Source organism: Malus domestica, chromosome 02 (assembly GCF_042453785.1).
Source record: "Malus domestica chromosome 02, GDT2T_hap1".
Taxonomy (NCBI): domain Eukaryota; kingdom Viridiplantae; phylum Streptophyta; class Magnoliopsida; order Rosales; family Rosaceae; genus Malus; species Malus domestica.
In genome coordinates, this window is record NC_091662.1 from 28,492,904 (window position 1) to 28,637,082 (window position 144,179).

The following is a 144,179-nucleotide window of genomic DNA, read 5'->3' on the forward strand; positions in this document are numbered from 1 at the left end:
ATAACTGATCATACAGAGAAGGTCAATAAAGAAATCTATAAAGGAAAAACCTTGAAATTGTATGTAATTTTCGTTTATTCATGAACTTCTACAAGTTAAGTACTCAATTTAATTCTCCTTGGGTTATATATATAGGGTGCTCAAGTGGTAATTATTTTGTAAATTAATCCGGCACGAATATGTGATAATCCATCCTTAACTTTACGATTTTATAAATTTTAAAAGAATGATTTGACGAAAATGTCCCTAAAGGCGAGACCTTTGACTTTCGTTGACCATCATTTTGTGAAACGTATGGGTTATTATTTTATCGTATTCCTGAAGTACTTGACGATATGAACGCGTAGATGTAAGTGAAATCGAATTCAGAGTTGCGATGGAAATTTTACAGAACTATGATAGTAAAGGACGTTTTAGTAATTTCACGTTTACAGGAGATATTTTTCTGTTTCTCCATTGATGATTTTGACTTGTGTGCCAAGTGGGCCCACATCACTCCTCCCCTCACTCTCCCCTCAGAGCAACTCCACCCATGCTCTTTGCTGGGGGGACGGGCTGCAGGAAAGGGCCCGATGGCCTGTTGTTTCTTCTCCAGCCATGGAGAGGCCGAGTGAAGGTAGGAGCCCGAGGGAGAGGGGGTGGGCAATTGACAGGCCTGTGGCCCGAGGCCCGTGACGTCAGGCCTGGGTCCGAGCTTTTTATTTTTATTTTTATTTTTTTTGTGTCAGGCGCGTGCCCCTCACTCGCGAGTGGGGGCGCGTCACCCGACATGATTTTAGGCAAGTGGCCCGCGTGCCCAGTTACCGTTGGGAAGCCATGTGGTTTCCCACGTTCTGTTCGATCCCAACGGCTCTTTACTACGAGCCGTTCGATTTGCAACGGTAATAAAAAAAAACTGATTTTATATCAACCGTTCAATCTAAGATCAACGGTTGATATAAATCTGCTTTATAAATAAAATAAAAAAAGAGAAAATAGTTTTAAAATTAAGAAAAGTTACCGTTATGACACGTGGCACAATCTGGAGTGTTGGAATTCAAATTTTTTAAAATCCAACGGCAGAGATTAATTTTTTGAATAAAAAGTAAAAAAAAAATGTAAAAAATCTGAAAAAATTGTAAACAATCTGAAAAAAAATTTGTAAAAAATTGTTTTTACTTTTCTATAAATACCACTTCTTCTCCATCTACCTTACACCACAATTTCATATTTTCTCAACTACTTTGAATCAAATTCCTATCTTTCTCTCAAAGTTTCAATCCAATTTTTTTTCCACAAAATGACTACTGATGCAGGTACGAATTGGTCGCTTCTTGAAGATGTTGCGTTGTGCACTAGTTGGGTTGAAGTTACTCATAATTCCCTTACGGGTAATGAGATGCAGTTGCGAGAAATGTGGAGTTTAATTCATACCAAATTTCTTGAGCAAATAGGTGGGAAAAGAACCAAAGAATCGATGTCCAGTCATTGGAAAATACTTTGCCATTCCTTTAGTACGTGGAGAGATGCCTTGACACAAGCTAGTAGTAATGTTCGAAGTGGGGCAAATTATGCGGATGAGGTAAGAATATATTAAAATTATTTGTTTGTATTATTATTTTGTTACCTAATTTGATTATAATTATTTGTTTGTATTATTTATTTGTTACCTAATTTCATTATTATTATTATTTGTTTGCATTATTTATTTGTTACCTAATAATAATTTCATTATTATTATTTGTTTGTATTATTTATTTGTTACCTAATAATTTCATTATTATTCATTTGTTTGTATTATTTATTTGTTACCTAATAATTTCATTATTATTATTTGTTTGTATTATTTATTTGTTACCTAATAATTTCATTATTATTCATTTGTTTGTATTATTTATTTGTTACCTAATAATAATTTCATTATTATTATTTGTTTGTATTATTTATTTGTTACCTAATAATTTCAATATTATTCATTTGTAGCAACTTCAAGCACAAGCATGGTATGGTGCCAAAATCAAATCAAGAAACAAATCATTCACCCGGTGGGAATGTTGGAATATTGTTAAAGATTGTCCTAAATTCAAAGTTGTGCCTATTGGTCCAGAAGTATGCATGAACAACATCCCTCTACACAACACCTTTGTACACAGCACCTCTCCATACTCTACACCCGATCATGACTCCCATGTTGATGAAGAAGATGGAGAAGAAGTGTCTGAAACGCCCATTCCTGAACAAGCGTCGGGGTCGACCCGTTACCCAATTAGGCCTCTAGGTAAGAAGACTTCAAAGAGGAAAGGGAGTGCTTCCAAGAATGATTATGGAAAGTACATGCAAGAACTTGCTCGTCAAGGTGAATTGACGTTGGCGCGAGAATTGGCGAAATATGAGCCTGACAAGGCTAGAGATGAGGTAAAAGCTGCAGCTATTCAACAAGCATTTCAAACTGAACAGAGGGAAAAAGAGCTACTTAGGCAAGAAAGGGAGTTGCTTAAAGAAGAAAGAATTGCACAATGAGATCGTGACATTATGAACACGCGTTTAGAAGGGATGTCTCCAAATTCTAAATATTTTTGGCAGTCGGAGAAAGCAGATGTGGTGCAAAGGAGGCGTGCAAGAGAAGCGAGATCAAGACAAGATGGTCCTAGCACAACAAGACAAGATGATCCTAGCACCACAGATTGGTTAAGTGGTGAGGGTACTTTTGTAATCGGAGCCCATAGTTTTCCAATCACTTTGGGTTGTAATTTATTATTTATGTTGTTTCCATTTTATTGAAGTTAGTACTTTATTTAAAGTGAGAGTACATGTATTTAATTTCGTAATATATTTATCCTAATAATAGAATCTTTATTCATCAAATTGTTCACGTATAATGAAATTATAAAACACACCAAATAAAACTAAAAAACTCACCAATTGGAATTACATAAACACACCAAATAAAATTACATAAACATACGAAATAATAAAAAACTCACTACAAAAAACACACCAAATAAAAATACATAAACCTACCAAATAATTCACACCAAATAAAATTACATAAACATACGAAATAATAAAAAACTCACTACAAAAAACACACCAAATAAAAATACATAAACCTACCAAATAATTCACACCAAATAAAATTACATAAACATACGAAATAATAAAAAACTCACTACAAAAAACACACCAAATAAAATTACATAAACACACCAAATACAAACAAACATACTAAATAAACTTAAGTATCTTCAGCTTGTTTCAATGCCCACTGGTGCTCTATCAAGTCAATTTGCCGATCATTGTGCATAGATGACCTTTGAAGTGCAGTATATCGTTGAATGACCCTTTCATTGTAACGTTCATCCCTTTCTAATGGCTCGTGTTGCACGAGTTCTTCAGTGGCATCATGCGCACAATATATCCGTGTTCTTGAATTGTTCATCGTGTCTGGCTCTGGCTCTGGCTCATATTCATCAACTGCATCATAATCGAACTCATCTTCCACAATCATGTTGTGAAGAATGACGCACGTCATCATGATGGATCGAAATGACTCTACATCGAACATTCTGGCAGCACCCCTGACGATCGCCCAACGAGCTTGAAGGATACCAAAACAATGCTCCACATCCTTCCTGCACCCTTCTTGACAACTTGCAAAGTGTTTTTCCTTTGCACTTCGCGGGCGTGGCACTGTTTTGACAAATGTTTCCCACCGTGGGTAAATGCCGTCAGCTAGGTAGTATGCCCCGTCGTACATACGTCGGTTGACGACGTACGTGACTTTTGGTGCCTTTCCTTGCAGGACGTCATTGAACACTGGGGATTGGGCAAGGACGTTGAGATCATTTTTAGCCCCCGGAACCCCGAAAAAGGCGTGCCATATCCATGTATCAAAAGATGCCACTACCTCCAAAATGATAGATTTTGATCCTTTTATGTCCCCATATACGCCTTGTCATGCACTTGGACAGTTTTTCCACGTCTAGTGCATACAATCGATGCTTCCTATCATCCCAGGAAAACCTCGCATCTCGCCCTTCTTCAGAAGCCTTTGCAAGTCCCTGTGAGTAGGTTTTCGGAGGTACTCTGCGGTGTACAAAGATTCGACTGCTCCGCAAAACCTCATCAGGGCCTCAAGAATGGTTGATTTCCCCATCCTCGTTATCTCATCCACTTGGTCTGCAGATGCTCCATATGCAAGCATTCGCAATGCAGCAGTGATTTTTTGCTCAGGCAGGAGACCTATAACACCACAAGCATCATTCTTTTGCACAAAGTAAGAATCATGGTTGCAAACATCAGTCATGATTCTGTTGAACAAATTTCGTTCCATTCTAAAACGACGTCTGAAGTACGTATCAGGAAATGCACTGTTATGGACAAAGTAATCGTCTAACAGCTCTTCACCCCGTCGTTGCCTGCTTCTATCAAGGTTTCTTGAACGGTTGGGCCTGCATATCTGAGCAACAGTCTGGATAACTAAATGGGAATGTGAGGCTCTGGCCATTCTTGTTTCGTCATCTCTCATTCTACGCTCTTCATCCTCTTCCATCTCATTTTCGGCTATCTGAAGGTTGAACATTCCTTCAGATTGGTTAAACAATTCTTCTTCTTGCTGATCGATTTCCCACATCATCCTTGATGAAGAAGAAGACATTGTAATGATGGATGGTGAAGAAGAAGCAGAAACTATGAATAATGAGATAGAGATGTTGAGAAAATTGGTGTGAGATTTGTGAGGATGGATGGTGGATTATATGGACGATTTAGAAAGGATTGGATTGTAGATAAGGCCATGTGGCATGCCGTCATTCGTTAAAAATCTGATCGAAATCTATCCTCAAAGATTCTGAAAAGATAATGACACGTGGCACGATCGTATTGGATAAAAATCTTATCGAAATCGATCTCCAATAATTATCTTTTCGGATAATGACACGTGGCGCAATTTTGAACGAGTTAAAATCTGATCGAAATCTATCGTCAAAGATTCTCAATAGATAACAACACGTGGCGCGATGACATTGGATAAAAATCTTATTGAAATCGATCTCCAATAATTATCTTTTCGGATAATGACACGTTGCGCAATTTTGAACGAGTTAAAATCTGATCGAAATCTATCGTCAAAGATTTTCAAAAAATAACGACACGTGTCACGATGACATTGGATAAAAATCTTATCGAAATCCATCGCTAAATAATTGTTTGGTTTTATAAAATGACACGTGGCGCAACGAGAACGATTTAAAAAATCTTATCCGAAATTACAAATAATTTTATTTTGTATTATTTAAACAAACAAAAAAACTAATATTTTATTGCCTATTGCCTGGGGGGAGGGCTCCAAGGGTGGAGATGCAAATGGCAATTACTGTTCATTAATGGCAGTTACTATTCATTTAAGGCAGTTATTGTTCAAAAGGGTGGATTCAATAGTGGATTGCTAGGGGGGAAGGCTCCATGGGTGGAGTTGCTCTCAGTTTCTCTCCCACTCTCTCTCGGACCTCTATTTCATATTATTATTCTCTCATCCCTCACCACTCACCTTCAGACTCTCTCTCTGTGCTCTTTGTGCAACGCAGGGCAAAGAGCCCCATCCCCGTTTGCTGCGTATTCCAGCGAGTCCTCATGCAACCATATCGCTCTGTCACTCTCTCGTTTGTTCTCTCTCTTTCCCTCTCATCTCTTTCTTGACCTCTCTTCTTAACTCTCTTCTCTCTCGATGAAACAGTGAGAAGTTGCAGTGGCCAACACCACCGCCAGCCACTGACAGCGATGGCCATTTGGGCAAGCCAGATCACACCATCTCGTCTTCATATGTAACAATTTCGCCAAGATATCTTCACAAGTCCGTGGTGCACCCTTCACAAGTTGGTGGCGCAGAGAATGGTTAAAATCTAAATTTTTTGATATTATTTGATGAGAAATGCTAAGGAGACTCTCAAAGTGGGACTCTTCATGGACTATCGGACACTTTACAGTTTAACATTAATTCTTATACCAACATTATAAAACATTATGCTAAAATATGTTGTAGCAAAGAGTTCCAGAGGGTATTTCTCTTATTTTATTATCAGCTAGTTTTCAAATTGAATTTTATTTTATTTATCTTCTAAAAAAGCCAGAAACATGGCACCCAATATTATCTCATTGCTTCATTTTGGCTGCAACATTTTTCTATTTTAGGTGTCTGCTTTGTTTTGTTTTCTGTTTGGGTCTCTGCTGTGTTCTTCCTCTTTTTTGGGTCTTTGTTATGGTCTTCCTCTATTTTAGAAGTTCCTCAAATCCTGTTTCCATCAATTCAAATGCATGAGCAAAGAATAAAAAAAATGAAATACTCTTCATGAAATATGTAAAAAAATAAATTAATTTTTTTTTCATGAAAATTAATAAAGGGAAATTACCAGAACATACCTTGAGGGTTCATCGGGACGATAAACTTGGGCCTGAGTCTTTTTCAACATGATAGGATGAACAGTGTATTGCATATCTGAACGATAGATTATGTTCGGATTAAATCATAAAACTGAAATTAGTAAGTTAATTACGTGAACATGCCTGGATTTTGTCAACATGATGGGATGAATTGAGATTTGCAGATCTGATTTTGACAGGGGATTTTAGCATCAACAATGGAGTTGCGAGGAATTGTGAATGTCAACCATGTATTGTGTCACAGTTTGAGGTCGAACAACCGACAATGGAAGGGTATATAGAGAGAGAGAAAGAAGGGGGTTGAGGAGAAACGACTGGTTGAAAATTTGTGTTGGGGTAAACTTTATATTTACATAGGTGGTGAAACTGTGAAAGTACGGTAGAATAACACTGTAAAGTGAAAATAAAAGTATATTTGACAGAAGAAATTGAGAAGAAAACTGAAAATAAAAACTACAAAATGAAGTCCAAAGCTGAAAAACATAAAACATGCCTTGGGTGTCAAAATTTTTATAGTTGACACCAATGACTGGTTTTACAAAGGTAAGGGCACCAATGATCGGCGTTACTAAAGTTAAAGACACCTAATTTTGACGACAACCTAATTTGCAATGCCACCGATAAAGGCGATGCCCTTAAAATGGTGCCATATAGCACATTTTCTGAAATTGGCTAGACAATGTGTAGTTTCAGTCAAAGTTGGCTTCTTCTCCTTTTTGTAAAAGTTGGCATCTTCTTTACTTGTAAGTTAGAAGTGTTACGTTCGATTTTTGCCAAAAGTAGGAACCAAATTATTATGGTTAACTCAGTTTAGTGTAAATAATATCACATATATTTAAGAAAAAATTCTGACTCCATTAGATAGTGTGGGACCATGATTTTCCAAGGCCATACTCAGATGGTTCAGAGCATACCTGACACACCCCGACCCAGAATGTCCACCTGGACACCTGAATCGCGATGTGCTGGCCGACACCTGGACGGTGACGAAGCCATATCACACAAGTGATGTCAGAGCATAGATAAATTGCAGTAAAAGAAGAGTATGATATTTATACCGAAAGGGGAAGTCTTCTACATAACAATTTTTGCCAACAGTCCTCGTCGTCATGAAGCCTCTGCCACCAAAATCCTGGAGAGGCGAAAAACAAGGGTGAATGAGTCTGAAAAATAAAATTTTGTAAAACGTTTTCGAAAAGAGTAACCCCTTGCCGTAAAAACAAGTATATGGTTTTCCAAAAATATTATAATAATAGTATGTAATAGGTACCCTACAGCAGAAGTGAGTCAAAGATGTAGGGTACAACAAGGTATCTCAACATTAAATTTGAAACCGTTATTACAAGAAATTAATACTCATTAATTTATGTAGGCACACAAGTCCACCGCAGAGATATTCAAACAATGGAACATGCTGGGTGTAGGTTTTACATTCTAGTACTACATCACATGAGCTGCGCTAGTCGCATCACATATGAGTCCAAAACATCACACAAAAGGACAGGCTGACACCTAACTCTGGATCCAAAGCGAATGTAAACGGTGCATGTGAACTACACATGAAGCTAGTCCTTGGCCCAAGACAGTACAAGTAGCTAAGAGACAACGTGCAAACATATAATAATGAGTAGATAAAACTTAAGGATGTCATGCCACAAGTTTATGCTTACAAATAATATTAAAAACATAAAGTGTACAAAAAGTCTATTTGTAAAGCTAAACATGACATGTCACATCATAATATATAAAAGCAGTTGTTAGGAAAATCACATACATACATACATATATATATACACACACACACATAAAAACAAAAGACCCACTCATAGATACTTGCAATGTCACATCATTTCAAGCTAAGAAAGTCGGAGTCTCCGATAGTAATCGCACTTAAGCATAATATTGGGGCCTATTAGTAAAACTCAACTTAAACGATCAAATTTGAGAAAACAGAGTGCGGATTTGGAATCAGCGCATCAAAATACGATAAGAACGGTCTTGGGTAAATTTTGTAAAAAGTTGACGAAAAAGTCAACGGTCAACCCTAAAAAGTCAACGGGGACGCCCCAGTGGTTAACTATGCTAAAACTTCAGAATTTTCCTAAATGGATGTCAAAAATGGACTCAGGACGTCGAAATTAGCTTATGAGGGTTTCCGAGAAAATTTCATAAAAGTAAACACAAATAATATTCCAAAGAATATTGCAGAAATATTCCAGAGAATATTCCAGAATCCATTTAGAATTTGGGCTTGGCCGGATCCCGGGTTAGGATCCGGATCCAGGTTGGAGGGTAAAGGGTTTGGGCCGAGTTGGGGAGGATTCAAACCCTCCGTTCAGAGCTGTTTCACAACCAAAATTTTCCTATAATATACTAAACGAAGCTAGGAAAGTGTAGAACAAGATTGTACCTGTTTGGAGTTCAAAAAGTGGCCACAGACGACCGAAAAGGTGACTAGTCCGTCAGAAACTGGGTAACTCACGGGAAAACTGGACAAACTTTAAACATCCATAACTTTGTCAATACTCAACAAAATTGAGTGATTAAAAAATAAAAATCTTACTTCTCAACGAGACAAAGAGAATGATACCTTTCTTGATGGCTAAATCATCGTGGTTTGGTCGAAAAATGGCTCAGAAGCCTTGGAAGTCGACGGAGTTCATCTGGACGTCCTTGGAGGAAATAAAGAACGAGGAACAGATGTTAAAATCTTGGTTTGCAACTCAGTTGCAACCAAAACAAACTAGAAAACACTCCCAGTAACAATCTAACTGCATGTCAAGGCTAACTTACCTCGGATTTTGTTGAGGTTCACTTCGAACTCGTCAGAGTTCCTTCCCCGAGAACTCGAGCTTAAGTTCTTCGCCTTCTCGTTATCTACACACACATGCAGGAGCATTTTTGTGTTCCTTAGGTCACACGGAGTTTGAATATGATGGTTTCAAGTTGAATCTTGAATGAAAAATAGGTGGAGGTGGTGATGGTTTTTCTTGGTGACAAAGAGAGTGCAAGAGAGAGAAGTAGAGTTAGAGAGAGAGAGTGAAGGTTGCAGAGTTAGAAAGAGAGAGAGAGAGAGAGGGGGTGGGACCGGCTGACATGGAAAAGAAATAGAATAGAAAAGATGGGAAAATGGGGATTAGAGAAAACAAAGAAATGAATATGATGGTAAACCCTAATCTCTCTACCCTTCCATCCTCTTCTATTTGAACTCGTCACGATTAAGCCATGTCAGCATCTTATATTGATTTTTTTTATAGAGATAATAAGACAAAAAGCAATGTCTGAGAAGATGGGATGGAAGGGGATGAGAATAGAAGGGTAGAGAATCATTCTCCTATAAAAACAAGAAAGGTCTGTAACATTCGAAAAGAAGTCACGATTTGGATTTCCAATCCCATAGAAAAATTAAACATGGGCGCCACCACTCAATTATACCAATAGGTAGAAAAATGCAAATTTTGAATTTAACTTTGCTCACGTAAATTTACACTGTTTCGTAGTGTTCTAAAAAACGGCCTTGGAGGTGCCTAGGCGCTGGGCGTTTACCATCTGAGGCGTTTTCTTGCAAATTGGCCAGAAAAATCAGCTGGGCTCTAGGCGGCCACCTAGCTGGGTTAGGCGATGCTAGGCGGCTAGGTGGAGCTGGGTGTTTTTTATTTTTGAAATTAAAAAAAAATCCTATCTTTATTCTAACTTTTAACTTCATATGCCCTGCAACTACCTTAATTTCAAAAACCAAGTCTCGTCGTCAACCACTTCGTCTCTTCTTCCTCAACTGCAGTGCACTCACCCGTTGCGACTTTGAGAGGCTTTCTGGGCCATTGTTGTCGATTGTCTCTCCCAGTTTCCATGGTCTCCACTCTTGCCAGCGTTGAAGGCTCTGCAACTCTTGTCGTCTTGAACTCTCATCAGATCTGCAAGGTTTCTGGAAAAAGAACGAGAAAGAGAAAGAGAAAGAGGGAGAGAGCCATGGTTGCTTTGCTAGAGGTTTCTAGAAAGAGAGAGAGAGAGAGAGAGAGAGAGAGAGAGATTTCTAGGATTTTGTGTGGCTCACGGGCTGATTTCTGGGATTTTGTGTGGTTCACGGGCTGATAAGAAACTAAAGAGAGTTGTGGGAAGAGAGATGTGGCTGTCCATTTGCCACATCTATGTCATTTTTGTTGTTGTCATTTTTTTATCTATGTCATCAGGAATAAGAAATTTATTTTTATATAAAGAAACAAAGTTGTTTATTATATGAGAAGCAAAGCCCAATCTTGATCAAGAAAAGAAGCAAAGCCCAATAATAATTCAAATATGCGGGCTGAGTAAATGTTATAAAACTAACATAAAAAGTCCTAAAATTTTACAAATATACTCATATTTTATAATAATATATAATAAATATACATAAATCCGCCTAGGCTGCCTAGGCGCTAGGCCCCTGTTCGCTGCCCGACTAGCGCTTAGCGTTTTTTAGAACCTTGTTCTTTCGAACATAACTTGTTCGTTATAATTCCGAATTGAGTTCCGTCTGTGGCCACGAGTTTGTAAAAATGAATACTATTCGAAAATAGTAAAATAAGACTGGAAAAGTGAAAGGAAAATTGAGGTCCACGTGGAAGGCCTATGTGGTATCTTAGGGGTATTTTGATAATTTCACTACTACTAAGAAGGCTAAATAGCCAAAATGGTCCCTGAGATTTGCATAACTCATCACTTTGGTCTCTAACATTTGAAATCAATCAAAGTGGTCCCTGAGATTGTCCACCATCCATCATTTTGGTCATTCCGTTAAAAACTCCGTTAAGTGTCCCAAAGTAATTTTCAAAACTACGTAACTCAATCATTTCTTAACCAAATTCGACCCATAATATATCAAAATGAAGATAGGAAAGTATAGAATAAGATTATACCTACTTGGAAGCCCAATGGTTTCCGGAGATGGCCGGAAAATAGGCTCAAATTGACTGGTCTGAGGGAAAACTGAAAAACTCGCCGGAAACTGGGTAAACTTTGGGGTGGTTTGGGAGTGAGGTGCTTAAAAAAAAAGCACCCATGAAAAAAAGTTGTGAGGGTTTTAGGTGTTTGGTAAACTGAAAAAAAAATGGCTTATTTTGGAAGCTGCTGTGAGAATAAGCTGAAATCAAAGGAAAAAGCTGAAGCTGCTATTTGTAGCTTTGGAAAACTGGTTTTTTTTCAAAGCACACGGAGCTACAGTGCTCCTTTAATGAAAAGACCCACTATCAGACTGTTTTTTTTTTCAAAAGCACTTTTACAAAAAAGTTTACCCAACACTCTGCTGATTTTTTTCACAGCCGCTTATTCTCACAACACATCCGCTTATTCTCACAGAAGTTTTTTTTCAAAGCACAGCAATACCAAATCAGCCCTTTAAACGTTCACAACTTCTTCAATACTCAACGAAATCAAGTGATTCAAAAACGAAAATCATACTTCTTGACGAGGCGAAGAGAATAGTACCTTTTTAGATGGCTAACTCGCTGTGGTTTGGCCAGAAACGGCTCAAAAGTGGCCATGGACAGCCACTTTCGACCCATTTTTCGGCCAAAACACGGTGATTTAGCCATTTAAAAAGATACCATTCTCTTCGTCTCGTCAAAAGGTATGATTTTCCTTTTTGAATCACTTGACTTCGTTGAGTATTGAAAAAGTTATGAACGTTTAAAGTTTACCCAGTTTCCGGCGAGTTTTCCAGTTTTCTCTTGGACCAGTCAACTTTGAGGCTATATTCCGGTCATCTCTGACAACCATTGGGCTTCCAATTAGGTATAATCTTATTCTACACTTTCCTATCTTCATTTTGATATATTATGGGTCGAATTTGGTTAAGAAACAATTGGGTTACGAAGCTTTGAAAATTGCCCAAACTTCCGGCCAAGAGCTCCTGGACACTTAACGGAGTTTTTAACGGAAGGACCAAAATGATGGATGGTGGACAATCTCAGGGACCACTTTGATTGATTTGAAATGTTAAGGACCAAAGTGATGAGTTATGCAAATCTCAGAGACCATTTTGGCTATTTACCCTACTAAGAATAAAATATCATAAATCTCGGGACGGGATGTCACAATCTACCCCTTTAAGAAAATTTCATCCTCGAAATTAAAAACAACATAATTTAATCAAGGAAGAAATACGAATACAAGTCTCTCACACGTTCTTCCTTTTCCCATGAAGCCTCTTCAACATAATGGTATCTTCGAATTCCGTATCAATTGTGTCCACGAGATCATAGTGGCTAACACTACGAGAGTAGGTGCATGTGTCTTTGGATCAAGCCCAAACAATAATTAATTAGGCACGATGCCTAATTAATAAAATACTACTAGAAACGGGCCTACTTGCCCACTTGCTTAATGAACCCAACGAATAGGCCATCAATATCACAGTTTGCAACCTGCAATACCGACAACTGACTGTTGTCTTGATGAACAAGTAATGTAACTACAAGAGTGCAAAATTACGATTTTGCTGCTCATTAGGAACAGTGCATAAATCGTGCGATTCGTGCACACATGTTCATAAGAACATGTACTACCTAGAAAGATGAGAAAAGGGACAAAAATGACTAGGGCTCAAATGTCCAAGCATGAAATCTGGGTAGGATTTCCAATTAGCCGGCCAAGGGCGTTTAGGGAAATTAAATAAAAATAAAAGTGGGATGGGATTCTGCCAATTGGTTTAGAGGGTGTCCTCATAGACCAACAAAAGATGGGCACCCAAGTAAGTCAATCGACAATCATCGAAACATCATCATTGTTTCCACATGTACGGGGTGACCCTGCACATGAAGTCCATGGTGATATTCTCTTGTATCCATCCGGATATAAGGAATGATTGTAACAACTCGAACGATTTCTTTCGTCCTGCTTTGACAAGTTGACAAATCAAGTTCTTGCTTAATGCCTAAGCAATCTCATTTTTCATCTCAAGTTAAAAGTAGAAGGGTCGGACTTGGAAAATTAGCTAACAAGGTTCCCTGATGATCAATAAGTAACGTCACATCAATATTCGTGAGTTGTAACTGAAATAGAACATAATGGCTGAGTCATCTATGTGCTTTTTCTGCCGAGGTCGTCAGTAACTACGTTTACACAACCGGGGTAGTACACAATGGTGCAATCGTAGACATTGATTAATTTCTCCATCATCGCCATCTACAATCAAGCTCATTCTTAATTTCTCCATAGAGAAACCGCCATCAAGATTTCTGGCATAAATGCAGTAGTTGTCAACTCTAAGTCATAGGTAAGATAGTTCACTCCATGTGGCTTCAACTGCAACTGTCGGAAGGCATAAGTGGTTACCTTACTATACTGCATCATCATGCAGCCAGATCTTTTAGTGAAGTATCACTGTAGATTTCATAATTATTGGTGTCATCAAGAAGTGTAAGAACAATAGTCGGTAAGAGACAACATCTCAATTGTTAGAAACTTAATCACATTCACCTCTCAAATGAAACTAACTTCTTTCCTGGTCAACTTGTAAGAAATAAGGCTAAGGTAGAGAAAGTTAGCACATAACGTCAATGGTAATTGACAAGACCAAAGATACCTAGTATTTCGCAAAACCTTGTAGGGGTTTCCAATTTTTCTACAACTACAACATTTTTGGGGATTAACAAGAATGTCGTCTGCTGAGCTCATGTCTCCCAAAAAGAAACATGATCTAAGCAAAACTGGCATTTGAGGAATTTAGTTAAAGTTGATTCGCCTTGAAATTGCTTAGATCAAATCATTGGTGTTTAGAAAGTTTGACTTCATTATTGGAGTAAACAAGGAAGTTCTCGATAAGGTTATCCCGAATCTTTCGAGACATGGGCGAAATGCACTGTCTGTTAGGTTCATGAACAATGTTGGAGCATTCGTCAACCCGCATGACATCACGAGGAACTCACAATGAACATGTTGAGTCCTGAACGTGGTCTTAGGAACATCATCATTTTTGATCTTCAACTGGTCGCAACCAAACTTCAGATCAATCTCGAAGAAAGCTCGGGTTCTATAGAGTTGGTTGTAGAGATCATCAATTCGAGGCATGGTTTAATGGTTTTTAATCGCCACCCAATTGAATTGCTAGTAAACAATGTACAATCTTAAGGTTCGGTCTTTGCTCTTCAAGAATGGAAGCAGAGGTTTCTGCAATGAATGATCAAGGAAAATAGGTTTTATACTTGGACGTAGATCAATGGTGCTTCTCACACCTCAATCTAGTGATATCACAGGTAGATATTTAGGAATGATGTCACGAATTTAGTTTAATTAGGTTCATAATTTCCAGCTGTACCAGATTGTCGCCTTCACAACTTTTCTCAATAAATGTTTCGCCTTTGCAGTAGGGATTAATTTGTCCTTTAGTTTCTGATGTTTGCCAGTAGGGCTGACCATAAGGATTACATGGAATTCCATGATATCCAACAAAATAATATTAACTAGCATTACCGGATTGGTAATGGAAACGGTGCAATCACTACACTCGCACTAGCATAACAGACTTGCCTTGTGGCATTGGAATTCTCAAGACGTACCTGACTAAGGCACCATGTGCTTGAAGTATTTGAATAAACAAGGGTAATATGTCTGATTCGTGGTTAATGTCGTTGACATGACTACGGGTTTGCTGTTTTCCTACAAGGCTTGCTCCTAAGTTTCTTTGATTGTGGTTCCGTTGGCCCTAATTGTCTTGATAAGTGTGTACGTCGGCAGTGCCATTATCTAATGTCTCTTTGGTATTCTAATAATGTCTGTCTCCATGGAGTATCTTGGAAATGGTATGATATCCATATATCACAATGTATTTTCAATATAAACCGCCTAGATACTGGTTCACAACTCTCGGATAGAGGACAATCTCATCCTGGTGACAATTAACGTCACCTAGGCTGGCTACTTATTTGCAAGTGATCCCTCATTCTCGTTGTTGAACTTTGGCCATTTCTTGTATTCGTCACTCCTGTTCAAGATAGCCAGAAAATACAGAGCCATTTCTTTCTCCCCAGCAAAACAATCTTGAATCGTTCCTGCATTTGGAAATGCAAACAGATGAACAGAGCATCTTAAAAATGTCATAATTTTCACTCATATCAGTCATTCTGCAGTAAGAGTGTATGGCAAGTAACTCTATTTGTCCTCTTCACAGGAGAGATGGTATTACACCAGCAACAGAAACCCTTTTGAACCAAATGAAGCTAAAATAAACTATCCATAATGCTCGTACCTGTCAAGGCTAGCTTGGTGCAGACATCATCGTCCAAAATATGTGGAGGCAAAACGCATGGGCTGTCCAACACGTAAATATTGGGGTGGCTTGCAATCTGTAATGAAATACTGAATGCCGTAAGCAGCTACTAATATACAGAATACAATGTTAAAATTAAAAGACATAGTCTACAAACCTTCAAGCTGCTTATATTTTTTGTCCCACCAGGATGTGGACTCACTGTAGCACACTTCAACTTTCCCTTCTCTACAATACAACCAATGTCCAATCAAGTATATAATTTATTCAACTTGTACTGATACGTAATAAATGAAAATGAAGTTTTTGTGATTATTTCCAGCTAAACACTCCCAGAAACGAAAATTGAATGATTATGATATAAAGAGGTACCTGCTGCACTAATCCTCCCAATTCAATGCAAAGAGTTGGCAACGGCTGACTTTCCAACATTAGGAATTCCAACTAGCAATATTGTTGTGGTATGGCAGTGATCAGCTTTCTTCAATTTTCTTACTTGAGCTTGCAAAAAGTTCAACAACTGTAAGAAGTAAACTGTCCTCAATATCCAGCAAACTGAAAAATTAATCTAGGGACAAAAAATGAAGAACCAAAAAAGCATATCGTTCTGCTGTGTATGGATATTCTTGGAAAAACCTATAAATGTTTCAATTTAATAGTATGTAAGAGTTCACATGCCAATGATCACCAAGCACACGTGAATTCCAGTGAAGTAGAACAGAACAAGAAAATGCTGATCTTTATTTTGAGTGCCCCAAATGTTTTAGACTGTTTTGGCATACCATCAAACCGAGATCACACAATAGACTTTCCTACTACATTTTGGTTATAGAAGTGGGGTACATTTCATTACCTTCTGAGAATTCTGCACCTATTCCACCACAACCTTTCAGGTTTCAGAAACAGACACTTATGTCCAGTCTTTTAGTCAAAGTTTCAGTTAAAAAGTCATTTTTCTCTGCCGAAAATTAGAAAAGAAAAAAAACAAAACCTCACTTCTCCCCCTCCAGTTCCAGCACAGTGTGGTCATCGCAAAGTTGGTCCAGATAAATAGATAGATGGAAACAACTAGCAATATAGAAAATGAAAAGTGTGATTGCTTTCCATCTTTCAATTTCTTTTTCCTCTAATGAAAATGCATTTAACAAAAGTTATTACAAACAAGCATGGTAATTACATTTTACCTGCTGAATGCTCTCGTTATTATGGGCATTGACCCCATACGAAACACGATTATTTTGTTTAAAGTACTTCATCCGGTCCTACAAATTAAACAAAATATGAAATTAATAGAAAAGTAGAAATGAAAATGGTTTTTAGGAACAGGTATACACAATCTCTCAACACCGTAGTAAAAGCAAAAGGAAAGAAGCATCAGCCTCAGTTAAAAGTCAATTGACCTAACTTACAATATTTCATGCTCATTCAGTAATTTGTCCTATAAATCTAACATGAATAGAAATAAAGCAGCTGAAGAAATGCTCACCTTCAGTTGAGAAGGGTTCGCAAGGTCCATCTTATTGAACAGTATTATTCTCTTTAAGAGTGGTGTATGGTTCCTTAGTTGGTCAAACTCCGACGACAATGGAATCTAAAGGTAGTATTATTGAATTATTCGTGGTTCAGATCATATTTAGTGCAATTCTTTTCATAAAGCAGAACAGATAAAAAAAGGAAGTATGTGAAATGATGCTATCACTGTTGAATTAGCATTTCTGAAACCACTTATGTAATATTTCAACTCAATTTTTCTTTTTCTTTGTTTTTATTCGCTAAAGAAGTAAGGAGTAAAGAGCCAACTACAAAGCTAAAAAATTACTTTCAAATGGAAAAATCCATTACGAAAGATATGTTTCAAAAGTAAGCAAACCATATGGTTCCTCCACTCCAGATTAACCAAAACCCGAGTAATGAATGAAAACTTCGACAAAAAATTATTGCTCCATAAAAGTAAGTTATACAATAAGCTAAAACTGGTAGTGTAGAAGTAAACTTCATAAAAGAAAATTGTATAAAATTCTGCGGTCAATGAAGCAATTTTGTCAACCAAACAAATTAAGCAAACTTGAAAGCCAGATACACAGGTTGCACTACTTTTTTACAATTAAAGGGCTAAAAGGCACAAATCCAGAGCTTAAACATAGAAATCCTAAGAAAGAAGAAGAGGCTACAGTATGTGAGTCGGGCATTTCATCAAACAGTTGCAGTGCGTGCTTGACAAATACTTTGAATCACAATTACGCATTACCCTTGCGTCTCTGACTTGGAGAACGAGATCGACCAATGGGATCCGTTCGGCAATGTCGCAAGAAGCAGCAGCCATGTGATGTGAGGGTTGAACCATCCGTTTCCCGTGCTTGTGCTGTTTGTAATAGCTCTGCCTATTTGTCTTGCCAAAGTAGCCGTTGCCATTCGCTTCGAGTTTGAAATACCGTTATTTTGCGAGTTTTAGACGTGGGCAACAGGCACCCACCCTTATATGTTGGTTTTGACGCTCTTCTATAGTAAAAATCTTTCGGATAATGTTAGTTTAATTTTCACAATATTAATATCCATGAGATATTGAGATTAAATGAAACGTGTCATATTTAGGCCAAATTTATTTTGTGATCCCTGTGGTGATACGACACTTTCAATGTGACTCTCGTGGTAAATAAAGTTGTTAATTAAACCCTCATGGTGAGCCCTGTTAGCAATTGAGGTCCAAATCCAAACTTTCGTTAGTCTTCCGTTAAATAAACTCGCTTGACTATCATATGGAGAGGTAATATTCATCCTTTCATTCCAAATTACATCATATGCCAAGGACATCTAGTATTGAAATTAGATTTCACATAAAAGAAGCTTAACGATGTCGAAAAGTGAAAATGGGAGATAATTTAAACAAGTGAAGATGGCAACTGCAACCACTGAAGGTCCAATAGGTGAATGCAATATCAGTCAGTTGGAAATTCAACGCAAGTGCATATATAGTTTATTTTGTAATTATGCGCATATTATGTAGACATTTGGATGTTATTTTGTTATTCTAATAATTTATTCTACAAATATAATATATAGTGTAAGGAGCAAACAACCGTAGAACATGTTGCAAGTTCAGCTCCATCGATTGTATTGCCTTCAATAATACCATCCAGTGCCAACTCTGCCAATGCACCTTAGAGACCTCCTCGATTAACCTCTGCAATATCATCCAATGCTAAAAATCCTTGAAAACCTTCTGAAATGGCCCCAATGCACAACATACACAATCAACAGATGAAAAAGCATAGTACCTTGCAATAGAAATGATGAAGTGGAGGGAATTAATTATTTTTGGGAAACTAGATTATTTGTTAATTTTGTGAAAGATGATAACAGTATAGCAAAAGCTTAACAAAGAAGTCATGGCGTCTTAGAGAGAGAAACAAAAAATATGAGAGAAATCAATTGTATTACTCAACTAAATGAATTAGTTACAAAGAGAAAGCTCAATAGCTATACATAGTTTCTAGAAAACTTAATGAGTAAGTAACCTTTTCACTAACTAAACTCATAAACTCACAAGAGACATATTTTCATTGTCTTTTTGTTATGATGAACCACAATATATTGTGGAAGACATACTTTTGTCTTTGTTATTTTTTTTTATGTTGGACATATGCTTTTGTCATTAGTGTGCAAAATATATTATTGTCTGGGAAATGATGAAGTTGTTTGTTCTTTCTTGAATGGTTAATGTAAATTATCTCCCTTTTTCACTCTTCGACGACATTCAAGCTTCTTTTATGTGAAATTTAATTTCAGTTAAATCCTAAGTAATACTAGATGTCCACAGCATACGATATAATTTGGATTGAAATGACGAATTTGACCCCGCCATGATAATCACGTGAGTTTATTTAACATAAGTCTAACAGAAATTTGGATTTGGACCTCAATTGTGAACACTGCACATCACGAGGATTTAATTAACAATTTTTTTTACCATGAGGGCCACATTAAAAGTGCCGAGTCACCAAACGGACCACGAAAAAAATTTGGCCTACATAAAATTGAAACCACACAATCTAACGCACAGATAGAGATTTGTAACTGATTACTTGTACTGTGCCGCTTGCAAATCTCTCTAATAGAGAGAGGGCTGCCAATAGACATGTGTTCCATCTCTCTCATCTGTATTAGAGAGATGGTACAAATGAGGTACACCTAGATGATAATAATAGCATTTTTGTTTGTTTGGTGACTTTATAATGCTCATGAGGAGTCCAGTTCTAATTAATTTAGATTAAATTCGTTGCTACTAAGAAATCTCTCGTCCAAATTTATCATAAAGGCCCAAGAAAAAAAAAGAACAAAAGTGCTTGGTGCAATGTCCAGCAGTTTTATTAAGCGAGGACAACAAGGTTACACATTCAACAAGCCTGCAAATGCAGAAGTACCAGCTCTTATGGCTTAGTTTGTATGCTAGGCTCTCTTTCCCGATAAAACATAACTAAACTCTAAATTAACTGCTAAAACTAGCTAGCTGATGACTGCGCGAGAACTCCCCGGCCGCCACACTTCGGAGTAAGGATTAGTTGCTGGCATGGCTCCTGGTCTGGTAACAGATGGACAGAGGATCAAAGTTCAAAACTTGCCAACTAAAATCATATGACCTAGGTCAAATATATTAGGCCGTAAAAAACGTTGTTTTTTTATAACCTACGATATGAAATATATATACCTTTATCTGTGTACTTAGTTCCCTTGTTATCTCAATGCACTCATGCCCCTGCAGATCCACATTTCTTGATTTTTGCCACGCAATTGTCTTTAGGCCTAGTATGAGGCAAGTACATCAAGGGGCACCCCGGATTAGCGCGCTCCATCCTGCAGCATCGATCAAATCACCGAAACATTAGAAGATGATTAAAAATATAACAACCGATTTTCCAATTTTAGTCATGGAGAGGAAATTGGTTAAGAGTACTAACTTATAATTAAGGAGGAAATGGTGAAGGAAAATAGCTATTTCCAGCTTAGCAAGATCATTTCCGGGGCACAGATAGCTTCCAGCTCCAAAGGGAAGAAAACTTAATGCTTTCGGTGTGAAATTCTGGGCCGGCAGAAAGCAATAAAACAAGTCAGATCAGATGTAAGTATAAATTATTGTTTGTCATAATTATAAGTGCTTAAAAATTTACATCCCATCTGGAAGGGTTGAATTCCATTGGGTTTGGATATAATTCAGAATCATAGTGAATGCTCCTGAACCAAACCAATACTTTCCAGCCCTTGGGAATGCTATAACCTGAAAGCCAAATTTATGAGGTCTAGTAGTTATTCGAAGAAAAATGTGTAACGGGTGAAGATATGTATGCAGAGTAAAAATACATATGAAAAAAAAATCTTAACCTACCGTTTATTTTGACATCCTTCTTTGCTTCTCGAAAGACGGTGAGTGAGAATGTTATCACGCGAAGAGTTTCATCAATCACCTATGGAGTTTAAAACAGTTAGCTGGAACCACTTGGCAATGGTTGAATAAGAACGAAAATGAAAATGAAGCCATTTTTTTACCTTGGAAAGATAGTCCATTTCTCGATATTCCTTCAGTGTCAAGCCCTTCTGCGTTGGTGGCCTCCTCTTGAGAATCCCCTCTTGCTCAGCCTAAAGTTGTCCAAACATGATTAGCAAATTATATTTGAAGTTTTCAGGAGTTATGAAACCAGAATTCATCAAACGATATCAAGGATACGATCACATCTCTTCATTAAACAATCTTAACAACATAAGTATCCATGAATTTGAAACATGCGGGCTAATCTAAGTGGATTGATTATGCATGCAAAATGAACGCTAAAATGTTGTGACTATGGTGATTTTCGACAAGGCGCCTGCACATGTAAATCAGTCCCCTAATATTCAAAAGAAAAATGAGACAGAGAAAGAAATACATTCAAGATGAACTACCCAAAAATATGTGAATTCAAATACCTTAGCTCTCTGGAAAGCTTCTGGGTTTGCTTGTAGGAAAACGGTAGCCCACATTATGGTATGGCCGGAAGATTCATGGCCTGCATTCAAGTACATTAACAGTACGTCTATAATGTCCTCATCGGTAAGTTTGCTTCCATCGTCATCCTCAACATCCAGCATAGCATCCATCATATCTTTCTTCTTTACATAGTAGTTTCCGGACTTTCTTTGAGCTCTTCGCTCATCCACAATTGATTGAAATATAGCAACAAGATTTTTCCGAGCCTAAAATGGAAACAACTCAGTTAAATGCTAAAAAATTACAAACACCACTGTCCAAGTTATGAAACAAAAAAACCCAACTTATCAGTTCCTCACCTTAAGTGCTTTATGGTATGCAAATCCCGGAAGATTGATTGCCATGGCTCTAACTCCGTAGTTAAGTACTGTATATTCCCTCTCCAAAGCCTCCATGACTGGCTCGCTCTCTGAGCTAAGAAAGATGTACATAATAATCTTGAAGGTAAGCTTTCTGAGTTGAGTTAAGAACTCTATTTGTCCCAGTTTGGACCATTTTTCCAAGGACGTTATGACAATCTCTTCAATGTACTTCAAGTACACAGACAATGCTTCATGACCATTGATTGGAGCTGCTGTTAGCCTCTTTAGACGTTTGTGTTCTTCGTAAGATATACCAATGAATGATTTCTTTCCAATTAGCTCCATGGTAGAAACAGGCCACCCGGGTTTGAATGCATCGTCATCAGTCAAAACTTTTTTACTTGTTTCAGGAGTTGTAACAATGATACTTGGGAACCCATACATGAAGGCCTTGTAGATTCCAGTTTTCCCATATCTGCATTGTTCATTGACAAGGCAACAAAGTTACACTGAAGTTGGTCAAATCGGATAAACATATTGCACACACAAAACGATAATTAACTGTCAATAATTCAAATGAAAATAGTCAACCAAAGAGGAGCTTATGTGTCAAAAATTAAGAACCTCTTCCATTCACATTGTTCAACAATTGGTACAATGTGACTAATGTTCGTTCATCCATGTACCAATTTGTATTCGGTGCATTAAACGCACTGCATCTGACACTAATAAAAAAATGAGTGACACATTGCTACATGGTGACCCCACAAAAGCACGCAAGTTTGGACCAAAAATATTTGCTGCTTCTAAATCTCAGACCAAATTGCTGGCCACAATGTCAACTTGTTATTTCAGGCAGTTTTCTAGCATCCTATATATTATTTAATTCTAAACTTTTTAATTCTGTTAGTTTTTTTATTTTAGAAAAGGGAAAGAAAAAAAAGAAGAATATTAAAAGCAGTTTCTAACGAGAATCACTTGGAGAAAAAGCAGTTAGTTAATCAACTAAAGTAGGGAACTTATTCTTAATGTTTGGAAATGGAGTTCCACATCGTCATTCCGAATGAGTCTCCATTATATCTCACTTTTGCACTTAAATGCCAAATAGTTTCTTTGGTCAGAAAATGCCAAGTAGTTGATGACAAGGGGGAAGCATGTTGAAATTAAACTAGGCTTCTAACTCAAAATATCAAAAACTTTACCAAATCATCGCATTACAAAAATGAAGACATTCTCAACCCATCGAAGACTAAACTCTAGAACTATTTTATTTTATTTTTCTTTATTTAAGGTGAATGAAATCTTCATTAAATAAGTATCAACTAAACGCAAAAAAATGTGACCTCATTAAAGCCTAACTCGGTAAAACCACACGATGAAACAATTTTGTCAAGGAAAAAGAGTGCTACACATACAAAACATAAAACATTTTTTCTTTTAATGTTTATTGTTAAACCCAAATTTTTTGTAAACAAGATTTGGGATATTTTATAGTTTTAGCATCCTACATGGACAATTTGGTTTAACATCCACCACCCATTGTCTGTCTATGACTCCCACATGTACAATTGGTGTGTGGGACATAGAAGGAGGAGATGAGCCCGTCTTATCAAGGACAAGTACTATTTGCCCTCCGACTTTCGATGCCCTTACTTGCCCTTTTGTTTTGTGTGATCACGGTTAAGTCACGTCAACATTTTATATTGTTTTTTTTATAAAGATAATAAGACAAAAATGAATAGTAATATAAAATGTTGACGTGGCTTAACCGTGACCACACAAACAAAAGGATAGGGAGGGCATCGGAAATGGAAGAGCAGACAATCCTTATCCTCTTATCAAAGGTTAAATAAAAACCCGTCATGTTAAAATATGTACTTGACACAAATTCAACTAACTTTTTTGGTAGTTTCTAGTTTAAAATCCTATGTGAACAATTTACTTGTACTGTAAAAACCAAGAAAAAGTGTGAAACGTGTCTACCAAAAGAATAATTTATACGACACAAGAAATTACTGTAGCAGAGGGTAGTGAGCCTTCCTAAGCATGCACATTGTGGGGTTGAATATGCTTCTGGGGCCGATAAAACTGCTGAAGATCACGAGTAATGGTTGGGGATTGACTGCCAAAAACTAGGGTTTTTGTGCAGAAAACATACAAAATAAGGAACGGTGAAAAATTGGGAGTATTTGCATGAAGTGTGGTGCGCAGTGACCCACATTGTGTATAGACTGTCCTCTACAAGTGTCATATGCATGGAAAAATCAGTTACAAAAGCAAATTACAAGAATAAAACCTTCGGTTACAAATGTGACAGTAAAAGTGAAAAAAATAGCCAACTATAAAATGTTTTTTGTGCCACTTAATACTACGGTTTAGTGGTATATTCATTTTCATTTGAAAGTGAAAGGTCTTAGGTTCGATTCTTGTCAAAGGATAATTTAAACCACATTATTGCTAACCTATTGTGAAGCTAAAATCACCCTATTTCCTTAATGTAGATAATATCGTTTGTTAAAAAAAAAAAAAAAAAAACATGTTTGGTAACGTTGTTTATTCTCTACTTCACTAAGGTTACGTATGGTAAGAAACGTACAGCACAAACTTTCCCTTGTTGGGCCAAATTGGTAAATTCAACATCAGTTTACAGTACCGCATTAAGAATGCAGCGTGTATCGAGAATGTACCAGATATTGTAAATTGGTACTCGATACGAGTCATATTTTTTTACTGAATATCAAACAACATAAGAAGAACAATATAACTTTAGCAAAACCAACATATCTATATATAAAGCCAATGGAAAATGTGAATAGTGTTTGGTGTCACCAAGCTTCAGTAAAAATATTTGGACAAAAATGCCCCCAACACAAAAAACTTCAAAAGCATCCCAAAATAATGCATCAAATAAGGCAACGGTATTTTAGTCATTTTAATAGTGTTTTTTAATAGTTAATTTTTTTGTGCTTTTTTTTAATTAGTACCTCACAATAGGCTAGCAATAATGTGATTCAATTTCTCTATTTTTAAACACGTTCAAAACATCTTAAGAGGCGTGTAATGTCAGTTATAAAAAAAAAGTCTTTCGCATGCTAATAATAATGTGATTAAATTAGTTGTCAAATGATTATTTTTTATTTTTATTTTTAACAAACGATATTATCTACACTAAGAGGAGGGGATGGGCTTAGCCTCACAATGGGCTAGCAATAATGTGATTCAATCAATTGTTCATTCAATATTATTTTCTCTATTTTTAAACACGTTCAAAACATCTTAAGAGGCATGTAATGCCAGTTATAAAAAATGTATTTCGCACGTGGATAATAATGTGATTAAATTAGTTGTCAAATGATTGTTTTGTTATTTTATTTTTAACAAACGATATTATTTACACTAAGGGGGAGAGGATGAGCTTAGCCTCACAATGAGATAACAATAATGTGATTCAATCAATTGTTTATTAATATTATTTTCTCTATTCTTATTGTAAATTCTATAAAGACCAATTTTATTACGTGAATTCAGTTGCTTTAATTGGTTTATGAGGGGTTTCTTCTAGCATGATCTAAGATTATTCATTTACTTCAAATATTTGACTTTCCTTTTGTCACTTTACGCATATAAATACATTTAAAACGTGTAAGCAGCGCGTAGCACGCCGTGATTCAAAAAATGCATTATGCACATGCTCAGGCTAGTCTATATATAAAGCCAATGGAAAAGGCGAATAGTATTTTTTTTAATAATGCATCAAATAAGGCAGGGGTATTTTCATCATTTTAATAGTATTTTTTAATAATTATATTTTTGGTGGTTTTTATTTTATTTTAACTAGTACCTCACAATAGGCTAGCAATAATGTGATTCAATTTCTCTATTTTGAAACACGCTCAAAACATCTTAAGAGGCGTGTAATGCCGATTATAAAAAAGGTTATTCGCACGTGGGTAATAATGTGATTAAATTAGTCATCAAATGATTGTTTTTTTTTAACAAACGATATTATCTACAGTAAGGGAGAGGGGGTGAGCTTAGCCTCACAATAGGCTAGCAATAATGTGATTCAATCAGTTGTTTATTAAATATTATTTTCTCTATTTTTAAACGCGTTCAAAAGATCTTAAGAGGTGTGTAATGCCAGTTATAAAAAAGGTCTTTCGCACACAGATAATAATGTGATTAAATTACATCAAATTAGTTGTCAAATGATTTTTTTTAACAAACGATATTATCTACACTAAGGGGGAGGGGTGGGTTTAGCCTCACAATAGGCTAGCAATAATGTGATTCAATCAGTTGTTTATTAAAAGGCATGTAATACCGATTATTAAAAAAGTCCTTCACACGCGGATAATAATGTGATTAAATTATATTAAATTAGTTGTCAAATGATTGTTTTTTATTTTTATTTTTAACAAACGATATTATTTACACTAAGAGGAGGGGATAGGCTTAGCCTCACAATGGGCTAGCAATAATGTGATTCAATCAGTTGTTCATTCAATATTATTTTCTCTATTTTTAAACACGTTCAAAACATCTTAAGAGGCATGTAATGCCGATTATAAAAAAGGTATTTCGCACGTGGATAATAATGTGATTAAATGAGTTGTCAAATGATTGTTTTGTTATTTTATTTTTAACAAACGATATTATCTACACTAAGGGAGAGGGGATAGGCTTAGCCTCACAATGGGATAACAATAATGTGATTTAATCAATTGTTTATTAATATTATTTTCTTTATTCTTATTGTAAATTCTATAAAGACCGATTTTATTACGTAAATTCAGTTGCTTTAATTGGTTTATGAGGGGTTTCTTCTAGCATGATCTAAGATTATTCATTTACTTCAAATATTTGACTTTCCTTTTGTCACTTTACGCATATAAATACATTTAAAACGTGTAAGCCGTGCATAGCACGCCGTGATTCAAAAAATGCATTTTGCACGCGCTCAGGCTAGTCTATATATAAAGCCAATGGAAAAGGCGAATGGTATTTTTTTTAATAATGCAATAAGGCAAGGGCATTTTCATCATTTTAATAGTATTTTTTAATAATTATTTTTTTGGTGGTTTTTATTTTATTTTAATTAGTACCTCACAATAGGCTAGCAATAATGTGATTCAATTTCTCTATTTTGAAACACGCTCAAAACATCTTAAGATGCGTGTAATGCCGATTATAAAGAAGATTATTCACACGTGGGTAATAATGTGATTAAATTAGTCATCAAATGATTGTTTTTTTTTTAACAAACGATATTATCTACAGTAAGGGAGAGGGGGTGAGCTTAGCCTCACAATAGGCTAGCAATAATGTGATTCAATCAGTTGTTTATTAAATATTATTTTCTCTATTTTTAAACGCGTTCAAAAGGTCTTTCGAACACAGATAATAATGTGATTAAATTACATCAAATTAGTTGTCAAATGATTTTTTTTAATAAACGATATTATCTACACTAAGGGGGAGGGGTGGGTTTAGCCTCACAATTGGCTAGCAATAATGTGATTAAATCAGTTGTTTATTAAGAGGCGTGTAATGCCGGTTATAAAAAAAGTCATTCACACGCGGATAATAATGTGATTAAATTATATTAAATTAGTTGTCAAATGATTGTTTTTTTTTTTTAACAAACGATATTATCTATACTAAAAGGGAGGAGGTGGGCTTAGCCTCACAATATGTTTGTAATAATGTAATTCAATCAATTGTTTATTAAATATTATTTTCTCTATTTTTAAACATATTCAAAACATCTTAAGAGGCATGGATTGCTGATTATAAAAAAGGTATTTCGCACTCAGATAATAATGTGATTAAATTAGTTGTCAAATGATTTTTTTTTTAACAAATGATATTATCTGCATTAAGAGGGAGAGAGTGGGTTTAACCTCACAATGGGCTAGCAATAATGTGATTCAATCCATTATTTATTAAATATTATTTTCTCTATTCTTAATGTAAATTCTATAGAGACGATTTATTACGTGAATTCAGCTGCTTTAATTGGTTTATGAGGGGTTTCTTCTAGCATGATCTAAGATTATTCATTCACTTCAAATATTTGACTTTCTTTTTGTCAATTTACGCATATAAATACATTTAAAACGTGTAAGTCATGCGTAGCATGCCGTGATTCAAAAAATACCTCACGCGCGTGCATGAAGGCTAGTAGATAGAGAGAGGGGTGGAAATTGACCTGGAAACAAACTTGTCGAGAAAGGACTCAGGATTGTTAGACTTGAAAGCTCTGAGGAAGGACCACATGTTGCCAATGAAAGGCAAGCCCAATTCACCAGGTGGGAGGGAGTACTGCCTTTCACCCAGCTGGGTTTCATACAGCAACCGATTTGCATTCTTGATAAGCCACCAGAAGGCCACAAGACCAACAAAGCTCGACAGAAATAACATCCAAATGGAAGCCAGCCCCGTTCCCACACCCAGCACCATGTTTTTCTTATGCTTTGTGATGACTCACTATTCACTCACTTAAGAAACAGAGATTGAATATAAACACAGAGAGAGAGAGAGAGAGAGAGGGAAAAGAAGAAGCTCAAAGTTTAAGGGATATCCCTCAGTCCGTCTGTTTCCGTGTCTCTATGTTTGCTCCTTTATATACAATTTAGGCATGGCTAGAAATATAGCTCCTTGTATTAATGTGTGGGGAAATATTATAATATATAACTACAAAGAAGATTCTGGATTAATTAAATTCCCAAAGCGGTATAAAATACGTTAAGGAAATTGTGATCAGTCTTTTAGAAAATTAGATTTTAATCTCTGATGAAGTTTAGAAAAATGTCTTATACAAGATTAAAAATTGATTTTAGTCCCTAGACTCTATTTAATGCCATCAAATGTATTCAATGTCTCTTTTTTATTTATAATTTTATGAATTTAAATTCTATGAAAATATTATAAATTTTAATTCTCATTATGGTAACCATCTTATATAAGAAAATATTTTCGTAGAGATTTTTCGGTACATTTATGTTTTCACATATTTTCTTATCTGCCACAAATTCATTACAATATATTTAGGTACGAACATTTCGGTACACTGGGTTAGTATAATATGTTTAGATACGGATATTTCGGTACACTAGTTTAATATAATATATTTTAGGTACCGACATTTTGGTACACCAATTTAGTATCATATAGTTAGGTACGGAATTTTCGGTACACTTATGTTTTTACATATTTTCGTATGTGTCACTAATTCACTACATGTGACGACCTGTCCCAATTTATTATATAATTTTCTCCCTGAGTGTGTAAAGTGACGATATTGCCCTCGTTGGCTTAGTGACATGGATGTACATAGGTGGTTTTAAATTATTTTTCTCGCTATCGTAATTAAATCATACTCAGCGTCACGAGCGCGTTGACGCGAGTTAGGACCAAATCAGATTCGTAACGAAAATGTTACGATTATTTGAATATGTAAATGGGTAGAAATATTTTAGGGTTGAGTACACCTATCACGTATTCACCAATCACAATAGTTCCAATGTTCTTGAGCCAATCAGATTTTTGGGTTTCTTTCTTTGGGCCAATTGAGAATCCTATCTCTCATTCTTTCTCACGGCAGCCCAATCAGAAAATGATATTTTCTGATGCTGCCCAATCAGACACACACACACGTGCACCCTCACCCTTTCCCCTCTCTCTCGATCATTCTCCCTCATTCACCCTTTGCACCGTGACACCCATACACCCAACTATCATCAAACTCGCACGGATCGAGTTTTTAGAACCCACCATCACCTTTCTAACGACTTCACCAACCTAACCATACATGTGGGTTGTCGAACGGACGTAAAAAACCTAAGAACGCAGAGCTCCGACGAGGTGTAATTTTCCTCCGACGTGATCCCGATGAGATTACGGGGTTTTAGGACTTGGAAAGGTTCCCACGCAACTTCCCTAGCACTCTAGAGTAGGTTTAAGGTTGCGTTGACGTTGACGTTGGATCACACAGTTTAGAGGAACTCTAGTTTTGGCTGGAGCTTTCGAGGGATTTTTCGACCATTTTACATTGGATTTTGGACTCCTAATAGGTACGATTGTGTTCTACTCTTTGAGACCTTCAAATTCATATAAATTTCATGGATTTTGGTTGAGAAATGACAAAGTTATAAGCTTTAGAAAATTTTCCAGAAACCAGCGAGTGCAAATGGCGGCAGACGGCGGAGTGAACGGAGAAGAAGGGGAATATTCCGTTAACTTTAACGGAATATCCTAACGGCTTCAAGTAACACCGTTATAACTTAACGGAATATTCTGCTATTTTAACAGAATATTCCTAACGTCGTTAGGGTTTCTGTCCTGTGTGCCAGGCACGTGAGGGCGCGTCCGACATCCAAATTTTTTTCTAAAAATATGGGGGTGTTCGTGTTGTCTAGTAGATCATGTTGGTATATTCAAACACCCCATTTGAGAAACATATGAGGAATTAATCCTAGGCTTTGTTTATGTGCTATCGAATTAACGTTAAAATAGTTGTATCGTATATAGGTGAGACGTACCCCGAAGACGAGCATGGACAAGCGAGGCTAGGGGGCTATGATCCTGCTACTTATCAGTGAGTGGGCATTTCTTTTCTATATATATATATATATATATATGCTTTACGATTTCCAGAAAACATTTTTTAAATGAATTTATGCCTTGTATGCCATGTCCATACCGCTTAGTACTATATTGTTGCATTAGTATGAATTGTGAATTATTCTATTTGATGTTGCAGAGGCTAAAGTAAGCTTCAGGTGAGTTAGCATGTGATTGGTCTTGTTGCATTGCATATTGCTATGCATTTATGCATTTAGAGTTTATTATGTTGCACCCCGGTGTTAGTGCTCCCACCCGAGGCCAGGGAACAGCTTTCACATGATTGTTCACCTCCTGCACTGCACGTTCACCTTGGATCCAAGTTTTGGTGCTAGCCTGTCGTACAGACCACAATAGGTGGTTCCGACTCGTAGGTGACCCACGATCTATCGCATAACTTTCACGTGATCGTAACACTTGAGCTTACTTATTTACACCCAGTCTGTCGTACAGGTCACATTAGGTGATTCCGACTTGTGTGCAAACATATGTTGATGAGCTATGGGTTCAGTCGTACAAGTCACGTTAGGTGACTCTAACTGGCATACTATTTTATATTGGTTTCACACTTGGCTTACACTTATTCTTGCTGAGATATTATGACATGGCATACTTCAGTTTTTGCTGCTCTTGCGCATTGGTTTTCATACCTACTTAGTAGTATTTTTTGGAAACTATACGGGTTTTATAGAGAGGGGTTATTATGTTCATAAAGATAAATGTGTTTTCAAACGCTTTGTTTTTGCCCACTCACCCTTCTGTTTTGTGCCCCTCCAGGTTCTAGGTAGCTGTTCATCTTTGGAGGCTCACTAGGACTACACAGCGGTTCTGACGTTTCCATAAATAAAAGTAAGGATCTTCTCCCTGTTTGTATAAGTAGCACTTTCGTTTTACCTATGTTCTGAGATGCGTGTATCTTATATTTGATCACTTTCACACACTTACATATTATATCTAGTTAAATAAGTTTAGTTTTGGTTTTTAATTATTCACATTTCTTTTATTATTATCACTTATGTTGCACACTTGGCTACGTCGCTATCACGTGACGGCCAGCACGTCTCGACTCCGATCGGAGTGTGTCAGTTTGGTATCAGAGCAAGGTTGGGTAGTCCTGTATTTTTGCTTAAGTCATAATCATTTTGATCTCTTATGTCAGAACCATGTCGCCTCGTAGAGAGCCATGTACTTCTTCTGAGTCTGATTTTCATGATATCAGACAACTTGGTGAAGCTATAGCTAGTGCTATTCAGTCCTCACTCCGTCCTCCCCAGATGGCCCCCTTGGAGACTGTATATAACTTGAAGCTAAATGGTTTCTCTAGCAATGAGGGGTCCGAAGGAGTTGAGCTTTGGCTCGACCATGTTGAGAAAACCTTTTGGGTGATGCAGTGATAGGGAAATCTTTCAGAAGACAGATGGGTCGAGATAGCCACTTGGTTCTTGCATTTGGAGGCTGCATCATGGTGGAAACATGAATCTTTTCCGTTGTCAGTTGAAGATGCCACAAATTGGGAGATTTTCAAGCATCTATTTCAAAAGAGATATATACCTCCGGAGTATTTGGATCATAAGAGAGACGAATTTTCGAATTTGAAGCAGGGAAAAATGTTAGCCACTGAATATCATCGAAAGTTCACTGATTTTTCCCGATATTGTCCAGAGATTGCTGCAAATCCTGCTAAGATGCTCCAACGTTTTAAGAAGGGTACTCGTAAGAAGTTACGTTCTATGACGACTTTGACTCCCTATTCCACATATCAAGAGTTTTTCGAGGTATTACTTTGAGTTGAGGACTCAGAAAATGCTCCAAGTGATAGTGATGAGGCGGAAGAAAAAGGTAATAATCAGAAAAATAATAATAATAAAGATAAAGGGTAGTCATCTCACAGTCCTCGTGATACATAGAGTTTTAAACGAAATGGCACTAATTCTGGTTCATCCAATGGTGGTTCAAATTCTGCTACACCGCGGAGGAGCGGCAGGTTCACAGGTGGTTCTCGATTCTGAAGGCAAAGAAATCCTAACAGTTCTGGCGCTCCACTTTGTCGTAGGTGCAATAATAGTCATTTTGGGGAGTGTAGACAAGGTGGTAGTGGTAGATGTTTCACTTGTGGCCTGACGGGGCATATGGCTAACCAGTGTCCGCATAATTAGCAGAAACCTCAGCCCCCTACATTACCACCTGCAGTCCCTCTTTAGCAGATTCAGAGGCCTAGTGGCTATACTCTAACAGGTTATGGTGGTGCTTACCACTATCAGGGATATGTAGCTCTGTATTCCAGGGGAACATACCAGTATCCAGCTTAACCATATTATCAGGGCAGTACCATGGGGCTATACACCGTATGCACCGTATCAGGGCGGTGGACCACAGTGGTATACTGGAGGACAGTCCCAGAACCTTGATGTTAATCAAGGAAATAGAGGTCGTGGAGGTTGGCAGCATGCGCAGGGCCATGTTCACCACATCACTCTACAAGACGCTCAAACCAATCCTGATTTGATTATGGGTACATTGAATATTCTTGGTCATTTTGCTAGAGTATTAATTGATTCAGGTGCCACACATTCTGTTATTTCTCATACGTTTGCTCAAAAGACTCAACCACACCCTACTCCCCTCGGTTATGAGTTGGAGTTTTCCATGCCTAGAGGCGAGACTTGTTATGTTAGCTGTGAGTATCAAAGATGTCCTGTTTTTATTGAGGATGTTGTCATGCTAGCTAATCTTGTCCCTCTGGATATTGTTGATTTCGATGTTATTCTGAGCATGGATTGGTTACATTATAATCGTGCCAAGTTGGATTGTTATGAGAAGGTTGTCACTTTCCATCGGTCGGGCTTGCCTGTGGTCACTTTTGTTGGTGAGCGTTGTGGATTAAGACAAGGCGTTATCTCATCCGTAAAAGCGAAGCGATTGTTGAGGAAAAGATGTCAGGGCTATCTAGCTCATGTGGTGCTGAATAAGGATACTCCTACTCGTGTGGAGGATGTTCGAGTAGTCAGACATTTTCCTGATGATTTACCTAGACTACCACCAGATTGTGAGGTGGAATTCTCTATAGATTTAATTCCAAGTACATGTTATATTTCTTTAACCCCTTATCGAATGGCTCCTGCTGAGTTAAGAGAATTGAAAACTCAATTACAAGAACTTGTTGATAAGGGTTTCATCCAGCCGAGTACTTCGTCGTGGGGAGCTCCAGTTTATTTGTGCGAAAGAAAGACGAAACTCTGAGGCTGTGTACTGATTATCGACAATTGAACCGGGTGACGATTAAAAATTGTTATCTGTTGCCTCGCATTGATGACCTTTTTAACCAGCTTCGGGGCGCCTATGTGTTCTCAAAGATTGATCTAAGATCGGGGTACCATCAGCTAAAGATCGAGCATGAGGATGTCCCGAAGACAACATTTCAAACTCGTTATGGTTATTACGAGTTTCTGGTGATGCCATTCAGGGTTAACGAATGCTCCAGCAGCCTTTATGGACCTAATGAATCGGGTATTTCGCTCGTATCTCGATAAGTTCGTTATTGTCTTCATTGATGATATTTTGGTATATTCTAAATCTAAGGCGGAGCATACTAGACATCTCACTCTAGTTCTGAAGAAGTTGAGGGAACATCAGTTGTATGCTAAATTTAGTAAATACCAATTTTGGCTAGATCAAGTGTCGTTCTTGGAACACGTGATATCAGCCCAGGGTATTCTCGTGGACCCTCAGAAGGTAGCTGCAGTAGAGAATTGGGAACAACCTCGTACTGTCACAGAAGTATAGAGTTTTCTTGGTCTAGCCGGCTGTTATCGACGTTTTGTGAAAGATTTCTCAACTATAGCTCTGCCATTGACAAGGTTAACCAGGAAGGGAGTTAAGTTCGAGTGGAGTGATGATTGTGAGCAGAGTTTTCAGCAATTGAAGTATTGTCTCACTCATGCACCTGTGTTGGCACTTCCGGATGACAGTGGGAATTTTGAGATTTATAGTGATGCTTCTTTAAATGGTTTGGGCTGTGTACTAATGCAGCATGCCAGGGTGATCGTGTATGCGTCGCGACAGTTAAAGCCCCACAAGATGAATTATCACACTCATGATCTCGAGTTAGCCACTATTATCTTTGCATTGAAAATTTGAATGCATTATTTGTACGGGGAAACGTGTCGAATCTTCACCGACCATAAAAGTCTTAAATATATTTTTACTCAAAAAGATCTTAATCTCAAGCAGCAGAGATGGTTGAGTTGCTCAGTGATTATGACTGCACGATTGAGTATCATCATAGTCGTGCAAATTCTGTAGCTGATTCTTTAAGAAGGAAATCCCAGGGTCGACTCAACACATTTTATGCACGCAGTGTTCCACTCTTGATTGAATTGCGATCTACTGGAGTCACATTAGGGGAAGATTACCAGGGAGCTTTACTTGCTAATTTTCAAGTTAGGCCAATTTTGCTAGATCATGTACTCAAAGCTCAGGCGAATGATCCAGAATCTTAGGAGTTAATACAAGCAGTGTCTAGAGGGAAAAAGAAAGACCTCAAGATTCGAAGACCTGATGGTATGCTTATGCAGGGTGATCAGATGTATGTACCGGACATAGCAGAATTAAAGAAAGATATACTTGATGAAGCACATATTTCGGCCTATGCGATGCATCCTGGGAGTACCAAGATATATCACACCATTCGACCTTTCTATTATTTGCTTGGTATGAAAAGAGAAATTGCTGAGTATGTGAGTCGTTATGCAGTTTGTTAACAAGCCAAGGTAGAAAGGAATAAACCTTTTGGGTTATTACAGCCACTTCTCATACCTCAGTGAAAATGGGAAGATATTACCATGGATTTCATGTACAAGTTACCTCGTAAGTGGAATGGTTATGATGGTATTTGGGTGATAGTTGATCGACTCACCAAGTCAGCACACTTCATACTCGTTTGAGAAAATTAATCGTTGAGTTAGTTGGCAGAACGGTTCATTTCAGAAATTGTCAAGTACCATGGTGTTCCGGTTAGTATCATTTCTAATTGGGATCCCAGGTTCACATCTAAATTTTAGGTAGCTTTCTAAGAAGTTCTCAGTTCGAGATTGCTCTACAGCACGGCTTATCACCCTCAGATGGACGGGCAATCTAAGAGAACCATTCAGACACTAGAGGATATGCTGATATCCTCAGTGTTGCAGTTTGGAGACACTTGGCATAAGCGTTTGGCTTTGATTGAGTTTGTTTATAATAACAGCTATCATTCTAGCATTGGCATGTCACCTTTTGAGGAACTTTATGGAAAACCCTGTCGTACTCGTCTATGTTGGTCTGAAGTTGGCGAAAGAGTGTTGGTGGGCCTGGAGATTGTGGATGAGACTACACAGAATATTCAGGTAATTAAAGTTAACCTGAAGGCGGCCCAGGATCGACAGAAGAGTATCGCTAATAAACATGCCACTAATAGAGTATATAAAATTGAAGATTGGGTATTCTTGAAGTTATCTCCGTGGAAAGGCGTGGTACGGTTCGGTAAGAAAGGTAAGTTAAGTCCTCGGTATATTGGACCGTATCTAATCACCGAATGAGTTGGTGAAGTTGCCTACAGGCTTGAGCTACCTCTAAAGTTATCAAAGGTACATGACGTTTTCCATGTATATATGCTTTACGATTTCCATAAAATGTTTTTTAAATGAATTTATGCCTTGTATGCCATGTCCATACCGCTTAGTACTATATTGTTGCATTAGTATACATTGTGAATTATACTATTTGATGCTGCGAAAGCTTAGGTAGGCTTCAGGCGAGTTAGCATGTGATTGGTCTTGTTGCATTGCATATTGCTATGCATTTATGCATTTAGAGCTTATTATGCTGCACCCCGGTGTTAGTGCTCTCGCTTGAGGCCAGGGCATAACTTTCGCGTGATTGTTCACCTTTTGCACCGCAAGCTCACCTTGGATCCAAGTTTTTGTGCTAGCCTATCGTACATACCACAATAGGTGGTTCCGACTCGTAGGTGAGCTACGATCTATCGCACAGCTTTCACGTGATCGTAGCACTTGAGCGTACTTATTTACACCCAGCCTATCATACAGGTCACATTAGGTGACTTCGACTTGTGTGCAGACATATGTTGATGAGTTATGGGTCCAATCGTACAGGTCACGTTAGGTGACTCTAATTGGCATACTATTTTATTTTGGTTTCACACCTAGCTTACACTTATTCTTGCCGAGATATTATGACATGGCATACTTCAGTTTTCGCTGCTCTTGCGCATTGGTTTTCATACCTACGTAGTAGTATTTTCTGGAAACTATATGGGTTTTACGGAGAGGGGTTATTATGTTCATAAAGATAAATGTGTTTTCAAACGCTTTGTTTTTTCCCACTCACCCTTCTGTTTTGCGTTCTAGGTAGTTGTTCATCTTTGGTGACTCACAAAGACTACACGGCGGTTTTGACGTTTCCATAAATAGAAGTAGGGATCTTCTCCCTGTTTGTATAATTAGTACTTAGTTAGTTCGACTGCACTTTCGTTTTACCTATGCTCTGATATGTGTGTATCTTATATTTGATCACTTTCATACACTTACATATTATCTCTAGTTAAATAAGTTTAGTTTTGGTTTTTAATTATTCACATTTTTTTTATTATTATCACTTCTGTTGCGCATTTGGCTACGTTACTTTCACGTGACGGCCAACACGTCTCGACTCCGGTCGAGGTGTGTCACTACAATATATTTAGGCACGGGCAGTTCGGTACACTAATTTAGTAAAATATATTATGATACGGACGTTTAGGTACACTAATTAGAGAAAGTTAAATAAAATTAATGAATTAAAATGTGTATAATAATAAATTTAAAATTTAATGTAATAACATTAAATAAGTTATCTGTTAAATATAAAAACAAAAATATAATAGGAATTTGAATTAAGTACACATTAAGGGACTAAAATCAATATTCAATCTAACACCATGTTTTTATTAAATTTTAATCTTCTTGAATGATTAAAGTTCAAAACCCCCTTTGTCTTTCCCAGATAAAGAAAAACGTAGAAAAAGTTTTTACTAGTGAAAATTCAAAAATTTTATACATAAAAAAAATAGAAAAAAGAGAGGAGAGAAATTATATATGAACTGAAAAAAAGGCGAAATTGTGGTATTTACATGGTGATAGAGACATGTATAGGTGCCTGCCCCTTAAGGCTTTACCTATATTTTTTGTTTTGTCTTGTTATAAAATTGTCTTTGATTGTTTTAACCTGCACTATTCGTGTATATTATTATTTTGGCCTGTTTAATATCTAAAATCCATGTAAAATAATGTTTAAATTTGGAATAACTAAGATCCTTCTGGGAAATTAAAGAACAAAAAATTCGCAGGCTAAATGCAATGTATACAGATTATTAAAAAAGAAATACAACGTATATCCATAGCTAAAAAATTAATAAATAAATTTACATAAATATTAACTATACCATGTAAAAATAATTACTATGTTTATTATGAATTTGAAGTGACTAGATACTAAGGATAATGTACACCTAATACAAAATTAATAAGGATAAGCGTGAAATGACCTACTTGGAATCTCATCCAAATCCACAACCAAATATGGTAAGAGAAATTTTATTTGAATCCATATTTTATTCGTGTACACCTGACTTACTCTCTACACCTACATACTAGTTTATTTAACTCTAATTATCTTGTGACACCCAAAAATTAGTTCTTACACTACCCTCACTTGTAAAACAAAACCCAACTCCTCTCTTCCTTCACCGAATCATGGGTAAGGTTTTGGTGATCCGGATCCAAGAACAATCAACACATATCAATGACTAGCGAGAAAGTTAAGGATCATTATCAAGATACTTGCCAATATTGTGGCTCAATCAAAGATATTAACGAGCAAATCTATTGTAATTGGTTACTTTTATACCTTGTATTATAGGTTACTAGCATTTGCCTACACACTTTGTGTGTATGAACATATTTTTTTAGAAAATGAGAAAGAGAGAGAGAGAGAGAGAGAGAGAGAGAATGGGGGAGTGGGAGGTTTTCGTTTTCGGTATTTTTTTTTTAATTTTAAATATTAGAGATATTTTAATATCACATGTAGGTGAGACTTCAATAAAAAACAGTAAAATTTGGACCTATGAAATTACATTATTACCCATCATTTTTTTTTGTGATAGAAGACTAAGTGTGACAGCCCGTACCTAAAAATTATGGTTTTTATAATTTTAAAAGTGTGAATTTACGAAAATGCCCTAGAGGTGAAGGTGTTGACTTTCATTGACCAATGGGTAGTGAGACGTACTAAATATTCTTTTAGCGTATTCCTGAAGTACTCGACGATATGAACACGTGAACGCAAACATAAGTGAATTTGGAGTTACGGTTAAAGTTTTACGGAGCTGCGAACCGAATGTATTTTGAAGAAATAATTATTCTAAGTAGATTATATTATTTTGTACTAAATATTTGGGCCACATGAGTGTGGCTAACAGGAGAATCAGGAAGAAGGGGAGTTCAGGAGGAGGATGGCTGCCTAAGGGCATCAAATGAGAAGGGGAGAAAGAAGAAGGGCTACTGCCCAATCAGGAAGAAGAGTGAGGTGAGGGACCAACCAGAGAAGAGAGTAAGGAGGGAAATGAGAGAAGGTAGAGAAGGAAAATGGTAGCCAAACCCGTGTGACCCGGTTATAGCCGAAGGATTTCTACAAAAAAATCCATGGTTTTTCCGATGAATTGGACCAAGATACCACTTCCAAACACCATATAGCCCTTCCCTCTTCCTTTTTCAATCTCAAATTTAGAAGAAATTGTTGTAAATGGGGGAGGAATTGTCGATGGGTGCGACGGGTTCGTGCAAGAAATCCCAAAATCCTGAAGCTATTCCCACCAATTACCATCACCACTAGACTCCTCATGAGTTCTAGAACAAAGTCCAGTCCGTTGTAGGGGCGGCGGAGTATCGGAGATGGCGAATCAAGAAGCATCCAAACCTAGGGTTCCGACGGGTTTTAGTAAAATTGGGGCTTTTCTTAGCCAAATTGGCCTTGGCCACTTGTATGAAAGTTGTTCCTCTCTTTAAGATCTTCATTCCTGTAAATTTTGGTAATTTTTAGAAATAGTTGAATTTTCCGTCAAGTCAGGGCGACCGACCGCCACCCGCGGCGGCGCGTGGCTAGGAGACCATCGATGCTATTTTTATGCTAAATTAAATGCCCTGAATTCAGTTTTGATATCCGAATGTCATAGGTTGATCGTTTGAATCAAATTTTGTTACAATACTTGGTTTGGCCAAAATATGAATCGACAATCTGATCGTTGGATCGTCACCAAACTTGGATACATTATAATACGTAATATTTAAGATCATAGGAATTTACGGATCTGGAATCCGACGTACGGATCTTCCCGAATTGCATTTGTAAGTTCATAAAATAAATGTTAACCGACACTTGGTTTTGGGCAATTGGCGGAGATCCGACCGTTGGATCGTAATGAAATTTTAGTATGTTATTCTAGAAGAATAATGTGGATCTTTGGAAGTTGCGGATTGGATATCTGATATGCGGATCTTCCGGATCAAGTTATACATGGTTGTAGACCCTACCGTCGATCTTTGATCGACGGTTGACTTGTGATCAATGGGTCTCAAATTATTTTAGAATGTCCTTGAGGATGTTCTTTATGTGAATTACGTATTCTATTGATAAGATTTTTGAGATGTGATTCGATAATTGTTCTAAGCGCCAATCGTTCGAGACGCCTCGATGTATGTGCTAAAAAATCATAGCATGGACTCCAGGTGAGTGGGTCTTTTCCTTTTTATCATATGTATATAATTGATAGTTCCACAAACGCTTCTAAATTGATTTATGCATGTTACCTACAAATAATTACTGTGAACTACGAATGACTTGATCCCTGTTTAAGGTACGTAGGCAGTCTAACAAGACGTTAGATGCAGCCATACAATAAATGAGACTAAATAATTGAGACAATAGCCTTGTTTGGGGAATTAAGCAACGTGAGGGACATTGGTGAAAAAAAAAATGTGAAATTTAACCTTATGATTTGGGGGTTAAATGTTGTTCATAAATCAATGTGTGAAGAATTAAGAAATTGAAGTAAGGAAACATAAGTAATGATAGTTAATTAAACTAGTCTCTAATTGGGCTCATCACCGATAATTATTCCCGAAAATAAATAGTTCGGGAGTAGGGTATTAAAGATTATGCATTTTACGCCATGATATGTATATATATATATATACTTATATATTTGGAAATACTACGATATGGTTGAAATTCAGATTGCATCATGGCATATCCATTTGTACATTACCTGCACATAATTATTATGAACGCTTTGACGTGCAAGGGTGACCGTAGGACACACAAGTAAGTTCAGGTGAGTTTATGGTATTAGTTGAAATGATGGAGTTATGGCATGACTACTTTTATGTTTTAGGCAACTCCAACCTTGTCGTACAGGTTGCAATAGTAGGCAACTTTGACACTATCGTACAGGTTGCCCATGAGTTACATTATGATGGTGATACATAGATGCATGTTAAGCTCATAAACTTGCACCCCGATGTTAGTGCTCCTGCTCGTGGCCAAGGCACAATCCTTCACATGATGTTCACCTCCCGCACCTTACGCTCACCTTGGATTCAAGGTAGGTGCACAGTCCTATTGTACATACCACTTTAGGTGGTTCTAACTCGTAGGTGACCCACGATTATTTGCACAGTCTTCACGTGATCGTAGCACTTGAGCGTATTTATTTACACCCAGTCCTGTCGTACATACCACTATAGGTGGTTTCGACTCGTGTGCAGGTGTAATGTCATACAGGTCACTTTAGGTGACTCTGGCTAGATTGATTGATGAGCTATTGATTCAGCCATACATGCCACTATAGGTGGATCCGGCTAACATACCATTTCATATTGATTTATTTCACCTGGGTCACTTATTCTTGTTGAGATATTTGACACGGCATAACAGTGAGACTATTATTTTAGTTATGGTTTTGAGTTATAGTCACGCCTGTTATTTTTTGAGAAATTTTACAGGTGTTATGGCGAGGGGCTACTGACTTTGGTAATTGAAATTGGTTTGAAAAGTTTTGTTTCACTCACTCACATTTTCTATTTTGCACCCCTCCAGGTTCTAGCAGCAGAGTTCCGTATCGATGAGGATTCATGGTACTTTTCAGTATAAATGTCTTCTTATGATGGTATAATCATTATCTTACCTTATTGTACTATACCTATGCTCTATATCACACTTGAAATTGGTCCAGACCCGCTCACCGAGCACTCATGTACTTAGGCAAATTTTAGATTTTAATTTATTCACATTTTATACATTATCCCACTTTATGACTTCGTCACCTTCCAGGTGTCGGCCAGCACGGCTCGATTCGGGGTCTTAGTAGACATTCCGGGTCGAGGTGTGTCACTAAGTTGTCTTTTCACCCTCTTTTGGTTAACAAAAAGGGTTTTATTAATTAATAGAGATATATCAATTAGCAGCTAATTTGTAGGAGTTTGATTGTAAAAGTTTAATTATAGTTGTATACTGTACAAAGGATATTATTCAATTAATGAGAACAAGTCAATCCCAATCTTCCAAATTGTACAAATGGCCGTTGAACTTCGGCCTAATTTCTTACTAGCCTTCATGCACGTGCAGAAGGCATTTTTTGAATCACGGTATGTTACGCACGACTTACACGTTTTAAATGTATTTATATGAGTAAATTGATAAAAGAAAAGTCAAATATTTGAAGTAAATGAATAATTTTATATCATGCTAGAAGAAACCCCTCATAAACTAATTAAAGCAGCTGAATTCGCATAATAAAATCGGTTTCTATAGAATTTACATTAAGAATAGAGAAAATAATATGTAATACACAATTGATTGAATCACATTATTGCTAGCCCATTGTGAGGCTAATTCCACCCACCATCTCCCTTAGTGTAGATAATATCATTTGATTTATTTTTATTTTTAAAAACAATCATTTTACAGTTAATTTAATCACATTAATATCCGCATGCGAAATACCTTTTTTATAAAGAAAATAATATTTATTATATAACTGATTGAATCACATTATTGCTAGCCCATTGTGAGGCTAAACCCACCCCCTTTCCCTTAGTGTAGATAATATTGTTTGTTAAAAAAAATAAAAACAATCATTTGACAACTTATTTAATTACATTATTATCCGCGTCTGAAAGACCTTTTTTATAACCGACATTACATGCCTCTTAAGATGACACACCCCGACCGAAGTTGAGACGTATTAGCCGTTACGTGAGAGTGATGTAGCCAATAATGAAAAAGAAGTAATTAAAAATGTGAACAAATTAAAACCAAAACTAAAACTTATTTAAACTAGAAATAAGTGAGTATGTGGAAGTGGTCCAACCCAAGGTACAAACATTCAGAGCATAGGTAACACAAACGTGCAGTCGAACTGACTAAGTACTATATACACAATCAAAGAGAAGATCCCTACATTATTTAGTGGAGTGTCAGAACCGCCGATTAATCCTCGTGTGCCACAAAGGAAAACAGCTACCTAGGACCTAGAGAGGCGAAAAACAGAAGTGTGAGTGGGCAAAAACAAAGCTTTTGAAAACACATTTATCTTTTCTGAAAGTACTAACCCTTCACTGTAAAACCTGTATAGTTTCCAGAAAATAATTCTACGTAAGTATGAAAATCAATGCACAAGGACAGTGAAAACAGAAGCATGCCACGTCATAACATCTCAGCAATAAATAATGTAAGTTAGGTGTGAATTCAGTCTAAACTAACATGCTAGTTGGAGTCACCTAATGTGACCTGTACGACTGGACCCATTGCTCTTCAATCTATGCTTGCACACGAGTCGAAGTCACTTAGTGTGTCCTGTATGATAGGGCTACGTTCTAGTGCTACAATCACGTGAAGGCTAGAGATAAATTGTGGGTCACCTATGAGTCGGAGTCACCTAATGTGACCTGTACGACAAGGATGACACCAAACTTGGATCTAAGGCGAGCGTGCGGTGCGGGAGATGAAGATCACGTGAAGGACTGGCCCTGGTCCAGGGCGGGAACACTAACACCGGGGTGCATCAATGGTGAGCTCTAAATGATTATATGCATGCCAATTTGATGAAACCATTTCAATCACATAATAACTCACCTGAACTTACCTGCGCCTACGTAGCATCGTTTAGCATAAACATAAATCATAACAATGTAACATTTAAAATATAACACATTTTAGACATGGCATGAAATGCATAACTCAATTTAAAATATTTCTGGAAACCATAAAGCATATATATATATATAAACAAATGTCCACTCACTGATATGTCAAAGGGTCATAGCCCCCTAGCCTCGCTTATCCACGTTCGTCCTCAGGGTATGTATCCCTTATATGCAAAACAACTATTTTTAGTTAACTAAATACCACATACACAAGAATCTAGGAATAACTTCTCATAGTTTGCTCAAACGGAAGGTTTGAATATACGAAAATGATCTACTCGAAGTCACGAACCTGCACATGAAAATCACTCGCCGACCGGAGGCTGGACATGCCCTCACGCGTCATCCAACCCACGGCCTTACGCGCGGCCAAGAGCAGGCACGTGCACGGCATGTGTCGACGGAACCCTAACGGATGTTAGAGATATTCCGTTAAATAGTAACGGCGTTACCTGACACCGTCAGAATATTCCGTCCACTTTGACGGAATATTCGCTTTCTTCTCCGGTGAGCTTCGCCGTCCATCGACGCCGTCGTCTAGTTTGCCTGTTTCTGGAAAATTTTGCCGGATTTCGGGAAAATTTTTAAACCTTTATATCTACCTCATTTCTCAACCAAAATCCATAAAATTTACATGGATTTGAAGCTCTTGAGGAGTAGAACAAGTTCGTACCTCTTAAGAGTCCAAAATCAAACAGAAAATGGCTTGAAAATCACTCAAAAGTTCTGGCCAAAACTGAAACTTCTCGAACTCACATGATCCGACGTCAACTCCTTCCCAAACTTAGTCTAAGGTCCCTAAGGAGTTGAATAGAAGTTCTCCCATGTCCTAAAACCTTGTAATCTCACCGGAATCGCGACAATACCAACTCGACCGAGTCGGAGCTTCCGAGTTGGCGCATTAAAACTCGTTTGTTCGTCGATCAGGTGGTATGACTGGGTTCGTGAGGTCAAGATGAACACAATGATGGTCTTTGCAGGTTCGACCTGTGAAGATTTAAGGTATGTGTGTGATGATGGTGGCTCGGGTTCGAGAAGGAAAGAGAGAGCTCGAGTCTAATTGGGCAGAGGAGAGAGAAAGGTTTTTAATTGGTCCAAAAGAAAGAAAAATATTTGATTGGGCTAGCGAAAATAGGAACTAAAATAATTGGTGGATGATGATAAAAATAATGTAAAACTACAAATGTACATCCACGTCACTTAGCCAACCAGGGTATAATCGTCACTTACACACTCGGGGAGAAAATTATATAGAAAATAGGGACGGGTCATCACATAAGATGTTTTGAACACAACATTCATGATTTTCCTTATTTTTTATTATATTTTTCTTTCCCTTTCACGTGGGCACCATCAACTTTCGCTCATCCTTCCATTTTTTATTCTTTTCTCTCTTCCCACTTATATTTATATTATATTTTATGATGACCAAATTACCAAATTACCCATGCATTATTTGATATATTATATTGGGCTGTTTTTGGATTTTTTTGGTTGAGGGGCAATTTTGTCCTATTGTTTTTTGTCGAAGCCGTGACCCCAAATTGGGGCTCTGGCTTTTTATATAGGGGTGTGTTATCCACAGACCCTTTTTTACTTCTCACACACCCCTTGTTAATTTATGTCCGTTGATCTTCTTCAATTCATCCGATCCGACAATCGAAAACTAAAAAAATGTAAGAGAAGTAAAAAGGGACCCCTATATATAAGAGAAGATTTAAACATAAATTATAAAAAATGTGTTTCACGAGATACAAACTCTGACAAAATAATCCTTTATGCGATGTTCAGTCCAAGTTGGCTTCCTCTCCTATATATATTTTATTTGCGCCCGAAATGTCACCTGCCTGCTGAGAATTTTACAAGGGAAAGGGATCCGCTTTGGATCCCTTCCACCAAATCCTCCTCATCAATTAATTAAGGTCTTTGAAATTTGATCTAACAGTTATAAATAGGGATTCACTTTAAAAGTTATAATAACTTTAACTGTTGGATCAAATTTCAAAAATCCAAATTGTTTGATGGGAAGAACTTGGTAGAAGGGATCCGAAGAGGATCCCTTTCCTTTAACAAGCTTTGAACAATCCGAGTTGGCTTCCTCTCCTTTATATTATATATACTAGCATATGGGCACACATAAAGTGTGTGAGAAAATTTTTTATTTTGGTTTTTGAAATAGGAGAGAGGAAGAGAGTGATAGAGAATATGGGAGTGGGAATTCTTTTTTTTTTTTTATAATTTAATTAGAGATATGTTAGGATTACATGTAGGTTAGGATTTGAAAAAAAACACTAAAATTTGGTAGTTTGAAATTACAATTCTACCTCATATTTCTTATTCATGTTCTGTTTTAATTAGAGAGTTAAACTGATAATTTCATAGAATTTTGGTTGACAACAAATATTTTATTAATTAGTAGAGATTACATTGTTGCCAAAGTAGCTTCATAAAATAAAATATAAAAAAATAAAAAGTCAGAGTAAGCATCTCGAGAAACACGTGAAAGAATCTTCGGGATAACTATTGAAATTAAATCTTACGATAAAAAAAATAAAGTTTTAGTTTTCTTTATTTTTTCACGTAAACGAGAGCCCAACCCTTTTCTCACTCTAGCTGCCCAAACTAGTGCTTTCCTTTCTGCTCTCATCACTATCCGATTTGCTTCTTTGTCCATATCTGTTTGTTTTGAGTTGAAATGGTGTGCGAGACCTGAGACCCAGGTGTTCTTTTTGTCTTCGATTTTCAAAAATTCGAATTCTTCATCTATGGAGTTTGCCCTTGAAAATTTTCCTAAATCCTTTTCCGCCTTGTTTTTTCTTTCCCCGTCTTGCTTGAAAGCACTACAGCAATACTGATTTTATTTGTAAAAAAGTGAATTGATGAAATAGCATTTATCTTTTATCGCAAGATTTGTCCCAATGACTAAGATTAACTGATATCTATGATTCGGAGTTAATTGATCCAAAAAAGATCTAGTCTCAAAACACTTCATCTCCTATATACACTAGTCATATGCCCACACGTTATATGTGCATAATTAAAATGCATTATTTTATTATAAAATTTATATCACTTTTTTAAGAAATAACAAAGCTCTTTTTATTAAAAATAAAATAGGGCGTGGAACTTGAAAGAAGGGAAGTAGTAGACTTGGGTTAAAAAAAGAACCTTCTTAATTTTTTTATTTTAAATAGGGTATTTTATGATTTTCTACCTGTGAGGAAGGGGAAGGAAGGGGAGGGAAGTGGGAGACATGGGTTAAAAGAAACCTTCTTAATTTTTAATTTTTAATTTTTAAATAGGGTACTGTATAATTACCTAGTTGTGAGGTTCGTGTAAAATGACAAAATTTGTATGGTATGTAATTACTAAATTGCCTATGTATTTTATATTTGTTCAATTTTGATGAGAGAGTTGAAATAGTAGTTTTTTTGAAGTTTTGGTTGGCAAACAAGATTCGATTAATAGGTAGTTTATATATATACATGTATGTGCCCACAGACAAAGTGTGTGTGAATTTTTTTTGTTTTTGTTTCTAAAATTGGAGAGAGGAAGAGAGAGAGTGGGGAGAGGGGCTTATTTTTAATTTTTTTTAATTTTTATTTGTTTTTAGTTTTTAATTTTTTAAAAGTAGAGATGACAAAATCACTTGTAGGTGAGGCTTACACAAAAAACAACAAAATTTTGTTTTGTGAAACTACATTACTGCCTTTAACTTTTTGGTTGTGATAGAAGATTAAATAGTATATTCACTATCTTTTGGTTAACAAAGAGGGTTTTATTTATATGTAGTTTAGATATATGGGGGTGGATCCATGACACCATGTTTTTTACACAATTTTTTTACACAAGTTTTAAACCATTAGAGTATACTTTTAATGGTTGAGATGTAGGTTGACAATATGACAATTAATTTTATTTCTATTTTCCTAAAACTACATATTAAATATAGATAAAACTTTACAATTATAATTTTCTCTCTCTCATCTATCTTAATTGACTTTTGCTGTATTTGTTATGGTCTAATAACCATCTTCGAATTCTCGCTCTCATCTAATCTTTTTTTTTTTTTGGGGAAAGTGTTTCAATCCGTTCTCTGTCTCATTTATTTCTAATAATCGGTGAATAACAAGAACAAAAACCTTAGGGTTAATCTCAGTTTACTACCCTGAAATTTTGTGGTTTTCAACATTTGGCACATGAAGTTTTTTTCATCCTAGAATCATACCTCAAGTCTTAATTTTAGGACAGTTTCATACATCCGTTAAGTTTTCCGTTAGAACTTCTGTTACTGATGATGTGGCGCCCATGTGGACAATAATTGAGCACCATGTGTCAATATGGACCCACTTCAATATTAAAAAAAAATACATAAACACAAAAAAAAAAAAAAACCACCCGTCTTTTACCTCCTCCAACCCCCTCCCTTCCTTCTTCCCTCTGCAACCCGCACCCCTTCCCTCTCTTCTCTCTTCTGCACCTACAACACCCTCTTCGGCTCCAATTTTTCTCTCCCCCATTTGTATCCCCCATTCTCTACAACCACCACCTTCTCCACCATTCCTCTCCTAACCCTCACCCTCATCTTCCTCCTCCTTATCCTGCACCCCAACCCAAACTCATACCGAAACCCCTACCCTCATCCTCCTTATCCTACACCCCAGCAACAGCACCACCACCAGTCGCCGCTCGGTACTTGATCCCTCAGTCCATGGCCCAACAACACCCACCATACTCTCACTAACTCTGAGCTCTGCACGTCACTGGTTCCTCACCTACTTTTCTCGACAAACTCGTCAGATTACTCGACTTCACGGTTGTCCCGATCTACTCACCGGCTGGTTCACCCAGTTCATCCAGCTCTGAGACATTACCTATATTGGCATTTCTGGTTTCGTGTTCCTCGGGTTTCGGATTTGTCATCTTCGATTCGTCAAATGACCGGACGTCGCGCACAAAGACTTCGACGAAAATATCTTTCTTCTCCAGCGAGACTTCATCCAGTTTGATCCCTTCCTCTCTGGTCTTCTCTTGATCCGATTTTTGAGCCAATCTTTTAGTCTCTCTCAGACTGTTCGTGCACTTCTTTCGACCTCTCAACCTTCAATTGCAGAGCCATACACAATTAATATTAATCACACACAAAAAAAAAAATTAATTCTGATGGGGTGAATGATAAGGATAAAGAGGAGGATGGTGGGGGTTTGGGTCTAGGTTGGGTTGCAGGAGAAGGATGAGGAAGATGAGGGTAGAGGTTAAGAGAGGAATGGCAGAGGAAGTGGTGGTTATGGAGAGAAAATGGGGAGAGGAAATGAGGAGTTGAAGAGAGAAGAGGAGAGAAAAGAGAGTGGTGCAGGTTACAGAAGAGAAAATGGAGGGTGTTGTAGGTGTAGAAGAGAAAAGGGAGGGAAGAGGTGTGGGTTGCAGAGGGAAGAAGAAAGGGAGGAGGTTAAGGGAGGTAGAAGACGGATGGTTTTTTTTTTTTTTTTTTTTTTGTATTTTTTTTTAATTTGTTAATATTGAAGTGGGCCCATATTGACACATGGCGCTCAGTTATTATCCACATAGGTGCCACATCATCAGTTAACAGAAGTTCTAACAGAAAATTTAACAAATGTATGAAAATGTCCCAAAATTAAGACTTGAGGTATGACTCTGGGATGAAAAAAAATTTATGTACCAAATGTTGAAAACCACGAAACATCAGGGTAATAAATTGAGATTAACCCAAAACATTAATTACATTTCACCTTCTTCCTATGCAAACCTAATAAGCTTTTCTTTCTTATCATTACTCAATTTGTTTGTAATCCATTCTCATTCAAACTGGCAGAGAGCGTGGCAAATTTTTCATCAAACTCTCCATCTATGTCTCCAGTATGTCTCATTAATTTAAGGGTTAATCTCAGTTTACTACCTTGAAGTTTCGTGGTTTTCAATATTTGGTACATGAAGTTTTTTTCATCTTAGAGTCATACCTCAAGTCTTAATTTTGGAACAATCTCATACTTCCGTTAGTTTTTCTATTAAGAGCTCTATTAAAACGTGACGTGGCACTTGACTGGATGATGACTGTGCAAAAATGTGACACTGTGGGCCCCACATAGACATATAAACCCAATTAAAATTTTTAAAATATTTTTTTTTTCCTATCCCTTTCTCCAGCAAAGAGACCGAAGAAATAAAAAAATAAATTATAACCTCTATTCTTTATCGCCTATACCTTCTCCAGCCATCCCTTATCTCCCCCTGATAACCCACTCCCAAAGCTTCCCAAGCCACCATTTTTCACTCACCCACCACACCGAGAACCCATATCCTCCACTTTCCTCACCGCCTCCATCTTATCTTTCGCCTATCTCACTGTCATAGTCATCTCCTTCACCAACCCTCTCGCTGCCATAGCCGTCGATTACGACGATCCAGATCCGAAGACCTTCTGGAAGATTCCACAACGTGTTGAACATGGCCACGATGGTGATCGATAGCTTGGATCTGGCTACGATGGCGAATGAGTTTTTTACGATCGAGTACCCCGACCAGATTGGGACGAAACAATGACTTCAGATCGTGGCTTCGTTCGTAGATTTTAGAAACAAATTCTTTAAACCAGAAGGAGTCCATGACCTTGGCGATGTCTTCAGATCTCAGTGTTAGACTCCACTGTTGTGGCAGAAATCGATGGTGGAGAGAGCTTCTGGAAATAGCTTACCGCCGCGGATCAGATCCATTGCGAAATAGATCTTGAACTTGCGCGCCATGACCTTTTGGAGTTGGACGATGTTGGGTGCTTCACCATCCTCGTCACAGAGAAGAGGATGGTTTGTTGGGTTGGTGCAGATGAGCGAATGGAGGGATAAGGGAGGAAGGGAAGGTCGGGGGAGATAGAAGACGACCAAATTTTTTTTTTAAATTTTTAATTTCTACGTGGACCCCTTGATGACACGTGGCGCTCAGTCATTGTCTACATGGATGCCACGTCATCAGTTAGCGGGAGACTTAACAGCCAAACTAACATATGTATGAAACTGTCCCAAAATTAATACTTGAGTATGACTCTGGGACGAAAAAAACTTCATGTACCAAATGTTGAAAACCACAAGACTTGAGGGTAGTAAACTGAGATTTACCCTTAATTTAATATCCCAAACCACATTAAAAAAAATCCGGATCCCATATCGAAAAACTCCCAAACCGATAACGTCGAATATTTTTGGATCCATACCGAATCAATCTCAAACCTTTCGGTATGGGAATCAGGATTACATATTCAGTGGTTGGGGAATGCCAAACTGAACCGAAAATATATTTATATTTTGTTTGCATGCATTTTGAATTTTGAATTTAAGTAGTTTGATGGTAGGCTATATTAGAAATAGAAGTATGAAATTTAGTTGTTTGGAACGTCAATTTGACTTGGTATAAATGGATTGGTATTTCAATTGGTATGAGGTAAAAAGCCTAAATTTCAATTGAAATGAAATTGGGGAACAAAATTTCAGGCCGAAAGCCCAAATTTTTGCCCACAACCCAAAACCTAGTCTCGATCCATCCCAAAATATCGAAAACGTTTCGGGAATCCCGAAAATTGAAAATACTGAAATTTCAGTTCGAGATTGATCTTCAAATTTCTGTCTCGAAAATTTTTAGTTTGGGATTCAAGATCCTATTTTCGGTTTGGGATCCCATACCGAACCACCTTTACTTTAAACTTGAACCTTCTTCTTCGTTTCTGATATGTTTGGGGTAAAAAGTAAAAAGTGCTTTTTAGTTAAAAAAAAATACTTGAAGTGCTTTCTGAAAGAAGCATCTTCTATGTGCTTCTTTTAGGAAGTGTTTCAAGTGTTTTTTTCAAGAAGCACTTGCATTTTTAATTTAAAATTTCAGTATAAAATCTAATAGAAGTGCTTTTACTAGAAGTTCTTTTGATAAAAAATGCTTTAAAAAAATTTCAAACGAGCTCATAGTTTCTAGGGAAAATGCTAGGGGGACCATATTTTTGCACCACATCGTTGTACCATGTAGTGTGGCAAGTGATTTGTACATGTCATGGCATTTAGTGAATTTATCTCACGTGTAATGTTAGGGAGCACACATACAACAATATCTAATGAGATGAATACATTAATTGTCGTTGCATGTACATGCAGTAATTTGGCATCTATAGCATTTTCCTTATCATTAGATGTTGGTTGTACATATAACTTGCCACATGAGATGATACATCAATGTGGTATATTTTTGTGGTTTCATAGCATTACTCAGTTTCCAGATATTTATTGGGTGTCAACGAAAGTTTTTTTTTGTTTACGTAGTTATGAATGACTTTTTAGCTTTCCAATTAATTTCATTTGAAGTTATTTAACTCTATTATTATTATTATTGTTGTTGTTGTTGTTGTTGTTGTTGTTGTTGTTGTTGTTGCATAAGTTATTAAACTTTTACATATTGTAATTCCAATTTATTTTTTTGGGATTGGCCACAGTAGTTACATATATTTAGTATAGTGATATATATACGATTGTTAATAATCTTCTCCATTTTTTCTCATTGTTGGATGCTGAGAAAATACTGCGAAAAAACTGTGGTATTGGTGGATCTTTGGTGGAAATAGAAGTTATATCACATAGAACTACTACATTATTGTTCTTTCAATTTCAATATGGCCTTCAATTCATTGCAGTAAGTAAACAGTTTTGTTTGTTTGTGGTGATATATATTTTTTAATTTGTACTCATCCTATTTTGGTTTAATTTTGATGACTTAATTTTGTTTGTTATTAATTTTATTCTAAGATGGGTGGATATAGTGAAGACATGATCCTGACGATATGTCATCCTTCATTTAAAATAGTTATCTTTTATATTCAATACTCACTTATTCTCTGAAATTTCTGATATAGGATTGCATTTACCAACACTCCTCGTCAATAGAACCTGTCCCTTATCTGCCACATGTGCAGCCAACACTCACTTTTTCTCAAGTAGCAGCAGATTGTCATGAAATTGTCATTAGCTTAGGCCCGGATTGTGCCTAGTGGCTCATTATTAATCACATCAATATTTTCTTAACTTAATCATCTATACAACTTTGCAGGTGTTGAGTATTATCACAATCAACCTTAGTGAAAAGTGGAGCCATTTAATATAATTTGTTATTTATTCTGTCAAATGTTCATTGTGAATTGATACGAATCAATAATTTGATCAAGTTGACTGAATTATAATCAACTTTATAACTAATCTATTCTAAAGATTCAATGGATATGCTTCCTGCGGGTTAGAATTTCTTGATCAAGCATGCGTCATTGGAGCTGATTCAAATGTTGCTATATACTCTCACCTTCAGAAAATAGATTTAATACTATCAGACATGCATCTAAAAATTCAGTTCAAATATCATGTCTCCATCTTATGTTTGTTAGCTATTTCCTTTTTAGCTAGGTCAACATCAGTTAAACTTTCATGAAACTTATTCTCATTAAATTATCAATGATAACATTGAATTTCAACTCGCTTACCAAAACAAAAATTTCGTTATACATTGAATCGAAATTGCCATTGAGGTCACATTACGTGTTGAGATGTGATACTAAAACACATAAATTGTAGTTGAAAAAAAACAGCAATGTCACTCATGTCAAGTTTAAGGTAATAATTTTCCTTTTTTACATTGAATAATCAAAATTTCTTTGCTCTAGATGTGATTGTTGAAGAATGCGCAATCTCACGTCTGAAATTTAAAGAAAAAAAAAATTACAACTTATAGTGAATGGTTTTACTATTAATTGCAACGAGGTCTATCGGAGAATCATCCTCGTCAACAGATGTGGTGCCGTGCACAGGAGGCGGCATAATTACATCGTGGTTGTGTTAAAGTAGCCATAATAGTTGTAAAATGATCTGGTCGAGAGGTTCTTGAGTTCCACTCTCAATGAAAGTACCAGTTGTTGAAACCAAATTTGTATATCGTCGTGTGTGTTGGAGATGCTCAAGCTCGTTAACTTGTAAAAGAACAAACGACTGAAAGCAAGCTAAAGACCGAAGGGGTGTGTGTCTGTGTGATGGCTAAAGGCTATACGACATCAAGTCAGTAAGCAATATTAAGACTCAAGCAGTGGGCAAGAGAATAAGTGTGCAAAGATAGCGTTACCAAACATGAACCACTTTTAGGGTGTATTTAGACAAATAGAGGAGAGGACCTTTTAGGATAGTAAAATCCTTATTAAACTGGGAGAATCCCAGAGGATATCTAGGAAGTAGATATTGAATCCTCTTAGGAGTGTATTTACTTGCGGCGCATGTCAATCCTTAGATGGTAAGGAATTCAAGATTATAGAAAACATGCTGATTCCTTACTGAATTGGGTTCTTGAATCTTATGGAACAAGCATGGTCTATTTCAGTGAAGTCGACGGACTTCGCCCACTGATTCCAGAACAAGATGATTGTGGCATCATTGAATCGTTTAATCAGCTCTACAATGGAGGGTGTTGAGTCTATGGCTGGACTACTGAGGTAGACGTCTTCCGATCCGACTTACTCTGGCCCTGAAAAATCGTGATCCCATAGTAAACAATCAAAACTACTAGTTCATTTTTATAAGAATATTACTTGTATAAATGTCGAATCCATCAATGAATAAGTTTCAGATAAAAAAATGTGATAACATAAATTTGGACGGCAATTTCATAATAGATTCATTAAGCTTGATTTACTAGTACAAGTTGTTATTAAATAACAAACTGATATACCAACTACTACTGTATGTCTCCTTCGCATTGTTTAATCAATGAAAAATAATAATACGTAAGTTAATACTAGTAACCTTCAATAATTTCCTGCCTAACAAATATAATAGTAAGTTTCTTGTAACTCAAACTTCATTAGCTAAGCATGGAAGAAAAAAGAGAAGTTAATAAATAAATTTCTCTGTGATGATAATCAAGACTTCATACTAGTGATTGTGATAGTTATGCTATGTCAATAATTCAGCCAACAGCCCACTACTTACCACACAATCAAGCCCCAATGTAATCAGGAATCGAATCATTCAGTATAAGTTGTCATTTATTCTCTGAAATTTCTGATATAAGATTGTATTTTTCAACGCTCCTCCTCAATAGCACCTGTCTTTGTGGGCCATATGTGCAACCAATTCCACATTAGTAGCCTTTTATTTTGTTTCTTTTTCTCAAGTAGCGGAAGATTGTCATAAAATTGTCTTTAGCTTGGGCCGGATTGAGGAAAATCTGCTTGATACCAATTCAAGATGTAAGGCTAGTGGTTTATTATTAATCACACTAATATTTTCTTAACTTAATCACCTCTACAACTTTGCAGGTGTTGAGTTTTATAAAAAACGATTTTAGTGAAAAGTGGAGCCATTTAAAATAATTTGTTATTTATTCTGTCAAGTGTTCATTGTGGAATAATACGAATTAATAATTTGGTCAAGTTGACTAAATTATAATAAACTTTATAACTAAATCTATTCTAAATATTCAATGGATATGCTCGCTGCGAGTTAGAATTTCTTGATCAAGCATGCGTCATTGGAGCCGATTCAAACGTTGCTATATGCTATCACCTTCAGAAAAAAAATATTACTATTACTATCAGACATGCATTTAAAATTTCAGTTCAAATATCATGTCTCCATCTTATATTAGCTATTTCCTTTCTAGCTAGGTCAACATCAGTTAAACTTTCATGAAACTTATTCTCATTAAATTATCAATGATAACATTGAATTTCGACTCCCTTACCAAAACAAAAGTTTTGTTATACATTTCATCGAAATTGCCATTGAGGTCACATTACGTATTGAGATGTGATACTAAAACCTATATAAATTGTAGTTGAAAAAACAGCAATGTCACTCATGTCTAGTCGAAGGTAATAATTTTCTGTTTTTACATTGAATAATCAAAATTGCTTTGCTCTAGATGTGATTGTTGAAGAATGCGCAATCTCACGTCTGCAACTTAAAAAAAAAATATTACAACGTATAGTCAATGGTTTTACTATTAATTGTACTGCGGCCTTTTGAGATCAAATCTAACACCATGTTGGATTGGGCAAATAATAAAATTAGAAATACCAATATGATTAGTAGTAGACCGTTGCTCCGATTGTGACACGTTGATAGTGATTCCTTCATCTGTATAACACTCAACCCACATTGACTTGATTTTGGAATTAGATATGTGCGATCTAAACTGTTATTGCATGGTTTGACCAAGGAGCTAGATTTATTGTAAAAAATAAATTATTGTAGAATTATCAGAGAGACTGGTCATACGGCCCACTTCCAACAACACCGATATTGTCCCCAACTTGGTAATTACCACCTGCACAATCCGTCAGGTGTGGGGTTTTATCACAAAAGGCCTCGGTTATAGTTGGAGTGGGATTATGATATTTAAACTCTTATTTTTCCATTGATACGGTCGATGTGGGACATTTCAATACGCCCCCTCACGTGAGACCCAATTAGTGGGTCACACGTGGGAGATCCACACATCGACAATCACAACCACGTGGAGCCAAGGGGACTCACCCTACACGCAGGGCCAAGGGACCCACCATCATCGCGCGGGGCCAAGGGGACCCACCCATCACGTGGCAGTACGGTACGTGCCCGCTCCCTGGCTCTGATACCATGTAGAATTATCAGAGAGACGGGTCATACGGCCCACTTCCAACAACACCGATATTGTCCCCAACTTGGTAATTACCACCTGCACAATCCGTCAGGTGTGAGGTTTTATCACAAAAGGCCTCGGTTATAGTTGGAGTGGGATTATGATATTTAAACTCTTATTTTTCCATTGATACGGTCGATGTGGGACATTTCAATAATTATCATAGAAAATCTGCAACAGTACGAGAAATTTGTAATGGATATTTTAGGTAGAGCATCTTCAATCATTATTTTTTTTTAATTTTAACAAAAAAATACTAGAGAATTAGTTTACAAAATACTTTAATATTAACTATAAAAGTAAAAGAAATTAAAAGGGAGAAAAGGAGAAAAAATGGGTTGTAAGGTCATCTCCAACCGAAAATGTTAAATATAACTCCATCCAAAATTATAGTTTTGTAAAAAATTATTTTTAAATGAATAATATCAGGTTATACTCATATACCATCTCCAACCGAAAGAGCTAAACATAGTCCCTCAATAACTTATTAGTTTTACGTTTATGCTTTAAATTTATTGGTTAATTTAATTAAACTACATTTGGATGTTTCAAATCTAGACGTTGAATTTGAATCAAATGTTACAACTAAGGAGTTGGGCCCCAAAAACAGAGGCTAAGAGGAGGGCTACATTCGGCTAGCCTGATGCGTTTTTGGCCAAATAATGACTTTGTGGGATGTATATAATTATATAATCATGGTTGAAGATGAGTTTTTGGACAAATTAAGCTTTTTTTTTAGGGAACTTTAACGAAAAGCTCCCGGTACTGTTCACTTTAACGAAAAATCACATTTTTACACTAAAAAGTCAATCCTGGTACTATTCACTTTACCCTTTATTTTGTTCTTATCGTTAAAACTCAAAGTTTTCAAGTCATTTTCATTAGTTTTCCTTTTTTTTTTTACTTTTGAATTTTTAGCCCTCTCCATTGAAAATGACCTAAGAAGCTAAAAGAAGAATACTGCATATGTAACACAAAAACTAAACTCCTTGGAATAGAGAAACCCCATATTACAAAAAATATAAAAAGATCCAATGAAAAAAGATAAACCTAATTTTTAACTATCTTAATATGATAGCACTTGAACGCCTTGCATAGAGAGTATAGTTGTATTCAGTCAGTTCGAAGTAGATCGGAAAGGATTAGCAGGTACGGTTAGATTGTCACCTCCTTCTAAAATTTGAATAACAACTTTCATGGAAGGACGATCTATTGGGTGCCATTGGACGCACCATAGACCCACAATGGCAAGTTTCTTTGCATGTTCAGCATCTCCTCCATCCTCAATGTGAATCCGTAGGTCGTCCCCTTGTTCTAAAAGGTTATAAATCCATTCTGGGAAATAGACTTGACTGCTGGTGGAGTCCTCTTCCATGAACTTAAAGTTTTTTGTTCCCCCAACCATTTCCAGCAGCAACATTCCAAAGCTATAAACATCTGACTTGTAGGATACATTTCCAAAGTTCCTAGAGAACACTTCGGGCGCAATGTAGCCCATGGTCCCCCTGATGGTAGTCATGGATATTGCGCTTTGATCTCTAGAGCACAACTTGGCGAGGCCAAAATCGGAAACTTTTGGGGTGAAATTCTGGTCTAGCAAAATGTTGTGGGGTTTTATATCGAAATGGAGGATTCGATGGTCACACCCTTGGTGAAGATATTCAATTCCTTTGGCTATACCTAAAGCAATCTCATGCAACTTATCCCAACCAAGGAAAGCGCTTTCACTATCTGCTGATGATAAGAAATTCTGTAGTGAACCATTTGGTAGATATTCATACACGAGCTGTTGTGTACCCATCAGCACAAAAACCAACCAAGCGAACCACATTGACATGGTGGACTCGACCCATTGTTCCGACTTCATTTATAAAATCTTTTCCCTTTTCATTAGAATTGTTGAGGATTTTCACAGCTACAAGTAAGTCGGAGGAAAGTCGTCCTTTAAACACTGTTCCATAGGCTCCTTGACCTAACTTTTCATTGAACTGATTTGTTATCCCTTTAATATCAGCGTAGGAATATCTACTGGGCTTGTGTGCTATGTAATCATCCAAAAATCTTTCAATCCTCAACTGATTTGTTTTCTCTGTTCTGTTGGAGCTATAAACACGGTAAATGAGGGTCCCCGCAACTGTTACAACCACAGAAAGTGAGAAAATACCTGCAGATACAGATGAAACTCTGTGTTAAGAACCAACCCATTTCTAAATTAAATTAAAATAAATCACAATTGCCTCCAACTGATAAAGCCCCCAGAAATCAGAATTGATTGTATATTAATACTTATACATATATAGGGTTCTTTTGTGCGGAAGTTAACGTGTATTTTATCCGGATGCTGCCATAAAAGAAGAACCCTGTCAAGGATGGGATCTAAAACTTGAAAAACAAATGATGAAAATTGGTGCCTGTTGAAGCAAGTTCCGACTAGCACCCTAAAATATAACACTGGCATGAGGTTCAATAATCCAAACCGTCTTGGATTTAGTTCTCCATCTAAGATTTATGATTATGGATCACACAAGTGTGCAAAAATTAACCTAACTATTAGCAGTTCAAATTCAATCTTGTAAAAATAGTGCTTATGTGAACAACTTACCAGATATCTCTAAGTTTGTCCTTCCATGGGTACTATCTGTAAAAGCAGGTTAATTAAGTCAATAATTAGCACTTTTGTTATCAAAAGAATAAAATAGTTGAAGAATTGTTTGCATAAATCTTTGTTTTCATTTAATATAAAAAGTTCTCATATATTCTTTGAGTCCAAATTTGTTGTATATATTATCTGCACAAACTAGCTAATTAAAACCTTGTCAATGTGAAAATGAGGGAAATATTTTCCGGTAAAGTACTGCAACAAGTCAAGTTAAATGGGAGATTAAAGGATACCTTCGCTCACGCATTCAGTTTCTGCAGTCTGATTATCTGTGAAATTGTATTGACCAACAGTTCTCTTCAGTCTGCAAGTCTTGCCCATCTCTTCGCAACGTCCACATGATGGTTTGGACCACTGCAGCATCATAAGGTTGAATGCTTCCACTAATGAAATTTGTGGAATTGATGTGTAGTCACGCAGCTTGGTACAAGACACTAGGTTCATATCATCAATGGAACAGTAGCCGTTGACAGCATAGTAGTTAGTTTGGTTTTCAGGATTGTCAAGGCCGCAAGGGCACAGTTTGATTAGACAAAGTCTGCCTGTTTCAAGTAATGGTGACGTACAACTGAATAAAGTATAAGTAGTATCAAACGGTCCGTGCACAAATTGAAAGGTCGAGGAAGATAAGTTGAATTTGAAAATATCTTTAGGCAGGCAATCATTTTGGAAATATACTCCGATTTCTTGAGATGCGTAGTCAATCGTTTCAACGATGAGCTTGTTAGATGAGGACGGCATCTCAAGCACGGTTCGGCCGTCGGTGGTGCATGATAGATCAAAGCCATGGTAACCGCACTGGAATGGCTGTCCTTTAAGTCGAAATGGGAATCGGATGGCTGGACCGTGGTGTTCACAGTAACTTACTTCTTTGCAGTTTTCAGGGACTACTCTGTCGCCATACACTGTGCTTACAAATCGAGCATCTGCTATCATGAGAAACCAGCACAAGAAATTGATCAGAAGCATTCTATCCAATGAGAATATTGATTGTAGAAGTTCGGTATCTTGGTAATTCATATATATGATTGTATATAAGATATGGGATTGCAGAAGTCCCCTATGTTTTGGGTAAATAATAATCTCTTTTTATATTCACCCCTTCGTTCCATTTCCTACCCCCAAAACGTTTTTCTAATTTTTTTAAATCTTCCACCAATTTTGTTTTTAACTTCAATTTGAAGGACTTGGTCGTGATTTGCTTATGGGTTATTGACCATCGTTATCAAATAAAAACTTCTAGTCGCTTTTATGCAACTGTTACTCGCTATAACGTGAAATTGGAATGCTAGAAACTGTTTCTTCCCCAGATGGGCCAGATCAACCCATTATTGTACCTATTATTCCGATTTAGATGATGTGGGTTCTGTGTTCGTGTGGCTTCAATATTGGTCATTCAACACTGAGTAATGCTAAGTAGATTAAATTTGTAGACTAAATTTACAAACTAAATAATATGTCATCAATAAAAAATAAGCACGTTAATCAACACTTAAGTAATAATCCAATTATCAACGTTTATGTCATTGAGTTTATAAAATTTATTCCACAAATTTAGTCTCCTAGCATTACCCTTCTAGAAATTGGAGTTGTTGGTATAGTTTGTTGTGCAAATTTGTTCTCTTTACTTTAGCGGGAGATTTTTTAGTGTGATCGGAACACGGGATTGTATACCACGTGTCACTATACAAATGGTGATATATATGTGTGTTAAAAAGTTAATAACTTAAATATTAAAATTTTCTACCACTTATATAAAAACACGTGGTGTATCACTCGTATTCCGGTCACAATAAAAATTTTCTCTACTTTAGCCTTGGTTGTTGTTGTTGGAATTAGTATTGATGAGACTTGTGTTTTGCATACGTTTTTGCAATAACTATGGTTGTTATGTTGAAAAAATTGTTTATTAAAGTGTTTTTTTTTTCATTTAATAAAAGAAAAAAAAAGGTAAGTGATTTTTACACACAATTTTTCTTCTCCTACATGCACACGTATATGTAGATTTTTGGCCTTTAAAAATAAAAATAAAAAAGTGCAGAAAAAGAAAAGAGAGTGGGTGGGAAATATAGGGACCTTCCTCCTAATCCACCAAATTAGGAAATTTGTGCCATTAATTTGATCAATGATTACAAATAAGGGTCCATTTTAAAAATTATAATAATTTCAACCGTTTGATTAAATTTCAATGATTTGAATCATTTGATTTGATGGATTGGGAAAGGATAATAATTGGGTACTCCAGGGAGTACCTAATTTACTGACCATCTTACGTGGCCCAATAAATATAAAACACCTAGCATTTTAACTCTCTTCTAATATTTTTCTATCTCTGTAACCAAACACATTTTGTACCCGAGACCAAACACCTCTCTTCTTCTCCATCTTCTTTCCTTGCCCAGCTCAATCCTTCTCCTTCTCCGGCAACCATCTCCATGCCTTCTTACTTCACTTTTATTGATACCATGGCAGATCCACCAAAGGTTCTCCGTCTGTTATAGGTTGACTAATATTTTTTTTGTCGAAATCACTTGCTGATTGATGTTGCGGAGAAGTCGGAGAAGAGTATGGAGTTCAAATTGACGGAGGAGGGATGGATAGAGTGGAGGTATGCCGTTATGGTCGACAGTTGGAAGAGTGGGGCTAACGGTTGGAGAAGGGAGCGGAGATGGAGTCGACGATTGGAGCAGGGTGATTGGAGGAAAGATGTTGGACGGCGGCGGTTCGAAGAAGAACAGTCACGGGAGAGGAGAGCGACAGAGGGATGAGAGAATTGGGAGTGAGATGTTTGGTTGTCTGATTCAGGATGTTTGGTTACAGGAATAGTCTACATATCAAATTGTTTTAAATTGACACATGTTTATATCTTATTGGGCCACTTAAGAGAGTGAGGAAGTAGGGTACTCTCCGGTGAGTACGCAAGTATTTTCCAAAGAGAAATCATTTTTGTAAAACAAAAAAGCAGTTGACTAACCAGCACTAGAAGGGCAACTTCCTTGACTATTTTAATTAAAGATTAATGCTTAGTTTTACTCGTCTCCTGGGTTCTTTGCTTCGTTTGTCATAAATAATGGGCTCCAAGCGACCAATTTATATCTGAATTCACCCCTTTCTTGCCATAAGCCAAAAACCCTTGCTCCATTAAGCTTTTTTGCCCCCTTCCATAATTTTGATACATTTATATTCTCTTTTGCCATGTGTAGAGGAAGTCTCTTACTAGTTGCATATGGAGCCCTTCTTCTACTCTCTCTTCTTCCCTTTATTTGTTCCCAAACATCGATACCTGAAAAAAATTCTGATTGTACTCTTTCTTGTGGCAATATTGACATAAGCTCTCCATTTCGGTTAAAAGGAGACCCTCAACACTGCGGCAACCGTACGTATGAGCTAACTTGTGAGGAAAATGTTACAGTCCTCTACTTGTATAACCGAAAGTTTTACGCCAAGGCGATCAATTACAATAACTTTACAATCCGAGTTGTGGATGCTTCTGTTCAAAAGAAAGATAACTACTACTCCATCCCACATTACTCTTTTACCTCATCCAGCTTTAGTTATCGGGATCCTTACAGCACTTCTCTAGTCCGACGACTGACGTGGAGTTCAAATATCCCGGACATAAGTTATAGTTACACGGCACGGCCTATATAATTTTTATGAACTGTCCAAATCCAATGCATTCTCCTGGCCTTGTAGAAACAGCTCCATGCGTCAAGGACGGCACCTGCTCTTCCAATTCTTCTCTGTCCAATGGTTTAAGAATGTTTTCTTATTCCATCTTTGGCTGGAATGGCTCCATAAGTTCATTGGATTTGGGGGAGTCCTGTGAAATAACGCAGATGCTTATGGTCTCACCTTCGTTGTCTGTAGAAGACATGCATGAGCACTTGACGTCCTGTGAAGGCATATAAAGTGAAATAGCGCATGGCTTCGAGCTTTCATGGTTTCACCAGGCTTGTAGCACCTCAAACTGCATAGAGGGGAATTGTGTGCTCAATAACGTGAGCAAAATTAAGTGCTTTCGCTATGAACCCATAAAATATGAACCCAGAAAAGGTAGTGTCTATTATTCCTCTTATTCACAAGGCTAGAGTAACCAAATTAATTCAGCAAATAATTAGTCTTCAATTACTGGGAGTCTGTCTGTCTATGGAGAGTTAGGTTTTACAACTCTAGAATAAATTAGGTCATATAAATATTGACGAGATGAATGGGATGGGAGATAAACTTTTATTTCTATTAAGTACGTATTCGAGGCTAAATTTATTAAGGAAGGATCGCTACCTTTCTTTTTGTACTTTCTCTTTTGACCTTTTTACTTTATTTTTTAAGATCTTACATATTACTTGATAATCAAAACTGTTTATTTTGTATACCACTATAAACTAATACTGCAAAATACCCCATTAATCAGAATTTAGAATTCATTTCACTGTTCGATTAACGATGTCATGATTTTTTGTTTAACTAAAGCACATGGTTCACCTTTTATTGAATTCATATATTGTTATTTTTTCTATATTTAGAAAATAGGCAGTTTGGAATACCGAGTAATATTGTAAGATCTTACAAAAAAATGGAAGGTAATAAGTGAAAGTGCAAACAGAAGGGTAGCTAGCATTCTCCTATGATATTAATTTTCACCCTTTTTTTCTCTTAATAGGAAAAATAATATATATGATCCTTAATGATAATTCTTCTTCTTTTGCAAAGCAGAACATTGGTACATCAAGATCTTACAGTCCATACTATTGGCACTAGGCGAGTGGTTTACTCTCTTAACGCAGCTTCTATTTAATACATGTGCAGTTAGTTTCTTTATTTGTGGTCACCTTGATATTTATTAAAAAATTACATTTGGAAAGTATGATCGATATTCATCGCTTTACTGCAGGAACGGTTTTGTACCAGATGTATTTGTCCATCCGCTATGGTCAGTTTATCCCTTGGGACGAGTTGAGTGTGGAGCAAAAAATATTCACAAGGCGACACATGGATTTTTGGATAAAAGAGGACAAAAATACCCTTGAGGCATACCAGGATTCCTACACACGAGCAGCGGGCAATCATCCGTTAACCAAGTCAAAAATGCCCAAAGAAGGTAACAAATAAAAGTTATTTTATCCATATACTCCACAAGGTAACCATTCCAAATATTCCATTTAAATTAGATTAATTGGTGAATTAATGGATTTATTTCCTAATTAATCCTTTAAATCACCAATTCAATGACTCATTATGCCAATTAATCCCCCATTACATAACCCATTACCCAAAAATCCCAAATGGCCGGCCACCCTTATTGATTTCATCATATTCACCTATTTTAATTAGCTAGTTAATTTGGCAATAATTTTATTTGCTAAATTAATTAGTCAATTATTTTCATAACTCCTAAATTCAACCTAAATCAAGAACCCTATTCCTATAAATAGGCTCTCATTCTCACCAAAAATCTAGGTCATGACTCTTGCTAAAATTCTCCAAAGCTCTCAAACACTTTTCTCTCAAAATTCTAACTTTGGCATCAGAGGTTCTTCGGCCAAAGCCCTCCCCATTCATCGTGGGCGTGTGAGGCTCTTGGCCTTGACCTAAGGTGTTAATTATTTTGTAGGTGCAATTTTGTCCAAGATCAAGGAGGAAGAAATTTGCATCCACAAATTGGTGCTTTCATTGAGAGTTGAGATCCATACTCGTAGAAGACTCTCGCATAAAAGGTTTTTTCTCTATTTTCTAGTCCATTTGAATATTTTTCATACGTTCTTATTGTTAGAATTTTTTATTTGCAAAGGTTCTTTGATAAAACGTATAAGAAAAATATAATGGCTAGAAATTTAGAAAATTCCACAAGTGAAAATTCTAATACTTAAGAAATGGGACCGCGACGATCCACGAGGCTAAATGTGGTCATAGGCGGAGTGGTACCACCACTACGAGGTTCCATCATGGCCCAAGCAGTGCCATCCAAGCTTGCACAGGTCCGAGCCCAAGCCTTGCATTCGTATGCATCACACTCTGAGCAGCCTGCTCCCGACGAGCAGTCCACTCTCGTTGTCCAACCTGCTCCCGACGAGCAGCCCACTCTCGTGGCCCAGCCTGCTCCTGCCAAGCAGCCCACTCTCGCGGCCCAGCCTGCTCTCGTGGCCCAACCTGCTCTCGCAGCCCAGCCCACTCCCACCGAGCAGTCTACTCTCGTGGCCCAGCCTGCTCCCGATGAGCAGCCCACTCCCGTGGTCCAGCCTGCTCCCGTCGAGTAGCCCACTCTCGCAGCCCAGCCTACTCTCATGGCCGAGCCTGCTCCCACGGCCCAGTTTGCTCCCGTGGCTTTCCAAGCAGCCCAAGTCGGCCCAAGACTATCTCAACTATTCGGACCTACCATCGAGCCAGAGGCATTCTCACCATATTTTTTCTCGGATTTGACATTTTCCAACTCAAATCTCGCGCCCGGAGTCTACCGCATTTCCACTGCCAAATGAGGCACATTTCTTCCAAGTTTTTCCAACCCAAATGGAGAACAACACTTGTCTCGACAAGTCATAGAGTTGACGAGCGCCCTTGCATAGCAGATGAACTTGGTGAACCAGCTCTTGTAGCACACCGAGATGCAATGTGCCCCAGATGAGGTGTCCCGAAGTAGGACAAGGGCAGACAAAGAACCTCTCCAGCAGCGCCCCGGTAAGCAGCCACTCGACCAGCCACTAACCGAGTGTTCAGGCAGTGTACACTCCCGATTGGGCCCCCGAGATAGCGTATACTCTCGTCTTAGAGCACGGAGGAGCGTGCACTCTCGACTAGGCCCACAGATAAGCATACATTCACGGTTGAGGTCACACTCCGATAGTCAACATGAGCAGCCTTCCAAGAGAAGTGTTCATTCGCGGCTAAGCCCGCAATGAGCATCATCCACCTCACATCGGAGTAGACAACATGACGGACAGAGAAAAACAGTCACTCAATATGGCTCAAGTTCAACCAGCAACCTGCGAAGAACTCGTTCGCCTGCTAGGAACGCGCTACATGCACCGCATATGCGGCATAGATGAGCCAAACACATGGAAGAACAGCCTAGACCAGTAAGTCATAATTGGGGGCAGCCGAGAGTTTCGCTACCCCAACAAAGGTAAATTCAGGAAGAAGTAGAGAGACTTTTGACCAAGCGATTGCGCAATTTCCAACGTAATGAGGTCACCGATGAGGCACTACGACGGAACATGACCAACATAAGCAGGTCACCCTTCACGGACTAGATCGAGTAAGCAGAGCCTCCACGCGAGTTCAGCATGCTACATTTCACATCTTTCAAAGGGGATGAAGACCCGGATAAACACTTAAAGCACTACCGAAGCGCAATGATCCTTTATCGAAACAACGATGATCTCATGTGTAAGATATCCACCACCACTCTACAAGGCGAGGTGCAAGATTGGTTCTACACCTTGCCGCCACAATCCATCTGGAATTTCGACGAATTTTCTTTGGTTTTCACCAAAGAATATTCATCCTATCGCTCGATCAAAAAGAAGTTCAAACATTTGTTCGACGTCAAGAAGAACCCAAAGGAGTCGCTTCGCGACTATGTGAGGAGGTTCAAAGCAGAGAAGACAAAAATAGTCGGATGCAACGACTCGATAGCTAGAGCAGCCTTCCAAAAAGGACTTCCAGCAGACCACCTATTGTTCGAAAAACTGATAATGAAAGAAGATCTAGCTCTGGCAGACTCTTTCGCTTTGGCAGAAAAGCATGCACTTTGGGACGAAGTTCGCTGATGCCCATTTAAGGCAAATCCAAGCGATCTTGAATATGAAGTTCCCCACTACTTGGAAGGAGATTCAAACTCTGACTGGACGAGTAGTCACATCTGAAGCAGAAATAAGCTCTACCATTATACGAGAAGAGCTGGGGGCCCGACTACCTGTATTCCATAGTTTAAAAGCTCTTATTGATGTTATCAGAAATTCAAAAACTAACTTTGGCGATAGTTGTTGCAACCCGGAAGCTCAAGTTTTACTTTCAAACGCATGCAGTCATCCTCATGACATATTATTCCACCCAATCTAGACTCGCGACGATAAAGACGTAGACCCTGGAGGATGCAAAGTTTTCTAACGAACGCAACAACTCGGCTCAAAAGACATGCCCAGGGTAGACGAACACTGGAAGGGCACACTCGGAAGCAAGTTTTGTCCTCGTCACCCTAAAAGATTCTACATAGGAGTAACATGTACCGGCAGTTGAGTACCATCTCCTGCTGCGCACCACACGGCCCTAGCCGACCCTTGCTCAATGATTCAACTCTAGAGTGGCCCAATACTGGCAGTTGAGCATCTCATGTTGCGTGTGACATGGCCCCATCTCCACAACTCCCTACTGCGCCTTCACGCCGAGCCTAGGTGACGCAACAGAGCGGCCCAACGATGCCCCAGAAGTAGCTGAGCACACTCTAGCCACGCCTACTCCACCCGATGGAGACTTCTGGCATTTGTATGTTGACGGCGCATCCAACTACAAAGGCTCGTAAGCAGCCATGGCCCTTATCACCCCAGGCGGTTTGATGCCCGAGCAGGCAATCATTCTAGGTTTCAAAGCATCCAACAACGAAGCAGAGTACGAAGCCCTACTAGCAGGCCTTTGAATGACAAAAGACTTGGCGGTGAAAAAGTTTTCAATTCATTCTGATTCCTAGCTAATCACCAGCTAGACTACTGGGGGCAAAGGCATGATGATCGCGGCAACCGACTACTTCACCAAATAGGTAGAAGCAAAGCCCATGACGACCACGATTCAAACGGACATAGAGCGCTTCATATGGAGGAACATCATTTATCAATTTGGCTTCCTTAATCTATCGTCACCGACAACGGCCCGCAATTCGTGGGCAAAGATTTGGCGAAGTTCTTCCAAAAATATGGCATCAAGCAGCACATGTCTACGCCAAAATATTCTCAAGGCAATAGGCGGGCCAAAGTATCCACCAAGATGATCCTCGACTGCCACAAGAAATCCCCCACCAATAAGAAAAGAAAATGGCCAGACGAACTCCCTGGATGTCCATGGGCATATCGCACCACCAAAAGACGAGCAACCGAAAGAAGATGGCCACAAGCTTAAATCTGGCAGAGGAGAAATGCGAGCAGACTATCACCCGCCTCGCAGCTTACCAACAGCAACTCCTCCCCAGCTACAACAAAAGGGCTATGATCCGGCAGTTTCAACCCAAAGATCTAGTCCTAAGAAAAGCCTTCATCACTGCCCACAGAGAAGGCTTCAAAAAGATGAATCACATCTGGGAAGGTCCGTACAAGATCAGCAGAGTAGGCGGCAAGAGTAATTACACCATCGCCACCATAAAACGGCAAAAAGATCGAAAAACAATGGATGGCCTACAATCTGAAGAAGTACCATGTGTGACTTCTCGCTACATCAAAACCCGAAGACTCAAGAAGCTCGATGGGCACCACCTCAAAAGCCAAGGACTATCCAGTTGTTATGCAGTTCCTACCTTACAGCTAAGTTCTCGTTTGTTTCACTTGTTTTTTCAATGAGGAATTCAGAAGAAATCACAACTTGGCTCGGCTGCATGCTTACAACAACTGATCACTCCTGCATTTCAGAAGAAAACTACGCCCTACTTAGGGACTCATCGCAGGAATTGCGCCCCCCCCCCGAGAGACCAACCATGCTCTCCAGTGCGAGAGAGTAAACTAATTGCTCTCCAGTGCGAGAGGGTAAACTAATTCCCCGACACCCGTATGGGTCAGCTCTCTAAGAAGAGAGGATAAATTTTACACTCCGAATATCCAGACGTGGATGAGCCTGGCTGCTTTAGTATAACTAGATGCACGATGGCTTGCGTCGGGATTCCTAGAAGTAGCCACAATGGTCTTTTTCAAGGCTTAGCTAACTGAAAGATTTTGGGTCTCTTGGCCTAATCCGTGGGGAACCGGGCCCTAGAGACGGAGGGGGCACATTACGCAGTACGCCCTACAAACGGCTGCCCTAGAACCCTAAAGCTGCTACCGAGTGCACTAAGATAGCCTACGATTTCCGGAAGACTACCTACGGCTTGCCCTTCGAGCAGTAAAATCGCGTTAGACTTATACAACCGCACATTCTTGTGAAAGGTTAAACAAGCTAGCGTGCATATACGAAGCTTTATCCACTGCCGACATGCTACGTAGTTGATAAGCTTCACATCTGCTAAGCACGAAACAACCTACACCAAGTCCTAAAATGTTGTGATATTTGCTACGTAACCTACGGAATTGGAGAAAGTCAAGGTTAGCAGCCTAGTGGTTACGTGGACTTGTCTGCTTCTGTAAGTAAGGCATCCGGCTGCCAACCCTATGGCTAACAACTTTGCAAAGTTCTACACCAACACCTACGACTGCATAGGCTACGCGAGCTTGTCTACTTATAAAAAAAGTAGCATGCCTGCCACTAGTCTATCAAGTCTAAAGGTTAGGGCATGAACAAAAGAATTAAAGATGAAGAAAAGCGAAGGAAAACATGTTTATAAACAATTAGCAAAGGCCAAAGGAGTTCAAGCAAAACAAGAGCTACAAGGAAAAACAAAGAAAATCCTAAAGGCTACCTAAAATACTACACTACAGCAGCTTGGACATCCCACGACTACTCGGTCGCCACACCTTCAGCAGCCATAACGCTCTTAGCAACGGCATCATCCGGCGCTTCACCCCAGGCTGCCCAAGCCTGGGCACTAACGTCTCCAACTACTTCACCAATAGAAGCCTCAAAAGTAAAAGCAAGCAAGTCTTCCAGAGAAATAGAGAAACCTCAAGTCTATCCTTCTCACCCTTCAGCTGCTCATTCTTCTCAAGCAGACTAACACGGATGCGCTGCAGCTCATCCACTCCATTCAAAGCAACAAGCTCATAATCCAACCTCTTGATCTCCTCGGCTGAGGAATAAGCTTCAGCTGCCATAATCTTTGCCACCTCCTTGACAGCCTTGCTATATATGCATCATAACAAGCAGAGCAATCCTTCTATATTAGGTCGTATGTTTCGCAAAGGAACTTGGGCAAACAACCTCTCTACCGCCATCAACAAACTTGGCACAAGCGTCCATGTCTTCAAGCAGATCTAGTTTCAAAAGCACAATGATCTCAGCAGCCTCCCCAGAAGCAGGCTTAGTGGATTTCTCACAGCTGCCCACACAAGCAGTATATTCCTTCCTAACAGGCGAATCAGTCTCAGCAGCAAAGGGAGTGGGCATTGGTGCCACTTTAGCAGCAGAGTCCACCTTACCACTCTTCAATAGCAAGTCTCTCCAAAGGTGAACCAGACTTGGCTCAAAACGAATGTCTTGGTATAGACTTCGGCACTAGGGGCATGATAAAACCTTTACGCTGAGCAATCTTATCAACAATTGTACTAGCCATTTTCAACATGGAAGGCACCACATGATCAGATCTAGCAGCCTCATTTTTCTTCCCATTAGAAGAAGTCATGCCAATCACAGACCTCTCGACAGCAGACAGATCATCATGAGCAGCAGTGGAGAAAGTCTTCAATTTTTCTCAATCGGTATCTCTTGAGTAGGCGGGGAAGATCTCTTCTTTCCATCTTCATTCATAGTAGACTCCACGACAGCGATTAGACGAGCCAATGCATCCGCCTTGATCCTCTTGATCCTCTTTACCTCCTCTTTCGGGAGCAGCCCACCTTTCCCTTGGCAAAAAGAACTAAGCAGCCAACACCATTCACGGTACTCAGCAAAAGAGCTCAACCCAGCATTCTAGCAGGCACGAAGCCTGCATACCCAGCATTCCAGCAACTTATGAAGCCCATGACATCCTCATTTCTTTTAGTCGCCAGCCTGGCCCGAGTAAGGTCCAAAAGCCCAAAAGACATGAGCCATGTGGCTTGCCTAGCATTGCGCCCCAACGCCATAATTCGCGGCCCCAGCCGCACAAGCTGCCATTGGCTCTAACCAAGCCAAACAGCCCAAGCAGTAGCCCCTGCCATAATGCCTCATCGGTTGATGCCGAGCCGACTCCTGGCCCTTGCCAGCCGACGTGTCGTACCACCCCGACGGCTGCCCTGCAATAGAACTATCCAAGAAGAAGACAAGAAAAAAAAATTTAATTTTTCTTACATTGGTGTGGCACGGAGAAGATGAAGAAATCAACAAAAAACGGTCTTTTGCACGGGCAAGATGTAGAAGATTGCTAGAGGAGGGGAAACAAATATCCTCTAAGCTCTCTCTCTCTTGTAGGGTATAATAAATCGCTCTCCAAAGTTAATTTAATAACCCACTTAAGGTGGACTTAAATAGGCTTTAAGAGAAATTTATTTCCCTTTCCTAGAAGGATCTAATTTCCTATTAAAGAGAGAATCTACATCAAAATAGGAAGCAGTCCTACGTTTCCTAAAGCAAGATGATCTCTACACCTGCTGCTCTTTTCTGTGAGCAGCCCAACAGGTGTGGGGGCATTTGTGGAGCCAAAAATATTCACAAGGCGACACGTGGATTTTTGGATAAAAGAGGACAAGAATACGCTTGAGGCATACCGGGATTCCTACGCACGAGCAGCGGGCAATCATCCGTTAACCAAGTCAAAAATGCCCAAAGAAGGTAACAAATAAAAGTTATTTCATCCATATACTCCACACAAGGTAACCATTCCAAACATTCCATTTAAATTAGATTAATTGGTGAATTAATGGATTTATTTCCTAATTAATCCTTTAAATCACCAATTAAATGACCCATTATGCCAATTAATCCCCCATTACATAACCCATTACCCAAAAATCCCAAATGGCCGGCCACCCTTATTGATTTCATCATATTCACCTATTTTAATTAGCTAGTTAATTTGGCAATAATTTTATTTGCTAAATTAATTAGTCAATTATTCCCATAACTCCTAAATTCAACCTAAATCAAGAACCCTATTCCTATAAATAGGCTCTCATTCTCACCAAAAACCTAGGTCCTGACTCTTGCTAAAATTCTCCAAAGCTCTCAAACACTTTTCTCTCAAAATTCTAACTTTGGCATCGAGGTTCTTCGGCCAAAGCCCTCCCCATTCATCGTGGGCGCGTGAGTCTCTTGGCCTTAACCTAAGGCGTTAATTGTTTTGTAGGTGCAATTTTGTCCAAGATCAAGGAGGAAAAAATTTGCATCCACATTGAGGTCTAACACCGTTTACGGGTGTCTGATAACTGTGCCCTCTCTCCTAGGTAGTGTATTTGTCCATCACTTTGCTGCAGAAACGGCTTCGTACCAGATGTATTTGTCCATCCGCTATGGTCGGTTTATCCCTAGGGACGAGTTGAGGTCTAACCCCCTTTACGGGTGTCTGATAACTGTGTACTCTTTCCTAGGTACTGTGAACTACTCGTACTCAGCTATAATGCAACTTTTTCTAGCTTCAGATACTCATCATTCAAAAATGAATGTTTGATGATCACTTTGTTTTTGTTTTCATTCTTATTATTATGTTTTAGTTAAAGGTTGCAGGGGAATATGGAAGAATATATATGAGAAAGATGTGAAAAGGACAAGGAGGATCGAGGTGGATAGAGAAATTGTTATTGTCTTTGAAACAAAAAGTGTTTTCCTTTAATTTTTTGTTTCATAAATTCTCCATTTCTCCATCATCCCCCTCCCCATCCCCATATCTTCTTTCTACAATTTCCCCTCGCCTTTTTTCTCTCTCTTTTTAGATTAAAAAATAAAACAAAAGGATTACCAAATTGTTGCTTAATTAATGAAAAATATCGTTGCACTAAAGGAACAAGTTTGATGATATTACAGCAATCAATCTATTTGGTGACTCCAATGTTTTTGAAGTTGAATATCAGAGTGCACAACGAACAAGACTAACAAGAATAATAAGAATATTATTAAACAAACTGAGAATGCCGGAACGGCTGTAAAACCCTAAGAGACTACATTGTGAATAACTTATTTTCAAACTAAATTACAAGCTCTATTTATAGAGCAATAAACCTAAGAAACCCTAATGCTTAAATGCCAAAAATACCCTACTACAAAATCAAATCAAATCTTAATTAATTTCCTAAATAAACCTAATAAATTCCAACACCCCCCGTCAAACTCATGGCGGTACACGACATGAGTTTGCCAACAAGCAGATGTGGATGCAAGCCTCCAAATTCCAATGCCGATGCCGATGCCGATTTCCGATGCCAATTTCAATACGAAATTCCATCAGTGCAAGTGCAAGATTCCAATGCCAGTGCAAGATTCCAATGCCAGTACCAGTGCAAATGTCGATGCCGATGCCTAACAAACAAACAAAAAATCCAACCAAATATTCAACATCACCAGCCTCCTTCTGTTCGATTCCTTCCTTTTTTTTTTACCTTCTGTGCGAACCAACGTGCGACCCAACATCACCAACCTCCTTCCTTTTTTTCCTTCTGTGCGATTCCTTCCTTTTTTTTGTACCTTCTGTGCGAACCAACGTGCGACCCAACATCACCAACCTCCTTCCTTTTTTTCTTCTGTGCGAACCAACATCACCAGCCTCCTTTTTTTTTTTTTCGCGAGGGTACAGTTGTGGACGGATCCAGATGCAGGGTGGGGTTGGGGAATGCAGAAATCCTAGTGCGATGGATTCACCAAATTCCTTTTTTTCAAAAAACAGAATTTTTTTTCCCTTTCTTGAAGACTACCAAGGACAAACTGAAAACCAAACCAGAAAACGTAAAAAATCTATGAACAAGAATAACACAATTTGACGGTCAATACCGAAATCCAAAGACAAAGAACATAAACAGAAATCCAAAGACAAAACGAACAAAAAACAGAGTGACCAAGAACAAAGGACACAGACCAAAGCGGAAGCGAAAGCCTAAACGAGACCCAAACTAAACCAAAAAACAAAAAGCGACAAAACAAATTGATACCAACAAGAACGGATTGAACCATAAGGATCAAACCCGTTCTGATACCAAGTTGAATATCAGAGTGCACAACGAACAAGACTAACAAGAATAATAAGAATATTATTAAACAAACTGAGAATGCCGGAACGGCTGTAAAACCCTAAGAGACTACATTGTGAATAACTTATTTTCAAACTAAATTACAAGCTCTATTTATAGAGCAATAAACCTAAGAAACCCTAATGCTTAAATGCCAAAAATACCCTACTACAAAATCAAATCAAATCTTAATTAATTTCCTAAATAAACCTAATAAATTCCAACATTTGAAACGTGCAAGACTATTCCAAGTAGTCAAATTTTTATTTGGCTTTCCCTGTGTAATTGCATTAATAATATACAAATGCAAAAGGAGGCACTTGTCCATGTATGAAAATATAGAAGACTTTCTGCAGAATAATCAGCTCATGCCAGTAAGGTACTCTTACTCGGACATAAGAAAGATGGCCAGAGGTTTTAAGGACCAGTTAGGGGAAGGTGGCTATGGTTCTGTGTACAAGGCAAAGCTTCGCAGTGGTTGTCTTGTAGCCATCAAGATGTTGGGTAAGTCGAAATCTAACGGGCAGGATTTTATCAATGAAGTTGCTACCATTGGAAGGATTCACCATGTTAACGTGGTGCAACTTATTGGTTTTTGTGTCGAGGGTTCAAAGCGTGCTCTTGTATATGACTTCATGCCTAATGGGTCTCTTGATAAGCACATATTTTCTCAACAAGGAGTTATCTTCTTAAGTTCCGAGAAAATGTTTAAAATCTCACTTGGAGTGGTTCGTGGTATTGAATATTTGCTTCGAGGATGTGACATGCAAATTTTTCACTTCAACATCAAGCCTCACAACATTCTTCTCGGCGAGAACTTTCTTCCGAAGGTTTCTGATTTTGGGTTAGCAAGGCTATGCCCATTAGATAATAGCATTGTGTCTTTGACTGCAACGAGAGGAATCATCGGATACATAGCTCCAGAGTTATTCTACAAAAATATTGGAGGTGTTTCGTACAAAGCTGATATCTATAGTTTTGGGATGCTACTTATGCAAATGGCTAGAAAAAGAAAGAACTTAAACGCAAATATAGAATGCTCGAGCCAAATATACTTTCCGACATGGGTTTCTAACCAGCTGAGGGGAGGAAATCCGAGATGCTACAGAGGAGGAAAAGAAAATCATTAAGAAGATGATTATTGTGGTGTTGTGGTGCATACAAATGAAGCCTAGCGACCGTCCTTCTATGAATAAGGTTGTAGAGATGCTTGAAGGAGAAATCGAGAGCCTTCAAATGCCTCCAAAGCCTTTCTTATACCCACAACAAATGCCAAAGGTAGTTACTGGCAGCAGTTCAAGTACCGCATCAGCTGCATCGAGGACAACGACAACATCTACAAAAATTGTTTTGATTGCAGATGAAAATTCACACAGTTAATATAGCTAGTAGCAATGTTGATGTGCAAAGGAACATTTAGTGTACCCAAAAGCACAAATAGACCGACACGCCCCGACCCTGATATTCTCCGAATACCAGGACTGACACGTGCTGGCCGACACCCGGGGGTGACGAAAGCCATTAATTGAGACAAAAGCTAAGAATAAGAAATAAATAAGGGTTATGAATTTAAAATACCATGAATTAATAAATTAGGAACGTGTTCAGAGCATACAACTAAACCTAGTCACTAACAAAAATTAAGATAAGATTGAATGAACAAAAGAGTGGGTCCTACCCCGAGATGACTCGACGATGCTGCTGCGGAAGTGTCTTGACGCCGGGATTAGGTGCCTTGATTCTAAGTCCTGAATGGGGGCGCAAAACAAAGATGAGTGGACCAAGTTTATATATATATAATAATAATAAAACAGTTCTCAAGTTACTAACCCCCACAGTTTATATAATGAAAACTACTAGCATAATAAGTGATGGATTTAATAAAAATCCTAGCATGCCAAAAATATCTCAAAAGCCATATATCGCGGAAAAGCATAGCGGAAATCGAAACATCAAACGTCTCATAAATCGTCTCGTAAACGCGGTGTGCTGCTAGTAAGATCACCGAATAAATATAACTCCTGGCCCAATGCCTGCACCTCAGTCTCTGTGCCCGTAGCCAGAGATAACTCTCTCCCGGTCCAATGCCTATCACTGTGTCCCTCAGCCTTTCGCTAGGAATTATTTTTCCCAGCCTAAATGCCAACACCAGATCCTCGCCCCAGGCGGCATAATGTCTACTAGGTACGCACAAATAGTTACGCCTCTCATAAATAACCACTTCATAGCATAGATACCGATCATCGTCTACACTATAAAGAGGGGTTCAAAAACATGTTCTAGCATCCTATCGTCATCTATCAGATAGTATACCAGTTCATGGTTTTTATAGAAAATATGATATATTAAAATATAGCTCAATATAGGCCAACAATTAATTCCTCACCAAAAACACGAGACGAATTCAATAAATTCAGTAAACAAGCTTCACATAAATCCAATCATAAAACTCATAGGCATGCTAATCATTTATGCAATTAAATTATAAAATCATGTAATTTTAGAAGGGGTCCACTCACAAATATTCCTTAGCAGAAGATTCGCGCGGATAAGGATATAGAATTTCTCCACTAGCAATTTTACCTAAGAACAAGAATGCACTAATTAAATAAAAGGATTTTCTAAAAGATTGGGTTGAACTAAATAAAATAAGGGAATTGGGTTTGGATGGGTTTACGTTTTAATGGGTTTTAGGAACCTAGGGCTTTTTGGGTTAAAAGGGTATTAGGGTGAGAAAATTGGGGTTTGGGCTTTAGCCCAAACACATACACACACTACAATTACACACACACACACGAGCACAAAGGCCTTAAAGCCTTATAAAAAAAACAGGGCTTTAAGCCCTTGGTTTAAACCGGCCCAAGGCCATTTTAAAATAAGGCCCGAAGCCTTTAGGGGTTTTAAATACAAAATGAACAAAATTTAAAAACTAAAGGGGGCTGGGGGTTTTGGGCTAAGACAACACGGGCCTAAGGCCCGAGGGTATTTAAAACGGCCTGAAAGGCCTAGGTTTGCGGAAGAAGAAAGCCCGAGCTGCTACAGCTCCGGTCACCTGAAAACGAGGGTTCTAGACCCCGATCTAAGTACGAAAATGAAGAGCAAGATGAGGGGAAAAGATTTATACCTTCCAAAAACCGTAACTCGATCGGAGATGACTGGAAAAAGCTCCCAAAGTCCACGGTTCGCCGAAAAATGGGTGTGCTCACCCACAATGATTTCCGAAGCAAAATCTACGTAAAAATGGAAGGTTCAAGCTTCTAAATCACAACCAAACATCAAGGTAACAACGAGAATGAGAGATTTGTGATTTACCTCAACGAAAAGAAAGAAAATGCTCACCGGAGCTTTGCTCCGTGTTGTTGAACTCGCAGGGCAGGGTCTCTGGGCTCGTGGTGAGCCTCTCCTGATGGTGACTCGGTTCTAGTGAGTCCAGGGGGAGAGAGAGATGCAAGGTCGAGGGAGAGAGAGATACACGGGAGAGCTGAGAGAGCTGAGAGAGTGTAAGGGAGACAGAACTGCGAGAGAGAGAGATGCGGGAGAGGTGAGGGAGAAGAGAGAACTGAGAGAGGAGAGTGGGAAACCGGAAAACACAAAAAATAAAACAAGGTGGGCCCCACAGGCTCACCAATTAAGGACTAAAACCATTTTTTAAATATAAAAGAGGGTTGGGGTGTTTCATAGACTACCTGAATTTAATGGCATTGATTGCTTTCTGGTTTTCAGTTTTTAGCTTTGGCACGTACAAGGATTAATTTATGCACAAATCGTCTCTCGATTAGTATGGAAAAGCTTTGGATATATAATTTGTGTATGAGCAAAGTTCGATATCTATAACTTATGTTGAAGAATGCAATCCTACATAAGAAACTAAACAAATTACACAGCTTATATCGAATGGTTCCACTTCCAATTGCATATGAGAAGCTTTAAGAGGAGGAGAAGGTACCTGATCAAGGCGTGGCTATCTTTGATTATTATCTCAGGATGTGCATTTGAATTCAAATTAACTTAGCAAGGTAGAATTAATATTTATTCATAAAAAGACTAAAGCAGATCGCCTTACATATGCGACCCAATTAATATTTATTGCAATCAATAGGCTTAAAAAAGAGTCTCTTTCGTTTGTGCCATGTTGCCAAAGACCGCGATTTCTCAACGAATGGGTCTGAAAGCAAAGCAAACAACATCCATTGACGCTCTTATAAGAAAGTGTTGAAAGCTTGTAACTTCACATCTGCACCAGTGAAATGCGCAGTGATTATCGGAGCTTTGATAGTCGATTTGGTCTTGTAGCAGAGGCATAGGAAGCGTTGAGGGGTCAGTCAGACGTCTTAATCTTATGGACTTGCTCACTGTCAATTCCAGCTTATTGTACAAGTCCTCCGGCAACAATGTCAGGGTAGTACCTGAATCAACGATAATATTGCCCTTTGCTGGAGCTAATGAAGGGTTCAGTGAACTGCCCGACACTCATTGCTTCAAGCCCTAGATAATATAAATATTGGAGTGTGCTATCCACACATCTCTTTTTACTTTTCACACACCCCTTGTTAATTCCTGTCCGTTGATCTTCTTTAATTCATCCGATCTGACAGCCGAAAACCAAAAAGGTATGGGAGAAGTAAAAAAAGGTGTGTGGATATCACACCCCTAAATATTTTGAGCCTCCAGAAGAAAGTAATGGGGTAGAAAACGCTGTGGCGCCAGAAACCACAGCTTCATTGCCGTAGCTCATTGTGCTTGATGAGTTGAATCCTGAAAAGGCATGCACAAGGCAGTAGGAAAATTTCCCGTCGATTGAAGAACTCATCTGCGAGATGGGGGACACAGGTCCACGTCCCAACCGTGCCTGATCCATTTCTGTTAAAGAGGCCTCCATTGTCTTGTCCACAACCAAATATCATTTGTGGGAATGAAACTGGTTGCCCAGCAGTGGAGTTAAATGTGACACTTTCTGTGGGTCTAAAACTTCCTTGCTGTAGGATCTGCCTCCGTAAGAAACTGTGTAATTACAAACTTCAGCTGTGTCAGGAGGAGAAGAAGTTCCGGTCACAAATTTGCATTGGCTTGAGTTCCGAGGAACTTGTGTGTAAGTTTTAGAATTCTTTGGATCGAAAGTTGGCGCTTTCTGCTTGTAACAATTGATGCAGGGTATGCATTGCGTCCATGTAAGATCACTACCTGTATCTGCAGCGCCTAAGATTTCAAGAGGAGGTGTACCTACTGATATTTTCATGAGATATTCACCCGTGTCTGAGACTATTGTAGATCTAGGCAAGTTTGAAGGTGATGAAGTTGGGTTCAAGCGATTGACAAGGTTAATGGAACACCGCAAAGCATAGTCACACGTTGCAAAGGCGTTAATTCTAAAGGATCATAGAGAGGAGAGACTGGAGAGTCGCAGTGAATAAGTTGTATGCTGAAGCTGCCATTGCGATCAGCTTGAATAAGAGAGAACTGGGAGAAATATGGAGCAGATAATGTGAGTGCTATTACGGAGGAGAAAGAAGGGATAGCACAGTGGCTCCCATGGTTCTCCGAGAAGCTTGTACGAAGTTAAGATATCAAATTACAGTATCAGTGATGTCTTCGATTTGAGGTGCTTCTGTGTGACTGTCCAGAATCCAGATCCTAACTCCATGAGCAGTGAAAAGTGCAACCCTTATTCAAAGTCTAATTTATTGTTTTTGCTATAATATTCAATGCCTTAGTTTAGATAACGTGGCAAGGGACTTGTAGCTGGATTAAGCATTGCATCCAAGGTTGTGTGTTCAATTCCCTTCCCTTGATATCGCTTGTAAAAAATGACATAGTTTTTAGACACAAAAGAAGTGAAACATGTGTCGAAAGAAACTTGAGCTACCACACTCCTCACTGCCTCATTATGAAAAGAAGAGGGATTTTAGACACAAGTGAATAGGGCAAACTAGACTAGAAATGCAGGGCACAGTGCAAAATTATATACCCTTGCATCTTTTAGTAAAGAAATTTGGCTAAAATTAACAACGAACATAAACCGCAGGGGCCGAATTTCACCTTTGTAAACTACATGTAGCATTTATACTTTTGGCCTAATATAACCAAAGAAACCACCTTCAGGCTTGAAGGTATTGCAAATGAGGCAGGAGGTCAAAACCTCTAAGCCCCCAAGATAAGCTGATCCACTAAGAATTCCTATAAATCGTATTACCCCCAAAACCGCTCAATTGGCCTCCTTCCATTTAAGCTAATTTAATCTACAGTAGTTTGTATATAACCTAAAGAGAAAATTTCACGAGCTCAAACTAAATTGCCTCCATGCTTTCAAACACTATCACGAAAAAACAGGCAACAATTAGAGCTCCCATTTGCTATACCTCTGTAATCTTAAGGATCTTCGGATTCTTCATCCTTATCTTCTGCATTGCCCCGCCACCTAACTGGCCCAGACCATCATAATCAATTGTTCCCTACAAAATACAAAACTTTGCTTGGAGGATCATAGAATTCATCGCAATCAACTTGCCTAAAGACACCCCAAGTTAATTTGAACAAAGATTTAGAGCACTGTGACGATAAAAATTAGAGTTACTCTTTACGAAGGAATTAGCACGTGTTTTAACAAAAGTAAGTTTCACAAAGCAGCATTTTTGCAATTGTTAATTGCCTTTGGAAAATTGAAAAGTAAGTCATATGATAAAGTTCAGAGCATAAACTTACAGTAACCACCATAGGAGCAAATGGTTTCGCATCTTCTGGCTGTTCAACTGGAATTGGTGGATAGTTCACACTTTGAACTAGGAATCTTGACTGCCATTCAGAACTAAAAGTTTGCATGCACGTAGACACCAGAAAGTTGAGTAGCTATGGATAAATTAAACCGTAAAGATATGAACCTCATCTGTCCACTCAAGAGCAAGATCATCTGCATCAGGACACTTCCCTATCCAAATGACGATGTTCCTGTATTCCACAGTATACCAAAACCACATATTCAACAGTAATTCAAACAATGAACATATGAACAAGAATCCATCAAGGAAGACATGGAAGGGGCGGTCCTCAGGTTCAGAGATGGATGGAGATGGCAAAAGATGTACTGGTACATAAATGTCATAAAAAAATCCAAGGGACACTGCCAGTTAAAGATTGAAAATCAGACCATGGACTTGGAGTAGGAGTTTGTCAATGCATTGCTGCACAAGGTGCATGTGTAGTGATAATTACTTGCACCAAAGACAACCTAAGAAGTAATGAAACCCAAGAATAGATCAGTAGATATAAACATAAGATCATTAGATCACAACTTTTAGTAGTAGCTAATTAAAATGAAGAGTGCAATGAGAATTAACAGAAAATCCCACCTTCAGCTGCTAAGAGCAAACTAGAATTCATCATCAGGCACAAATCCCCTTTGAAGCATTTCATCATGGAACCGAAATGCCTCCTTCAAATTATCCTTGGTCACATGTCCATTTATCATTGACGTATAAGTGGATCTATCAGGTTTTACACCTTTCTCAATCATCTTCCGCAATACTAGCTCAACTTCGTGCATTCTACCTTGCCAACAGAACCCATTTAGAAATATTGTATGTAAACTGATCCGATAATATCCCTTGCTTTTCCATCTCCTTAACTGAGGAAAAAGCTTTGTCCAGATTCTCTTCTTTTACATAACCATTAATCAAAGTGTAGTCAGTAATACTGTCGGGAAGAATTCCTCTTGAAATCATTTTGACTATAAGAACTCATCCGCCTTTGTTGTGTCACCAGAGCGGCAATAACCTTTAATGACAGCGTTACATGTAACTAGAGTGGGGTTTGATACCTTCTTCAATCATCTGGTCCCATAAACTCAACGCCTCATGCACGTTCCCCATGCTACAAAATCCATTAATTAGAATGCCATATGAAATGTGGTTGGGTAGTATCCTTCTTGAAACCATGTCACCCCATAACTCCTTAGCTTTATCCATTCCACCTAGTTTGCAGAAGCCATCAAACAATGTGTTGTATGTGACTATATCAGGCTTAATATTTCTTTTTGTCATTGCATCAAACAGATTGAGAGATTTGGTCATATTCCCATGCTTGCAATAACCATGAATGAGTGTTGTGAAAGTATAAAAACCAGGAATGACACCCCTTTCCACCATTTCATTGAAAAAACTCATCTGCGTCAGAAAGCATCTTCTCCCAACACAGTCCATTTAAAATTGTATTGAACGTTACCACATCAATAGCACAACCTTGCTCAAGCATTTCATCATGCAACTTCAAAACCTCTAACACCATTCCCTTTCTACAATATCCATCTATAAGGATAGTGTAGATCACATTATCCGGAACCAAGCCTGCCCCTTTCATATCTCAAAAATATACTAATGCACGATCAATATTTTTATTCCTCGAAAAAAACCCAATAAGTGAACTGAAACTAACTATATCAGGAACAACACCTATGTGACATTTCATGGAAGATTTCCTCAGCCTCTAAAATATCATCTTTTCTACAGCTCTCAACAAGCATTGGATTATACATAGTAGTATCAGGATTCAACCACCTTGCAACATTTCATACAAAAGTTCCTTTGCTCTCACATAATTTCCTACTTTACATAAGCCATTTATGATAGCATTGTACGTGAAAAGCTCAGGTTTCAACCCCTTAGAAGACATAGAGTTTTTTAACTGAAAAGCTTCTTCAGGAAGCCCTTCACGACAATATGCATTGATTAGTGTATTATATGTCACAATATCTGAAAACAACCCCTTCTCTTCCCTATCTGATAAGAAGAATTTAACGCTATCAATTTTGCGAGCTTTGCATAAGGCATTGACCATTATATTCGGTGTATAAACATTTAACTGAATCCCACTGCTAACAACTTCCCCATATACGACCCATGCCAAATCAATCCACCCGACCTTCACAAGCCCGCCAAGAGGACTATTGCAAGCATTTATCAAAACACAAACTCCCTTGCTTCTAAACAGCTGAAACGCCTCAAATCCTTCTCTCAACTTCTTAGCCTGCACATAAGTTCTAACAAACATATCAAAGACCAAAGAACTTGAGCCGCAACTGCTATAAGTTGAAACCAAAGAGTCTGCTACTTCAACACACGAAATGCCACTCTTTCTAACCATTCTAAGAATCAGAGCTTGTGCATCCGACGCTGTTCGACCACGCACCAACATGTGAATCATTGCACTCAAAGACAGTGATGAATGCTTAAAATCAGGACTATTTAACAGAATCAAATCAATAAACTTCAGACCCAGTTGCAAATTTTCACGGCAGCAAGAAAGAACAACAACAATAAGAGACGGGTTTAACCGAAACAGAAAGCTGCGCAAAGAGGTGAGGTTACCTTGCTTCAGACCTAATAAAATCTTTTCCACCAAAAGAGAATCTGATAAAGAAGCTGATGGCTTGTACTACTACAGGGTTCTTGTGATTGCATACTTTTAAGACCAAGTTCCAGGTCATTTGATGGACAATATGCTAAACAATGAGGTCTATGAGAGTGAAAGAGTGAGTGTTCGTTGGTTTTGTGAAGGTTGTGCGGGTTCTCGGACCTACATTCTCAAAATTAGCCAATGGGTTTGCATGTTTGAAACTATAATTTTGTTTGTTATTAATTTTATTCTAAGATGGGTGGATATAGTGATGACATTATCCTGACGGTATGTTATCTTTCATCTAAAATAATCATCTTTTATCTTCATCACTCACTTATTCTCTGAAATCTCTAATATAGGATTGCATTTATCAACACTCCTCAATAGAACCTGTCTTTTATGGGCCACATGTGCAACCAACACTCACTTTTTCTCAAGTAGCACAAGATTGTCATGAAATTGTCGTTAGGTTGGGCCGGATCGAGAAGAACCCGCTTGATACAATTCAAGATATAAGCCTAGTGGCTCATTATTAATCACACCCATATTTTCCTAACATAATCACATGTACAACTTTGCAGGCGTTCAGTTTTATCACAATCAACCTTAGTGAAAAGGGGAGACATTTAATATAATTTGTTATTTATTCTGCCAAGTGTTCGTTGTGAATTAATACGAATTAATAATTTGGTCAAGTTGACTGAATTGTAATCAACTTTATAACTAATATATTCTAAACATTCAATGGATATGCTTCCTGCGGGTTAGAATTTCTTGATCAAGCATGCGTCATTGGAGCCGATTCAAACGTTGCTATATACTATCACCTTCAGAAAATAGATTTCTATTACTATCAGACATGCATATAAAAATTCAGTTCAAATATCATGTCTCCATCTTATGTTTGTTAGCTATTTCCTTTCTAGCTAGGTCATCATCAGTTAAACTTTCATGAAACTTATTCTCATTAAATTATCAATGATAACATTGAATTTCAACCCCCTTACCAAAACAAAAGTTTTGTTATACATTTCATCGAAATTGCCATTGAGGTCACAATACGTATTGAGATGTGATACTAAAACACATATAAATTGTAGTTGAAAAAACAGCAATGTCACTCATGTCAAGTTGAAGGTAATAATTTTCTTTTTTTTACATTGAATAATCAAAATTTCTTTGCTCTAGATGTGATCGTTGAAGAATGCTCAATCTTACTTCTGAAATTTAGAGAGAAAATAAAATAAAACTTATAGGGAATGGTTTTACTATTAATTGAACCGAGGTCTATCGGAGGATCATCCTCGTCAACAGATGTGGTGCCGTGCATAGGAGGCGGCATAATTACATTGTGGTTGTGTTAATGTAGCCATAATAGTGGTAAAATGATTTGGTCGAGAAGTTCTTGAGTTCAACTCTCAATGAAAGTACCAGTTGTTGAAACCAAATATGTGTGTCGTCGTGTGTGCTGGAGATGCTTAAGCTCGTTAACTTGTAAAAGAACAAACGACTGAAAGGCAAGCTAGAGACCGAAGGGGTGTGTGTCTGTGTGATGGCTAAAGGTTATCCGACGTCAAGTCAGTAAGCAATATTAGGACTCAAGTAGTGGGTAAGAGAATAAGTGTGCAAAGATAGCGTTACCAAACATGCCATTTTTAGGGTGTATTTAGACAAATAGAGGAGAGGACCTTTTAGGATAGTAAAATCCTTATTAAACCAGAAGAATCCCAGAGGATATCTAGGAAGTAGATATTGAATCCTCTTAGGAGTGTATTTACTTGCGGTGCATGTCAATCCTTAGATGGTAAGGAATCCAAGATTATAGAAAACCTGATGATTCCATACTGGATTGGGTTCTTGAATCTTATGGAACAAGCATGGTTTATTTCAATGAAGTCGATGGACTTCGCCCGCTGATTCCAAAACAAGATGATTGTGGCATCACTGAACCGTTTATCAGCTCTACAATGGAGGGTGTTGAGTCTATGGCTGGACTACTAAGGTAGACGTCTTCCAATCCGTCTTACTCTGGCTCTGAAAAATCATGATCCCACAGTAAACAATCAAAACTACTAGTTCATTTTTATAAGAATATTACTTGTATAAATGTCGAATCCATCAATGAATAAGTTTCAGATAAAAAAAAATGCGATAACATAAATTTGGACGGCAATTTCATAATACATTCATTAAGCTTGATTTACTAGTACAAGTTATTATTAAATAACAAACTGATATACCAACTACTACTGTATGTCTCTTTCGCATTGTTTAAATAATGAAAAATAATAATAGATAAGTTAATACTAGAAAACTTCAATAATTCCCTGCCTAACAAATATAATAGTAAGTTTCATGTAACTCAAACTTCATTAGCTAAGCATGGAAGAAAAAAAAAAGTTAATAAATAAATTTCTCTGTGATGATAATCAAGACTTCATACTCAATGTAATCAGGAATAAAATCATTTAATATAAGTTGTCATTTATTTTTTGAAATTTCTGATATAAGATTGTATTATTCAACGCTCCTCCTCAATAGCGCCTGTCTTTGTGGGCCACATGTGCAACCAATTTCACATTAGTAGCCTTTTATTTTGTTTCTTTCTCTCAAGTAGCGGTAGATTGTCATAAAAATTGTCGTTAGCTTGGGCCGGATTGAGGAGAATTTGCTGGATACCAATTCAAGATGTAAGGCTAGTGACTCATTATTAATCACATTGATATTTTCCTAACTTAATCACATGTACAGCTTTGTAGGTGTTGAGTTTTATAACAAACGACCTTAGTGAAAAGTAGAGCCATTTAATTGTCACGTCCTAATCCCGACATATGTCCAGGACCGACACGTGACATCATCAAATACACATAAATCTAACATACCTTGCTTCCGGGATATGTACCAAACTCAACTCATGCCTCAAAATTTCCAATATCATTCACTAACCACCAATGCGACAATTCCAATCCCATAACATCATTTCCAACATCCACAAGTATAGGCACTTGGACCTAATACCTAAGCTCTAATACCACCAAAAGTTGTCACCAACAATCCCACGGCGCTGTCGCCGCCATACACCATGAAACGGCTTGAATTGCATCGAATTTTTGGGTGATCAACTAGGGAAGAGAGGTGTAATGGTGTTTGTAGGTGGTGGGAGGTCATAAAACACCGGAAATTGGACTGAAAAACCCGTCAGAATTGGCAGCAGGGGCGCGGGTCGGGTCGGGGTGTACGGTTCAAAGGGAAAAAGGTCCGAGTTTAGTGCTTCTCAAAAGTTGTCACCAAGAATCCCACGATGTTGTCGACACCGTACAACATGAAACGGCCTAAATTGCATTGAATTTTTGGGCGATCAACTAGGGAGGAGAGATGTAATGGTGTTTGTAGGTGGTGGGAGGTCGTAAAACACCGGAAATTGGACTGAAAACCCATTGGAATTGGCAGCAGGGGCGCAGGTCGGGTCGGGGTGCAGGGGCCAAAGGGGAAAAGGTTCGGTTTAGTGCTTCTCACTTCCCTCATTTCTCTCCGTGATCTCCCTCCTGATTGGGTACTCAACCTTTCCTCCTCCTTCTGATTCATCCGCCCCCTCATTTTCTCTCCTTTCCTTTCCATCTCAGCCACATAAGTGGCATCACAGATAAATGCTCCAGCCATCTGGAGCCTTCTAGATTAGGTTAAAATTATAAAAATATCATTGACTTTAAACGTTAATAACTTCATTGTTATAACTCCGTTTCACGAACGGTTTGAACCTACCCATTCATGAGATCGAGCTATATTCAAAAATATAAATTGTGACCTTGAAAGGTCTACAAATTTTAAATAATTATTTTCCAAACTTCAAACTTCGTAACTAGTTAGATTAAAATCTAAATTCCAACAAATTAAAATAAATTTTCGAAAAATATTATAAAATCTCAATAATAAAAATACGTATATTATTTCACATTAATATAATTTGTTATTTATTCTGTCAAGTGTTCATTGTGGAATAATACGAATTAATAATTTGGTTAAGTTGACTAAATTATAATAAACTTTATAACTATATCTATTCTAAATATTCAATGGATATGCTCGCTGCGAGTTAGAATTTCTTGATCAAGCATGCGTCATTGGAGCCGATTCAAACGTTGCTGTATACTATCACCTTCAGAAAAAAGATTGCTAATACTATCAGACATGCATTTAAAAATTCAGTTCAAATATCATGTCTCCATCTTATGTTTGTTAGCTATTTCCTTTCTAGCTAGGTCATCATCAGTTAAACTTTCATGAAACTTATTCTCATTAAATTATCAATGATAACATTGAATTTCAACCCCCTTACCAAAACAAAAGTTTTGTTATACATTTCATCGAAATTGCCATTGAGGTCACATTACGTATTGAGATGTGATACGAAAACACATATAACTTGTAGTTGAAAAAACAGCAATCTCATTCATGTCTAGTCGAAGGTAATAATTTTCTGTTTTTACATTGAATAATCAAAATTGCTTTGCTCTAGATGTGATTGTTGGAGAATGCGCAATCTCACGTCTGCTACTTAAAAAAAAAAAAAAAAAAAATTACAACGTATGGTCAATGGTTTTACTATTAATTGTATCGCGGTCTTTTGAGATCAAATCTAACACCTTGTTGGAATGGGTAAATAATAAAATTAGAAATATCAATGTGATTAGTAGTAGACCGTTGCTCCGACTGTGACATGTTGATAGTGATTCCTTCATCTGTATAACACTCAACCCACATTGACTTGATTTTGGAATTAGATATCTGTGATCTAAACTGTTATTGCATGGTTTGACCAAGGAGCTAGATTTATTGTAAAAAATAAACTATCATAGAAAATCTGCAACAGTACGAGAAATTTGTAATGGATATTTTAGGTAGAGCATCTTCAATCATTATTATTATTTTCTAATTTTAACAAAAAAATTACTAGAGAATTAGTTTAGAAAATACTTTAATATTAACTAAAAAAGTAAAAGAAATTAAAAGGGAGAAAAGGAGAAAAAATTGGTTGTAAGGTCATCTCCAACGGAAAATGTTAAATATAACTCCATCCAAAATTATAGTCTTGTAAAAAATTATTTTTAAATGAACAATATTAGGTCATATTCATATACCATCTCCAATTGAAAGAGCTAAACATAGTCCCTCAATAACTTATTAGTTTTAAGTTTATACTTTAAATTTATTGGCTACATTTTGATGTGTCAAATCTAGCCGTTGAATTTAAATTAAATGTTGCAACTAAGGAGTTGGGCCCCCAAAAAGAGGCTAAGAGCCTGATGCTTTTTTGGCCAAATAATGACATTGTGGGCTGCATATAATTACATAATCATCAGTTGAAGGTGAATTTTTGGACAAATTAAGCTTTTTTTTTACTTTTGAATCTTTAGTCCTCTCCATTGAAAATGACCTAAGAAGCTAAAAAGAAGAAGACGGCATATGTAACACAAAAACTAAACTCCTTGGAACAGATAAACCCCATATTACAAAAAATATAAAAAGATCCAATGAAATAAGATAAACGTAATTTTTAACTATCTTAATATGATAGCACTTGACCTCTCATAGCAAATTTTATGACTAGTACAACACTTGAACGACTTGCATAGAGAATATAGTTGTATTCAGTCAGTTTCGGAAAGGATTAGCAGGTACGGGTAGATTGTCACCCTCTCCTTCTAACATTTGAATAACAACTTTCATGGAAGGGCGATCTATTGGGTGCCATTGGACGCACCATAGACCCACAATAGCTAGCTTCTTTGCAGTTTCAGCATCTCCTCCGTCCTCAATGTGAATCCGTAGGTCGTCCCCTTGTTCTAAAAGGTTATAAATCCATTCTGGGAAGTAGACTTCGCTGCTGGTGGAGTCCTCTTCCATGAACTTAAAGTTTTTTCTTCCCCCGACCATTTCCAGCAGCAACATTCCAAAGCTATAGACATCTGACTTGTAGGACACGTTTCCAAAGTTCCTAGAAAACACTTCGGGCGCAATGTAGCCAATGGTCCCTCTGATGGTAGTCATGGATACTGCGCTTTGATCTCTAGAGCACAACTTGGCGAGACCAAAATCGGAAACTTTTGGGGTGAAATTCTGGTCTAGCAAAATGTTGTGTGGTTTGATATCGAAATGGAGGATTCGGAGGTCACACCCTTGATGAAGATATTCAATTCCTTTGGCTATACCTAAAGCAATCTCATGCAACTTATCCCAACCAAGGAAAGCGCTTTTACTATCTGCTGATGATAAGATATTCTGTAGTGAACCATGTGGTAGATATTCATACACAAGAGCTGTTGTGTACCCATCAGCACAAAAACCAACCAAGCGAACCACATTGACATGGTGGACTCGACCCATTGTTCCGACTTCATTTATAAAATCTTCTCCTTTTTCATTAGAATTGTTGAGGATTTTCACAGCTACAAGTAAGTCGGAGGAAAGCTGTCCTTTGTACACTGTTCCATAGGCTCCTTGACCTAACTTTTCATTGAATTGATTTGTTATCCTTTTAATATCAGCGTAGGAATATCTACTTGGCTTGTGTGCTATGTAATCGTCCAAAAATCTTTCAATCCTCAACTGATTTGTTTTCTCTATTTTGTTGGAGCTATAAACACGGTAAATGAGAGTCCCCACGACTGTTACAACCACAGAAAATGTGAAAATACCTGCGGATACAGAAGAAACTCTGCGTTAAGAACCAACCCATTTCTAAATTAAATTAAAATAAATCACAATTGCCTCCAACTGATAAAGCCCCCAGAAATCAGAACTGAATTTATATTAATACTTATACATATATAGGGTACTTTTGTGCGGAATTTAACGTGTCTTTTATCGGGATGCTGGCACTGAGTTTTGAACTCATAAGGTTTTCTTGTACCTTAAAAGAAGAACCCTTTCAAGGATGGGATCCAAAACTTGAAAAACAAATGATGAAAATTGGTGCCCATTGAAGCAAGTTCCGACTAGGACCCTAAAATATAACATACTGGCATGAGTTTCAATAATCCAAACCGTCTTGGATTTAGCTCTCCATCTAAGATTTATGATTATGGATCACACAAGTGTGCAAAAATTAACCTAACTATTAGCAGTTCAAAACTTCAAATTCAATCTTGTAAAAATAGTGCTTATGTGAACAACTTACCAGATATCTCTAAGCTTGTCCTTCCACGGGTACTATCTGTAAAAGCAGGTTAATTAAGTCAATAATTAGTACTTTTGTTATCAAAAGAATAAAATACTTGAAGAATTGTTTGCATAAATCTTTGTTTTCATTTAATATAAAAAGTTCGAATATATTCTTTGAGTCCAAATTTGTTGTATATATTATCTGCACAAACTAGCTAATTAAAACCTTGTCAATGTGAAAAGGAGGGAAATATTTGCCGGCAAAGTACTGCAACAAGTCAAGTTAAATGGGAGATTAAAGGATACCTTCGCTCACGCATTCAGTTTCTGCAGTCTGATTATCTGTGAAATTATATTGACCAATAGTTCTTTTCAGTCTGCAAGTCTTGCCCATCTCTTCGCAACGTCCACATGATGGTTTGGACCACTGCAGCATCATAAGGTTGAATGCTCCCACTGATGAAATTTGTGGAATTGATTTGTAATCACGCAGCTTGGTACAAGACACTAGGTTCATGTCATCAATGGAACACTGGCCGTCGACAGCATAGTAGTTAGTTTGGTTTTCAGGATTGTCAACGCCGTAAGGGCACAGTTCAATACGACAATATACGTCCGTTTCAAGTAATGGTGACGGACAACTGAATAAAGTATAATTAGTATTAAACGGTCCATGCACAAATTGAAAGGTCGAGGAAGATAAGTTGAATTTGAAAATATCTTTCGGCAGGCAATCATTTTGGAAATATACTCCGATTTCTTGAGATGCGTAGTTAATCGTTTCAACGATGAGCTTGTTAGATGAGGATGGCATCTCAAGCACGGTTCGGCCGTCGGTGGTGCATGATAGATCAAAGCCATGGTAACCGCACGAGAATGGCTGTCCTTTAAGTCGAAATGGGAATCGGATGGCTGGACCGTGGTGTTCACAGTAACTTACTTTGCAGTTTTCAGGGACTACTCTGTCGCCATACACTGTGCTTACAAATCCAGCATCTGCTATCATGAGAAACCAGCACAAGAAATTGATCAGAAGCATTCTACCCGATGAGAATATTGATTGTAGAAGTTTGGTATCTAGGTAATTCATATATATGATTGTATATAAGATATGGGATTGCAGAAGTCCCCTATGTTTTGGGTAATAAATAATAATCTCTTTTTATATTCACCCCTTCGTTCCATTTCCTACCCCCAAAAACGGTTTTCTAAATTTTTTGAATCTTCCACCCAATTTTGTTTTTAACTTCAATTTGAAGGACTTGGTCGTGATTTGCGTATGGGTTATTACCATCGTTATCAAATAAAAACTTTTAGTCGCTTTTATGCAACTGTTACTCGCCGTAACGTGAAACTGGAATGCTGGAAACTGTTTCTTCCCCAGATGGGCCAGATCAACCCATTATTATACATGTTATTCCGAGTTAGATGAGCTGGGTTCTGTGGTCGTGTGGCTTCAATATTGGTCATTCTACATTGAGTAATACTAGGTAGATTAACACTTTAGTAATAATCCAATTATCAGCTTCCATGTCATTCAGTTTACAAAATTTATTCTATAAATTTAATCTTCCTAACATTACCCTTCTAGAATTTGGAGTTGTCAATATAGTTTGGTTGTGCAAATTTGTTCTCTTTAGTTTAGCCTTGGTTGTTGTTGTTGTTGGAATTAGTATTGATGAGACTTGTGTTTTGCATAAGTCTTTAATGTATTCTTAAAGTTTTTGCGATAACTATGGTTGTTGTGTTGAAAAACTATTTATTAAAGTTTTTTTTTTCATTCAATAAAAGAAAAAAGGTAAGTGATTTTTACACACGATTTTTCTTCTCCTACGTACACATGTATATGTACATTTCTGGCCTTTAAAAATTAAAAAAAAAGGCAGAAAAAGAAAAGAGTGTTATGGGAAAAAAAATTATATATATATATATATATAATTTTTTTTTTCTTTTTAACAAAGGGAAAGGATAATACTTGGATCTTCCCAGGAAAGTACCTAATTTACTGACCATCTTACATGGCCAATAAATTTAAAACACCTAGCATTTTAACTCTCTTCTAATATTTTTCTATCTCTGTCACCAAACACATTTTGTACCTGAGAACCCACTCTTCTTCCCATCTTCTTTCCTTGCCCAGCCCAACCCTTCACCTTCTCCGGCGACCATCTCCATGCCTATCGGGAGTTTACTAATTGGGCCACAAGTGTACCCACCGGGGATAATACTTATTGGGCCACTTAAGAGTGAGTAAATTGAATAATACTTGGGTCCTAACCTATCAGGATCAAGTGTACGGACCACTGACGTGGTCCAATAATATAAAGATATCTGTAATTTTAAAACGGGATGTGCTATTTATACATCATTTTTTACTTTTTACATACTTTTTATTAATTTTTATCTATTAATCTTCTTCAATTTATCCGATTCGACGATTGAAAATTAGAAAGATATGTGAGAAGTAAAAAAAGGTGTTTGGATATCACAACCCTTTTAAAACACCACTATTCTAGTACCCAAACACCTTAAGTCCTAAACTCATAACCCATAACCCACCTCCAGATTCCCTCCTCAGTCGTCATCGACCGATGCCCCACCTTTTCACCGCCTTCCCTCCCCAGCATCTCTCTCTCATCAGAGTCTGCCATTCTTTTGAACTTCAAAGTTCCAAACCTCTTGTCTTCCACAACCTCCAATTTCGAGGATTTCCATAACCCAATTTTACCGAGCTCAGATCTGGACGCCGGAGAGGGATTGAAACTGACGTCGCCGGAGAAAAGAAGGATTGGGAGTGGTCGGGAGTGAGACGGAGTGCGGGGGTTGCTGGAGAAAGAAGGGTTGAGGAAGAAGACTGGGTGATTGGTTACAAAAATAAGCAAGTGTTTGATTGAGTTTCACTTGACAGGTGGAATAATTTTATTGGACCACGTAAGTGGTCAGCTTGTCAGTATTATCCTAGTTTTACTCGTCTCGTGGGTTTGTCTTTGCTTCGTTTGTGATAAATAATGGGCTCCAAGCGGCCAATTTATATCTGAATTCGCCCCTTTCTTGCCTTAAGCCAAAAACCCTTGCTCCCCATTAAGCTTTTTTGCCCTCTTCCATAATTTTGATACATTTATATTCTCTTTTGCCATGTGTAGAGGAAGTCTCTTACTAGTTGCATATGGAGCCCTTCTTCTACTCTTTCTTCTTCCCTTTATTTGTTCCCAAACATCGATACCTGAAAATAATTCTGTTTGTACTCTTTCTTGTGGCAATATTAACATAAGCTCTCCATTTCGGTTAAAAGGAGACCCTCAACACTGCGGCAACCCTACGTATGAGCTAACTTGTGAGGAAAATGTTACAGTCCTCTACTTTTATAACCGAAAGTTTTACGCCAAGGCGATCAATTACAATAACTTTACAATCCGAGTTGTGGATGCTGCTGTTCAAAAGAAAGATAACTACTACTCCATCCCACGTTACTCTTTAACCTCATCCAGCTTTGGTTATTGGGATCCTTACAGCACTTCTCTAGTCCGACTGACGTGGGGTTCAAATAGTCCAGAGATAAGTTACACGGCACGGCCTATAATTTTTATGAACTGTCCAAATCCAATGCATTCTCCTGGCCTTGTAGAAACAGCTCCATGCGTCAAGGACGGCACCTGCTCTTCCAATTCTTCTCTGTCCAATGGTTTAAGAATGTTTTCTTATTCCATCTCTGGCTGGAATGGCTCTGTAACTTTTTTGGATTTGGGGGTGTCCTGTGAAATAACGCAGATGCTTATGGTCTCACTTTCGTTATCCGTACAAGACATGCATCAACACTTGACGTCCTGTGAAGGCATATATAGTGAAATAGCGCATGGCTTCGAGCTTTCATGGTTTCACCAGGCTTGTAGCACCTCAAACTGCACAGATGTGGAGGAATGTGTGCTCAACAACGTGAGCAAAATTGAGTGCTTTCGCTATGAACCCATATATGAACCCAGAAAAGGTAGTGTCTATTATTCCTCTTATTCACAAGGCTAGAGTAACCAAATTAATTCAGCAAATAATTAGTCTTCAATTACTGGGAGTCTGTCTGTCTATGGAGATTTAGGTTTTACAACTCCAGAATAAATTATGTCATATAAATATTGACCAGATGAATGGGAGAGAAGCCTTTATTTCTATTAAGTACGTATTCGAGGCTAAATTTATTGAGGAAGGATCGCTACCTTTCTTTTTGTACTCTCTCTTTTTACCTTTTTACTTTATTTTTAAGATCTTACATATTACTTGATAATCAAAACTGTTTATTTTGCATACCACTATAAACTAATACTGCAAAATACCCCATTAATCAGAATTTAGAAATCATTTCACTGTTCGATTAACGATGTCATGATTTTTTGTTTAACTAAAGCACATGGTTCACCTTTTATTGAATTCATATATTGTTATTTTTTCTAGTAATATTTAGAAAATAGGCAGTTTGGAATATCAAGTAATATTGTAAGATCTTACAAAAAAGTAGAAGGTAATAAGTGAAAGTACAAAACAGAAAGGTAGCTAGCATTCTCCTATGATATTAATTTTCACCTTTTTTTTTCTCTTAATGGTAAATAATATATGATCCTTTAGAGGAAAAATAATATATATGATCCTTAATGATAATTCTTCTTCTTTTGCAATGCAGAACATTGGTACATCAAGATACTATGGGCACTAGGCAAGTGGTTTACTCTCTAACGCAGCTTCTATATAATACATGTGTAGTTAGTTTCTTTATTTGTGGTCACCTTGATATTTATTAAACTTAAATTACATTTGGAAACTATGATCGATATTCATCACTTTGCTGCAGAATTGGTTTTGTACCAGATGTATTTGTTCATCCGCTATGGACGGTTTATCCCTAGCGACGTGATGAGTCATAAGGCCCTTTACGTGTGTCCGATAACTGTGGCCTCTCTCCTAGGTAGTGTGAACTACTCGTACTCAGCTATCATGCAACTTTTTCTAGCTTCAGATACTCATCATTAAAAAATGAATGTTTGATGATCACTTTGTCTTTGTTTTCATTCTTATTATTATGTTTTAGTTAAAGGTTGCAGGGGAATATGGAAGAATATATATGAGAAAGATGTGAAAAGGACAGGGAGGATCGAGGTGGATAGAGAAATTGTTAGTCTTTGAAACAATCTCAAAGAGTTTTCCAATAATTTTTTGTTTCATAAATTCTCCATTTCTCCATCATCCCCCACCCCCATCCCCATATCTTCTTTCTACAATTTCCCCTCGCCTTTTTTCCTCTCTCTTTTTAGATTAAAAATTAAAACTAAAGGATTTCCAAACAGTTGCTTAATTAATGAAAAATATTGTTGCACTAAAGGAACAAGTTTGATGATATTACAGCAATCAATCTATTTGGTGACTCCAATGTTTTTGAAACGTGCAGGACTGTTCCAAGTAGTCAAATTTTTATTTGGCTTTCCCTGTTTAATTGCATTAATAATATACAAATGCAAAAGGAGGCACTTGTCCATGTATGAAAATATAGAAGACTTTCTGCAGAATAATCAGCTCATGCCAGTAAGGTACTCTTACTCGGACATAAGAAAGATGGCCAGAGGTTTTAAGGACAAGTTAGGGGAAGGTGGCTTTGGTTCTGTGTACAAGGCAAAGCTTCGCAGTGGCCGTCTTGTTGCCATCAAGATGTTGGGCAAGTCGAAAGCCAACGGGCAGGATTTTATCAATGAAGTTGCTACCATCGGAAGGATTCACCATGTTAACGTGGTCCAACTTATTGGTTTTTGTGTGGAGGGTTCAAAACGTGCTCTTTTATATGACTTCATGCCTAATGGGTCTCTTGATAAGCACATATTTTCTCAACAAGGAGTTATCTCCTTAAGTTGCGAGAAAATGTCTGAAATCTCACTTGGAGTGGCTCGTGGTATTGAATATTTGCATCGAGGATGTGACATGCAAATTTTGCACTTCGACATCAAGCCTCACAACATTCTTCTCGACGAGAACTTTCTTCCGAAGGTTTCAGATTTTGGGTTAGCAAGGCTATGCCCATTAGATAATAGCATTGTGTCTTTGACTGCAGCGAGAGGAACCCCCGGATACATAGCTCCAGAGTTATTCTACAAAAACATTGGAGGTGTTTCATACAAAGCTGATATCTATAGTTTTGGGATGCTACTGATGGAAATGGCTGGAAAAAGAAAGAACTTAAACGTAAATATAGAACACTTGAGCCAAATATACTTTCCGACATGGGTTTTCGACCAGCTGAGTGGAGGAAATGACCTTACAATCGGAGATGCTACAGAGGAGGAAAAGAAAATCATTAAGAAGATGATTATTGTGGCGTTGTGGTGCATACAAATGAAGCCTAGCGACCGTCCTTCTATGAATAAAGTAGTAGAGATGCTTGAAGGAGAAATTGAGAGCCTTCAAATGCCTCCAAAGCCTTTCTTATACCGACAACAAATGCCAGAGGTGGTTACTGGCGACAGTTCAAGTACCGCATAAGCTGCATCGACAACGACAACATCCACGGAAATTGTTTTGATTGCAGATGAAAATTCAGAGAATTAATATAGCTAGTAGCAATGTTGATGTGCAAAGGAACGTGTAGTGTACCCAATAAGCACAAATAGACTACTTGTATTCAATGGCATTGATTGCTTTCTAGTTTTCAGTTTTTAGCTTTGGTACGTACAAGGATTAGTTTATGCACAAATTGTCTCTCGATTAGTATGGAAAAGCTTTAGATATATAATTTGTGTATGAGCAAAGTTCGATATCTATATATTATGTTGAAGAATGCAATCCTACATAAGAAACTAAACAAATTGCACAGCTTATATCGAATGGTTCCAATTCCAGTTGCATATGAGAAGCTTTAAGAGGAGAAGGTACCTGATCAAGGCGTGGCTATCTTTGATTATTTTCTCAGGATGTGCATTTGAATTCAAATTAACTTAGAAAGGTAGAACTAATATTTATTCTTCATACAAAGACTAAAGCATATTGCCTTCCATATGCGACCCAATTAATATTTATTGCAATCAGTAGGCTTAAAAGAGAGTCTCTTTCGTTTGTGCCATGTTGCCAAAGACAGCGATTTCTCAACGAATGGGTCTGAAAGCTAAGCAAACTACATCCATTGACACTCTTAAGAAAGTGTTGAAAGCTTGTAACTTCACATCTGCACCAGTGAAATCCGCAGTGATTACCGGAGCTTTGATAGTCGATTAGGTCTTGTAGCTGAGGCTTAGGAAGCGTTCAGGGTCAGTCAGACGTCTTAATCTTATGGACTCACCGTCAATTCCAGCTTATTGTATAAGTCCTCTGGCAACAATGTCAGCGTAGTCCATGAATCAACGATAATATTGCCCTTTGCTGGAGCCAATGAAGGGTTCAGTGAACTGTTATATTGCAATCTCTTACGCCCAACGCTCATTGCTTCAAGCCTTAGATACTATAAAGATTTTGAGCCTCCAGAAAGTAATGGGGTAGAAACCGCTGTGGTGCCGGAAACCACAGCTTCAATGCCGAAGCTCATTGTGCTTGATGAGTTGAATCCTGAAAAAGCATGCACAAGGCAGGAGGAAAATTTCGCATCGATTGAAGAACTCATCTGAGAGATGAGGGACACCGGTCCACGTCCAAGCCCAATCATGCCTGATCCATTTCTGTTAAAGAGGCCTCCATTGTCTTGTCCACAACCAAACATCATTTGTGGGAATGAAACTGGTTGCCCAGCAGTGGAGTTAAATGTGACACTTTCTGTGGCTACAACTCACTTGCTGTAGGATCTGTCCCCGTAAGAAACTGTGTAATTACAAACTCCATCTGTGTCGGGAGGAGAAGAGGTTCCGGTCACGAATTTGCATTGGCTTGAGTTACGAAGAACTTCTGCATACGTTTTCAAATTCTTTGGATCAAAGATTGGCGCATTCTGCTTGTAACAATGCAGGGCATACATTGCGTCCATGTAAGATCACTACCTGTATCTGCAACGCCTAAGATTTCAAGAGGAGGTGTACCTACTGATATTTTCAGGTTTCAACCCCTTAGAAGAAGACATAAAGAGTTTTTTAACTGAAAAGCTTCTTCGAGAAGCCCTTCACGACAATATGCATTGATTAGTGTATTATATGTCACAATATCTGAAAGCACCCCCTTCTCTTCCATATCTGATAAGAAGAATTTAACGCTATCAATTTAGCGAGCTTTGCATAAGGCATTGACCATTATATTTAGCGCTGGTTTGGTATTGCTGTGCTTTGAAAAAAAAGTTGTTGTGAGAATAAGCGGCTGTGCTATGAGAATAAGTAGCTGTGAAATAAATCAGCAGAGTGTTTGGTAAACTTTTTTGTAAAAGTGCTTTTGGAAAAGAAAAAAAACCAATCTGACCGTGGGTCTTTTCATTAAAGGAGCACTGTAGCTCTGTGTGCTTTGAAAAAAAACCAGTTTTCCAAAGCTACAAATAGCAGCTTTAGCTTTTTCCTTTGATTTCAGCTTATTCTCACAGCAGCTTCTAAAATAAGCCATTTTTTTTCAGTTTACCAAACACCTAAAACCCTCACAGCTTTTTTTCATGGGTGCTTTTTTTTTAAGCACCTCACTCCCAAACCACCCCTTAGTGTATAAATATTTAACTGAATCCCACTGCTAACAACTTCCCCATATACGACCCATGCCAAATCAATCCACCCGACCTTCACAAGCCCACCAAGAAGACTATTGCAAGCATTTATCGAAACACAAACTCCCTAGCTTCTAAACACCTGAAACGCCTCAAATCCTTCTCTCAATTTCTTAGCCTGCACATAAGTTCTAACAAACAGATCAAAGACCAAAGAACTTGAGCTGCAACTGCTATAAGTTGAAACCAAAGAGTCTGCTACTTCAACACGCAAAATGCCACTCTTTCTAACCATTCTAAGAATCAGAGCTTGTGCATCCGACACTGTTCAACTACGCACCAACATGTGAATCATTGCACTCAAAGACAGTGATGAATGCTTAAAATCAGGACTATTTAACAGAATCAAATCAATAAACTTCAGACCCAGTTGCAAATTTTCACGGCAGCAAGAAAGAACAACAACAATAAGAGACGGGTTTAACCGAAACAGAAAGCTGCGCAAAGAGGTGAGGTTACCTTGCTTCAGACCTAATAAAATCTTTTCCACCAAAAGAGAATCTGATAAAGAAGCTGATGAAAACAGTTCTTGGCTTGTACTACTACAGGGTTCTTGTGATTGCATACTTTTAAGACCAAGTTCCAGGTCATTTGATGGACAATATGCTAAACAATGAGGTCTATGAGAGTGAAAGAGTGAGTGTTTGTTGGTTTTGATCAGGTTGTGCGGGTTCTCGGACCTACATTTCTCAAAATTAGTCAATGGGTTCGCATGTTTGAAACTATAGTTACAGCCATTGAGGAATGAATTCAGAATTCAAAAAGATGTGGGATGCTTCGGGGCTGAAAGGGCCTGTCTACTGATTTAAAGTTCATTCCAGTTTGGCTTGGTTAGGTCCCAAACCAAGAACCAGTACCAAACAGTTGGTAGGCCATAGAGTTGAACCGGAAACTGAGAACCGAAAACTTGGACCTGCAATAGACTGACCGTATACTGAAATTTTAAGTGTGGTCTGGTCTCATTGAATTATATCCTCATTTGTAGCAGGTTGATCCTGAAAAAAGTAAATAGCATTCATCAACATTAAAAAACAGAGGAAAATGAGAACAGCAGTTCAACAGACATTGGATTGCAACGAGAATCTCCCCAAATGGGCAGAACGATTCGAACAGACGATTAATTCATTACAAAAATGATCATCCAGATTAAAAAAACGTTATAGGTACGATTATTTAATCCAAATTTCCATGCTTGTTCCTAAATTCTAAGATATTTTATCAAAAATTACACTAACGGCACATAGTTAGTTGCAAGATATTTCAGCCAAATCTTGTTCCTGAGATTTTAAGAATCACGGAAAGTAGAAGAAAAAAAATTATGAAATCTGAAGTTTACCTCAGTGATCGGGCGGACCAACACCAACGGCGGCGACAGGAAGTGAGAGCAGCGAACGATGGGCTATCAGGGAGTGGATGACGACTCCAAGAGTTCGAGCTTCAATAGAAACCTTCAATGGAAGAAGAGCAGGATGAGTTCAGATGAGAGGTTGAGAGGAACAGGAGGATTCTGGTGGTTGTAACGTTGAGAGAGAGAGAGAGAGGCAGTAGGCGGGAGAGGATTCAGAGAGAGAAAGCGGTCCACGTAGAAGGTTTAGTAGGCAGTTCATCTCCAAACATGTGTTATGGCAAAACCCCGTCCAGAATGATCTCTCCGTCCCAATCTCTCTCTCCTCTCTACTACTGACCAGTTACGTTAAATTATGTCAATATCTTATATTGATTTTTTAAAAGAGATAATAAAACAAAAATAACATCTGAAATGAGAAGAGGGAAGAGAATGAGAATAGGAGGGCAAGAAATCTTACTCTTAGAATTATAGCCATGCTTAACCATCTCCCACCAAACCGAACCATTAATAACTATTAATTTAAAGTTTATACTTTAAATTTATTAGTTAGTATAATTAAATTAGGGGTGTGATATTCACACACCCATTTTTACTTCTTCCACACTTTTTTGGTTTTCGGCCGTCAGATTGAATGAATTGAAGAAGATCAACAGACATAAATTAACAAAGGGTGTGTGAGAAGTAAAATGAGACGTGTGGATAGCACACCCCTTAAATTATCGTTGGATGATTTCAAATCTAATGGTTGAAATTGAATCCATTATTACAACCGAAGAGTTGGCCCTACAAAAAGGACTAGGAGGGGGCTACATATGGCAAGCTTGATGCTTCTTTGACCAAAAAATAGCTTAGTAGGTTCCATAGAGTTATAGCTCAATCATATGTTGGAGATGTGTTTTTAGGCAATTCAAGTCTTTCTTGGTTTTTTAAACCTTTTAGCATTCTCCATTGGAAATAGCCTTAAAAACGAACACAGGGTAACTTAAACCTACAGATAAAGGTTAACCGGTAACATATGGGCAGATGTGCAATCCTAAGCTATCAGCTTAAACTTTCGGTATTAAGCTATCAACTTAAATAATTATTTTTTTTACAAGGAAACAAATACGAATTTATATGACCAAAAAGAATAAGAAGAGAGAAGATAGTTTCACGTCATTCAAATCTCTTTTATCTACAAAACTTAATCGCCTCATCGAATATCTAACCCAGCAAATCCAATTGTATAAACTTTAATAACTTTACTCATCCAATTTCATCCAATCTTTTTGAAATTGATACCAGGTGGATTCAACTGTACTTCAAAATCTATATGTGTATTTCTCTAACTAGTCAGCAACACCAGTTAACTAAGATCAAATGATTAGATTAACAATAGTGGAAGCAATCAATTTAAACCCTTGAAAAACTGAAGAAATCTCAGCTAACTTAGATCTACTTTAGTACAAATTCAAATGTTGATTATCTTAGTTGCAAGGATAGGTTATGATGATCACATATCATATAGAATTATTGAAGTATAAAGCCAATAAACACAATAATCAACACAAGACGTTTTTGACCAGAAAAAACCCACCTCTAGGTTAAAAAACCGGGGGCTTAACATTGAGTCCAATCCACTAGTGTAAACAAAGGTTCATACAAAGACCACACAAGCTCAATTCTAGATCCCTATCTATGGAGCAGCTTTACCTTTGTGCAACATTAGCTTACACGAGATGAATTCATATGATCTTCACGAAGTGGCATCTCCTCCTGAGCTCATCACCTTGTGGCACCGATAACCAACACGATCAATGCAAATGATATGATGATGATGGATTTAAACACCAGTCAAATTCTCCAATCAACATTTAAAGGAATATCCGACTATAATCTCAACTTGATCTAATTGAGAAATCAATACACAAACTAGATCAAGAACACAACACAAATTGAAAAGACTAATGCAACCTAGATGCACAATGATCTTGAGATAAAATGCATAAGAACAATTTTGTAGTTAGGCAACTAGATGAGAAGGCACAAAGCTCAAACTCAATTTTTTAAGATAGTGAAATGTTTTAGCCAAAGAGACAAGGAAGGCAACTAAGGGTTTAACATGGGAGATACCAAATTTTTTGTCCAAACAAGGACAAAAGACACTTGTCAATGCATAGCTCAATCTAAGCAAATCTAAGGCTGAGATTTCAACCTAGAGCAAAGATTTCAGAAAGCCCATGTGAGCTGACTTAAAAAGCGTGTCCAGACAACTGGACATCAGTGACTTTTTGACTGGACAACAAAACTAGATAGAAGGAACTCAGGTTAATGCATGGAATGTATATGAATGATCAAACCTTTAGTGAAGATAAATTGTCTTCGATCAAAGCCTTCAGATATAATATCCAACAAGATGAACCCATACTAGAGTTGTAAAAAACAGAGACAATCTAAGAGTATGTGAGGTAGTATTTACAACTTTTGACAAGGAAAACCAAATAGCTTAAAACTAGACTTCACACTTTTCTCAATGATATTCAAACACCGTTAGTTACAGAGCACCAAAATATTTGAGATTATGTGGTTTTGAAAATTGGGATATTTAAAACATGTCTCTCTCTATTTTTCATATACGAAAAGGAAAAAACAAAAAAATATAAAGGAGAAAAGGGGAGTGAATGATTAAGAGAGATGAAGAGACGAATGGGACGGCAAGGGAAGAAGACGAAAGATTTCACGTGGGAATTTTTTTAATTTAATCTCTTTGCAGAATTATTGTGTTTTGATGTAACAAAGATTGTTTAAGTTGATAGCTTAATCTACCATAATATTATCTGAGAGCTCAAATACAAAAGAACATCATCGGTCCTTAAAATGAGGACCTAGCAATTTTGAACATATGGGTATTTTGTTATCTTGTGATGTGAAATCTCAAACCACTTAGGACACGTTTTACATATCTGGAATCAGAATATAAATGAATGGAAAGATGAATTTTCATTTTTTTTATACAACGTTATATTTACATACTAGGATGAGGGTATGAACATGGAAACTCCTGAAATTCAATGACAGAAGAATTACACAAGTGAACAGGGTTGCAATCTATGGGATACATTCTTTACAAGAATTAATCATCTAATGTGATATGCAAAAGTGTCAAAAAAGACCAAAATATGTTGCTTGATCCATGGCCGTAGAACCTTAATATTGATTGAACGGATGTCACAATTTTTGTAGTGGTATGTAGTGTTTGATTTTATTGGTAAGGAATTGGCTCGTATGAGTTATGGTAGATAATTCTCACAAGTACGATGAAGAATTTAGGAAAATCTTTCTAAATTTGTGGTGTGGCTGGAGGAATTTGAAGAAACTGAATTTTGGAGATTGCAATGTATTTGGTATAACAACTCTTGTTTTCATTGGGGAATATTTCTCTAACTCAATAATTGAAATTTCTTATTGAGTTTTCTTTTTCTCTTTGTGTTGATATTCTAGACCTGGAAATTTCTTACACGACATGTTAACTCGACCGAAAATAATACGAAAATAACGAGTTTCAAGTTAACACATTAACTAATTGAGTCGTTATTGGGTCAAACATTAAGAACCCATTGGTTTACCTGCGGATTGTAGAAACTCATGATTCTTTGAGAGAACAATTAGAGATAGAGAGAGAAAGAATTTTAGAGAGAGAGAGGATTGAATAGAATGATTTTCATTATACTCAGAATATGTACAATACAATATATATAGATACAACCACCTACTCTACCAACTATATCTTAACAGATAAGAAATCTTTTTAATCAGATATAGGCTTAGTTGGTGGTCCTATTGTATCCTTAACACACCCCCTCAAGCTAAAGTTAGGGGGTCTAACTGAAAGCTTGGAAGTAAGCTCGGCAAAACGAGGAGCAGGCAAGGATTTGGTGAAAATATCTGCCAGTTGAAGAAGAGATGTAACATGATTAACACTAACTGTGCCACTGAGAACCTTTTCCCGAATATAATGGTAGTCGATTTCAACATGTTTTGTCCGAGCATGAAAGACCGGATTGAAGGCCAAGGCAATTGCACTCTTGTTATCATAGAAAATCGCAGGCGTTTGGAGAATAGGAAAGGAGATATCATGCAGAATCTTACTGACCCAACTGAGTTCAGCAGCTGTATGGGCCAGAGACCTGTACTCAGCTTCAGTAGACGAGCGGGCAACAGTGCATTGCTTCTTGGCACTCCAAGAGATGAGATTAGGGCCAAGAAAAACACAATAGCCACTTGTGGATCGTCTATCAATAGGACAGCTTGCCCAGTCCGCATCAGACCACGCAGTAAGGCTTTGACAACCTTTAGTAAAACACAAACTAGAATCAAGAGTACCCTTCAAATAACGAAGGATTCGTTTGACTGCTTGCAAATGAATGGTCCGAGGAGAATGCATATACTGACAGACTTGGTTAACAGCGAAAGCCAAATCGGGTCGTGTCCATGTGAGATACTGCAAGGCCCCAACAATTGATCTATAAAATGTAGGATTAGAAAGTAAAGTACCAGAGTGATCCAGTTTGGCAGATGCAACAGGAGTGGAGCAAGGTTTAACACCAACCATATCAGTCTTCTTTAACAAGTCAAGAGCATATTTAGACTGGTGAAGAAAAAATCCTGTAGCAGATCGGTGCACCTCAATTCCCAAAAAGTAGTGAAGATCACCCAAATCCTTGACAGGAAACATAGTTTATAACTGAGAAATGATGGAAGTGCAGACAGAGGTAGAGCTCCCGGTGATGATAATGTCGTCAACATAGACTAAGATGAAGGTGATGGTAGAATCCTTTTTGATAAACAAGCTGGTATCAGAGGAAGAAGCCAAGAATCCCAAGGACAAAATAGCTTTGTAAAAGGCTTCATACCAGGCCCGAGGGGCTTGTTTTAAACCATAGAGAGAACGCTTGAGTTTACACACATGTTGAGGGTGGTTGGAGTCAACAAAACCAGGGGGCTGGATCATGTAGACATCCTCTTTTAAAGTACCATGCAAGAATGCATTACTGACATCAAGCTGATGAATGAACCAGTCATAGGAAACTGCAATGGACAATAAAATTCGAATGGTAGTTGGTTTAGCAACTGGACTGAAGGTCTCAGTAAAATCAAGGCCTTCTTGTTGATGGAACCCTTTAGCCATCAGCCGAGCCTTATACCGTTCTATCGAACCATCTAGTCTATGCTTGACTTTAAAAACCCATTTGCAACCGACTAAATTCAAGTCAGGCTGAAAAGGAACTAGATCCCAAGTCTCAGTATTCTGCAAGGCTTGAAACTCAGCCTCCATGGCAGCCAGCCAGTGCGGATGCTTGGAAGCTTGTAAAAATATGGTAGGGGTTGGAGGAAGACAAGTAATGGAATCAACAGAAGCAGGAATAGAGTGTTTAGTTGCAGTGAAAACCTTCGGCTTGTGAATTCCAGCTTTAGCCCTTGTAATCATAGGATGAAGATTAGGAGGAGTAGGTGTGGGAGTAGGGGAGGAACCCGCTGGTATAGGGCAGGGAATAAGAGAGGAAGAAGCAGCAGAGGGTGAAGAGGCTGAAGGTTGTAAAACACTATCGGGATGAGCCAACTGAACTGCACTTGGGGAAGAAGAAACAGGAATATTCAGAGGTATAGGGGCAGGAACTGTACTTGTAGGAGAAGCATCAGAAGATAGAGGAGAACCTGAGAACATCCCAGTCTTGAACGGAAATAAGTGTTCATCAAATGTAACATGCCGAGAGACATACAGCTTATTAGCCACAGGATCAAAGCATCTGTAACCACTATGATGAAGACTATACCCCAAAAATACACACAGTTTACTCTTGGTATCCAGTTTATGCGATGAGTAGGGCTGCAACCAAGGATAGCAAGCACAACCAAAAGCCTTCAAATTATGATACTTAGGAGGCGCTTGGAATAGTTTCTCCCAAGGACTAACGGAAGAAGATTGAGGTGGCAGGCGGTTGATGAGGTACACAGCAGTTTGAAAAGCTTCTACCCAGAATTTTGGTTCCAAACCACTCTGAAAAAGAAGAGTCCTGCCCATTTCGACAACATGGCGATGTTTCCTTTCGGCACACCCATTTTGTTCAGGAGTATGAGGGCAACTTAATTGATGTGTGATCCCTTGTGCATTAAGAAACCCCTGAAATTCCTTGCTTAAAAATTCACCACCAGAATCAGACCGTAAACATTGTATTTTACAATCGAAAAAGGTTTGAACTTTGTGTACAAAAGTCTTGAAGACAGAGCAAACATCAGACTTATATAACAATGGATATAACCAGCTGTATTTCGTGTAATCATCTACTACAATGAGATAGTATTTATAACCAGTACAGGAGGAAGTGGGAGAAGGACCCCAAACATCAGTATGAAGTAAATGAAATGGCCTATTTGTAGTACACGGCAAAATGGAAAAGGGAAGTTTAGAGGCCTTCCCCAACTTACAAGCAGTACAAACAGAATCTGTGTTAACAGAACCAATCACAGGCAGCTGGTGTTTATTCACAACATTATGAAAAACTAGACTCGATGGATGACCTAGGCGTTGATGCCAGACATAAGCATCCACTTTAGTAATCATCAATGCATGAGGAGAGAGAGCAATGCCTGAGATTCCATTGGATGCATCCCAGTAGAAAGGATATAAGCCACCTTCACAGGGGCCCTGGAAGAGCATCTTCCCAGTACTTAGGTCCTTGATATAGAACTCAAACGGATCAAAAGTCAGAGAAGCCCAATTATCACAAACAAACTTGTAAACAGATAACAAGTTATGTGAAGCTTTGGGAACTAACAACACATCATTAAGTCGAAATGTAGCATTCATAGTGCGAATTAAAGCAGATCCAGTGTGAGAGATACACAGACCTTTACCATTACCAACAAAGAGTTGATCATGGCCAGTGTAGGGAATGGCAGAATTGAGAGAAGCAGGATCTGGAGTCACATGATGAAAAGCACCACTATCAGTTTGCCAATAGCTTGGTGGAGGAGAAGTAGCAGCGGTCATACCAAGAGGAGGTCCAGGATGAGATCGTTGAGAGGCAAACTGAGAGAGCTTCTCACAATTGAGAGCTTCATGACTAGATTTAAGGCATAACTGACACTGAAAAAACCGGCCAGAGTAAGAGGTATTATTGTGCTGACCAAATCCTGTAGATCTTGAATTTGGACCCGAGCCAAGAAGACCACTAGAGGTGTTATGAGTAGGACGATTGCCTCCAAACGTGCGATTGTTATGATAGCAATTACGATTCTGAAAGCGACCTCAAGAATTACCTCGGTAAGAGTTGACACCAGAAGAACCTTGTTGAGCCGTATAGGCGTGAAATGGTGCAGATGATGAAGAAGAGGCTTTGGTCTTTCGTTTCTGAAGAGAAATTTCCTTACTAAGAAGTAAGCCATGAAGTTCATCAGTGTTGATAACCTCAGTTCTTGTTTCAATAGAGTCAACGAAGGAATCATACTCATCAGAAAGACCAGAAAGGATGTAGGCAACAAGATCGGATTCAGAAATCGGATCGCCAGCCGCTGCAAGTTTATCAGAGATCTCCTTGAGAGAGTTGAGGTAATCCGTCATCGAGGAGTCACCTTTCTAAATTGTTTGGATCTTCGAGTGTAAGCTGTGAATATAAGTGCGAGAAGCACCAGAAAAACGACGTTCAAGAGACTGCCAGATAGACTTGGAATCATCCATGCCAACCGTCAAAGGAAGGAGATCTTTAGATAAAGTCGAATTGATCCAAATCATCAAGAGTTGATCGCGTTCACACCAAGTCTCATACACCGGATTAGGAATTTAAGCGCCGGAAGAATCAAGCACAAACGGAGAAGGACACACATCAGTGCCATTGACAAGCCCTAAAAGCTTGAATCGCTTCAGAACAGGGAGGAAGAGACTACGCCAGGTGATGTAATTGTGACGAGTGAGTTTCGTCGCCACCATACCAGTAATGTTCTGAACGGTAATCGAAGAGAGAGATTGAGCTGACAGATTTGGACCGTCGACATGAGAACCAGATGAAGCAGCCGGAGAAGAAGAGGTCGCAGCCATCCAGAAGAGTAGAGAAGAAAAATTCAAGAATTTCAAGAAATTGAAGAAATTAGGGCAGAGAAGATATGTTTGGGAGAAGAGAAAGAGGTGAGAAAATTCAAGAAGATGGAAGCGGTGGATCGAAGTCGGTAGACAACGGCTCTGATACCATGTAGAAACTCATGATTCTTTGAGAGAACAATTAGAGATAGAGAGAGAAAGAATTTTAGAGAGAGAGAGGATTGAATAGAATGATTTTCATTATACTCAGAATATGTACAATACAATATATATAGATACAACCACCTACTCTACCAACTATATCTTAACAGATAAGAAATCTTTTTAATCAGATATAGGCTTAGTTGGTGGTCCTATTGTATCCTTAACACGGATAACCAGTCGGTTTGTTCGCGGGTCACCCATTTCAACACGTTAAGAGAAAAGTTAGTTTGATTAATTTAAACTACTAAAAAAACATTACTACAATAGCCATAGTATTTAATCTCCCATAAAGGAGTATAAAAATTTTCAAAACACATTAAAAAATTCATAATGATTAATTTACAATTGTAAAAAATGTGAAAAATATGCAAACGCGTGATGACATCATCTACATTTTGACGATGGGTACTTCGTCACTTGAAATTTTAAAACACTACAAACCCTCATGAATAGTTTTTTTATTGGGACCCAAAATAAATAAAAATTCCTAATAATTAATATGCAAGTATGAAAAATGTGAAAGAATGTACAAATGCTCGTGATTACATTCTCTATGCTTAGACAATTGTTACGTTGTCGTTTAGATTTTTAAAATCCTTCAAACCTTCATGAATAATATTTTTCGTTTGAGTGAAAAAAAATAATAATAACTAACATAGAAGTGCGAAAATGTTAAAATATATATATATATATATATATATATATATATATATATATATATATATATATATATATATATATATATATATATATGCAATCACTTGTGATGACAACTTTTACAACTTTCGTGAATGGGTCAACTCCGAAATTTGACAGTATAATTAATAAAACCTAGATTTATATTTAACCATAGATTGACATTTATGCTCTATTTTTCTCACTGGATTTTATTTTTTAGATTTTTGTTTTGGCCAAATTTTTTCTTGGTCCCTGTGGTGAGACGACACTTTCAATGTGATCCTCATAATGAAAAAATTGTTAATTAAAACCCCATGGTGAGTTCTGTTAGAATCCAATAGGCGAGCTTTTTCACCTGAACATGATCATCATCATGGAAGCACTACCGACCAGTGACCAGATCGACGACAACGTCTTGTGCTTGTCGGTGATTATCGACTTGACCAAGTCGTTGCAGCTGCTACTAGTCAGGGGCAGCTGTTGTTGCAGAGAGGAGGAATGCGAGACTAGAGGGGTTATTAAAAATCCACACGAAAAAACAAGATTGCTAATACCGTGCTAATGAGATCTTTAATCCAAGTGAGTCATTTTATTCAGATGTTTTCATTTTTTTTTTTTACATTTTTCTGCAATCAAACAACCCAGATTGTGCCACATGGGCCCAAACCCTTTTTTTCAAATGTTTTTCATTTTTTTTTTTCTGAATTAAAAAGTCAGATTCATCCAACAGCCATATGTGCAGAAGGCTAGAAGGCTAAGTGCGCCTATAGCGCAGGTCCCACTGCCACTTTCCAGTCAGCTCACGCTCCCTCACTCACTCGTGAAGTCCACGTGCTTGACGCAAAAATAAATAAATGAATAAATAAAAAATAAACGTGGTTAACCTCATGCTAACATTAGATCCACTCCGACACTAAAGCGGACAAAAATGACCCGATCAATAGGTCTGGGGTGGGTGGGCCCATTGAATCGCCCCACTGATTTGGATGGGCGGAGCTGTTTTTCTTAGGTGTGGGAATTAAACCACCTAATTAAAAGGGCAATTTAATGGAGAAAAGTTGCTTCAAGTATAATCCTCACTCACGCCACTTAGTTCTAAAGTCTAGTGGTATTCCTCTTCACTTGTAAGTGAGATGTCTTAGGTTCAATTCTTGACAAAGGTGAAATTGAACCACATTCACTAGCCCATTGTAAGGTTTAACCTACTTTCCCACCCCTTAATGTAGATAATATGTTTGTTAAAAAAAATATAAAAAAAAAATCCTTACTTAACCAAACGTGGAACACTACTCCGATCTAAGCTAGTCCGAATTTAAAAAAAGGGCTATCTCCAATGGAGATGGCTATAGTTTAACCTTTTTCTTTACAAAACCCAACTCTGATGGAAAGTTGGGCCAAAACCAAATGGATCTTACCAAGCCAAATTAGAGCAATTTGACCATCGGGTTGGGCATATTGAGTCCGCCTTGCAGCCCATTTGTTGGGTTTTTTTTTATAAGGACGAAATTTAAAAAAGAAAAAATTTTAAAATCTATTTTTTTTTCTATAAATACCTAAGTCATTTATACACCATTTTTCACATCATTTTCATCATTCCACATTATCTTACCTCATTTTAATCCAATTCTTCACATTCTATTCACATCAAACACTCTTTTCATACACACTCTTCTCTTACCTCTACCAATAATCTAAATTTAAATTTTTCAATATTTATTCAAATGACACTCAAAATATATCCGGATAACCTTATTCATTTAGTAACAAGTGACACTCAAAATATGTCATGATAAATTTATTTTAATATAGTAGTTTAATTCAATTATCCAATAAAGTTAAATAACAAATTTATAAATAATAAATTATTGAAGGGCTAAAAAATAGCCTATACAGTTGCAGATGATATATAAATATGGCTTACCACTATTCATTTAAAAATAATTTCTTACGTAACTTTGATTCGGACTAAACATAACCCCTGATAGACGTATCAAACGAGACATAAATAGCGCGTTGGATATTAACCCGGAGACGCCATTGTGGGACACATCCTCACGTTGTAAAATTTTACTTTTATGTTTTTCCGTTGTTTCAAAACATCGACGCTGGGCCAAACTTTGAGCCGTCATTTCGATCCGTACTCATGAAAACTGGAAACTTGAGCAGTACAAGTTGCCGTACCAAAGAAGTTGTGTATCCGTTATTCTCAAAAGCTCTTTCCTCTGCTAAAAACTGCACTGAATTACACAAAGTCCACTCACAGATTGTCACTTCAGGATTACACCATTCCGTCTTCTTCTCCGGCAAACTCATAAGCAAATATGCTCAGCTCAGAGACCCCATTTCCTCCCTCTCAGTTTTCCACCAAGCTCTTCCCAAAAGCAATGCCTACCTATGGAATTCAATCATCAGAGCGCTTATCCACAATGGGTTTTACTCAAAAGCTCTTGACCACTACACTGAAATGGATAAATTGAATGTTCGACCTGATAGGTATACATTTCCTTCAGTGATCAATGCCTGTGCTGCGTTATGTGATCTGGAAATGGGCATGATTGTTCATCAGCGTGTTTCCGAAATGAGTTTTGGATCAGACTTGTACATTGGTAATGCAGTGATAGACATGTATTGTAGATTTGGTGAACTTGGCAAAGCACGGCAACTGTTTGAGCAAATGCCTCAAAGGGATATTGTGTCGTGGAATACTGTGATTTCGGGCTACAGTTCGAATGGATATTGGGAGGGAGCTTTGGAAAATTTTCGTAGGCTGAGAATGGACGGGTTGTTACCAGATTCTTTTTCCATATCTGGTGTTTTGCCTGCGTGCGGAGGCTTGGTTGATGTTAAAGAGGGTTAGATAGTTCATGCTTTGGTTGAGAAGATTGGGGTCCATGCTGATGTTTTAGTAAGCAATGGATTTCTTTCAATGTACTTCAAATTTGGTTGGTTAAAAGATGCTCAATGTCTTTTTGAGAAGATGGTTGTTAGGGACTCGGTTAGTTGGAACACTGTGATTTGTGGGTACTCTCAGTTGGGGTTGTTTAAAGACTCAATAAATTTGTTTAGGCAAATGGTGAATGAATTTACACCTGATTTGCTAACAATCACTTCTGTTCTCCGTGCTTGTGCTCATTTACAGGATCTGGGACTTGCAAGATATGTTCATGACTACATGAAAAGAAGTGCTTTTCAATTTGATACTATGGCAAATAACATACTTATTGATATGTATGCAAAATGTGGAAACTTATTAGCTTCACAAGAAGTATTTGATCATATGGAATGTAGGGATGCTGTGTCATGGAATTCATTGATCAATAGTTATTTTCTTAATGGTTGTTCTGATGAAGGGTTCAACCTTTTTAAGGCGATGAAGAGTAGCGTGAAACCTGACTCTGTGAGTTATGTGATGATACTGTCAAATTCTACCCAGCTAGCAGATGTGGACAAGGGGAAAATGATCCACTGTGATACGGTAAAATTGGGATTCAATTTAGATGTTATCGTCAACAATGCTCTTGTAGATATATATGCTAAATGTGGCAAAATAAAGGATTCGCTACTAGTATTTGAGAATATGGAAGTTCGTGATGTAGTAACATGGAATACCGTAATTGCTGCTTGCATTCATTATGACGATTGTAGTTTAGGGTTAAGAATGATTCGTAGAATGAGGAATGAGGGAGTGATGCCCGATGTGGCCACCATGTTAGGTATCTTGCCTGTGTGTTCCTTGTTTGCTGCAAAGCAACAAGGAAAAGAGATCCATGGGTGCATTTTAAGGTTAGGATTTCATTCAGATGTCCCTGTTGGGAATGCACTAATAGAAATGTATTCTAGCTGTGGTAGTTTGGAAAACTCCATACGAGTATTTGAGCATATGAGAAAGAAGGATGTGGTGACATGGACCTCCATGATCTCTGCCTATGGGACATATGGTGACGGAGTGAAAGCAGTAAGAACTTTTGCAGAAATGGAAGCAACAGGTGTCCTTCCTGATCATCTTGCTTTCCTTGCTGTCATATTTTCTTGTAGCCATTCAGGTTTAGTAGAAGAAGGTATGGCTTACTTCAACCGGATGAAGAACTGCAAACTTGAACCTAGGATCGAACACTTTGCTTGTGTAGTTGACCTCCTCTCACGGTGTGGCTTATTAGCTCAAGCAGAGGACTTTATCCATTCAATGCCAATGAAGGCAGATGCGAGTATATGGGGATCTTTACTTAGTGCTTGTCGAGCTAGTGGAGATACAGATATAGCTGCACGTGTCTCAGAACAGATAATTCAATTGAATTCTAATGATACAGGGTATCATGTTTTGGTCTCAAATGTATATGCAGCTTTAGGGAAGTGGGATCAAGTGAGAAGAATTCGGAAATGCATGCAAGCTAAAGGACTCACAAAAGATCCTGGATTTAGCTGGATGGAGATTCAAAAGAAAGTCTGAGGATAGTCCCTCTTAAAATTGTATAGAGGTCAAAACGTTTGTCGGGGCTACTTTTGGGTTTGTTGGGAAAGGAAGATATGCTGATTTGCAACTTCTCCCACCATGACTTCGGAGATGGATGAGAAAAAAGACGTAGAAAAGGGGAGGGCTTGCCATGGAAGGTAATGGCTGATGAATAACCCTTTGGCTTTGTGGGAAACTTTTGCATTTCTTTCCTTTTCCAAATCTTTCTTTTGTATGTTCATCGAATTAGCAAATCTGAAAACTTCAAAGTACACTTCTCCCTCATAGGCAACTCATATGAACAAACGCTATTTAAGAATGAGATATTGCATTTTTATATTTTCATGTTGCTTAATGTTGATGGTATCTTGTTGAATGCTGTATAAGCTTTAGGTTCATCAGTCATGCTTCTATGATAATAAAGCCTGATTTACACTTGTCTCTCTCTTGTTTAATTTACATAGCATCATTAAGTCTGCTTTTTGTCTTACCATATGGTGTAGGTCCAATGTTCGAAGGAGAGGGTTCTGAATTTAGAGCAGACCCGAATTCACTGATCCGAGGTTAGATTGTTCATTTCAAGAGATTTTCATTTCTTTTTCTTGCTTATTCATAGATTTAGTTGTGTACTTTTAACAACAAAAAAAAACTGACTTGAAGCTCCTTTGTTCTTAATTCTAACTAATAATTAATTTAACGATTTTAATTTATTGTGTAAATTAATTTATTGTGTAAATTTTGGCTTAGTACGATTCAAGAGACTACAATTTTAATTGCAAGATTTGGTATTTTTTTTTTATCTGTTGCACAATGTGTGGCTTCAGTTCTGAAAATATTGAGGATTACTGCTTTCCTTCAATAAACAGAACTTTGAAAATTCATCTTGTTTATTTATCAAGTGGCTCTGATTGCAGAGGCAACACGAGGATGTGTCGCTCGCAGATAATGTGAAATTCTCAAGAGGATTTATGCGATTCTCGGGTCCAGGCGTCCATATGAACAATCTCTCCAGCTCACTCTACAGAGGCTAACTACTGCAGAACCTGAGATTGCAGACGCTAAGTGGAAAGCTTCTAAAAAAGTTCAAAATTTGGCGGTAATGCCGTTGTTGACCGACAGTCTTGACAGCCACAGTTGAACACTCTGATAGTAAAACTGAATTCTTTTCAGCCATTAGTCAGTTCACTTGGATGGCTCAGATTTTACCGTTGTAAATTCCTTTTTTTTTTCCAAAAATCTGGCAACTCAACATTACTATTTTGGAAAGTTAGAGCTAGATTCTGAAGGTCGTAGGGTATAAAACCAGAACCAAGTCTTTGAAGTTCCGCATTTTGACCCAATGTCGGGAGAACCTTCCTATTTGAATCTGCTCCTTCTACCTTGTCACTCTTTTTCGTGATCCAAATTACAATGTTGCTTGACAATCGGAACTGTATTATCTAAGCTAACCTTTAATTTTCAACTTAGCAAAAACACTTTTTATGCAAGGGAACTTATCAAGTAGCTGAGAGCATTCATCTTAGCAACCGTGTTAATCCGTTCGATATCACTTGTTTAAGACGAATAAATCTTTTATTCAAATTGTTAGTACTATAATTAACAATTCCATTAAAAATAATATACCATCATTAAGAATTGAATATATTATGCAAGGAGCATATCTCGAGTAGTTAAAAAACATTTTATTTTGCAATCGAGGTCCTTTGTTTGGGTAATATCACTTGAATAAAACCAATAAATTTTCATTCAAATTGTTAGAAGTCCATTTGAAATATTCCTACCTTCGATATTCAATAGAAGTGCATTTGACATATTCCTACATCCTAGACTCTTAAGAATTAAAAAAATCCTAGCTGCGGAAAATTTCTCTGCCGCCAGCTCCTGCCTTTGGCTTTAGAGTCGGCGTCAATCTTCTTAAAAATCATTCTTCATCTCTTCCTTCTCACTTTTTGTTTACTTTATTTGGTTTTGAATTGTCACCGTGAAAATGTTGTAATCACTGTGATAATCGTCGTCTTTTGACACACGTACATAGTTCACATAAGGCTTTGGATCCAATTATCACCTTCGATATGGGGTTGAAGCGGGAAGCCATGAAAGATGTCGAATTGCATTGGGATCAAGTTTAGTCAGTACAACACTTTGGGTTTAGCTGATGTAGTGGTATGCCTTTCGGATGTCCGAAGGATGTGGAGTGGCGACATGATTTTATCCTTTTATTTTGTTTCTGTTTAATTATTTCTGGGAATTGACTTAAGAGTTTGGTTTGATTTCTCTTTATAGGAGAGTTTGCTAGTTTGATTGCTCTCCATAGGAGAGTGCTTGATTTTAAGTTTTGTTTTGGTGTGTTACCCTTTGGGATCCATGTCTAAAGGGTGGAGCCGTTTGATTTGTTGGATCTACTTCATTTGGTGTTCTGCGATTGTAATGGTTATTAGGTGATGCGATGGACTCATGGGCATCGTGCTCCCTATTCCAATTTTATGGTTTGAGATTTTGTTCTCACATGATCCTCTTGTAACACGAAGTTTAACGGTTTATTAATCTATGTAATCATACAACTCCATATGAGCTCGAAAGAGTGCGTGATGTCTACTCATTGGGCGATCAATATGCTTTATTGTACTATTTTTAGATCTAGTTTGCAAAGACCCTTTTGGGGCCAAGTTCTTCATGATATGTATTTGTAATGCCCTTTTATCAATGAATGAATACCGTACTCTTAAAAAAATAAAAAGCAAACATAACGTCAAAATGTTCTACAGTCTCCATGTAAAACCCACCAATTTTTATTCGGAATTGTTCGCAGTTCCCCACATAAAATCTTGAGCAAAGCTACCAAAATCAACATTACAAAAGCCTGCTAGACAGATGATCCCAGACACCAATATACATATCGTTTTCACAGGAAGGGACATGAAGCTTTTAGTTCGTCCAATATGCTACAAGGATGTCAACTCATATCTCCAAATACGGCAGCAAAATGAGCCTATCGCGCGCTATGCATGGGCATGAGAACCAGAAGCATGTTCAGTTTCGCAGGATTGGAGAACCAGAAGTATATATGCTTATCTGCAATCTTGAAATGTCGTGCCTTTTTTAGGAAATACGTCCCTGGACACACATGATGGAGGTACCCCAGCTCCATGGGTTTGGGCCGGCTGCCAATCGATTGTTGGAGGCATACAAGATGCTTTTGAAGGTATCTCATTTGCCAATGTTTACATTTTTTTTCCTAGCACATTTTAAGGTTTATCAGCTAAAGTTTGAATGGCAATTCGCTCGTTCATATACCCACTAATGTGAGTGATGGTTTTATATGATATTAAGACCTCATGGAGACTTCATTTTCCACTAAATCAATAGGAGTTTCTACCCGTCTAGAAAATGACATTTTCTTGTTATACGTAATTATGTAATTTGTATCGGTGAAGTATCTCTGTAGTTAATCAATACTTTAATATACAACTAAATTTCTTCTACTATTGAATTTCACAAGGACAGGTGTGTTCTTTCATATGAGGTAATGAACATAGGCACTGTACCTTCATGTGTGGCTGATGATGGGTAGGTATCTGTGGTGTGTGTTGGAAGGGGTCTGGGTTGAAATTGTTGAAAGTAGCTTGTACATGCCACATTTGGCTTGTTTTTATAGGGGTTTCATGGGGATCTTTTGTCTTTTGAAGTATCAAACATTGGGATCTTGAGCCTTGGCCTTTTGATCATCGTTCATTTGGTTTTACATGTAATCTTGATCTTTGGTTATTCTTTTGAAGTATCAAACATTTTTTTTATCAACCTTGATGTGTTAGATTTATGCTGACCCGTTTCTTCTCTCCCTTTATATTTGTGCCTTGTGTTTGCTGTCCCTATGCGGATGCTGTGGTGGTCAATCCACCCCTTGTTTACATGGACTTTCCTCGGTTCAAGCATCCATAGTGCCCCATTCACTTAGCATGGAAAACTAAGTACAAAGCCTGGAAAACTAAAACCAAGTACAAAGCATGGAAAACTAAGTACAAAAGTAGTTGTTTGCTTGTAGCACATACTCAGTGCTCAGTGCTCAGTGCTCACTAGTCAAGTTCACCTTTTATCTGTCTTAAGGGAGAAAAAAGTGAAGGAAAGAAGTGGGGGTGGGGGAGGGGAATGGGAAATTTGCTTTTCTTTGTTATGGGGTAGGAGGGAGGAAATGGAAGAGAAAATGAGAAGGGTAGATATCCCTTGAGCTGGGAAAGCACTCCTCTAGAGCTCAGTAAAGCATTATCCTCTAACATGGGGAGACTGAATGTCTAGTTATTATGCAAAGGGCAATATTTTAGTCCAACCATTTCTGGATTTCTTGGCTTCCCTTCGCTTTTCATCAGACAAGTCAACCAAACAGTAGGAGAGAACCATAACCAAATCGTCTGTTGGGATTCTCTCCTCCCATTCTCTCTTGCTCCAAACATGGTATTACTTCCTCATTTCCTTTTGTGTGTGTCTGGATGTGTGCATGTTGCTGTAGATGTAATCGGGTCTGGAGTGAAATAGGTGTGGTGGGATTACTTGGGTATGGTGGAGCATTGTAGATCACATTACTGAACGATGCCAGATTTGAACAAGTACTATTAGTATGACCGTGAATCTTGTTACTAGGCCTCTTCTTATAATTCTTGCATTTATTGCAGTTCCTGGGGAACTTGAGGAATCTTAGAGACTCATACGCAGCTCTTGCTGTTGGATCATCTGACTCAGTTGCTGGCGAGCCCTCATCTGTCACAAGAATAATCTCAGAGTGTGAATCTGCTTTGACATTCCTAAATCGTGACCTCGGGATTCTCTCGGCTTCCATTGCTCGCGAGCAAGGTGAGGAGGTGAGTTTATGATGAAATTGTAGTAGTTGTTTAGGGGAGGGCCATGAATGCAGTCTGTTCGCCTTCTTTTTGGACTGCAAATGTATGTTGGGAAAATGTAGTTTTTTCTGTCAAATGAAAGTGAAGTACAATGTAGTATTGATTCTGTATTCATAACACCCACACTGTTTTGTGGGACGATCTTTATCCATGTTCGTTTGGTTTGCAGTCTGACAACATGAAAGTCATCGTTGTAATTAGACCCTTTCTTTTAAGTTCCTAGTCTTTAACCTATAACAATGCGAACGACACCTCTATTTACGGGTGATTCCCCAATTCCTCCGTGCTCTCTCTCTCTCTCTCTCTCTCTCTCTCTCTCTCTCTTTCCCCTCGAGCCAAACTGATAAATAAGAAATGAGAGGAATCATCCCCAACTGGAACATTTGACGGATTGAATGAATGAATGAATGAATGAATGTATATTCAATTCGAAAAGAATGAAAAAGCATATATAGATTTCATTTTTCTCAAAAAAAAGAAGAAAAAAGTACATAGATTTCATGGCCAAAATGAGGCTTGGGATCAGGCCTAACTTGAACAATAATCAGGCCCAAAATAAGGCTGGTGCTTTCCATTGAGGGGGGAAAGTATAATTGTGGTTTATTTGGGACTTCCAATGATTATAGTTATGGTTTGAGTAAATTATAGCAATGGTCCTTTAATTTTAACCTAATTAGAGCAATGGTATCTCAACTAAAAATCTATTACCATTGGTTCTTCAACTCATCAAAACGTTCAGTTATGGTTATTTTTGTCAACTTTGTTATAACTTCCGTCGAAATAAGTTACGTGTCATGCATGTGAGGCTAAATCAAGGGACAAATATGGAAAATCAAATAAGAAAAATTGTATCAAAGGTCCCTCAACTTTAATTCAACTAGAGAAATGGTCCCTCAACTTTAATCCAATTGTAGTAATGGTCATTCTAACATAACTCATTTTGATAGAATTATGATGAAGACCATAGCTACATGTTTTGATGAGTTGAGGGACCAATGATAATGAATTTTTAGTTGATGGACCATTGTTCCAGTTTGATTAAAGTTGAGGGATATTTGCTACACTTTACTCTTCTGGTTTAGATTTTGTTTTTCTTGATATGGAAATATTCAAATAACCACAAATATATAGGGGGAATGTTTAGAAGTGCTTTGAAAATAACTAAAAGCTCTTTCCGAACATCGAAAATCTTTCTGATCATGTTTGGGGTAAAAAGTTAAAAAGTGCTTTTAGGTTAAAAAAACACTTGCATTTTTATTTAAAATTTCTATGTAAAATCTAATATAAGCGCTTTTACTGGAAGTTCTTTTGATTAAAAAAATGGTTTAGATGCAATTCCAAATGAGCCCCTAGTTTTTAGGGAAAATGCTAGGGACCCACATTTTTGTACCACATTGTTGTACTATCTAATGTGGTAAGTGATTTATACATGTCTTGTCATTTAATGAGTTTAGGCCTTTTAGCCAAAATGGTCACTGAGATTGACATAACTCATCACTTTGGTTCCTAAAATTTAAAATTGATTGATTTTTGTCCCTTAGATTGTCCACAGTAAATCATTTTTGTCATTTTAGTAAAAAAAAAATTCGTTAAATTGAGTGTACTTTTGTCAAATCAACCCTTCTACTTGAACTGGGGGTTTCTACAATTTAACAAAGATTTTTTCATAGAAGAACCAAAATAATTGACGGTAGACAATCTTAATGATCACTTGTATCAATTTTAAATCTTAGTGACTAAAATGAGGAGTTATGACAATCTCAGGGCTATTTTGGCTAAAAAGCCATGATTTATCTCACGTGTAATACTTGGGAGCCCATATGCAACAACATCCAAAGTGATGAATTAATTGACGTTGCATGTACACATCACTTGTCATATGAGATGATACATCAATGTGGTATATTTATGTGATCTCATAGCATTACTCAGTTCCTAGATATTTATTGGATGCCAACAAAAGTTCCTTATTGTTTACGTAGTTATGGAAGACTTTTCTGCTTTTCTATTGATTTCATTTGAAATGATTGAACTATTTTCTTGTTAATTATTGGATACGTTATTAAATTTTTTACATATTATAATAATTATTTAATACAATCACCATTTGAAGTAATGTATCAAATCTCTATTTTTACAATAATGTAGTCAAAGTTTCACGTGAATTCGGAAACAATAGTTCATTAACTTCTATTTAAAAGAAAAAATAAACTATGTTAAGTGATGATGGAGGTAGATACAAGCTAGATGGAAGTTGAAAAGAACTAGTGATTGAAAAAGAAAGTTAGACACAAACAAATCCATCAACATCTGATATATAAAGAACTGATTAACAAGTAAACAAATGAATCAAAAGGAACACAAAGTCAATATGAAAATGATAGAACTGAAAATTCAAACTAGTAAAATATTAGTAACATTCTCTAATCATAACAATAGTTTTATTAATTAAGGCCCAAGTGAGATTGTGGTCTCATCACAAAATGAAAATCTAAACAAATGGTCCTACATTGCAATGACAAAGACATTCTCTAAATCATGATGATACTTTAATATTGTTGAAAGACTATAAACAAATTTCCAAGTCAAAACTAGTGAAATTTCCAAGAAATCTTTTGTATATGTTGAAGACTTGAAACTTCCAATCATATAGAGGTTAATAAAGAAATCCAAAAAAGAAAAAAACCATCAAAATATATGTAGTTTTAGTTTATTCATTAACTTCTACAAGTTAAGTACTCAACTTAATTCTCCTTGGGTTATATATATAGATGGTGCTCAAGCGATAATTGTTTAGTAAGTTACTTTGGCTCGAATAACTCATTTGCATCCACTTTACTATTTAATTTCATTATTTGAATCGTTCATTTTGTTTAAAGTTTTCATACAAAGGTTGTCACATCCTGGCCCGGGCCCCCACCACATCCCAGGCTCGACTTTGCCGTAGCACGATATTGTCCTCTTTGGGCCCCGACTAAACTCCGAAACAAAAAAAGTGTTGTCGAAAATTATCAAAATGTTCAAGGCAATGATCAAGGATGACCGTGGATGAACACCTAAAAATGAAGAGTTCATATAAATAGCTTAAAATTTTTGAACTCTAAACACTAAGTTGTTTGATTATAATCAACATTTACGTTTACGTGGAACATTGTATTTGTCTATTTAGTTTATCGTAATCAGAAACATAAATACTTTCGAGCTTATCATTTACTTATTTTATTTTTTCGAACAAATGATATTATCTGCACTAAGGGGGGAAAGGGTGAGCTTAGCTTCACAATAGGCTAGCAATAATGTGGTTCAAACTCAACTTTGGCGAGAATTGAACTCAAGACCTCTCACTTACAAGTGAAGAGGAATACCACCAAATCGTAGTACTAAATGACATCATTTACTTTTAATATTAGAACAATCTTGATTTGCACTTAATGAATTTACGATACTTTATAAAATTAATGGTAGAACAGTTTCTATTTTAGATTTTGTTTTCATTGATATGGAGATTTCCATATAACAACTATGCTTTTCACATTATTGTGAGAATTTTTCTGTTGATTTCATAGGAAGTAATTGTACACTTTTTATTTTTTTATTTTTTTTTATTGGATAAGTTATTAAACTTTTTTTATATAATAATTCTAATTCATTTTTCTATCATGCCTCACAATAATGTGGTCAAAGTTTCACATAAATTTGGGAACAGTAATTAATTAAGTTCATGTTTGAAAGAGAAGAAAACTATGTTAAGGGATGATGGATGATGGATGATGGATGTAGATACTAGCTAGATCGAAGTAAGAAAAGAACTAATGACTGAAAAAATAAAGTTAGACACAAACAAACCCATCAACATCTGATAGATACATAATTGATTAGCAAGTAAATGAATGAAATTAAAAGGAGCACCAAAGTCAAACTGAAAATGATAGAACTGAAAATCAAAGTAGTAAAATAATACTAACCTTCTCTAATCATAACAATAGTTTTATTAATTAAGGCCCAAGTGAGATTGTGGTCTCATCACAAAATGAAAATCTAAACAAATGGTCCTACATTGCAATGACAAAGACATTCTCTAAATCATGATGATACTTTAATATTGAAAGACCATAAACAATTCCAAGTCAAGATTAGTGAAATTTCCAAGAAATCTTTTGTATTTATTAAAGACTTGAAACTTTCAATCATACGGAGGTCAACAAAGAATCCAAAAAGAAAAAACCATCAAAGTATATGTAGTTTTAGTTTAAGGAAAACTAATAAAAATGGTTTGAAAACTTTGAGTTTTAATTATAAGGACAAAATAAAGGGTAAAGTGAATAGTACCATGATTGACTTTTTAGTGTAAAAATATGGTTTTTCGTTAAAGTGAACAGTACCGGGTGCTTTTCGTTAAAGTTCCCTTTAGTTTATTCATTAACTTCTACAAGCTAAGTACTAAAATTAATTCTCCTTGGGTTATATATATAGGGTGCTCAAGCGGTAACTATATAGTAAGTGACTCCAGCATGAATAACTCATTTGCGTCCACTTTACTATTTAGTTTCATTATTTGAATCGTTCATTTTGTTTAAAATTTTCATACAAAGGTCATCTCCTAAAAAAATCAATCAAATTGTAGATCGTTTAAATAGTAAACTGTGAAACAAAAAAGAAACAAAAAAAGTGTTGTTGAAAACAATCAAAATGTTCAAGGCAATAATCAAGGATGACCGTGGATGAACACTTAAAAATGAAGCGTTAATATAAATAGCTTAAAAAAGTTTGAACCCTAAACACTAAATTGTTTGATTATAATCAACATTTGTGTTTTCGTGAAACATTGTATTTGTCTATTTAGTTGACCATAATCAGATGCATAAATACTTTCGAGCTTATCATTTTTTTTTTTGAATAAACGATATTATCTACACTAAGCGGGAGTGGGTGAGCTTAGCCTCATAATGGGCTTTTAATAATGTGGTTCAAACTCACCTTTGGCGAGAATTGAACCTAAGACCTCTCAATTACAAGTGAAGAGGAATACCACTAGATTGTAGTACTAAGTGGCATCATTTACTTATTTAATACTAGAACAATCTTGATTTGCACTTAATGAATTTACGATACTTTGTAAATTTAATACTAGAACAATTTCTATTTTAGATTTTGTTTTCATTCATATGGAGATTTCCATATAACGACTATGCTTTTCACATTATTGTGAGACCTTTTCTATTGATTTAAGGGGCTTTTGGATCTAGGTCCAAAAACATAGGTAGTTTTTTGGACTGAGTCCAGTTATCCAATTACATATTTTGATATCAATTTTAACCATTCAGATAAAAATATTTAATTTCTTTAAATTTCTTTATCATTTATTCAGTTTTTAAATTTTGAATATTTAAATACTCAAACTAAAATATTATCTAATAAGTACCTACTATTTATGAAGAAAACAAAACTGATATAATCTAGTAACTACCTATTGTGTAGGAAGAAAGATGCTTTATACCTACAAAGCAGATATAATCTACCTGCAAAACAAAAATAAACTACCTATTGTATCGGAAGAAAAATTCTGGGAACCTACTTGGCGGAACATAGAAATATAAATATGATATAATATACCTCCATTAAAGGAACGAATTTGGAGGGAAAACATAAAAATATCACCCATGAAAAGAAGAGACAAAAAAGAGGAGGATTGATTCCATGATCTAACGGAGGGAATTGTGTGGAAGAAGGAAAGAAAGAGGGATGAAACGGACTGGGGGTTGAGGTAATTATATGGCTATAACTAATCCTACAATTAAGGGATTAGTTAAACCACAAATAATCCCATAATTAAGAATTTTTTGTGTATTTACTACAATTTGTAAGCCTAAGGGGTAAATATGGTACAAACCACAAATAAGCATACGTGGAATCTCAATTATTGGACCTATTTCAATGAAGTGGACTAATCCTACTAATGACTCACAAAATTGGATCTGTATCAAGTTATCCCTTGATTTAATAGGAAGTAATTGTACTTTTTTTTTTTTTTTTTTTTTGTTATCGGATAAGTTATTAATTTTTTTATATAATAATTCTAATTCAATTTTCTATTATGCCTCACAATAATGTGGTCAAAGTTTCACATAAATTTGGGAAACAATAATTAATTATGTTTGAAAGAGAAGAAAACTATGTTAAGGGATGATGGATGTAGATACTAGCTAGATCAAAGAAAAAAAGAACTAATGATTGAAAAAGAAAGTTAGACAAAAACAAGCCCATCAACATCTGATATATATAGAACTGATTAACAAGTAAATGGATGAAATTAAAAGAAGCACCAAGTCAATTTGAAAATGATAGGATTGAAAATCAAAGTAGTAAAGTAATAGTAAAGTAATACTAACCTATCTAATCATAACAATAGTTTTATTAATTAAATCTAAGTGTGATTGTGGTCTCATTACAAAATAAAAATCTAAACAAATGATCCTACACTGCAATGGCAAAGACATTCTCTAAATCATGATTACTTTAATATTGTTGAAAGACCAAAAACAAATGTCCAAGTCAAGATTAGTAAAATTTCCAAGAAATCTTTTGTATTTGTTGAAGACTTGAAACTTCCAATCATACATAGGTCGATAAAGAAATCCAAAAAGAAAAAACCATCAAAGTACATGTAGTTTTAGTTTATTCATTAAACAAGTTAAGTACTCAAATTAATTGTCCTTGGGTTATATATATATATATATATATATATATATATATATATAGTGTCACAGCCCGTCCCGGAATTTTAATTCCGAGGACATGAAAAGATGAAAATGCCCTTAAACGGGACTAAGGGGCGAAAATTTAACAATTTGGATTGAGTTGGACACGTGGGATCCCCACATCCCTCAAAACCTTCCCCAATTCCCGTACCTTGTCTCTCTATCTCTCTTCCCTCACGACTCTCTCTCACTCTCAGTTCTCTCTCTTCCTCTCCGACGCTCAACCTCACCCAAAACCACCTAAAACATAAACAAACGTCCAAGATAAGACCACATTTGGATTCCTGGAACTTCCACGATCACGTAGACATCAATTTCAGGTAAGTTTTGCTTCGAAAAACCCTAGTTTCAAAGTTCCCGTGAAATGGTACTGTTCATGATCTTCTAAATGACTACGTTTTAGGCTAAAACAAGATCACAGCGGGCTTAGTGAGGTCCCAAGGAAGCTCGGAGTGCTTCGTTGGAAGTTTTTGGACGTAAGAACACGGAGATTGACAAGTTCAAAGTTTGGCCGGAGCTTTCGAGGAATTTTCCGGCGAATCCCCGGCGAGTTAGGAGTCGAGGTAGGTATCAATCTCTTCGTCTCTTCAAGGGCTACAACTTTCGTTTTTGAATCACTTGATTTCGTTGAGAAATGACAAAGTTATGGCAATTTGAAAAACTGCCCGGAAAACGGCCGCCGGAAAAACCAGTCCGGCGACCCAAGGAAGAAGAAGGTGCTACAGTAAAAATAAAAAATAAAAATAAAATTATTTTAAAAATATGTCGACGTCTGTGACGTCGAGTAGATCACTGTGGTATATTCATATACCTAAATTGAACACCGTATGAGAAAGTTATTGAGGATTGTTGGTTAGGTGTTCAAATAACGTTTTATAATTTTCACATTTAGGTGAAAATGTGAATTGACGATCCGACCGTTGGATCGTCACCAAACTTTGATACGTTGCAATACGTAATATTTGAGGATTATTGGAACTTACAGATTGGGAATCCGATTTGCGGATCTTCCGGAATTGGAATTGTAAGTCCATAATATAAAATGTTAACCGTCACTTAGTTTTGGAAATTGACGGAGATCCGACCGTTGGATGGTAATGAAATTTTAGGATGTTGTCCTAGAGGTATAATGTGGACCTCTGGAAGTTATGGATTTAAAATCTGAGGGGTGGATCTTCCGGATCAATCTACGTAGTGACGTATTTTATATAAGTTATATATTTTATCAATATGAATTCTGAGGTTGGAATTGATTATTGTTTTAGGCGCCGATCGTCATGACGCCTTGGCGTATTGTGCTAGGGAGTTGTAGGGCAAACTCCAGGTGAGTGGGCAGTTTTGTTTTCCGTATATATATATATACTTGACGTTTCCCAGAAATTGAATTGAAATGAAAATATGTTTAAAATGAAATGCATATGAGTTATGTGGAAAAACGGGAAGTGAAATACCATGCATAGAATTGATATGAAAAGTATATAGAAATGTGAGTTGAAATGCCATGCATGAATTAATATATGATGCATATGTATGAATTGGTGCGGTGGACGCACAAGTAAGAATTGATTTATGATGCATATGTATGAAATGGTGCGGTGGACGCACAGGTGAGTATTTAATTACTGTTATGATGATGATGATATATATTGAGCTCAAATCCTGCACCATGGTTTAGTGCTTATAGTATTCACCGTATCGCACGCTCGCCTTGGATCCAAGTAGATGCTAGTCGTACAGTCCACGCGGAGTGGGTACGACAGACCAGTCGCGAGAGTGTTAGTGAGATTCCGACTGGTGGGTGACCTTAGATTATGTGCACAGATGATTTATGAGAAGCACTAGAGCGTAACTTGCGTGCAGAAGGCCGGACGGGTCACAGAGGTGACTCCGGTAGAGTGATAATGATAGATTTTGAGCTTTAGGTTCAACCGTACAGGGTTATTAGAGGGCCTACGGTTGATTACTTTCTTGCACCTGATATGATTATGTTGATGCATTCATACCTTATTAATGTTGAGATGATGTGGCATGGCATAATTAATATGAGAAATGTTGAGATGATGTGGCATGGCATAACTGATATGAAAAATGTTGAAAAAGTGAAATGAAGTATTGAGAATATATATGTATATTTATATTTTACATTTCTGGGAAAGTATACAGGTTTTACGGAGAGGGGTTACAACGTTTTGAGAAATGTTTGGATTTGGAAAAGAATTGTTTTACTGACCCACTCAATTTTGGTTTTGCGCCCCTCCAGGTTCAGGAATCACAAAGGTGTGGTGACTACGAGGAATACAGCGGGGTTCTGACAGATTGGACAAAATTAGGACTCACCTTCGGGTGTATCAACTTATAAATTGTATAATTAAAGCTTCCGTACTGTGCAAATGGTTACGTCACTCTCACGTGACGGCCAGCATGCCCTCCTTCGGGACGGGGTGTGTCATGTAGGGTGCTCAAGCGGTAACTATTTAGTAAGTCACTTCGGCACGAATAACTCATTTGCATCTACTTAATTTCATTATTTGAATCATTCATTTTGTTTAAAGTTTTCATACAAAGGCCATCGCCTAAAAAATTCAATCAAATTGGTGATCGTTTAAATATCTAAATTGTGAAACAAAAAAAGTGTTGTCGAAAACAATCAAAATGTTCAAGGCAATAATTAAGGATGCCTGTGGATGAACACCTAAAAATGAGACAAGATCTTTTCCACAATCAGTGAAGAGGCTAGGAGAGAGTAACCACTTCCAGTTGATATGCTCAGCGAGAATACGCATTGCCCAATTGATTAATTTCAGCTGACACGTCTTGATGTCCTCTAGTTCGTTGTTAAACTGTGGATTGGGAAAAAGGATAGCCCTAACTATAATTCCTTCTATGCCTCCTTCCCAATCTCCATCGACTAACATAATGTCCTTAAACCAATCCCTATTTTGCCAAAGGACATCTAAGATGCACGACTCCCAGATGAGGCTGGGCCTGGCTGTAAAGTAGCAGTGGTTGTCAAAACTTTTCCTGATGTTACGCAACACTTTGAATTCTTGAATACCTAGAACGGCTCCATACCAGTGATTTAGCAACTCGAAATAGGTAATAGGTCTAAAGGCTGCTGAAGAAATTGTAGATAGCCATATGGTAGCATATTAGAATGCCCTTTAAGAGATTAGGAAAAAGGAAGTGCAAGCCTAAATCCAAGAAGGAAGGATAAATCCTAGTACATGTGGGAAGTTCGGGTAGATGACTTGGCCAGGTTTCCACCAGACTTTACACTAACATAAGAGGTTCAGATGGTCCTTGAAGGAGGTTTTGCCTTCCTTTCTACTATAAATCGTCGTCAATGAAAGGTTGTAGGGTGAGATTTTAGGCCATTTGGAGGTTTTGCTTGAAGACACCACTGATGAAAGACGAAAGGATTTGGAGAATTTTTTAATTAATATGTGAAGAAAGTTGGAGCCTGTTTTCAATGAGTGATTTGAGGGTTCAAGTGAAACGAAAGGAAAAGATCTGATCTTCTATACGCGTCACTGATGAGATGAAAGTTAAGCACTCAAATTAAACCCTCTTGTTGTCAAATTGTAGTATAAATGCAAGTAGAGATCGTTCTAAACCGGGGATTAGGAGGGCTTACTAAAACCTCTAAACTGACTCAAAAACATAAAAACAAAATTAAAAACATTTGAATAGACTCAAGGGACTCAAAACAGATTCTAAAGATTCAAAACAACTTAAAAACACTCAAAACTGCCTAAAAACACAAACTGGGCAAATTTGGACTCTAAAACAACTTTGGACGAATTTAGTGTTTTGGCTTGAATCAAAACACTCAAAAACACAAACAAAACAGAAATTTAACACTTTGAAACAAGAAAGTAAAAAGGGGATTTTGGTTTGGATGAATTTTAAATAAACAAGCAAGTTATAAAACTAGGCAGATTATAAAATGAATTTGAGAAATAAAATGATGGATGGATTAGTTAGAGGTCCGTTCTTCACACATGACACACTTGTACATGAATTGATTTCCAATTGCTTTTCAATAAACTATGATACTCAACACCCCAGATTAACCGTGATGCACAAATTAACCCTCATATTTTCCTTTACTCATTGAATTGGATGAATGCATGCGACAACCCAAATCATTCTCTAAAAGTCCCCTATATGAATGCATAATAGAGATACAATCAGAGATCATTACGTTCAATGAAAATCATAAGTGTTGACGAGACAATTATAACTATGAATGCATGATACAATTGCCAAGAATTCAATTAACGCGATTGTGATAAACAACCTTCACTACTCATGAATATAAACTTGTAACGATTAGGTGAAACTCATTTATATTCTAGCATCTAATTCATGCATGAAAATTAAGTATGCATCCTTAATAAACATACAAGAATCAGTTATGAATAAAATAGATAATTGAATTGCAATCACAACTTATCAAATCACAATTGGAAGAAATCAATTCATATCTCAAGCATGTTCATGGCTTCAAACTTCCCCCTAACTAAATGGGGGTTTAGCCACTCATAATTGCAACAAAATCAAAAAATGAATTTAACATTGGAAACATAAATGAATATATATATTTTTGGATGAAGGTTGTATTGAAATGGGAGTGAATGATCTAAAAATATATATATTCATTTATGTTACACACACTTCCTTTTATAGAGAAAATGCAAGGCAAAACATGGGTAAAATGGAGTAGTGTTGAAATGATTCAAAGGTGAAAGTGGAGTAATGATGCAAAGCATGGGTAAAATGGAATGGTGTTGAAATGATTCAAAGTAATGTGCATGAAATCTGAAATGATGGAGGGAACAAGGAATGGTGTAGCAATTAAGTGCAAAGAGGGAACATGGATGATGATAAGGTAATCTTGACTCATGTTTCTTCTTTGGTTGCTGAGCTCTTTGTCATTTTTACATTAATTCTTCTTTCTTTTTAACACATTCCAAGCCTCTTTAGTCTTCAATTTCGTCCATCCACCTTGCTCCATGCATGTGCTATCCATTCCAAGCCCAAAACTGCTCCAAAATGCACCAAAATGCACCTTATTGCTTTATAAGGCCTATGGACCTACAAACACACGAAAATAGCTTAAAATACATAATTAACTAAGAAATAACAACATAAATGCATGAGAACAAGCTAACTCAATCGCATAAATATGCTTCTATCAGTCACACAATGGAACAATCTAGCCATTGAATACGAACTGACTCACTTTGGGATCAACGAATTTGATAGTTAAAATTAGTGAAGAATATCGAAGGCAATTTCTTGTTTTTTCGTGCACACACAACAGACGCAAAGTTTCATCATCACAAACTTTATAGCATGGAACTCGACACTGCATGTTTGAATCCGAGACATCTCCATCACATCACAAAGAATAAGATCATCATACTAAGTTAAAAGACCTAAACATACGTATTTCAGCTTACTCCGAAGGGCATCGTCTTTGGATAACAATCAATCCTTAAGGGGAACAGGTTGCCCTTAAGATGCATAGTTAAGGGCAATTGTGTGACCATGATTTTCCAGGGTCGAAGCAGGGCCGATCTGAATATTGATACCTCAGAGTCTGGTTATAGACTTACCAGCTCCGAGCGGAGTTAGATCAGACGGAGTAGCAGTGCCCCTATCACCCTGCTCCAGGGCAATAGGTAAAGTCCGAGCGACTCTATTGGATGACCATGCTTGTTTCGCAAGATACGTGATTGATCCATATATGGACTTAATCTGATCCTTCATAAGTCTTAAAGTTTCTACAATCTAGGAATTGACGTGCACCGCAAGTAATCATAACTCCTAAGAGGGTGCAATATCTGCTTCTAGATATCTTCTAGGATTCTCTGGGCTTAGAACAAGGATTCTATCCTAAAAATGTCTTTTCCTACAATATAAATACACCCATCTAGAGTTCGTCTCTGGTAACGCAAACTTTGTACTTTAATTATCTTACCCACTACTTGAGTCTTAAACTCTTTACTAACTTGACCGACCGCTTTTGGCTAGCACACCACCCCAGATCTTAGGCTTGCTCATAATTATTCTCTGTTTTGCAAGTAGCTTGAGTTTGTGCCTTCACCATCTGCGGCGGTGCGCAAATTTGGTTCTAACAGCTCTAAAGCATTGCCTCCTACTGGACTTCATCTAGTTTTGATTAGAGAATGGCACAATATACATCCCAGAAGTTGCACTCCATTGCGAGTGTGCACTCATCATCATCTATTTTGTCAAAATTGTATAGACTTAACCTCAAGGCGGACTACTTAGGTACCCAAATTGTTTGCCTTTCTTTCATCGCAACTCATACATTCTGACAGTTCATCTCTCTCAGCCATGACTTTCTCCAAATCTGCTGTCTTTTTTTTGCAACTGTCTTTCCAACTGGATTCGACGGCCCAGCTCGGCTTTGTAGGCCATTTCAACCTTGAGAATTTTGCTTGTTTGGCTCTTGAGAGTAACTTTTATCAGTGTGTTCGCCTGGGCAAAACAAATTAGGAGTAAGTCGAGTAGGGGAGTAAGTCAAGTAGATGAGTAAGTAGAAGAATTAGAGTTTTAGGTAAAGATGGATGAATTTACCACGTAATGACTTTGATAGTAGTTTTTGACCATTTAATCAGGCGCAAAGACAACTTCTTCATAAAAAAAAGGCACAATGGCCGAACGAACCAAAGCATGGGCGTGTTTCTCGTCATGGAGTCTGCTAGCATGAAAGGTAGAGTCTTGCGACAAAAAAACAGGCTTTAATATCAGGGTTGGTTGTCAACGTTGGAAGAATGTGATGCCTTACAAGAGCGAATGCAGGTCAGCAAGCCTAACTGTAGCTGCTTCTACGTCGGGCTAGGAGGAGCATAACGATCACCAAGTGTTTATAGGACCAGAAGGATGACAAGTTCATCCATTTGTTGTTGTTATTGTTGCTGCTCTAGTTTGTTATTGTTGTTGTGGCGCCATGCCAGTTAGTGGAAGTGTTTGTACAATGGAGGCATTAGTAAGATTCTCATTTTTGAGCAATTCTACCACCACTTTGTCCTTAGCTGTTGAAGTTTACTGGTGTTCAGAGGTAAGTAACCCCAATTCAAAATCTTGGATCACCAACACTTTACTGATGGAGGAATGCTAGGGTTTTCAGATTCGTTTGATTTCTTTTTAGGAGGTTTACTGTTAGATGATTTCTTTGCGAAATTCTTACGACGTTTCATTTTCTTCTTTTATGATCTTGGGGTTTTTGGGACTTTCATCAATCCTTCCTATCCTTAGCCTTCATGCATTGACCTAGTATAAATTCTCAATGGGATGCTTGGTGCACAAATCGATAATAGCGTCTTTCCCATGCTCTTTAACTCTTTATGGGGCAATGAGCCATTTCCAATTCCGATGCTCGAAGAGAATGATGTTGAATGCCCTGTCAATTAGCCGTGGACGACACTGATCGATGTTTGTGATATCATTGTTGCAGTCAAGGCTAGTGGAATGAGTGTTTCAAATTCTGGTTCCAATGATATCCATTTCCCAGTTTTTGTTTACAATAAGAATGTCTTTATACTAGTCTTTATCATGGCGGGGAAGATCTGGCAGCCCTTCTGACACTGGGTCTCGATTGAAAAAAGTAATATAGGTCAGAGTTCCTGCAAATAGTACGAAGCATATGAAATTCCTGGATACCTAAGCCTACTCCATACCAGTCATTCAGGAGCTCGAAGCATGTGAGGACGTGGAACAATGCATGAGTCAAATTGCAAACAGCAACGTTGAAGCTACTTAATACTTGTTTTAAGAAAAGAGAAAAAAAGAGCTTTATAAATAGGTCTAGTTACCATGGGTGATTTTGGTACATGGATGGTTGGGGTCGGAAGGTTTTGGATAAAGAATTTTAAACATTATGCATGCGCTTCTATTTGGCAGAACAATCGTTCAGGAAATGATGATGAAGACTAACAATACCTTTTGCTTCTTCTTCACTTTATACTTTCACCATGAGAGGTTCAAAATGAGAATCATAGTTAGTAGCAAGATGATGAAGCACATTTGAAGGTGCAATCATTGACTTGGATAAAAATATACGAGGAGATCAAGTAAAAAAGATGAGAGAATGGTAGATATTTCAGACTTGATTTGTAAGAATGTAAGACCTTTAAAAAAAAGGGCATTTATGTGAAAACTAAGGAAAAGGTCTTGAGGGTATTTAAGGAAGATATCTTTGAATTGCCTAACCGTTGAATATGGATCGTCATTAGTAGATTCGACGGTTGAATTTATCTAGAGAAAATAGCAAACAGTGCTTTATTTTCTACGCACACGTTGTTGCCACTATCCTTATCATTGCGATATTAAAGGTACAATTTATGAGATGGTGCACTCAGATAAGGAGTGATTTGATGTCCAAATGGATATCGAGAAACGATGCTGAGACACCATGTATCTGAAGCAAGAAAACTATATGTATTCTGACTTACTCCAAAATGCATCGTCTCTAGGTAACTACCCATCCTTAAGGGGAACAAATCTTTCCAATGCCTAGTTTGGGGTAGTTGTAGAACCATGATTTTTCAAGGCCAAAGTAATGCTGATCAAAATACGCCTACTTTAGAAGTCCGATCATGGACTCAATAAGATCCATTGCGGAGCTGATTAAACAGATCAGTGATGCCATAATCATCCTGTTTCAAAATCAGTGGCAAAATCCATCGACTTCGCTGAGATAGACCATTCTTGTTTCGTAAGATTCGGGAACCCAATCCAGTAAGGAATCATTAGGTTTCTTCTTGGAGTCCTTAAAATATAAGGATTGGCGTGTGCCACAAATAATCACACTCCTAAGAGGAAGCAATATCTAGTTCCAAAATATCCTCATGGATTCTACTGGTTTAATTAGGATTCTACAATCCTAAAAGGTCTTTTCCTCGACTAGTATAAATACATTGCTAGGGTTCATCTCTAGTAAACTGATTTTGCAAGTAATTGCCACTATCCTTATCATTGCGATATTAAGGGTACAATTTATGAGACGGTGCACTTAGATAAGGAGCGATTTGATGTCCAAATGGATAACAAGAAACGATGTTGAGACACCATGTGTCTGAAGTAAGAAAACTAGACGTATTCCGACTTACTCCAAAATGCATCGTCTCCAGGTAACTACCCATCCTTAAGGGGAACAAATCTTTCCAATGCCTAGTTTGGGGTAGTTGCGGAACCATGATTTTTCAAGGCCGGAGTAATGCTGATCAGAATACGCCTACTTTAGAAGTCCGATCATGGACTCAATAAGATCCATTACGGAGCTGATTAAACGGATCAGTGATGCCACAATCATCTTGTTTCAAAATCAGTTTTCTACAATCCTGAACCCTATTTTGCCAGTAAACTGATTCTGGCATCTCCACTACTCACAACGGTACGCGAATTTGGTTATAACAACAAATATGTCTGCAGAAGAAAGCTTTGTTAACACTAACGATAACATGACAGCATGAGATAACCCATTCCCTGATGCCTCCACCGCTCTCGTAGGGAATAACCTAATCTCCAATGTCTTCACCACTCCTGGAACGAGCAACTAAGCCCCTGATGCTATGACCATCCTAGCGAATAGTAACGCTCTAATCACTGGACATCCTCTCACCATGGAATAGATTTGGGGGACTCAGTTGAAGATCAATGCTTTTGGTGATAAATTTCAAAGAGCCTACATGGCTTCTCGAGCAAAGAATCATGCAATGTTCGTGGGCGTTGAGAGACAAATGAAATCTCTAGAAAACTCCAGCAAGGCTAGTCCACAAACACAGATTCCTATTTTCAACTATGTAATATTAGTACCATAACTCCAGAAGGGCAACCCATTACACCAATTTCTACCCCAATCCCAACGAAAATTGCTAATTCGGGTACAAGCTTCCCTCACAATGGACATATTGTTAACAACGCATTTGCATGTGGGAAACTGTGAAGTCTAGATTTAGTTATTTGGCTTTCCTTGTTAAAAGTTGTCAATGATACCACATGCTCTTAGACTGTTTTTTGTTTGTACAACTTCAGTATAGGTTCATCTAGCTAGATATTGTGTCCCAAAACATTGGTCGAAGACATTCATCATAACAGAAGGTTTGTTTATTCATGTGCATTCATGCATAAACTTGAGTTTAGTCTATTTAGTCATGTTGTCTGGTCAGAAATTCTCACTGTTATCCAGCTGTTTGGTCAAGCTTTTTGAGTCAACCCATATGGGCTTTCTGACAATTTAGTTCGAGGTTGAAATCTCAATCTTAGATTTTCTTAGATTGAGCTCTGCATTGACAAGTGTCTTTATCCTTATGTGGACAGAAATCTTGTAGCTCCCATGATAAAACCCTAGATGCCTTCTTTGTTTCTTCGGCTATAACATTTTACATTTGTTAAAGAGTGTGTTTGAGTTTAGTGTTTCCTTTTTTAATTGCCCTGCCATAAAATTGTTCTCATGCATTAAAACCCAAGATTTTTGTGTATCTGGGTTGCATTGGTTCCTTTGTTTTGTGTTTTGTTCTTGATCTAGCTTTATAAGTTAAAACCTTTAATCAGATCAAGTATTGGATTGTTGTTGGTTTCTTCATTCAAGTGTTTGATTGGAGAAATTGATTGGTTTTAAATCCAAATTTCATATCATTTGCATTGATCGTGTTGGTTCTCGGTCCACAAGATGATGAGCTCAGGAGGAGCTGCCACTTCGTGAAGATCGAAGGAGTCCATCTAGTGTAAAGCAAGGTTGCACAAAGGTATAAACTGCTCAATAGATTAGGATTTAGGAATTGGGCTTATGCGGATACTTTGTATGAATCTTGTTTACACTAGTGGATTGGACTCAGTGGTGAGTCCCCGGTTTTTTAACCCATATGTAGGTTTTTCCTACCCAAAACACCCTGTGTTGATTATTGTTTTTCTTGGCTTTTATATCTCAATATTTGTGAATGAGATGCTATCACCATGACCTGTTCTTGCAACTAAGTTTATCAGCGTTTGAATTTATACTGAACTGGATCTTAGTTAACTATGAACATTTCAGTAATTCAAGTCTTTAAATTGATTGATTTAGCTGTTATTAAACTAACAAATCTGATCTTAGTTGACTGGTGTTGCTGACTAGTCAGACAAGCACATATATAGATTTTTAAATGCAGGTTATTTCACCTGGTATCAATTTTAGATATAGATCCGAAGTGATGTTGGTCTCTTTGACACTGTACGAGTGCCTCGAATGGAACCTCGTCATCTGAAGTGGCGCCGCGGGCCCCTGAATAGTGACAAAGCTAGGGATGCACTGAGGAAAATTTAACCTTGCATCTCTAGCAAGATTGTCGCCACAGCCAGATGCTCGCTTTCCTCTACAAATAAGTCGGTAGCTCTGCTTGAGAAATTCTCTCAACCTAAATTTAAGTAATTTCGTGCTGTACAACAATAGCAGCACTTAGATGTTCAAGATGTATGGTTCTTGGAGTTACTAGCCCATTCTATCAATTACTTCGAAATCTTAGCCATATTCGCAAACACCTATTTAGTGTACCACGATGTTTGCTATCAAGCCATATTCAGCATGGATGCTCAAAACAAGGATGAAAGTCTTAAGGCTTACTTAAAGCGATTCCTCGCGGAATTTGCTGAAGTAGAAAAGAGAGACGATTGACTCGCCATCGTGGCTTTCAAGCAGAGAGTTTATGTCCACTCACCCCTCTCTCTAGACCTGACAATTTCTTAGATGACCTGTTAACCTGACCCCAAACAACACGAAAATAAAGGGTTTTAGTCAACACATTAACTAATCGGGTCGCACTTTAAGAACCCGTTAATAACTAGTTCTTAACAAGTTTACCCATGGGTAATCCATTAAGAATAAAGTTAGTTTGATAATTTTACACTACTAAACAAACCTTACTACAATAGCCATAATATTTAATCTCACTTATGTGAGATTAAAAAATTCCAAAGCACATTGAAAATACCAAAGTAATTTAGAAATACCAAAGCACATTAAAAATTCATAATAATTAATTTACAAGTGTGAAAAATGTGAAAAAAATTATGCAAATGCTCGTGATCATATCCTCTATGCTTTGGCGATAAGTCCATGTTCGTTTGAATTTTTAAAACCTTACAAATCCTCATGACTAGTTTTTTTTTTAGTCCAAAATAAATAAAAAATCATTATAATTAATATTCAAGTGTGAAAAATGTGAAAGAATATACAAACGCTTGTGATTGCATCATCTACACATAGATGATGGTTACATTGCTTTTTGGTTTTTAAAACCTTCTAAACCCTCATGAATAGTGTTTTTATTTATTTAAGTGCAAAATTAATAAAATTTGATAATAATTAATGTGGAAGTGTGAAAAATGTAAAAAAAAAATATACAATCACTCGTAATGACAAGTTTTACAACTTTCATGAAGGGGTGAAGTCTGAAATTCGACAACATAATCCATAAACCCGAGATTTATAGTTATCTATTGATTGTCATTTACGCTCGATTCTTCTCACTAGATTTCGTTTTTCAATTTTTTTGTTTTTGAAAATATGATCTTTTAGTGGATACAGAATAATGAACGATTCGGATAATTGATATCACGATCCATTGTTTACGGTTAATTCAAATATGAGTTAATGTTATATAGTTTCTTGCCGTGATATCAACTTTCCAAACCGTTCATCTTTCTGCATCCGCTTATAGATCATGTTTTTAAAAAAGAAAATCTGAAAATGAAATCCAGTGAGAAGAATAGAGCATAAACTGTGATCGACGATTAAATATAAATATAGAGTTTATGCATTATGGGTCGAATATCGAAGACAACCCCATCACAAAAGTTATAAGCTTGTCATTACGAGTGATTGTATATCTTTTTTACAATTTTTTTTCACTCTACATTCATTATTATGAATATTTGGGGTATGTAATACTTGAAAGACAAATGTGCTTTTATGTTTTGAAGTAATACTTATGTGACAATGTGGTATGTAGACACTAATTTAGTATTACGTGTTGGAACCAAATTGCGCACCTCCGGGAGTAGTGGTTGAGCACAAACTCGGGCAACGTGCAAAACAGTAAACAACTGTGAGCAAGCCTAAGACTCGAGGGGAGGGTGTGGTGTGTCGGCCAAAGGCTTTCCAACAGTCAAGTTAGTGAATAATTTTAGACTGTAGCAATAGGTAGAAGAATTGAAGTGTTTAGATTGCGTTACCATAGATGAACCCTAGATGGGTGAATTTATACTACAAGGAGATAGACCTTTTTAGGATAGAATTCTCCTTCTAAACTGAGAGAATCTTAGAGGATATCTAGTAAGTAGACATTGCATCATCTTATGAGTTGTGATTACTTGCAGTGCACGCCAATCCTTAAATATAGGAACTCTAAAACTTATAAGATATGATTGTGTCCATAATTAGATCAGATCGCATGTCTTGTGGATCAAGCATGATCATCCAGTAGAGTTACGAGGACTCCGCCTATTGCCTTAGAGTCAAGTGATGGTGGCACCCTGCTCCATCTGATACAGCTTAGCTCAGAGCTAGTGAGTCCATGATCGGACTTTTGAGGTAACAATATTTAAATTAGCCTTACTCTAACCTGCAAAATTATAGTCCCACAATTGCCCCAAATTATCCGTCTAAGAGGCAACCCGTTCCCCTTGAGTTTGATTGTTATCCAAAAATCGTACCTGTTGGAGTAAGCTGGAATATGTACTGTTTAGTCTTTAGAACGATGTAACCTTCGGTATTGAAGTGGAGGCTTTTTGGACTTGGATGAGTAGTCTCGAGCTATGTGCCAAAGTTTGGTAACAATGATTGTTGGAACCAAAATAGTGAAACAACTGTAAGCAAACCTTAACCCAAAGGGTGTGCCGCCAAAGGCTTTCCGACGATCAAGTTAGTGAATGATTTTAGACTCAAGCAATAGGCAAGAGAATTCAAGTGTATAGATTGTGTTACGTAGTTAAACCCTAGTTGGGTGTATTTATATCATGGGAGAGAAACCTTTTAGGATAAAATCCTCGTTCTAAGTTGGGAGGATTTTAGATGATATCTAGTAAGTAAATACAGCATCCCCTTAGGAGTGTGATTACTTGCAGCGCATGCCTATCCCTAGATTGTAGGGACTCCAAGACTTATAAGATTTGATTGTGTCCATATTCGGATCAAATCACGTCTCTTGTGGAATAAGCATGGTCATCTAGTAGAGCCATTTGAACTATGTCTATTGTCCCGGAGTAGGATGATGGTGGCACTCTGCTCCATCTGATACAGCTCCACCTTGAGCTGGTGAGTCCATGACCGGATTTTTGAGGTAACAATATTCAGATTAGCCTTACTCCGACCCTGGAAAATCACATTCTCACAATTGCCACTAACTATCCGTCTGAGTGGCAACCTGTTCCCCTTGAGGATGGATTATTATCAAAGACCATGCCTTTCGAAGTAAGTTGGAATACTTACCGTTTAGTCTTTAAATTCTTTCACAAGTGATATGGCCTTTGGATGGCAGTGTCTTCAATCCTAAATGAGTCACCTTGAACTCCTTGTTTTTGACCTCGATATGATGATGCGTCGCGTTCGTCGTGTGCACATGAAAAACGAGAAATTTCCTTTGATAACAATCAGGTCCATTGATTTCGAGGTAAAACGGTCTGTATTTAATGGTATGATGATTCAAAATATCCTCTTTTAAATAACTTCCACATCACCAATTTCACTTTTCTTCAAATTCCCAAATCTTGTTTAGAAGGCGCTTCCACTATTCACTCGTCGATGTTAACCTTCTCTTACTTGATCGAATTTAATGGCGACCAGCTCTTTTAACCTAACTATTCAATCTGACATTCTGGTTAGGGTTTGTAACAGAGGTGAAGAAGAAGTCTTTCCTACGAGTCGTAGTCATCTTCTCAATGGATGTTGGGCTTGGTAGGAAGATAATGGTAATGTGGCAACAGAACTTCCTAACTCCAAGTTTTCTGATCGCCCATGTACTAGAATCCACCCTTGTTATCTTGATTTAGGACTAGGGTGCCCTCTGTCACAACTATAAAATGAGATCCTTATTCATTTTCAAAGTTAGTCTCTGCAATCTCACCCCGACTTCCATTCGCATTATCTTCTGTTTCGACAGCCTGGATGATTGGTATCATGCTGAGCTGGGCTTGTTTGAATTTCTCACTTTTTAGCAACTCTAAAGGAGTTCACTCCCTACTTCTTTCAATCCCGGTCCACCATTTGGTGGCCTGCCTACATCACTGATATCCTATCTCACGACAAAGATTGGTACATAGATATCCTTTTGGTAGAAAGGACTGGAACAGTGATATATCCTTGCCGAGAATTCCTTATAAGCTCAAAAGTGACATTCCTTATAAGATGGGTGACTAGAATCCTAGTCAATGTTGCATTGAGCTTATAGATAGGGCGTTCAAACTCATTCTCTCTTGGCATTGGAGTTGGAAGTGGCTTAGGGCGCCGAAGAGAAACATTGTTCAGAGAAGGGACGACATCAACGATCTTTGCTATAAACATCTCATTCCTAACCCTGCATGGGTTGGGACCTAATGCTTTGAAGTCTTCCAAACATTCCAAAGGTGCCCCTAAAGCAGAGAAAAAGAAAATGAAGATGAGGACTAAAAAGGAGGATTCGAAGATGGTCCTGGTCAAAGCATCCAAGAAAAAGACCAAGTTAACGGGTCATCCTAGGATTTGTTTAGATAAAAGATCGAAAACCATGAACCTTGCTCCTATTATTGAAGAGAATTTGCAACAAATCCCTGCAAACCCAGGTAAAGGAAAAGGTAAATCCATTCTTGTAGAGGGGTCAACGTTGGCACGAAGGCTGTTGAAAAAGGGAGTGCATCCATCTGTACTTGATTCTTGGTTTTGTAGCTGCCCCTACTAGTAATCAAAGTCTTGTTGGCAAACTGAATACCTTGATGCCCGATACATCATCCATTATGTCTGGTATTTGTGAGAGAATATTTATCGAGGTGCCTCACTTAGTGATCAGGACCGCTATCGGTTCAGAGCCACTTCCTCTAGATGCAAATGGTCTTCGAGATGCGGGATAAGCTCAGGCTTTGATGTGCTCAGCTCCTTTTTGCAGATTATAGGGAAATCTAAATTACGAAATATCCGAGGGAGAGATGTTATCAAAGCAGATATGTGGTTAGTCTTCTCAATCTTTCATATCACTAGTTATCTATGTGCTCATTTTTTCTTATTCCTACCTCAATATACCTTTCTTAAGCTAATCTGGGCCCAAACAAATGAGAACTCCCAACTTAAGGCTGCTAATAATAGTGAGTTAGGCAGCATGATCAAAGCTGATGGGACCTGCAGAAGAGAAGTGCTAGGCTCGAGATGTTACTGGTGGATAAACAAGCTTAGAATGCTGAGAGAGATACCCTTAGGACGCATTTATAAGAAACCTAGAGGGCATTCACATCAGAGAGGAGTTTGTGGGAAGCAGACAGGTCTATCATCCAGTCGAAATTGGACGTAGTTCAGGATGAAATGTGTTGTATAGAGAAAATCCAAGCAAAGTCTTCTCAGCAAAACGAGGAAAAAGTCATGGAGCTACAACGACAATACTAGGAAGACATCATCCTTGAGTACAATTAGGGTTATCTTGATGGTTATAGTGTTTAGGACCATCGTGATCAGTGGGACATTACTTGTTTGCTCAAAGAGATATGAAACGCTGATTTGCCGGTGCCTTCCTCGCTTGTAGTTGATGCATTGATGATCGCCTTATCGGAGCATAGTGAATCTTCTTCAGAGTTTAAAGGACAAATGAAGAAGAAGGATACTGCTGCTGCTAATACTCATCTTGTTGGTTCCTATTCAGTTGATCTTAAGGACGTAACGAACTCCGGTGCCGCTAAATAGTTGTTTTTCTTATGCTTTGCAAAGCTAGAATGGGGGCGTGTCCCATTCACTGAACACTTTGCCCCTGTCTGAGCTTTGAATCTTTTTAACTTTGTCTGAGGGTGTTCTTTTCTTGTACCTCATATTTTTCTAACCGTGTCCCCGATTCGGCTAACTTTCCAAAGTAAGCTAACTTTGGAACAATAAGTAGCAAGGTGAAGCACAGATGAGTTTGTGGGCCCGAGACAGAGCATAATAGCCCCCTTGATGATATTGATCCGAAAAAACATCATCTCTCAAACTCAATGCTTGTAAGGGTACCCATCGTGATAATCAAAGTACCATCTTGCTCTAATACCAGGTGTTAAGGCCCATAGAGAACCCTTTGCCTTGTTTCTACTCTTGTTGCTAGATCTAAGAGGACGGTATTTCTTTTATCAGGAATGTCCTCTCATTTATTTGCTTTTCTCATTTCCTTTCTAGAGATTCTTCGAATCTTGTTGCAAAGTGATGCTCGAGGGATTTGTACCTCTTAGCACATGTTGCGTGTTTGTCTCCAGTGAATTTTTAGGCGAAAGTTTGTTGGAGAAGAGTTTACCTGCTTGTCGATCGAAAACAATTTTTCAATCCTTTTGTCAGACCTTAAGCATCAAACCTGAGCATTTCCGTTCGGACTACTTTGGTTGGCTTGACCATAACATTTATATGTATCGGAGCTCCGTCGGAATAAATTCCTCTTGGGGATTGCCTAGTCTGGATGCCCATTTCGAACCTGCTAATACTTGGTGTTGTAGGCTTACTTGGTACGGAATAGAAGTAGTCGTACTCGAGGTCGGATTTGAGAGCCACCTTCCGATGAGTTTCGGATCACCCTTTCGACTATTCCTTCGAATGGCATAGAGCTTGGGTTTGAATGTTATAGCCCATAACCTTGCTAGTTGCATAAACTTTTCAAAGGTCGAAGAGTGCATTGGACTTCTAGGTCAAGGCACCATGTACCCGTGCCCGTAGCTCGTCAATCGTTACCGCGCTTATTACAGTTCGAGTTTCCCAAGTTGCTAATCGTTCCAGACAGATTAGGCTAAATGAGGCTCATCTAACAGTGTAACTTTGAACGTTTTTATACTTTATTGTTGCAAAGTTTTCAAAATTTGTGCCCTATTTTGAATGAGTATGGTACTCCCTGCATCACCCAAAAAATAGAGAAAGAACACATATTTAAGACAAACATATGCTTTTGAATCATGATCCAAGTAAAGTTGGTTTACAAGAGGGTGTGATTGAATCCGTTCCGACATGCATATTTTTTATTTGCCAATGAATTTACGAGAACGATTGCCTACATATCTCAGGAATGGAGAATCAAATCACTA

The 144,179-nt window shown here is 37.6% G+C and overlaps 8 protein-coding genes, 2 long non-coding RNA genes and 4 pseudogenes across 11 annotated transcripts; 7 read left to right on the forward strand and 7 right to left on the reverse strand.

The window, feature by feature from the left end:
- Positions 1-3,961: 3,961 nt before the first annotated feature.
- Positions 3,962-5,765, reverse strand: LOC139191636 (uncharacterized). Its single transcript, XM_070812615.1, has 2 exons — positions 5,528-5,765; positions 3,962-4,221 (listed from the first exon to the last, which is right to left on the reverse strand). Exons 1-2 carry the CDS (start codon positions 5,763-5,765, stop codon positions 3,962-3,964), a joined length of 498 nt encoding a protein of 165 aa, XP_070668716.1.
- A 9,039-nt stretch (positions 5,766-14,804) lies between these two features.
- On the reverse strand, positions 14,805-18,140 carry LOC114821479 (DAR GTPase 2, mitochondrial-like). Of its 2 annotated transcripts, XM_070817600.1 has the most exons (7): positions 17,910-18,140; positions 17,148-17,252; positions 16,846-16,923; positions 16,034-16,181; positions 15,819-15,889; positions 15,641-15,737; positions 14,805-15,443 (listed from the first exon to the last, which is right to left on the reverse strand). In XM_070817600.1, the coding sequence occupies exons 1-4, from the start codon at positions 18,003-18,005 to the stop codon at positions 16,056-16,058; spliced, it is 405 nt and encodes a 134-aa protein (XP_070673701.1). In that variant the 5' UTR covers positions 18,006-18,140; the 3' UTR covers positions 14,805-15,443; positions 15,641-15,737; positions 15,819-15,889; positions 16,034-16,055. The 2 variants fall into 2 exon arrangements, 1 of the variants encoding a protein (XP_070673701.1); XR_011578366.1 differs by lacking the exon at positions 17,148-17,252 and having other exon boundaries at positions 17,910-18,039.
- A 1,864-nt stretch (positions 18,141-20,004) lies between these two features.
- LOC103407813 (ent-kaurenoic acid oxidase 1-like) lies at positions 20,005-28,579 on the reverse strand. The gene is made up of 9 exons (XM_029093737.2): positions 28,194-28,579; positions 21,980-22,457; positions 21,620-21,886; positions 21,203-21,292; positions 21,042-21,120; positions 20,827-20,933; positions 20,617-20,738; positions 20,367-20,512; positions 20,005-20,240 (listed from the first exon to the last, which is right to left on the reverse strand). The coding sequence occupies exons 1-8, from the start codon at positions 28,442-28,444 to the stop codon at positions 20,407-20,409; spliced, it is 1,500 nt and encodes a 499-aa protein (XP_028949570.1). The 5' UTR covers positions 28,445-28,579; the 3' UTR covers positions 20,005-20,240; positions 20,367-20,406.
- Positions 28,580-32,527: 3,948 nt separating this feature from the next.
- On the forward strand, positions 32,528-34,744 carry LOC139191637 (uncharacterized). Its single transcript, XM_070812616.1, has 4 exons — positions 32,528-32,660; positions 32,892-33,814; positions 33,934-34,114; positions 34,449-34,744. Exons 1-4 carry the CDS (start codon positions 32,528-32,530, stop codon positions 34,742-34,744), a joined length of 1,533 nt encoding a protein of 510 aa, XP_070668717.1.
- Positions 34,745-34,842: 98 nt separating this feature from the next.
- On the forward strand, positions 34,843-35,367 carry LOC139191638 (uncharacterized). The gene is made up of 2 exons (XM_070812618.1): positions 34,843-35,070; positions 35,182-35,367. Exons 1-2 carry the CDS (start codon positions 34,843-34,845, stop codon positions 35,365-35,367), a joined length of 414 nt encoding a protein of 137 aa, XP_070668719.1.
- Positions 35,368-57,576: 22,209 nt separating this feature from the next.
- LOC103418507 (rust resistance kinase Lr10-like) lies at positions 57,577-60,235 on the reverse strand (annotated as a pseudogene).
- A 14,242-nt stretch (positions 60,236-74,477) lies between these two features.
- On the forward strand, positions 74,478-75,726 carry LOC114823492 (rust resistance kinase Lr10-like; annotated as a pseudogene).
- A 5,606-nt stretch (positions 75,727-81,332) lies between these two features.
- Positions 81,333-87,294, reverse strand: LOC103407343 (pentatricopeptide repeat-containing protein At5g01110-like; annotated as a pseudogene).
- A 1,944-nt stretch (positions 87,295-89,238) lies between these two features.
- Positions 89,239-92,970, reverse strand: LOC103407342 (rust resistance kinase Lr10-like). The gene is made up of 4 exons (XM_070812620.1): positions 92,895-92,970; positions 91,102-91,794; positions 90,812-90,847; positions 89,239-90,329 (listed from the first exon to the last, which is right to left on the reverse strand). The coding sequence occupies exons 1-4, from the start codon at positions 92,968-92,970 to the stop codon at positions 89,287-89,289; spliced, it is 1,848 nt and encodes a 615-aa protein (XP_070668721.1). The 3' UTR covers positions 89,239-89,286.
- Positions 92,971-93,331: 361 nt separating this feature from the next.
- LOC139193861 (uncharacterized) lies at positions 93,332-95,584 on the forward strand. Its single transcript, XM_070817658.1, has 2 exons — positions 93,332-94,780; positions 95,465-95,584. The coding sequence occupies exons 1-2, from the start codon at positions 93,931-93,933 to the stop codon at positions 95,515-95,517; spliced, it is 903 nt and encodes a 300-aa protein (XP_070673759.1). The 5' UTR covers positions 93,332-93,930; the 3' UTR covers positions 95,518-95,584.
- Positions 95,585-95,652: 68 nt separating this feature from the next.
- On the forward strand, positions 95,653-97,477 carry LOC103418509 (rust resistance kinase Lr10-like). Its single transcript, XM_029093742.2, has 2 exons — positions 95,653-95,746; positions 96,227-97,477. Exons 1-2 carry the CDS (start codon positions 95,695-95,697, stop codon positions 97,306-97,308), a joined length of 1,134 nt encoding a protein of 377 aa, XP_028949575.2. The 5' UTR covers positions 95,653-95,694; the 3' UTR covers positions 97,309-97,477.
- Positions 97,478-99,805: 2,328 nt separating this feature from the next.
- Positions 99,806-101,215, reverse strand: LOC114821480 (uncharacterized). The gene is made up of 2 exons (XR_003768823.2): positions 100,827-101,215; positions 99,806-100,485 (listed from the first exon to the last, which is right to left on the reverse strand). It is a non-coding gene; the product is annotated as an uncharacterized lncRNA (long non-coding RNA).
- Positions 101,216-111,841: 10,626 nt separating this feature from the next.
- LOC103407275 (pentatricopeptide repeat-containing protein At3g03580-like) lies at positions 111,842-114,311 on the forward strand (annotated as a pseudogene).
- Positions 114,312-117,025: 2,714 nt separating this feature from the next.
- LOC114823778 (uncharacterized) lies at positions 117,026-119,368 on the forward strand. Its single transcript, XR_011574843.1, has 2 exons — positions 117,026-117,446; positions 118,912-119,368. It is a non-coding gene; the product is annotated as an uncharacterized lncRNA (long non-coding RNA).
- The last annotated feature ends 24,811 nt before the right edge of the window (positions 119,369-144,179 follow it).

Bases quoted from the DNA above. Each gene is read 5' to 3' on its own strand.
- LOC103407813 (XM_029093737.2), bottom strand. From the start codon at position 28,444: ATGGTGCTGGGTGTGGGAACGGGGCTGGCTTCCATTTGGATGTTATTT. The intron at 21,293-21,619 runs GTATTTGAATTC...GGACAACTTTAG, and splicing joins AAGCTTTCCAGAGAGCTAAG to GCTGAGCAAGAGGGGATTCT. The intron at 20,934-21,041 runs GTAGGTTAAGAT...TTTGGCTTTCAG, and splicing joins GAAGGATGTCAAAATAAACG to GTTATAGCATTCCCAAGGGC.
- LOC103407342 (XM_070812620.1), bottom strand. From the start codon at position 92,970: ATGGAGATGGTCGCCGGAGAAGGTGAAGGGTTGGGCTGGGCAAGGAAA. The intron at 90,848-91,101 runs GTATCCTTTAAT...CTGCTTTTACAG, and splicing joins AACTGAATGCGTGAGCGAAG to ATAGTACCCGTGGAAGGACA. The intron at 90,330-90,811 runs GTAAGTTGTTCA...CTGTATCCGCAG, and splicing joins GACAAGCTTAGAGATATCTG to GTATTTTCACATTTTCTGTG.
- LOC114821479 (XM_070817600.1), bottom strand. From the start codon at position 18,005: ATGGTTCAACCCTCACATCACATGGCTGCTGCTTCTTGCGACATTGCC. The intron at 17,253-17,909 runs GTAATGCGTAAT...TACTACCTTTAG, and splicing joins TCCAAGTCAGAGACGCAAGG to ATTCCATTGTCGTCGGAGTT. The intron at 16,182-16,845 runs GTAAAATGTAAT...TACTTCTTACAG, and splicing joins ATAACGAGAGCATTCAGCAG to TTGTTGAACTTTTTGCAAGC.
- LOC139191636 (XM_070812615.1), bottom strand. From the start codon at position 5,765: ATGGCCATCGCTGTCAGTGGCTGGCGGTGGTGTTGGCCACTGCAACTT. The intron at 4,222-5,527 runs GTGAGTGGTGAG...GTGGTGTTATAG, and splicing joins CACAGAGAGAGAGTCTGAAG to GTCTCCTGCCTGAGCAAAAA.
- LOC139193861 (XM_070817658.1), top strand. From the start codon at position 93,931: ATGTGTAGAGGAAGTCTCTTACTAGTTGCATATGGAGCCCTTCTTCTA. The intron at 94,781-95,464 runs GTAGTGTCTATT...TTTGCAATGCAG, and splicing joins CATATATGAACCCAGAAAAG to AACATTGGTACATCAAGATA.
- LOC103418509 (XM_029093742.2), top strand. From the start codon at position 95,695: ATGAGTCATAAGGCCCTTTACGTGTGTCCGATAACTGTGGCCTCTCTC. The intron at 95,747-96,226 runs GTAGTGTGAACT...TGAAACGTGCAG, and splicing joins AACTGTGGCCTCTCTCCTAG to GACTGTTCCAAGTAGTCAAA.
- LOC139191638 (XM_070812618.1), top strand. From the start codon at position 34,843: ATGGTTGAGTTGCTCAGTGATTATGACTGCACGATTGAGTATCATCAT. The intron at 35,071-35,181 runs GTACTCAAAGCT...ATGCTTATGCAG, and splicing joins GGCCAATTTTGCTAGATCAT to GGTGATCAGATGTATGTACC.
- LOC139191637 (XM_070812616.1), top strand. From the start codon at position 32,528: ATGGCACTAATTCTGGTTCATCCAATGGTGGTTCAAATTCTGCTACAC. The intron at 32,661-32,891 runs GTGCAATAATAG...TCTGTATTCCAG, and splicing joins GGCGCTCCACTTTGTCGTAG to GGGAACATACCAGTATCCAG. The intron at 34,115-34,448 runs GTATTTCGCTCG...TCTCAACTATAG, and splicing joins TTATGGACCTAATGAATCGG to CTCTGCCATTGACAAGGTTA.